This window comes from Sceloporus occidentalis, unplaced genomic scaffold (genome assembly GCF_023333645.1).
Source record: "Sceloporus occidentalis isolate IW3139 unplaced genomic scaffold, rSceOcc1.0.p SCAF_9, whole genome shotgun sequence".
NCBI classification, from domain to species: domain Eukaryota; kingdom Metazoa; phylum Chordata; class Lepidosauria; order Squamata; family Phrynosomatidae; genus Sceloporus; species Sceloporus occidentalis.
Genome location: NW_028316989.1, coordinates 20,832,808 through 20,976,986, shown reverse-complemented (window position 1 = coordinate 20,976,986; position 144,179 = coordinate 20,832,808). Strand labels below are relative to the sequence as shown.

General features: G+C 40.9%; 3 protein-coding genes and 1 pseudogene across 8 annotated transcripts; 3 read left to right on the top strand and 1 right to left on the bottom strand.

Annotated features, from left to right (window-relative positions):
- Positions 1 to 4,290: 4,290 nt before the first annotated feature.
- On the top strand, positions 4,291 to 11,610 carry LOC149307019 (transmembrane protein 45B-like). The gene is made up of 4 exons (XM_089538244.1): positions 4,291 to 4,483; positions 6,322 to 6,506; positions 9,498 to 9,643; positions 11,499 to 11,610. Exons 1-4 carry the CDS (start codon positions 4,291 to 4,293, stop codon positions 11,608 to 11,610), a joined length of 636 nt encoding a protein of 211 aa, XP_089394370.1.
- Positions 11,611 to 26,522: 14,912 nt separating this feature from the next.
- LOC149307018 (transmembrane protein 45B-like) lies at positions 26,523 to 35,510 on the top strand. The gene is made up of 5 exons (XM_089538243.1): positions 26,523 to 26,706; positions 28,013 to 28,225; positions 31,029 to 31,213; positions 32,727 to 32,872; positions 35,396 to 35,510. The coding sequence occupies exons 1-5, from the start codon at positions 26,523 to 26,525 to the stop codon at positions 35,508 to 35,510; spliced, it is 843 nt and encodes a 280-aa protein (XP_089394369.1).
- An 8,646-nt stretch (positions 35,511 to 44,156) lies between these two features.
- On the top strand, positions 44,157 to 48,757 carry LOC149307017 (transmembrane protein 45B-like; annotated as a pseudogene).
- Positions 48,758 to 59,878: 11,121 nt separating this feature from the next.
- On the bottom strand, positions 59,879 to 121,773 carry LOC149307016 (amyloid beta precursor like protein 2-like). 6 transcript variants are annotated; one of them, XM_089537618.1, is made up of 18 exons: positions 121,616 to 121,773; positions 91,793 to 91,966; positions 89,859 to 89,988; positions 85,848 to 85,960; positions 81,250 to 81,449; positions 80,738 to 80,952; positions 76,939 to 77,106; positions 74,392 to 74,522; positions 73,885 to 73,959; positions 71,936 to 72,094; positions 71,142 to 71,270; positions 67,679 to 67,778; positions 66,964 to 67,137; positions 66,376 to 66,411; positions 63,806 to 63,888; positions 62,627 to 62,701; positions 62,002 to 62,157; positions 59,879 to 61,383 (listed from the first exon to the last, which is right to left on the bottom strand). In XM_089537618.1, exons 1-18 carry the CDS (start codon positions 121,724 to 121,726, stop codon positions 61,282 to 61,284), a joined length of 2,331 nt encoding a protein of 776 aa, XP_089393744.1. In that variant the 5' UTR covers positions 121,727 to 121,773; the 3' UTR covers positions 59,879 to 61,281. The 6 variants fall into 6 exon arrangements, with proteins under 6 accessions (XP_089393744.1, XP_089393746.1, XP_089393745.1 ...); XM_089537620.1 differs by lacking the exons at positions 62,627 to 62,701; positions 121,616 to 121,773; XM_089537619.1 differs by lacking the exons at positions 66,376 to 66,411; positions 121,616 to 121,773.
- Between the last annotated feature and the right edge of the window lie 22,406 nt (positions 121,774 to 144,179).

The following is a 144,179-nucleotide window of genomic DNA, read 5'->3' as shown; positions in this document are numbered from 1 at the left end:
GCTTGCCAGCAAACAGAAACCAGTAATGTCAGTAATGTAAGTGTCATCGGGAAGTGTGCCCCCATAACTCCAAGTTTTGCATCATGATAACATTACACAACATGATTGGTTGATGTAAATCTTTTTAATTTTATTTTAAGAGTTTTGTCGGCAACCCTACACATGCTAACATATTTCGACAGCTTTTGCTCTTAAAGCAGTGTCCCGAAGGACATCTCATAGCCATCTTTGAGCCCATTTTATTTGGGTCAATTTTTTCCTTTGCTTGATATATTAGATGCTTTAATTAGTTTCCTAAATATTTCATCTATTCTTTCATCATTGATTTCTTGGCAGTCATATTGTTAGCTGCTTCATTTGGTGCTGTCTTTAACGGTGGTGGTAGTAACAGTACGTTAATGCATTGCAGTCTGTGTTTTTACTGTTTTGTAAAAATGCATGGACAAGTAAGCTAAGTTTATAATGGCCTGCCTGCCAGTCTTGAGCCCCCAGAACCACCCCCACCAGGTCCAAGGGCCCTGTACAGAAATACTTCAAGACTTTATAGAATCATAGAATCATAGAATTGGAAGAGAACCCAAGTGTCATCCAGTCCAACCCCATTCTGCCATGCAGTAACTCTCAATCAAAGGATCCCCAATAGATGGCCATCCAGATTCTGCTTAAAGACCTCCAAAGAGGGAGACACCATCACTCTCCAAGGAAAGAGTGTGTTCCTCTCTTGAACAGCCCCTACTGTCAGGAAGTTCCTCTAATGCTGAGCTGGAATCTCCTTTCCTGTAGCTTGCATCCATTGTTCCTGGTCCTAGTCTCTGGAGCAGCAGAAAACAAGTTTGCTCCCTCCTCAATATGACATCCCTTCAAATACTTAAACAGGGCTATCATATCATCTCTTAACCTTTTCTTCTCCTGGCTAAACATCCCCAGCTCCCTAACTCATTCCTCATAGGGCTTCATGGTTTCCAGACCCTTCACCATTTTAGTCATCCTCCTTTGGACACACTCCAGTTTCTCGGTGTCATGGCAGAATGGGGTTGGACTGCATGGCCCTTGGGGTCTCTTCCAACTCTAAGATTCTATGATTCTATGAATGGTTTGCAGTTGCAGAAGAAGTATCAGATTGGTTTAGGCAGAACAGTGGAGTTTCCTGCCACTTGAATGGTGTATCACTGCAAAGACATGATGGAACAGGGTCGTATGCATAAGGCTGGAGATCATCTCCCCCTCGGCATGAAAACTTTCTTGTAACATATGTTTCTTAATTTTTCAATCCAGGTATTTATCCACTGCGGTGCCATGGTGGTGAACACTTTTGTGGGACATCTCTTAACAGGAGGTTTATTCATGCTCCTTGGACTCCTATGGGCTCTAAAATACCCCGTGAAATACCTCGGCCAGAAATCAAAATATTCTGTACGGATTTCAAAAATCCTCCATTGGGTGAAGTTTCTGGAATGGGGAGGCATAATATTCCTCTGTACCTTAGGTAAATATGAGGCACAACTTTCATTGTTTTCTAGAACCAATCTAGAGTAACAGGGAAAAGATTGTTGTGAAATGTACAGTAGGGCATTTTATATATCTCCAAACAGGACACAGGTTTGCCAAAAAAATTGCATATATTTTTTCTGGCTGTGAATGCACTGTTTATATATAGAGATGCCCTTCAGAAAAAGGTACTATAATGTAAATAGAAATCAAATACATCTCAGTTTAATGGAGAAAATTGTGAGCCAGTGACATCTATTCATTCTCCTGGAGATGAAAGTGGATGAGATACTTCAAGATCATTTCTTCATGTTTAAGTCAGACATACATCTTTGAATAGATGGTGCCTTAAAATACATCTTCTGTCAGACCTTCAAATGGACAACTGTGTCCCTATATAGGACATTGTCCTGCAGAGATTACTTGGAAGCAGTAGTTCTTAAATCTGATACATCTGCGAAACCTTTTTGTCATTGTCATTGGTCTGTCTCCCAAGGACCCCTCCTTGCACACTGTGGAGGAGTTGGAGGATATACTAGAAAAGTGTTACTCACAGTGGTGGTCCCTGGTCCAGTGTTGGTTTCCAAGCCATTGGCTGCCTGATCCCTGGATAGTTTTTAGGAAAGATAGAAAGAGTTAGTCAGAGAACAAATGTGGTGATGGTCACTGGCACAATGGGGTGAGACTGCTGGTTTGCCCATATCAGATAGCTTAAGAAGCATTAACCTAGAACACTGGTTCTCAAAGTTAGGTTCTTGTTTTCTACTCTGACCTGCAGAGTCCTTAACCATTGGCCACACTGACTAGGGCTTCTTAGAAATGAACTACAAAACATCTGGCGGATTGAAGTTACTAGAAACCAAGGAATCCAGCATTCATTGGTGTCGCTGCTAGACCTGCTGGATCGCAGGGCTGTCCTAAATCAGCATCCATCTTCATAAAGAGTGACAGAAGCATTTGGACATTTTGTCTGAAGCAGAATGTCTGTATTCAGCTTAAAGTTAGGAAACAGAGTTGATCATATGCAAACTGTGCAAGCTGATGTCCATGTGCATGACCATGCTGATACACATTTGTGTGCACATGCTGGTATACACATTTAGGGGCATGTGGGTACATATGGCATGTCAGTCACAAACACATGCACATATGCATTCAATTCTGCATTCAAATGCACATTTAGTTGTATGTTCAGTTGTGCAACATTGCCATTCAGCTCAACAATCAATGGGGAAATGTCTTGCCCAGGGATTTTATACCTAGCAATTTTGAGACAGGATCTCAGCCTCTGTGTTCTTTTCCTCATCTTTAAGTGACATAATTGTCTACTCTTCATCAAAAGAAATGGATTCACTTGCCCCAGATGAAGAATGTTAAATATTAAATATATTAAATCAATGTATAGGCCTTCAATCTGAGTTAAAGGAAATAGATGGTCCAAACAGCCATACAACCTGAACTCAAGACTGTTGTACTGATCATGTTTTAATGCATTTTAAATGCATTTTCCTCAATATTTGTATGTTTTAACCTAACAGTGGCACCCCCAAAAGATAATAATGCAGTGTGACACCAGTTTCAGTGCCATGGCTCCATCCTACAGAATTCTGGGATTTGTAGTTTTGTGAGGCACCGCCAAAGAAGGCTAAAGATCCGGTAAAACTACAAATCCCAGTATTCCATAGGATGGAGCTACAGAACTTAAGTGGTGTCAAACTGCATTATTTCTGTAGTGTAGATGCACTCAATAACTAATAAGAAGGCTTGATGAGTCCATATTTTGAAAGCATTATACTAACCAGATCTGAACCATCACTGATTGCTGACGATAACATCAGGATGTTGAAATCCATTTTATCTGCTACTATCTACTATTGTACCTCACCGTTATGAAGGAGAATTATTTCTTAATAATAATAATTATTATTATTTATACCCCGCTCTTCAGCCAAGGCTATCACAGCGGCTTACAATTTGTTAATAATTAATTAATTAATTAATTGGAACCCAAAGCGGCTTACAATGGCTGGCCAAGCAAAAATAGTTGAAGCAATACATGATACAGAAATTAAAACCACATTAAAGAAAAACATCCAGTTAACACAGTACAGTAAGCCCTCCACATTCGTTGGGGTTAGGGGTGCAGGAGTCCCTGAAAGTGTAAAACTGCAAATAATAACACAATATTTTGGTAACCAGAGAGAAGCCTCTCTAGGAATCTCCAGTGTGACTTTATGGTCAACGTCCAGCAGAGTCAGGCTGGAGGATCTAGAGATTTCTAGAGGGAATATATGAATCAAATCCACGAATAATCAGATCCCCAAATGTCAAAGCTGCAAATGTGGAAGACTGACTGTACTTTTAAAACATTAATGTAAAAAGAACTAAGAGCACATAGAACATTTTTTATACATCAGATATCCTTCTGTCTTGAGCAGATTAAAGGCTGAAGGTCTATTTAAATAGGGTGGTCTTTGGAATCCGGGTGAAGGCAATGTTCCTGTGATTATTTTCAAGCTTGTCTGCAATATTATTATTATTATTATTATTATTATTATTATTATTATTATTAAACTTTATTTATACAGTGCTGTAGATTTACATCCAAGAAGCATATTGGAAAATACAGCAGAACTGTCAATTCACGCTTCCCTGGCGAAATCTGCACACATGCTTCCCAAGCAGGGATACAGTCAGTGCAACTAAACATATGAGTCTCATTTCCAGTATACATCACTTCCTTTGAAAATAACTATAACTCATTTTTTTTTTGGCTCCTCAGCAATTCTATCTGAACAACTAATGCCTCAGAGCCCCCACTTCCGACTTTACAATGAGGAAACTCACCAGTGGATACGTCTTAATTTTTGGCAACATTCAACCATGCACTTCTTCTTTGTGATGACCGGTGTGGTGGGTATACTCACCCATTGCAAGTACATCATCCCTGTGGGGCTAGATTCTTTTTTCTTCTCTCTGACACTTTTCAATGAAGGTGAGTATACATTTCTTAGAAAGAAAGAGTATACAGAGATGATAATTTGGCAATCAATACTGATTGATACCTGGGTAACAGAACATTGAATGTGTGGATTCTGCCAAACCACTTCTATCAGTGTCTCCCAACAAATAAGGAAAGATATTCCATGATACAAAGGACATTATTATCACACATGGCTTTTAAACCATCATAGAAGTTCAGTAATGGACAGTGGAACACGTTCCCTTAGAGAGTGGTGGAGTCTCCTTCTTGGGAGGATTTTAAACAGAGGCTGGATGGCCATTTGTCAAGGATGCTTTAATTGTGACTTCCTGTATGGCAGAATGGGGTTGCACTGGATGGCCCTTGTGGTCTCTTCCAACTCTATGATTCTATAATTCTAATAGCACTTTTGATGATACTTATCACATGACGCCATCTCCCTCTCATCACTGTCTTGTCTTCCAGTCATGGTTAGCCTACATCAGTTATGGCGAACCTATGGCACACGTGCCAGAGGTGGCACTCAGAGCCCTTTCTGTGGGTACATGTGCCATCGCCCCAGCACAGAGTTTTCCATAGTTTGTTACTAGAAAGCCAGAGGGACACGACACTTTGCAATAAATACGTGGGTTTTGGGTTGCAGTTTGGGCGCTTGGCCTCTAAAAGGTTCACCATCACTGGCCTACATCATGCCATTGATGGGAAACCCCATCATTAAGCTCTCAATTGCACTGGCATAGGGCTAGTTACTCCTGCAACAGTTCCAGGATTGCAGAGTCAGATGGTGATTCTCCTCCATCCCCCCTCCCCTTCACTATTCCACAACACCCAGGGTTGGTGGGGGTGCTACTATCTTTTCTTTTGTGTGTGTGTGTGTGTGTGTCTAAAAAAATATATTATCATAATTCTGGAACTGCATTTTTAAAAAACACCCCTCCCCCCACACACACAAACAAAAGTCATGTTGGGTAGGGCATAGAACAGGGAGACATGGTTACGGAAAAGGGTGAGAAACACCCAGCAACAGCCTAGTTGTGCAAATGTACGGACATGCAGTAAGGAGAGCTCCCACACCAGTTGTTTCCCAGGCCCTCCTGCAGATGTCAGGAATTAAACCTGGGACCTTCACTATACAAAGCACTTGCTCTCTCACTGAGCTGGATTTCATGAGGGAGGTTGCAATCATATCAGCTGGAATTCTGTATCAGCTATTGAATTACTTAACTAAATGACTTCTCTTGGCCCAATAGAATGATAGAAGAACATGCATACCTACACATCCCTTCATTAGCATGAATGAGAAGTTGCTGGTCTCTTGCACTCTCTTCTGCTCTCATCCTTAACCCAATCCCCTGCCCTATGTCCCACCCAGCAATTGTATGATGGGGGGCTAAAAATGCAATTCCAGAGTTATGTAAATGTGATTTGACAAAGAGAGAAGAGAAGAGAAGAGAAGAGAAGAGGAAGAAGAAGATTTTTTTAAAGGCTGTCCTGGAATAGGGGAGAGGAGGGGATGGGAATGAGGAAGAAGAGGAGATACACCACATGATCATACAATCCCAGAACTGCCACAGGAGTGACTGACTGCACCTGGGGACTAGTGCTATACCAGCACTGTTGGAAGCTTACTGACAGATGTTTCTGTCAAATGGCAAGGTGCAAGCTAACCATACTTTGAAAGCAAGCAGAGACAAGGGGGATGGCATTATCTGATTGGTATGGCCAAAGATGCTATTATCAAACCTTTATGATAATTTATAAGTCACGTGCGATAAAATCCTTAACCACACAACAGTTAACATAAAATAAGTATAAGTATAACACGTTGTGCTCCTCTTTGTCTCTACTAGGGATGCTCTTCTATACCCATGCAGAACGCATGTCTGCTCTGGATCAATATATCCACTATATCATGTTAATTCCCATATGGAGTGGTGCTGTTTGCAGTTTGATTGAGGTGTGGTCCAGAAACAACCCAATCCTGGAGTTGTTCAGGACTGCCATGTTCATTACCCAGGGAACCTGGATGTGGCAGGTCAGTTCTGGTCTGGTGCTGGTGGTGGCAACTGCTGAGAATTTTAACTGGGTTGTGATAAGTTTTGGAGTCCAGTGATAGACCCAAATATTCCAGTGCATGCAGTGCAGGAATAGACTATTCCCGTATGTAAGATAGGCTGATCCCTCAATGCTCTGGTGTTTGTGTTCCTTCTCCCTCTCTTTCTTTCTATGGGAATCCTTAGCCTTTCAGATCTTGTTGGATTGCAATTCCCATGATCCCTGATCATTGGTTATTCTGACTAGGACTATTGGGAATTGCTGTCCAGCAGCTGAAGCCAGAGATATACATCTTTCCTCTAAGGTAAATAATTACCCAATCTATATGTACTTACTCCTAGCCAAAATTATTTCCATTCAGCTGCCATATATATATATATATATATATATATATATACATACACACACACATATACACACACACACACACACACACACACACACACACGCACGCACGTAAGACCATGTACAGAAAGTAAGATTTAAATAATTAAGACTGAAAAAAAGATTAAAATAGCATTACACTATCAATAGAATTAAAACGATATAGTACACTGATTTAAAAGCCTGGAACTAATGTACTACAGCACACTAAACAAAAAACCTTTTATGTGTGAAACAACCAGCTCTTCAAAGCCAGCCAGAAAGCTTTCCTTCCCATGAAAGGACAACCAAGTCTCCCTAGGAAGAGATTCCCAGAGTCTGGGAGCTACCACAGAGAAGGATGTCTCCTACATCCCCACCAAATGTGCCGGTGAAAGCGTTGGGACAGAAAGAAGGTTCTGCCCCAACTATTTTAGAGCTCAGTCAGGCTTACATCAGAGCCAATGATTCCCTAATTCTGGCCTTCCAAGTATTTTGGACTTTCAGCTCTCAGAATCCCATTGGCCAAGATGCTTCTGGGAGCTGGACTCCAAAAGACCCGGAGGACCAGAGTTTGGGAATCACTGCCAGATACTGGCTGTATGGAGTGTTATAGGTTCTCATCAGTACTTTGAATTGTGCTCTTGAAGCAAGGGAATTGTATGGTCCCTGTAACCAGACCCAGTTAACAATCTGGCTATAGCTCTTTGAACCAGCTGAAGTTCTTGAAAATTCTTTAAGAGTAGCCCCACATACCACATGCTGTTGTGTGCCTCTGTGTCATTTCCAGCTTATGGAGACTTTGAGACAAACTTATGATTTTTCTTGGCAAGATCTGTTCAAAGGGGGTTAACCTTGGTCTTCATTTGAGGTCGAGAGGATGTGATTTGCTTAAGATCACCCAGTGGATCTGTCTTGCTGAGCAAGGATTCAAACCTGGTCTCCAGAGTTGTAGTCCGGCATTTAAACCACTACAGCACACTGGCTGTCATAGAGTGTGCTTCAGTAATTTAAATGGGATGTAATTAAGGCAGCCAGCATGGTGCAATGATTCAAGTCTTGGGCTATGAAACCAGAGTTTGAATTCTTACTGACTCATGGAAACCCACTGAGTGACCTTGGGCAAGTCATACTCTCTCAGTCTCAGAGGATAGCAAAGGCAACTCTTCTGAACAACTCTTGCCAAGAAAAGCCTATTCTAGGTTCACCATAATTCAGAAACAACTTGAAGGCACACAACAACAACAAAATTAAGGCATGTGTCACCATTGTCAAGGCAGATATACCTAGGAATGGGCTCAGTGAATGCATAGGTTGTAATTGTGCAAGTACACTCTTCAGGAATCTGAGCATCCATGTTCAGAGCTGAGTCCAGAAGTACACCCAAGGACTTAATCCCATCCAGGACAAACTGAATGCCTGTTCCTTGATCTACCATTCAAATATCCTGTCTAGATTAACTTTCCTCAAAGTGGTAATGCTCCTTTTTTGCCAATCAAATAAAGGCAAAGCATGGGAAAGAGGGCCCAAAATTTCCTTTCTGTTCAGTCCAGAGTTCCGGATTCTGGAAACGTGTACCTAAGCAGTCCAGGAAGTCTTGCTCTGAATGTGTGTATTATTTTAATACAGTGGACAACACTGTATTATATCTGAAAAATTAAACAAAAGAAAAACATCAAAATAAAAAATGTGCAGTCTATTCCCTCACATGTCCCTCCACCTTCAGCCACCATTGAGTCTACCGTTTCCACACCTAGTCCTACAGATCAATCTAAGTGTGCAGCTGTAAAAAGTAATGCAGTTTGACATCATTTTAAGTGCTGTAGCTCCATCTCAAGGAATATTTGGGTTTTATAGTTTTACAAAGTCTGACAGCTTACTGGTGCCTCACAAAATTACAAGTTCCAGGATTCTGTAGGATGGAGCCATAGCAGTGATGTCAAACTGCACTATTCCTACAGTGTAGATGTACCCTTGGCCATTCGATTCATTAGTATGTGAAAACTCAGTCCCCTTTCCCTCCTTCAGACACCCCCCACTCTCTCTCTCACAGACACACAAATCAAATACAGACTTCAAGGCGGAAGAAATATGTCAGAAATAAAGAAAAGTTTGACATTTACGTTCCTTCAGGGTCAGAGCCAAATAGGGAATCACAGGAGGAAAAGGGAGAAACTCCTAAGCAAGGAGGAATCCGCTTTAAAAGAAGCTTGGGGGTCTTTAACTAACCAGTCTTAGAGTGATGTGACACACAAAGGGTCCAATTTTCTGAGTTTTCAGGCACCAAAGAAAAATAACCTCACCTCCTCAGATAAGAAATACTATTGCCATTTCAACTAACAATTCCTATAAAGGAGGAAGGATGTACAATTAGGAGTGACTAAAGTTTGCAAATGTTACAGGTCTCATAATGGGAGATGTGAGTCTTTGACATGGCAGCTAATCACATCACAAAAGAGACCTCATATATGCTTGAGGTTTTTCTCAGGACAAGAGGCAACAATTGGATGTAATTTCAACCATTCAGAAAGGGTAATGTAGTTTGTGAAATGCATAGAATGAGATGCATCCTTCCCCAATTATTCACTTCTTCTGTTCATTCACCCAGATTGCATTCGTACTGTTCCCACGATGGGGAGCCGGCAGCTGGGACCACAATGACATGCATTCCTGCATGTTTCTGGCCATGTGCTACTCCTGGCACTTAGAAGGTGTCATTCTCTTCCTCTTCATCGTCTACGGCATCGTCTATTGGTATGCAATGAAATCAGGGAGTAAAAGAAACTAGATTCTCTAGCTGAGTAAAATAGCAACAGCCTGCATTAATGAATCATATCAAAGGGCTTCCTCCTTCACCCTTCAAAATATTTATATGTTGCTCTTAAAATATTTGCATGCTAGTCTTTACTTCAATAATAATTAAGGGGCTCGACAGATGGGCGACTCAACACTGCCCCTTTGAGCCCAAGATGGAGGCCGTGGCAACCAGACTTCATGGCTTCCTGAAGGATCAAAACAAACCCGCTTCCTAGAAGGGGTGCTACAGGTCCCAGAAGGGGTGCTATAGGTGCGCTCGTGTGCTATGATGACGCCCCTTCTGCGGAGTGCCGTTTGGGCAAGGCACCGCCCGTGTGTCATCATGGTGCGCCCCATGTGGACAAGTGCATGCCATAATGTTGCACGGGCAGCAGAACAAGGGCTTGGAGCTCAGCCCTACCGCAGCCCTAGTACACAGTCAGGCCGGCACAAAGTGCCGGTCTGTACTGCCTCTATGTTAGAACTAAATAACATAGATAGCTAGGAAGATAATGAAAAGTTGATAGAGGAAACAGCTGAATTCCAGTAAGTCAATTTTTCTGAATATCATTGGGAGAGGTCATATATATAAATCAGATGGATCATCTGGAAATGTATAAAAATGGGAGGGAAGAAACTCATTGGTGTCAGAGAGTGCTTCCAGATTTTTAAAAAAAGAAATCTGTGGAAGTCCCATGTTTTGTTGCTATACAAACCAGTTTTATTTTTAAGATCCACATGACACTTTCTTCATCCTCAAGTATTTCTTGGGAGCTCCCTGCATCACCATGAATATTTCATTCCCAGTCCCCAAGTTGGTTAAATTCATCCAGTATTTGTACTGTCTCAGAAGTTTTTGTACTGTCTCAGAAGCAGTAATGATGGCCACCACCAGTAAACACAGCTATTACCTCCAGGACACCAATTCAGCAGAGATCAAGGGAGAGGAAAGAAGAATGTAAACACCAAAACAAAATGATACTAATGTTCAACTTGTGTAATATTGACCTGGAATAGACCGCCTAAAAACGGCGGTCTGCAGGCGTCCATTTTAACTCTGGAGGGATGCCGCAGCCGTTAGACCATGCCACGTCCCTCTGGAGTTAAAAGAACCCAGTTTTTTTGGGTTCTTTTACAGGAGCCTGGGTTACGTAGCGAGTGCGGTGCACTCGTGACATAACAGATGCACCGCGATGTGCGGATGCTATGCGTCCATTATGTGAAAATGGTGGCAGCCGTGTGGATGGGACGCCATCATTAGGCTGCCGCCATTACATGCTAGGGTTCTGGACCGTGCGCTTGCTTCATGGTCCACAACCCTAGCATCGCCGCCACCATGCCCCTTTCAACCCATCTGTCTCGGGCCATTGCTAAAGCACTTTAGACTTTGACTATAACTGCTGAATCATAATTTTAAAAGGCTCGGCTGAAATTGGTGAAAATCAGTTTCTGAAATGTTACATGAGACTGGATGTGATGTGTGATCAATGTGAGTAAGAAGAAAAGGAGGCAGAGAATAATCATCGGTTTCTAGAAAGAGACTTGATGCAACTTGTGAGTAAAGTGGTATAAGCAAAACAAAAATACCTGGAAACGCTTGAGATTTTCAAGATCTCCCTCCCTTCTGGAAAGACCCAGAGTAGATGTCAGCATAGTCCTTTTAGATGGTGGGCCACCATGTTTTTGAGAACCGGGCACAAGGACATGGTAATCTAAGATAAGTGGTGTATGAGACCTTCTGTGATGGCAAAAGGCTTTACTCTTAGCTACACTTAGCTATTTGTGTGACTACACCCCATTTTTTCCTCTACAGGTTCTTTAGGAGTCAAGGGGGAAGTTTTGGAGGAACAGATATTGAGGTTCAGTTCATCCGAGAAGACAAAAAGAGCTACACTGCTCTTCTTGATGGATCTGATGAAGAATAAAAGTCTTTATTTACCCTAGGTTTACGTGAAGCTTTTTTTAAAAAAAAGATTAAACAATGACAAGAGAACGATGAAAGCGGGACCTTGTTTGATATTGACTCCATGATAACAGTCATGATAATATTGCAGTGAGGTGAAGAGACAAGAAGAGGCAACAGAAGCCTGTCTTTCAGTAAATGCTCACACTCTCTTTTTTCTGTCTCATTGATGTTAATGTTTTCTTTTTCTAACCAAAGGTTTGAAGTGGGGATAGCATTGTTTTTTTAAAAGCAAGAAGACTCAGGGTAAAATCTATATCATAGTCTTTTGCTGTCCGATACGAAATGGTGGCTACAGTCCTACTCAAGGTTGTGCAGAATGTCACATGCAACAACCAGAAGGAGGCCGCTTTTAAGCCCCAAAGGTGCTGCCATAGGCATTTAGAGAATGAAGGAGAAGACCAGGAAGAGCATGACTTGGCTGCAGTTTTACATCCAACGGAAGAAAATTGAGGTTGCCACCTTAGATCTCCAGCAGTGGTCTTTAACAAATTTGAAACAATTTAAAATACTTATTGTTTCCTTTTGTTTACCAAGGAACCAAAATAAATTAACTATCAACAGGGGCCAAGTACTGAGACTGTGTTGCTAAATTTGCCTTCCTGTGTGTTTCACTTCCTTTTAATCCAACATTTTCTCATGGGGCTCCATCCTCACAAACCTCTCCTGCAACAGCTAATTAAATTACAAAGCCTCATTTTATTTTATTTTTAAAAAGGTGTGGAAGGTATGGCTCAGTTAAGGGTCAGGACTAGCAAGGAGAATTGGGCACAGGACAGACCCCCCAAAAAGGGAGGCCTGCCGACGGCTTAATTTCCTCCAGAGGGAAGCTGCAGCAGCCAAACCGTGCAGCTTCCCTCTGCAGGAAAAAGAAACTGGAAAAGCTATGCGGAGCTTACATAACAATGGCGGTGCCCATGTACATGGGGCACTGCCATTGTTACAGCGCCACGCCGTGTTAGGGTTAAGGACCATACAGTTGCTGCATGGTTCCTAACCCTAAAATTGGTGCCAGCATGGTAACTGATGAACTTATCCAGGGAGAAGATCAAAGATAATGCATGAAGAATTAAGGAGAAGATCTAGTTTGCTTTCCCCTGGGAATTCAAGGGACTCAGTCATTCTGATCCTATAGAGTTACATTGTAGTTTTTAAGGCTGCACAAAAAGATGAACTCTTAACGTGGGCCAAGCGTGGTGGGTGTGCTTCAATTTAAGACTTCTCAGTTAAGATCCTTTTGTCTTTAAATGTACTTGCCCCCTCAACCAGGGTTTCCAGTCTGAAAACGGGAGACAGCTCCTGTAACTTTGAATGGTGGGGTAGAAGAAGTAATTGCAGCAGGTTCTGCTGGTCATGCAACCGGGAAAAAGCAACATTCGCTCAAATTCCCGCTTTTACACAACCATCAAAGTTATAAGAGCCAGTTTTCCCTCTGGCAAGCTTAATGTCCTGCTGTGTCATTAAAAGTCTAGTCAGCTAATTTTTCTTGTTGTCTTTGGGTGTGCCTCCAAGTTGTTTCTGATTTATGGCAACTCTAAGACAAATCTATCATGGGATTTTCTTGGCAACATGTGTTCAGACCAGGTTTGCTATACCCTTTCCCTGTGGCTGAGAGTAAGTGACTTACTCAAGGTTACCCAGTGGGCTTCATGGCTGAGCTGGAAATCAAACCCTGGTCTCCAGAGTCACAATCCAATCCTCAAACCACTACACTTCTCTAGCTGCAGCCAGCTAATAGATATTCTGGCTCTGGCTCTAGCCAGATAATGGGTACCGTTCTTATGGCCCAGGGCAGACCACCCCAAAAGGGCGGCCTGCCGGTGGCCTGTTTCCCTCCGGAGGGACGCCGCGGCCGCCAAACCGCATGGCGTCCCTCCGGAGTAAAAAGAACCCAGAAAAAACTAGTTCTTTTTGAGCCGCCGAGTGGATGTCATGAGTGCGCCGCAGCTACGTGTACATCAAAATGGCGGCGCCCGAGTACATGAGATGCCACCATTAGTCCACCACTGCACTGTGCTAGGGTTAGGGACTGTGCGGTTGGTGCGCGGTCCCTAACCCTAGAATCAGCGGCAGCACGGCTCTTTGGGACCATCTGACCCATGCCTATGTTTCTTTTCTAAACTTAAGTTTAAGTGTTTTATTTGGGCTTTCTGTTCGCCATCATCACCTTACTGGCTCATCTGTTAATGAAGGGCTGAAATAATTCTTTTTTATTGATTGATTGATTGATTGATTCTTTTAAAAAAACTTTATAAAGTTATACAATAAGAAGTAGAATAAAAGAGGGGTTTAAATCATACAAAAATTCTTAAGCTACTGCAGGAAGATCCCACCAAGAGACATAACTTTCTCAAGAATTTTAATTCTGTGACTTGATTTCCTTTGCTGTGACATCGTTTTGGCTTCAGCTGTTATTTTCAGTGATGCCCTGTGTGTATTAAAAAAATGAACAAATTGCACTTACCTTTTCCTTGCTTAAGTATATGTATAACTTGGAAATGTGGTTCATTTCTTCATGATACTTTGCCATTGGTTTTACATGCTTCATCACTAGGATTGGTTTTTGTGCTTGACCTAGACAGTGGAAGGGACCTATCACACAAAGCAAGTAAAGTTGCAGTCTTGAGGTTACAATTGGGGGTGGAACATGTCTCAGTTCTTTTTTAAAAATTGAATCATAGAATCATAAAATCATAGAATCATAGAGTTGGAAGAGACCGCAAGGGCCATCCAGTACAACCGCCTGCCAAACATCCCTGACAGATGGCCATCCAGCTTCTGCTTAAAGACCTCCAAGGAGGGAGAGTCCACTACACTCTGAGGAAGGAGGTGTTCCACTGTCGAACAGCGCTTACTGTCAGGAAGTTCCTCCTAATGTTGAGCTGGAATCTCTTTTCCTGGAGCTTGCATCCATTGCTCCATTGGGTCCTGTTCTCTGGATCAACAAAAAACAAGTCAGCTCCCTCCTCAGTATGACATCCCTTCAAGTATTTAAACAGGACTATCATATCACCTCTTAACTTTCACCATTTTAGTCGCCCTCCTTTGGACACACTCCAGTTTTTCTTTTCTTTTTTTAAATTTTTATTAAGAATAAAGTATAACAATCTATAAAGAATAAAGAATAAGGAAAAGAAAGAAGAATAGAAACCCTAAAACAACATATATCTACACTAAACAATAGAAATACATATCAACATTATAACATACACACATATATTTATATAAGATCATCGATATCACTGTCCTTCTAGTTATACTTCCTTTACATTTGGATATTTACCGCATATTGTAAATTACTTATTTACTCCATATATACAACCTATAGTAATAATGCATTCTCATGGTGATATACAAATTACACAGTTTAGAATCAACCGTAACTATTATTCAATTGTATATTTTACCCTTTTCCTCAAATGTTTTTAGAACACTCCATTCTTTTTCAAAACTTTCTTTAGATTTTCCCTTTAATAAAGCAGACAATATATCCATACTTCTGGCTTCATAAATTCTAATCAGCCATTCTTCGATAGATGGGTTATCTCGTATTTTCCAATATTGTGCAAACAATATTCTTGCGCATGTAACCATATATAGAATGATTCTATTCAATTTTACATTTTTTACGTTATGAGTCATATTCAGTAAAAATAAGTGTGGTTCAAAAGGAATACATATTTCAAGAGTACTTTCCATTGCTGCATGAATCATTTGCCAATAACCTTTAGCTTTGGAGCATGACCACCACATATGATAAAAATTACCCTCAGGCTTACTACATTTCCAGCATTTAATACTGCCTGTTTTATATATTTGGTGGATTTTTTGAGGAGTTAAATACCACCTATACAACATTTTCAAGTAGTTTTCTTTATAGTTTTGGCACAACGTAAATTTGTTGGTTTCTTTCCATGATTTCTCCCATTCTTCTATAGTAATGGTCTTATTGATGTCCTGTGCCCATCTTATCATGCTGTGTTTAATGGCTTCATTTTCAAGATCTCTTGCTTTTAGTAACTTATAATATTTAGCTATATGTTTTCCTTGCTGATCCATCATTATTTTATCAATTTCATTTTTTTCTTAAGTCACACCAGTTGTTTCCTTATCTATCTTGAATCGACTTTTTATTTGATTATATAAGAACCAATCTTGCATCTCCCCTTTCTCATTGATTTCTTCCATTTCTTTCATAGTATATTTCCCTTCTGGTGTTTTGTTTATTAAGTCACTGTATCTTAACCATTGTCGATCTTTACCTTTTGTTCTTCTATAATATGCTTCCTGTATAGATACCCATGATGGAATATGTCTATAAAATTGATGTTTCACCTTATACCACACTTTAAGGAGGGATCTTCTTATCACATGATGATTAAATATATTGTTAGCTTTAGGTTTTATATACCACATATATGCATGGATTCCTAAGCACAAATCAGAACTTTCTAGATTCAATAAATTTTCATCCCTTAAACTAATCCATTCTTCTAGCCAGTTAAGACATGCAGAGTAGTAGTATAACTTAAAATTTGGTAAATTACAACCTCCCTTTAATTTTTCCTCTGTTAGAAGTTTCCATTTTATACGCGCTTTTTTGCCCTCCCAGACAAAACTAGACAAATCTTTCTGCCATAAAACAAAGTATTTATCATTTGAGATAATTGGGATATTACTAAATAGGTATAACATTCGTGGTAAAATATTCATTTTAATTACGGCAATCCTCCCCAAAAAAGACAAATTATATTTAGTCCAATTTGTTAGATCTTTTTTAATTTCCGACCATATTTTTATATAATTATTCTTGAATAATTCAATGTTTCTCTTTGTAAAGTAAATTCCCAGGTATTTAACTTTAGTTTCAATAGAGTATCCTGATTATTTTTTAAGCTCTTTGTCTTCCTCTTTTGAAAGATTTTTAGTGAGGATTGTTGTATGAGTAAAGCAGTGAAATTGATACTACAGGATGATATTGAATGGAAAGCAGAAAATGATAGCATTATTTTACCTCTGGAGCTCAAAAGATATACAGCTGATGCCCTGTATCCACAGATTCCTTACGCACTGAGTCTATCCTCCACAGCTTGGAAATATTGAAAAAATATGAAAATTCCTTTTAAAAAACTTAATTTTGCCATGTTATATAAGGGACACTACTTTACTGTTTCACTGTATGTAAAGCAACTTGAACATGTACAGATTTTGATACCCACATTGGGTCCTGGAACCAAACACCAGCAGATACCAAGGGCCTACTGCTGTTTTATATAAGAGACACCATTTTACTACACCACTGTATATAGCATTAATTGAAATAAAAAGAAATTGAATAAGGGGTTTGTCACACCAGTCTGATGTCCTGCTACAATCGCGCTAGTTTCAAAATGGAGGCATACCAGTGTGCAATAATTTCTTATCACACTTTTCCCCACAACAGCACTTTGGCAATCCATGGTCACAGGTTGTGTTTTTCATGCTGCCAAACACGACCTTCTGGGAGGCAGTGAGGGGATGAACAATTACAGGTGCCAACCGCTTCCCAAAGCCGGATGCTGTGTGAATGTACACACAGCCGCCAGCTTTGGAAAAGTGTTGGCAGCTGCAATTGCTGTTCTTCCATGCTTCTGAATCATAGAATTCTAGAATCCTAGAGTTGGAAGAGACAACAAGGGCCATCCAATCCATTCCCCTGCCATGCAGGAACTCTCAGATAGATGGCCATCCAGCCTCTGTTTAAAGACCTCTAAGGAAGGAGACTCCACTACACTCTGATGAAGGAGTGTGTTCCTCTGTCGAACAGCCCTTACTGTCAGGAAGTTCCTCCTAATGTTGAGGTGGAATCTCTTTTCCTGTAGCTTGCATCCATTGCTCCATTAGGTCCTGTTCTCTGGAGCAGCAGAAAACAAGCTTGCTACCTCCTCAATATGACATCCCTTCAAATATTTAAACAGGGCTCTCATATCACCTCTTAACCTTCTCTTCTCCAGGCTAAACACCCCTAGCTCCCTAAGGTGTTGTGAATGTGCACACAGCAGCTCCACAATTCAGGGCATACAAACAATCACAGATGCCAATCACCTCCTGAAGCCAGCTGTTTTGGGAATGTGCATAAAGCAGTCAGCTTTGGGAAGGAGCTGGCAACTGCAATCGCTGCCAGGGTGAGGGGGAGAGGAGCAGAATCAAGACAGCGTGTGACTACCTAAGAGTTGAAAGTGCAGTGGAAGGGATCTATCACACAAAAGGAATAATGAAATATCAGTGAGACTGAGAGCCTATCAACAGGTTTTACCCATCAATGAAAAAGTGCACTACAATAAGAAATGGAATGAAAGGTGGCAGCAGGATAGACATGTTGTCATGTGATAATGACCAGCCAAAGACGCATTTATATTGTTAAAATTCTACTTTTAAAGCCTCATGTGATAAAGTCCTAAGTGTGAGTGGTGGGGCCTTTGGAGCACCTCAATTTTTTTAACACTCTGAAATGTAGTGAAATTAATGTAATGCCTCCTGCAAAGAAAAGATAAAGTGTAGCCCTCAAGCCCTCTAGAGTGTGTCCAGAAGAGGGTGAACAATATGGTAAATGGTCTGGAAACCATGCCCTATGAGGAGCAACCTAGACAGCTGGGTATATTTAGCCTGGATAAGTGACAGTTAAGAAGTGGTATGATAGCCCTTTTAAAAGTTTGATAGGATGGAGCAAGTTTGCTTTCTTCAGCTCCAGAGAATAGGACACAGATCAATGAAGTCAAGCTACAGGAAAAGAGATTCCACCTCAACATTAGGAGGAACTTCCTGACAGTCAAGGCTGTTCAACGGTGGAACACATTCCTTCCTCGGAGATTATGGTGGAGTCTCCTTCTTTGGTGGTTTTTAAACAGAGGCTGGATGGCCATCTCTCTGGGGTGCTTTGATTGTGTATTCCTGCATGGCAGGGAGTTGGACCTGATAACCCTTGAGGTATCTTCCAACTCTATGGGGATTATCACACCCAGGTTTACCATGGTTAAAATACTGGTAAAATGCTCCGGAAGCACAGAGGTGTGATAGCCAGTCACACTTCTGAATCGCTACTGAAGCGTCCCCTTCCCTCTCCCATTGTCAAAGCGTTCATGGAGCAGTCATATCTTCATAATGGGAACTTCCGTTATGAAGCAATGGCTGCTCCGTGAACACTATGCTGATGGGAGAGGAGAGGGGATGCTTCAGTGACAGTACTGTACAAAGTTTTGACAGTATTGTAAAAAGCTGTTTTATAACAAATAAACAGCTACTCCTTTTTTGTGTGTCTGGCTAATGAATGAAAACACAGCCTTGACTGGCATAACATTTGCAGGCCATATGTCTTTTCCTTGAATCGGACAGACATTTTTATTGCATTTTGCTTGCATTGGGAGTGGGGAGAAAGAACATAAAGTGTGTGTGTGACAGAGAGAGAGAATTGGGAAGCAGCTGAATTAGTTTTCAGCAACTCTTAATACATTCACCTCCACAGAAGTAAGCATTTAACCTTTTACAAAAATGTAACTTTATGCAAAATAAGGGAAGGCTTCTGAAGATGTTCAGAGATTATTCATTTTTAGATTCATTTTTGGTTATGTATATTTTGTGTTTTTAAAAAATTAATTTAAAACTTTTTACAGGGAGGCGGGGGCAAGCTACTTCATTTCTCAAATGAAAGGAACTCTGGAGAGGTAATACTTCCATCAAATAATATTTAGCATTTTACCACTGTTCCTTAAGTATACAAAGCACATGTCCTGTTCCTGTATGAGGTCAGTAATCCTTGCAGCAGCCCTAACTTAAATCAAGTTAGAATTCAAAGATATAACCATATTAGTCTGTAGAATCAGAATTGTAGGGAGATTTTGTTGCACGTTTGAGACTAACTGAAAGAATGAAGTTGGCAACATGAGCTTTTGTAGACTAAAGTCTACTTCTTCAGCTATACTGGTCAATGACTGAATAAATTTTATTACATTACTTCTTCAGATGCATCTGAGCAAGTAGACCTTAGTCTACAAAAGCTCATGCTACCAACTTCTTTCTTTCAGTTATTCTCAAACATGCTACAAGATTTCTGTACATCTTTAAATAATTGTTCCACTTTTGAAGATGGTATGCATTTGTGAGACGGAGAGTAGGTGCAGTTAGATAATTTTAGACTCTGCATTTAATGATCATGAAGGTGTAGTTGTTAATATACCTTGACTCACTGGAAAATATTTTTACAAGCCTTTCTTGGTTTTCTTCACACTCTATACATGGGGTGTGCCAAAACCTTATGCCTGAAATGTGTGATTGCAACTCCTGGGGTGGTGGCTTTTTTGCAACTTAGTACGAGTTTTATTTTGACTCCACCAGAAGTTACCAAACCTTCTCTCCTGGGAAGCTATATCTGTTCAATATCAGCATCTTCTGCTGATGTTTCAGGCATAGGAGTAAAGGGGTCACTGAGACATGGAAAACACTTTGGGGTGCAGCTTGTGCACCCCAATATTGCATGTTAACAATCTAAACAAACCCAATCTTCTGTTTTCTGTCTATAGTGCCACATTGAAAGGAGTCATTCTGAGCATGAAACTGGGGAAGAAGGAGTTGTTTGTTAACAGTTTTGATGACATGCTGTGCATAATGGATGACTAATGAGCAAATAATTTGCAGATTACTGAAATATCAATGCTAAGAATGAGAAGGAGAAAAATGCATGGAAAAGATGGAAAGAAGAGTTAGGAAATTAAGAAGCACAGAGGCGGAGGGATGGGCAAAATGCCATTCCCACCTTGATGCTGGCGATGTGTGTTGGCATGGTGCATGGCAACTTCTGGTGAAACACCATAAGCTTTCCTCATTAATGTGAAGTCAAAGGCCAGCATCTATAGGTTTTTTTTTTTCAGGCTCTGAGGCTCTGTTCTAGAAGAGTTTATTCCTGACGTTTCGCCAGCAGCTGTGTCTATGGCATCTTCAAGACCCAGCAAATGCAAGTGAAAACCACCCAGGGTGAGGGAGATTTCCTAGTAGACAATGGATCATTATGTGAAGTCGAAGGCTTTCATGGCCGGCATCCATAGTTTTTTGTGGGTTTTTTGGGCTATGTGGCCATGTTCTAGAAGAGTTTATTCCTAAAGTTTAACCAGCATCTGTGGCTGGCATCTTCAGAGAAATTCCAGCCACAGATGCTGGCAAAATGTCAGGAATAAACTCTTCTAGAACATGGCCACATAGCCCCAAAAACCCACAAGAAACAATGGATCATTAATCAGTTAGACACCCTGAATCCTTGCCATCCAACAACAGAACAATACACAGATTAACATGCAAATCGCTCCCTCTCAACCAACAGTATATATACCCCACTCTCTTCCATGCCAGCATTCTCTGAAGATGGCAGCTTCAGCAAACAAAGCTGGGGAAACATCGGGAATAAGCTCTTCTAGAACATGGCCTGACAGCCTGAATAAACCCACAAAAAAAATCCTCATTAACTTGACTTTGCCCCAGAGCTGTCACAGAAAGCTCTGGTGTTTCCCTAAAACCACAAGATTAGTGCAGAGTTTTATAGCATGTGAACAGCTGGATTAGGGCCAGCCCTCTATTCCCAGGCCAGGTACCATGCAATCCTCCTTCCCTGCATTAGGCAGTGCAGGAAAGGGGGATGGCCTGTCCCTAGAACCGCAGACACTGCTGTCATATCTACAGGAGATCTGTGGACCGGACGTCTGGCATGTCTCCGCTTCTCTGGAGACCAGTCTGCACCCTGCAACCAATGAGGAGGGAGGTCAGAGGGACATCCTCATCACATAACTCAAGCAAAGCTGGCGACTTTCAAAACTAACTAATATAATTAGCATAAAATGTAATGGAAAGAAATCCCCCCAAAAAAAGATGAAGAGAAAGAAAGAAATATACCCTTTCAACCAAAACTGTACTAAAGAAATGCAATCTATTTTTTTTTTAATTGTATGGCCAAAACCCTTTTGGTGACATAATAATAATAATAATAATTTGTATTCCGTTTTTTCACAAAGGAATCAAAGTGGATTTCAACAGTATAATTAAAACATCAAACAATTAAAAATTACAATTTAAAAACCCCAACCCTCCCCCAATCATAAAAACAGTGATCACCCCATAAAAAGAGATTAAACATCCCAATTTAAAACTGTATTTAGGAATACACTAAAACATATGCAAGCATTATTGCGTGTCTATGTCCTTTTCAGAATCATTGTGCAAGGAACTATTCACAGTGCCACTCTCTCACCCTGTAAACCTGCTGCAAAGGGCAGGTCTGGGCTGTCCCAGGGATTTACTGGCCGGAAGAAGGTGTAGGACACCCAAGGACTGTCTGGGAGGAGCTGGGGAAAACAAGCAACCATCTGTCATATGCATCTCTGGAAATCTGGAGAAGGATGGCTGCTGTTTGCTGTCAGATACAGGAGAGGAGCCAAATGGTCCCTCCATTCCCCACATCCTTCTCTAAACAGCTGAAGGAGTACATGCCTGCCTTTTCAAGAAGGCTTGCACACCCAGCCAAGTGGATCCAGGCAGTGCAGGATCTTGGCCCATATAATTTTTCTTTCAGTGTTGTGATTCATCATCTGGCATTTCCATAAAGGTAATTATGAAATCCTCTGTATCCCTCAGTTCTGCTAAGAAATCTTTCAAGACAACATAAACAACGAATAACTATGTAGTCCCTTCCAGCACTCCACCCACGTTTTTGAAGGTATGAAAATAAACTCCATGCAAGCCCAGTCACACCTCAATAGCTGCAAACTGTGGGTCATCATTTATCTAGAAAGCACAGAAGATTCACAACCTGTCCACCAGAAAAGAAAGAAACAAAGCACCTTGAAACCTTGAACAGGTAAGGAGGGGCACCATCTTTTTTATCCTAGGAGGATAGACATCACATTTATGATGGCCAGTGGTCCTTGATGTTAATGTAAATGGCAATACTATCCAGATGAGGACTCCCATCATCCAAGGCAGTTTTTTAGCCAGAATATACTATAATTAGTATTTGGATTTAATCCTATTTTCAAGCTTGGCCCATTTGTATTGCCCACTGAAAACAAGTCATGAAGATGCTCCATACCTACAAATGTTCAACTTTGTCTCTCTGAGAATTGCATGTTCAGAATTATATTTTCAAAGTAAGTCCACATCATTTTTTGTCTGGAAAGTCTTGGCATATTCCAAGACGTTTATGGTTCGGTATTTGTGGCCTGGAAGAGACAGATGATATTCTACACTTATTATCATATTGCCACTTATCTCAGAATGCCATGGACATATTCCTGTGACATATCTAGGCATCCCTACGGAGTTAGAGTAATGAAGATAATCTGGTTACCGTCAGGTTGCAACCTACACATCACACACAAAACAGCTTTGTTTGCTGAAGCTGCAAAAGGTAGTTGTGCATCACTCTGAACGCTGTCATGGTGAACTGTGCAGGGGACTCAGTAACCTGACTTTTACATGTATTTTGTATGTGTTTTATTATTGTCAAATATATTTTCGTGTATGGCGAGTAATGCCTTTTAATCAAATACAATAAAAGGTTGACTTCTTATGCATCAACCTCCCTATTAACTTCGAGAGTAATCCTAGCCTGTCTTGTCCCCATGGTATCTGAGAATTCCCAGCAACAAAAACCTTCACCCAATAATTGTTAACATCCTCAAGACAGCATCACGATAATGCATATACTTGATTTATTGTCGTTCTGTGCCTTCCAGTCTTTTCTGACTCCACCTATCTATGAACCGATCAGGCTGTTTTATTGGCAGGATTTGTTTAGAGGAGTATGTAATGGGAAACGTTGCCTTGAAGACAGCCAGTCCTGGTTCAGAGAGATTGTGAAGTGAGGCTATGTGGCAACAGAATGTATTTAAAAGGCTGGCTCTGGAGCAATGAAGACAAGGTTTGGAATTGCAGAATTTGGATTGCAGACAAACAGGACGCTGACAGAGAGACAGCCAAAAGTGACGGGAGCATCCCACTATGCTCCCATCACTTTTGCCCATCTGAAAATCTCCACAGAGAGAGTTTTGAGTTGATAGAGATTGAGTTTTGGAAGTGAACAAGAAGAGAGAATAAGAAGTCACTAGGTAGTGCAAAAGGACAGCTGTTATACACACAGACACACACACTTGTATTCTCTTTTGTGCAAGCTGAAGATTTCCCTTTTCATCAAGCCTTCTGAAGAAATTGTATAGTCTGGCTATTTCATCTTTCAGATCTCTGGCCAAGATCCTACACATTTTTTAGAGTCGCATTAATATTTGCCATGACAAATACCTCAGGTTCCCCTCAGTCCTTGCTCCTTTGTGTTCTTCCTCCCCCTATTTATCACGTTTCACTTGTAGACTCATACAACGTTTTAGAAGTTGTCGCCAATTTCCACTGGGTCTTCTTTATTAAAATTCAAAAGTTTAGGATCGTTTTGTTTTGGTGCAAACATTCCCCTTTCCTTCACTTGATCTCTGTTGAATCTGTGTCCTGGAAACAATCGTTGGCGGGTTATAGACCGCCGCTTTGAGGTGGTCTGCCGCCGCCGCCGTTTGCTCCGTGCAGGAGCCGCAGCAGCCACACCGCGCGGCCATCGTGCGGAGCAAAAAAGGAGCTCCAAAATGGAGCTCCTTCTTGCGGCGCCTCTGTGACGTCGCAAGGCGCCGCTGGCGCATTCGCGACGTCATAGGCGCCGCGACACGTCTGGATGCTATGCGTCCGATACGTAAACATGGCAGCCCCCATGTGGAAGGGGCGCCGCCATGTTGTACGTATGGAATACGTACTAGGGTTAGGGGGGTGCAGAAGCGCCGCCCCTTCCTAACCCAAATATGTATTCCATACGTATTTTTTGGCGGTCTGTAACCCACCGTTGTTTCTATTGGCACAGCATCGTAACTACTTCTAGTATAATACAATCAGACAGCCAAGGGGTGATACATTTCATTTTGGAAAACACTGGGTAAATTTACACAGAACTCCAAGATAGGAATTAAAAGCCCATGGTAATGCAAGGAGATCCCAGGAAACACCCGAGGATGAAGAAAACATCATGTAGGTTTCCAAAATAAAATTGGGACTCTGAGAGCCTTTTTCAGTGTTGCTTCAAGCCAGTATGGGGTTGGATTAGACTAAAGAGATTATCAAATGGGGGAAAGCATGGGAAAAGCAGGGGTTTAAACTGTTATTATCCCATGAAAGCTTATTGTTAATAACATCGTTATTAAAGAGGACTTATCCTGGCAATAACCAGCAACAAATCATTCACAGGGAAATCTTGAAAACGATTTGTTGCTGGTTATTCCCTGGTTATTGTCGGGATAAGTTCTCTTTAATCATGACATTGTGTGAAAATCTTCACTGTGATCACATAGCTTTCACAGGATAATGACAGTTTAAACCCTTGATTTTCCCCATGTGATAAAGTCCAGAGATAGGGAAGAAGTAGGTTTAAATCCAAATTCTGTCATGAAGCTCAATGGGTGAACGTGGGCCACTTGCTAGCCTAATTCATTTAGCCTCCCTAATCCGTTTTCAAAAGCTTATTTTGAGGGTAACTTGGGAAGCCAGAGAACCATGTACACTCTCTAGGATCTAACATAAATATTTCATAAAATAAAAGCCATTACAAAAGATCCAAAAGGATTTTAAGTAGGCATGACTTTCAAGAACTGAAGTGAAAGGTCACATACTTTTGTGGTTCAAAAGGGTGGTGGGGGCACAACAGAAAACAGTTCTAAGGACATTAATAAAAACACCCCTGGCTGATGAATTCATGAGGCTACATGTGAAAGGGATCTAGGAGTCCAAGTAGACCACAAGGTGAACATGAGTCAACAGTGCGATGCGGCAGCTAAAAAGGCTGCATCTGATAAAAGTTCCCAAACTTTTTTTTTCTCATAGACCACTTTCAAAATGTTACTGGTTTCGGTGGACCCCCTGCTGCTACATTTCTATCATATTCCCAAAACTCATCAAAAAAATGTGAAGATTAGACCCCCGTAGACCCCCGTTGAGTCTCCCATGGACCCCTGGGGGGGGTCCACGTGGACCACTTTGGGAATCACGGGAAGTAATAGTGCCACTCTATTCTGGTCTGGTCAGCCCCACCAGGAATACTGCGTCCAATTTAGGCACCGCAATTCAAAAAGGACACTGAGAAACTGGAGCGTGTCCAAAGGAGGGCGACCAAAATGGTGAAGGGTCTGGAAACCATGCCCTATAAGGAACTACTCAGGGAGCTGGGGATGTTTAGCCTGGAGCAGAGAAGGTTAAGAGGTGATATGATAGCCCTGTTTAAATACTTAAAGGGATGTCATATTGAGGAGGGAACAAGCTTGTTTTCTGCTGCTCCAGAGAACAAGACCTGGAATAATGGATGCAAGCTCCAGGAAAAGAGATTCCACCTCAACATGAGGAGGAACTTCCTGACAGTAAGGGCTGTTCTACAGTGGAAGACACTTCTTCCTCGGAGTGTAATGGAGTTTCCTTCCTTAGAGGTCTTTAAACAGAGGCTGGATGGCCATCTGTTGGAAATGTTTTGAGTGAGAGTTCCTGCATGGCAGAATGGGGTTGGACTGGATGGCCCTTCTGGTCTCTTCCAACTCTACGATTCTATGAATTCTTGTCTGGTGGGAATGTTTGGAGGTTACAGAGGGTACAAGAGAGTGGTTTACGCAGAACAGTAAAATTTCTCTCTGTTTGAATGCTGCATCATCACAAAGGTAAAATGAAGCATAATCTCATGCGCAATGTTGGAAGAGATTACTTCCTTCTCTGTTTGGAACCATTGTTTTAATGTGTGTTTCTTCTTCCATCCAGGTATTTAACCATTCACGTGAATCGGTAATGGGATCCTTCATAGGACACACACTTTCAGGGTCTTTATTCCTGCTCCTTGGACTCCTGTGGGCTGTAAAACATCCCTTGAGGTTCCTTGGCCAGAAGTCGAAGTATTCTTTACAGACTGAAAAACTCATCCACTGGGTGGAGTTTCTCGAATGGGGAGGCATGGCATTCTTCTGTCCCTTGGGTAAGCAGCACACAGTTTCTATTCTTTCCCAGAATCAATCTAGATAGAAAAAGGAGTATTGTATTAATTGTACTAGGACAGATACTTATGCATGACCAAAAGAGAACACAGATTTGGAGAAAAAATATGTAGTTTAGTTTATATGAAGCAATGACTGTTTTTAAAACGCTACTGTAGTTCAGATAGAAACCCCACCTTAATGGGAAAAGTTGTGAGCAAGGGACATCAGTTTGCTGTCCTGATTATAACTCTGGATGGACAATTTTAAGTCTTCTTAACCCCTTATGTTTGACCCAGACCTAGACTGGAAACTTCTTTAAAACGAGGACACCTTAAAATATAAAACTGTCATCTGACAGACCATCTTCACATATAGGGCTATAATCACCCAAATCTAAAGCAAGCATTTGAAAGCAATGGTTCACAAACCTGTTTACAATTACAGAACTCTTTCCCCATTAAAGGGTCTCCCAAAAATGGTGTTGCCATATTCCAGTTCCTCAAATCCAGGCATCCATTTTACATGTTGCACAATAGGTGCATCATGCGTTCCTTCTTTTTTTTCTTACAAGATGTTTCAAACTTCATGCCATTTTTAAAAATAATATAAAATGGACAAGTATGTTCCTAGTGCGGTACAAACAGAGAATAGCAAGATTAATATTTTGTCATGATCAGACACTTCTAGTAGTATTCTCATCAGATCACTATTTATTTGGTTATTTGTTTTGGCCACCAACCTTTCACTGATCGCAACAAACGACAGATCTATGAAGATGCCACAGGAGGCCCCTGAGAGTGACTGCCATTTGATTCATAGGGCAAGTTTAACAAGCAGGAATTGAATCAGGAAAACATGTTCTGATATGACTAGACTGATCCCATCTTTTTAAAGAAAACCCACAAAAACCAGGGCAGGGACCAGCAATCCAACTGCTGTGGATCCCTTCAGTGCTCTACAGAATACCTTCATCAAGAAAGTCGCACTATTCTGATTCATCTTTAATATAGATAGCCTTCATTGATTAACTATTTTATCTGCTGTTGACCAGTTCTGCACCTTGAAGGATAGCTATGTATCACATGGATAGAGCGCAGCATTCCTGTGATTATTTTCAAGTTTACATGCAACATTAATCAAGGAAGAATATTAGCAAATACAGCAGAACTGTCAGTTCATCTTTCGCTGGTAAAATCTGCACTCCCAACGAATATAGTACAGCAGATGCAACTGAGCACCTGAATCTTCTTTCCAGTACAGGTCTCTTCTATCAGAAATAATCATAAATCATTGTTTGATCCATAGGAGGAATATTAGAGCAGTACTTGTTTGATGGTCCCAAGTTCAAACTTTACAATGAAGACGTCCACAAGTGGATATTTCTTCATAACTGGCAACATTTTACAATGTACATCTTATTTGCGATCGCTGGTGTGCTGGGTGTACTCACTCGATGCAAGTTCCAGATCCCTCTGGGATTAGATCACCTCCTATTCTCTCTGGCGCTGTTCAGTGAAGGTAAGTGTGCATTTCATAGGAAGACAGAGCTAGCTGAATGATCATTTGGGAATAAAATACAAGGACACCTCAGTTTAAAAAGCCTTGGGAAGTGAAGATGATTTTTACCAAGTTATTATAGGGGTTATACAGACGGATGGCTCCATGCCGCCCGTTTTTGCCCCAGAAGGAGGCTGCGGCAACAAGACATCATGGCCTCCAGAAGGACCAAAAAGAACCCGTTTCTGGCCAGGTTCTTTTTGCATCCCAGCAGGGGCACCATAGGTGCACTCATACACCATGATGACACCCCTTGTGTATAGCACCGTATGGGCATTGCACCGCATGGATGTCATCATGGTGCATGGACTTATCCCTTCAGTTGACAGCTCAGATATATGCGACGGCCAGGAGTGCTTGTTATCAGCTTCGGCTGATACACCAACTATGACCCTACCTAGCACTGGATGATCTAGAAACAGAAGTACACACTCTGGTAACCTCTCGTTTGGGCTTCTGCAACACGCTCTACATGGGACTACCCTTGTACCTAACTCAGAAACTTCAGTTAATCCAAAACATGGCAGCCAGGTTGGTCACCGGAAAATCAAGAGGCAACCATATAACTCCAGTTCTGAAATCTTTACACTGGTTGCCCATTAGTTTCCAGGTAGATGACAAAGTGTTGGTAATCACCTTTAAAGCCCTACATGACTTGGGTCCAGCTTACCTAAATTAATGTCTCCTTCCATACAATCCACCCCACAGACTCAGGTCCTCTGGGACAAATTTACTATACACTAAGAAGACCAGACTTGCTGTGTTTACCCAGAGCACCTTCTCATAGGCCGCTCCTAAACTTTGGAATGACCTACCAGAGGAGATCTGTCGGGTTACAACAGTAAAATACATCAAATTACAATAGAGTTTCTAAAAAAATCAAACCCTAGACCTGTCAGGGATGATGGGAGTTGTAGCTCTTCACCTCTGGCTCGAACTCACCACCTTGTTACGCACCGGCGCTGACCAGTTTTGGCCAGTGGTTAAAGCTTTGCTCTAAAGCAGCAGAGTTACAGAGAATAGGCTGAAGACCCTGACAAACTCTCCAAGCCTTCTCACTCTTGCTTCCACAGAAGTCTTCCCACTTCTTCAGGATCCAGCTGGCTCTTGTATCTTCACTCAAGACACCAGACAACTCAGTAGTCTTATATAAAAGATCTACTTTATTCTACTATATACAGCTCCAAAACTATCCAACACAACTCCTCACTACCCACTACTACTACCCACAAAATACACTGGGATTCATAGTCATTGCAAAATACCACCCACTGTTGTCTGTTTCCACCCAGTGGGTGTGTACATCCACTCTCATTGGTTCTCTTGGTTCAACCCACAATTAATGATTTCATCATCTCAGCCTTGACCACTTAACAATTCTCAGGTGTGTTCAATTATCCACTTTACATTTCTGTCCTTGGCATTTAGGACTTGTTAATTCCATTACCTTTTACACCTGTGTGGCTTCTAATTGCTTCTGCTGAGTCACCCTGACTCTCACATACATGTTTTATTTCATTCACTGTATATCCCATGTTGCTTTTTCCTTAACACCCCCCCCCCCCAATTTCCAGTACTAAAACATCTGTTGAGGCCTTTTAAAAAGCTATCAAGATGGATCTCTTCCAGACAAATACATGGCCCCTCTCCACTGTCCCAGAACTATGGCATCTTGACTCTCCCACTCATTGCAATGGGGATTAAATTGTATGGTAATTTTTATTGCGATTTTAATAACTGATTTTTATGCTGTTGTATTTTAAATTGTGGATTAGGGATTGTGTTATTTTGCTATGTTTTATTTTGATTGTAACCCTCCCCGATCCTCTGGAGAGAGGCAAGCTAATAATAATAATAATAATAATAATAATGGCACATGGGTGGCAGAACAAGGGCTTGAAGCATGTGCACACTCAGCCTTAGTGCGCGCACAAGCCAGCACAAAGTGCCGGTCTGTACAGCCCCATAGTTGCCAAGCCATGTTTCCTCCCTGTAATCTGGCTATCTGGATGCTTTTTACCATTGGAAGGATGGGAAAGGAGGAATTGAGAAGAATAGACAGAATAGCAGTGTGTTTGTAGTAAACAATGCAATAAGGCTTTAATTGGGAAAGAATGTGATTCTACTCTTGCTGATCTTATTCTACTCACTCCTACTGTAGCTACTTCATATCAAATTCCATATAAAATAATCAATTAGAAATTTTTAAAAATTAGTATATTCATTCAGATGAAACTGGATATGTGTGAAACAATATTTGCAAATTAAATTGAAAGTCGAGCTGCAGGAATTTCCAACATTAGTGTCTCCAAAGGTTTATGCCTTGCAACTGATTATTCTCAGAGGGGGATTCAAATACATCTGCTTTTTTTATTTTCTTTTGTGTTTATCAAGGAACAAAACTCATAGAGAACAAGTACGGTGTATGAATGTTGGTGTTAGAGTGTTGGACAAGGACACTGGGAGACAAGGACCTGAAATACATAGGCCAAATAAGGTAGCTTCTGATCTCTTTGGCGGCATGGCATTCAAATGATGCATGCTCCCAAAATGATCAGAAGCCACTCCTATGCCAATATCTGGTCTTTTCGACTGGAACACAATAGAGGAGATTAAATCTGATTCATTTAACTGAGTTTCAGTTTTTCTTGCAATCATATTGCTTTTCATGCTTTAATTTTTTTATTTCCCACCCAACAAAATGACAAAGACCCTATTAAACATTCAAAAGTTAATATGTTGTATTTTTGTTTGTCTCTACCAGGGCTGCTCTTCTACACCCACGTAAACCGAGTGTCTGCTCTGGATCAGTACATTCACTACATCCTCTTAATCCCTATATTAAGTGGAGCTGTTTGCAGTTTGCTTGAAGTGCGGTTCAGGAACAACCCAATCCTGGAATTGTTCAGGACTTCCATGTTCATTACTCAGGGAACCTGGCTGTGGCAGGTTAGTTTTGGTCAGAGGATCATGGTGGTGGTTCTTGGGAATTTTAATTAGAAGGGATTGGTTTTGGAGTCCAAGTATTTCGTCACAGATCCAGTTATTCTACTGCATGCTACTCAGGCACAAAAAAGAGAGAATGGTTGATCTATCCTTGCCTTGCTTTCCTGACCCCATGGCTCTTTTTTCCCTTGGTTTAGATGGGATGGTTAGGGAGCATTTGAAATCTACAGGTCTCCAAAAATCATTGTACAAGGCATTCTAAAGAATAGAAGACAACATCTAGAGATTTCTAGGCATTATATCTCTGGAGTTAACTCTAGCCAACCCAGATTTTTCCTAAGCAAGCATCAGATAAAGTCAATACAAGCTCAAATGTCTGACTGGGCTAAACAGTTTTAACCAATGGTGGCTGGTGTATCTCTTGATAACAGAGTGGTGAATCCTCTTGTGGGTTTCAGTCTGAAGTTCAGATCAACTATTTAAGGTGCTGAAGCCAATTTGTAGATAAGGTTTAGCATCTTGGAAAGCGCCATTAAATTTTCAAACTAAAGCCCAAAGCAGATGCACCACACTATTGACAAGGAAGTTTCCATTCACTGCTGGATCTAGTTGTCTAGCATCCAGCACTGCGAACCAAAGTAATGCAATTCATTTATGACATCGATCATCACAGACAAATAAAAACAGCTCCTCCAGCTAGCAGTTACTAAGTATTCAGGAATTCATTTGGTCCAAAACTGCAACCAGATTGTTATCTAGGTCTGGTTATTAGGACTATTCAATTCCCTTGCTACAACAGCTCCAAGGATTGGCGAGTCTGTTTCTGGAAACATGTCAAAGTGCTGGTTATGACCCTATATATATGGCTTGGGTCCTGGCTATCTAACTGTGGCCAGCATCTTACAGCATTTCAGTATAGTATCAGCATCCATCTCATGGGAGTTATGTTATGCAACCCCTGTACTGCCCAATGTCTGTGGAACAATGGTGGATGCATATGACCACTGTACAATTGCAGTGCACAATGTGGGAAAGCAGCGCACAGAAGCAATCCACATTCACATGCTGCTTTATGTATTTTAAGGTACCCCTGCACACAAAACAGTCCCATATGCACAATTCCACTTAAACCACCATCAGCTGGAGATGACGTATAACTCCTTGTCTGAAATAATCACTCCACCAGGCCCCAAATCCTCAAGAGACACCCTACTATCATTTAATCATTTAATTCTGTTTCAATGCTGATATTTTGTACGTTTCAATTATGTTGTATTTGTATTAATTTACAAGCCAATGCTTTTGGAAAAAAGGTGAACTATAAATAAAGATAATTATGATGATGATTAATAATCAGTCACATCATGGAAAACACCTCAAATATCCTGAGGCTGTTTCAAGACAAGGGGCAACAGATAGATAATCAATTTATTGAGAAATGATGGGACAGTTTTTAATATGCACAAAGTGAAATGCTTGTCTTCATTCTGTTCGCTCTTTCTTTTCATTCATCCAGATTGCATTCGTGCTATACCCACGGTCGGGTGCCTCCAGCTGGGACTACAATGACCCAGAGAGCTACATGTTTATGGCCATGTGCTTCTCCTGGCACTACGAGGGTGTCATTCTATTCCTTGCCATAATGTATGGCATGGTCTACTGGTATGCAATTAAGCTGAGCAGTTAAGAGAGAACAAAAGTCTCCAGCTAAGCAAAGTGCAATCAATGTGTGTTAATGAATCACAGAACCACAGATTCAGTAGGATATGGGGCCATCAGATTCAATCCCCTGTTCAATGCCAGATCTCCAGCTAGAGCATCCCCAGCAGATATTTTTTAAAGACGTTCACAGACGGCGAACCCACTACCACTCTAGGCAATTGGTGCCATTTCCAAACCACTCTCACTCTCCAGAGGTTCCTTCTCATTTTCAGTCAAAATCAACCACCTTCACTTCAACCCATTAGACCTAGTTCTTCCCTACGAGGTATCAAAGAACAAGCCTGCACCTTCATATTGAAAAGCTACCCTTATCACAACAATATGGCTTTAAAAAAATTAACGGAGTTCCTTTTAATACCAAATGACAGCTCCGTTACTCTTTACGGATGGCAGAAGGACAGGATAAGTGTGGGGTGTGTGATAATCTTTGGCCCCCAACTGTGTGATTAGCACAGTTTAAGAACGGCAGCAAGTCGCTTTACTCCCATCTGATAATCTCCCTTGTTTCTGACCAATATAGGCTGAGATATCAGAGGATGCTTTGGGGGGGAGGGGGTCAGGAAATGATCAAATGTTAAGAATCTTTCACTGATGAGAATAATCACAGCTCAGGACTTAATTTGAGCAAAATTTGCAAAATTTCTGTTTTGAACAAAAAACAGCATTTTCTGTGCAGAGAATTATAGTTCTGCATAGAACTATTTTGATCACAGTAAATGCTGTTAGCTGCACTGAAAATGCTACAATTGGTGACTTATTTTGCAAAAAAACAAACTGATGGTTTATTTGCACAGAAAACAGCATTACCGTATTTTCCGGCGTATAAGACGACCCCCAGCTTTTCCAGTTAAAGTATAGAGTATTGGGATATACTCACCGTATAAGACTACCCCTCTTCCAATGCACACCAAATAAAAATTAAAAAAACATCAGATTTTATTTCAATATGGTAATTTTCATTCAAATGCTTATGACATGCAGGTACTTAGCAGGAAAACTTGTTGGATACAAAGCCCGCTTGGATTGGTCAGATCTCCCTGCCTGCCCAGCCCTCCCTGTCTCCAAAACTATCAGAGCAATAGCGCAAACATGGCTCTCTTTTCCATACCCTGGGCATCCTGGACGTCTGCAGCTTGCTTCGCCCTTCACTTACACCTTCCCAGTGAGGTGCCCCCTCACCTCATCATTGGGACCACATTAAGTCACTTCTTTCCACGAATCCTGGTGAGTGGATTTTCTTCTACCGTCCTTGTACAGTGTCGTACAACATACAGCGTACTGTACGTGTACAGCTCCGTACTGCTGGGGATGCGGCTGCGGCCATTTTTGAGCTCCCCCCACCATATGCGGCCATCGCAGATTCTCCTGCCCAGCTTGGAAGTTTCAGCACCTGCCCTATAAGACGACCACCAAGTTTTGAGAAGATTTTCCTGGGTTAAAAAGTAGTCTTATACGCCAGAAAATACAGCAATTGTGCAGGAAACAGTTACACAGAAATGAATGCATCTGCACAGAATTATTATGTTGTGCAAATTTTGTGCAGAATAAGTCATGAATAGACTTTGAAAGCTGTGGGGGTTTTTTAGACTTTCTGGAAGCACGTAGAAAATTGCTAAAATTGCTCATTGCTTCAGTCACTGAACAAATGATGTCTCATTTAGTAAAATATTCTTCACTGTTACAAGATATTCCAGAGTCTCAAAATCAAGTCCACAAAGAAATATTTATTCTAGGATACTCAAATTTGAGTTCTCGATAGAGAAAGCTGTATAACAGGTGGGCACTGCTCTCTTCTTATCCTTCTTGATTGAACCCAATTCAAAGATGCCAAAATAGTCCTTTTGGTGAACCTCCTCTTTGCCCTGATTCCATTTCCTTTCCCTTCCGATGTTGTCCAATCTTTTGTAGGACCTTTACAGACTGTAAGCCCTATGGGAACCCATGTTCATAGAGACCAGGATGCAAAATTATCAAAATAGCAATAATCTCAGAGAGGTCAATTAGGCACAAGTTAGGGTTGAAGCATGCCTAGAGGTCCAGCAAAATCATCAGAGTCTGTCCAGTCCCTGCCATAGATTGTCCATCAAAGTGATCAAAGTAATTCTCATCCCTTCTAAAATGAAAACCCACCATCCCATGGAGTGGGTGTGACTTAAATGCAATTAAAGTGCTTCTATTTAATGAATTAGGAACAATTTAAGAAATATATATTGGTCAATGATGATGTCCATTATAGTTCCACTTATGTGGAACACACTAGGTTGAGGGAAAGATGATTTAGGACTTTATGGAGCAGAATCCAGAACAAAGTCAGAGCAAGCATCAGAGCACATGATGGTCCAATCTGGGCTGAAGGGCAGAAGGCATCCTTGTACTAGCTGAAGATATTACTGTGCCCATTAGGTGTTAAGTCTCTCTTTTACTATCCAATACTCCATTTGAACTTCAGTTTGTTTTCTGCAGGTTTCTTAGGACACTGAAAGGAGGCTTTGGAGCTGCAGCAATGGAAAATCAGAAGTTCAGCCAAGAAGACACACAGACCTATACTGCTCTTCTGGATGCATCTGATGAAGAATGAAAATCCTTCTTTCCCTTAGAAATTAGTTTAACGTGAAGTTTTTAAAAAACAGATTAAACAATGAGAAGAGGTATAAGAAAGATGGACCCTATTTGATATTTATTCCAAAGTCACATCTTGATGACATATGCAGGGATGGAAAGGCAAAGTAGGAAGTAATGGAAACCTTCCTTTCAGTGAATACCCACCCTTGCTTTCTCTGTGTCTCTGATTAAGACTAAGATAAAGAATGACACAATTTCAAAAATGTAAGAATCAGGGCAAAAAAAATATATCATACAAAACAGTACTAATGCTGTTTTACTGTCTAATATAAATATAATATAATGAATCTGTTTTGCTGTCTAATTTAAAATGGTGGCTACATTAGGTTTCAAGTCCAGAGGTTTCAAGTCCAGAGCTGTTTTTGGGAAGGAGAGTGGGGTGGAAACCAGGCAGTGCATGGACTGGCTGCAGTCCTAAAACGAGGGAGAGAAAACACAAGATGGGGCCACACACACAAACCAATCTCCAATGACTAGCTGTAAAATTTGAAATAATGTTATGCTTCCTTTCCATTTAGCCCAGTACTTTGTCATTTGGATCCATCCTCACAGGTTTCCTCTGCTTCAGCAAATTAGAAAGTATCTTTTCTTTTTTAAAAAAAGGATGAGCATGACTCAGTTACAGGTCAGCACTAGCTGGCCCCTTTCAGAATAGATAATAGTGTCCAGGGAGAGGAGAAGGATAGGAGATGGGGAATTAAGAAGAGGATCTAGTTTGAGCTCTTTTGGGAACGCAAGCCACCCTGAACCTGGCGGCACTCACCTAATAAATGTACACACTGTGTTTTTTTTTAAATCTAAACTCATAACTTGGGTGGAGATCTTTATCTTTGCTTTAATTTAAGACATCTCCATTCAGAACCTTTTGTCTTTAAATGGACTTTCCTTCTAACATGGTCTGCACCATGGCATTCTCATGATCCACCTAACTAATGGGCATTGCTTTTATGTCTCCTTTGCAAACTTGGTCTTTGGTCCAAACTTTAGTTTAAGTATCTGAGGTCTGGTACAGACCACTGGTTTGCGGCAGCCTGGAGCCAAAATTAGGGCTTGGGAGTGTGAAGTATCCACATGCTCCTGAGTCGTCGCACGGCAGCACCACCATCATGGTGGCCTCCAGTCCACACAGGGGGCAGCCATGGTGATGCATGTGCAGCACGGTGCAGCGTCTTCACGTCATGGTGCCATGTTTGTGTCATCGAAGCATGACAGTGCACCAATGGCACACTCATGGGAGCAGCCACACACATCAAAAAGAACCCGCTTTGAGCTATTTCTTTTTTGGTGCGGAGGGAGCCTGCACGATTTGGTTGGGGCAGTCTGTCAAGCCCCTGAGTTAGTTTTTCTATAACCCCTTCAGGCTTATCTATAAATACAGGGCTGTAAGACTTGTATAAATACAGGGCTGTGAGAAGTTCCTGCAGGATTTTCTACTCTGGAATATAGCTGCCGAAGTATAAGATTCGCACAGATTATCAACCTGAGACAAAGCTCCCTTTGCTGTGTCCTTATTTCAGCTTCAGCTTCCATTTTCAGTTATGGCAGATGCTAAATAAATAAATGAATACATAAATGAGAGGATTTACCCTGTCCTTACACAAGTACTTGAGTATGTGTTTGACTTCCTTCTTCTTCATGCTCTGATTCGTAAATAATAGGAGGTATATATGTTTGCCCTTAAAACTTTGTTGCTACCCTAGGCATATGCAAGATCCAATTGTTGTTGTTTCTTTTGTTGTTGTTGTGTGTCTTCAAGTTGTTTCCAACATATGGTGACCCCAAGACGAGCCTATCATTTTATTGGCAAGATTTGTTTGGAGGGTTTTTCCTTTTGACATCCTCTGAGACTAAGAGAGTGTGATTTGCCAAAGCTTAGCAGTGGGTTTTCATGGCCAAGCAGGGATTCGACCAAACAAAACAGCAATACCTTTCTTGGCCAACCAAAATGTGCACAATAAAGTTAAGACTATTTTGTGGATTTTGTGTGGTACTGTACTACACATATATACTGTGCATAGGTTGTTGCTAGAGAGCAGCTGGATAGCTCCTGAATGTTCTGTACCTTCCTCTGGCTACCAAATGCCCAAGGGAGCACCACTTGCCTTTCCCAGCAGATGTGAAAATCCAGCCAATTGCAATAAGGCAATAAAGAATCTTGGCCCATAAAATTGGTGTTTTGTCTTTGTGATTCCCAGCAAGATAATTAGCATCCTGCTTGCATCCTCCAGTTCTGGTAAAAGAGCCTTGAAATCTTTCAAGAGAGGCCAAAAGTGTGTGGCTATGTATGTTCCCTCTTATGCTCTTCCCATCTTTTTGGAAGAACAAAACTAAATTCCATTTGAGATGAGTCTCATCTCAATAGCTGCAACCTGTGGGTCATTGCTTACCTAGAAATCACAGAATACATTTGTTGCTTTTACTTGAAAGACAGGCACCACATTTAAGCTGGCTAGAGGATACTGGTATAAAGGCAAAGGCTAAGAATATCCTAAGTGGGATGGCCATCATCCAAAGTAGGTAATAATTCATCTACTTTTTACTTTGCCTGTAATTCTAACCTGTCATGACCTATGGCTTCTCAGGAATCTCAGCAACAAAAACTATAACACTGTCACTATAATATTATGCAGACAGCATCATCTCAATGTATGCTTACTTAATTGCACCCACATAGCATCACTTACATGAAATACTTGACTTTACCTTGGAATCTTTATTCTTCAAGATGTTTAAGGACTTCTGATTCAGCTTGACTGTTGGGGGCAAAAGGAACCAAAGTTTTAATATTCTGCTCTGCTTTCTCCAACAAGACATGTAGAAACATGTTTTTAAACATCAGAATGGGAATGCAACAACTACCTTATATACTTGACTATAAGTCAATCCCATGTACAAGCCGAGGACAGATTTTGGGGGCCAAAATTATGGCTTTTGATATGACCCATGGATAAGTTGATGGTAAAACTTAGGGGCATGTAAAAAAAAGGATGTAGAGAATGAAGCAAAATAAACGATGCCAAACAACTTACACAATTCAAGCAGACATCACTGTTTGTGCTCAGGCTAAAGGCTGGATGGATGAGAGAATAGAGAGTGATCAGTGCTTCCAAGGCAGATTACGTTCTTGCCTTTCATCAGAGGTTGGCTCCTTTTGTGGAGGTAAGAATTAAGAGTATGGTACTCATATTGACCCATGGATAAGCCGACTCAGGTTTCTGGGGTCAATTTTTTGACTAAAATTTCTAGACTTATACATTAGTATATACAGCAGTTACTTAAAATTAACTAATACTTACATTCCTGCATTTTGAGGACACAAACCAAGTGGGTGAAATGTACTTCAGAGAAGCTTTCTGAAATTGGAAAGGGTTTTTTGAGCGCTCAAGCAAACATAGCCTTGGCTGAGCAAGCTACCAAACTGTGTCCAATTTCCATTTTTATCTAACCATCTGAATGTAGTGCACTATCATCAAAATGTAGCCAGTGTGATTTACAGATTGGAATTGGAGAGAGGCATGTCCATATCCCAATTCTGCTACGAAGCTCACAGAGTGACTTTGGGCCAGTGGCTAGCCTAAGCCATTTATCCCAATTGGAAGTGAACAGTATTTGCTTAATGAGAATGCATTAAAACAGAATGCATTACTTTTAAAGGGTACTTTTCTAGCTTCAGTTGTTTAACCTTCTCAGCAAGGTAATTGTCAGGAGTAACATTTTCTGGCAGACCAACATACAGAAAGCAGTAGGAAGAGCTGTATGTTTTTCTATATCACTATCAAGTAATTTGACCCAATAAAAGCCATTGTGGGGTGAGATCTGAGTTAAGTGTTTTTAATCTTCTTACTAAAAATAAGAAGCTCAAAAAATAACACACACACACATGCGTGTGTGTGTGTGTGTGTGTGTGTGTGTGTATTCTCTGGTTGTAAGTAGCAGACAACCAAGACTAATAATGCAGCATTGATATCATACATCTTTAAATTCCTTCGTTGTACTCCTCTACAATTTTATCAATTGTATTTGTATTACTATATTATTTTATTGATGTAATCCCGCCTCGATCCTTGGGAGAGGTGGGAAATATAAATCAACTTTATTATTATTGTTGTTGTTGTTGTTATTATTATTATTATTATTATTATTATTATTATTACAAATCATTAAATGACTTTTTAATTCCTTCCACCTCAGTGTTGGTTGTTTCTTTATGTAAATCTGACCTTCTTATATTCTGTTCCTATTAGATGTTATCCTACACATTTTTCATAACATTTTCTAAATTAATTTGGTTCTCAGGTTTACAATGAAAATTACTTAACCCAATGCATATATAAATATATAGACAGATTCATATATATGAGACTTATTAAATAGCGTTATCTATCCATCGATAATTGTATTCTAATTCCAAATCTTACATTATTTTGTACGGGAGGGGAATAAGAACAGAAGTTAAATGATTAAAAAAGAAGAAGAAGAATCTAAAATAATACCTCCATTCAACAAAGAAAATTCTCAGACAAAAATAAGTAAACCTAGAATGGAGTACGTTTTACTACAATAGGAGCATCAAAAGCTACTTTCTGTTGCTGAGGAGCATTTTCACTCTGCTCTATATCGAAGTGTAATATCAACGCTTGGCCCCATCTTAGTCTCCAAATATTAATTAATTCTTTCCAGGCCTCACCATGTCTATCTATAGTCCTATCTTTCATTACTATTGTTACTTTGTCTAAATCAACCATATCATGTAGACCCAAAATAGATGGGCTAAAAGAAGTGGTTTCCAGCTGATGTATTTACTTAATGTTTTGTCTGGTGGGAATGTTTGGAGGTTACAGAAGGTACAGAAGAATGGTTTAGGCAGAACAGTGGAGTTTCTCTCTGTTTGAATGCTTCATCATCACAAAGGTATAATGAATCATAGGAGTTTATCACACAGGAGGAAGTTCTCTTAATTTCGAATGAAAAGAAAGTGGGGCCAGAACGCATTCACTAGTTCAGCAAATTTACATGAATTCGAATTGCGTTTGAACTGACTTCCCATTGCCCGAAAATAGCTTGCCATTGCCCAAAATTGCATGTGGTAGTGTATCACACAATAACGTAAAACCCCATGATTGCGTTCGGACTGACTTCCCATTGCCCAAAATTGAGTGTGGTAGTCTATCATGCAATAACGTTAAACCCCATGATTGCATTCGGATTGCCATTGGATTATACTTCCAATTTCCCTCTGGCTGATAAACTCCAATGTTTCATGTGCAACGTTGGCAGATATTACTCCCTTTTCAATTTGGAAGCATTGTTTTAATGTTTGTTTCTTCTTCCATCCAGTTTGTAACCATTAACGTGCCTCAAGTATGGGAACTTTCATAGGACACACATTTCCAGGGTGTTTATTCATATTCCTTGGACTCCTATCGGCTATAAAACACCCTTTGAGGTTCCTTGGCCAGAAGTCAAAGTATTCTCTACGGATCAAAAAACTCGTCCGCTGGATAGAGTTTCTGGAATGGGGAGTCATGGGATTCTTCGGTGCCTTAGGTAAATATAAGACAAAACTTTCATTCCTTTTTTTTAAGCATCGATCAAATTTAAAAATGATTATTATTTTAATTGAACTAGGACGGTGACATATGCATCATCAAAAGGAGACACATGCGCACAAAACTTTGCATGGTTTAGCTTATAGAGAAAGATGTCACTTTAGAAAAAGTTACTGTGGCAGGATACAAACCGCCATATAGTACGTATAGGATACGTACTAGGGTTAGGAAGGGTCGGTGCTTCCGCACCCCCCTAACCCTAGTACGTATCCTATACGTACAAGATGGCGGCGCCCCTTCTACATGGGCGCCGCCATCTTTACGTACTGGACGCATAGCGTCCAGACGTGTCGCGGCGCCTATGACGTCGCGAGTCTGCGCCAGGCGCCTCGCGATGTCATAGAGGTGCCACAAAAAGAAGCTCCGAAATGGAGCTTCTTTTTTGCTCCGCGCGGGAGCCGCGCGGTTTGGCTGCTGCAGCTCCCGCACGGAGCAAACGGCGGCGGCGGGGAAGCGCCACAAAGTGGCGGTTTGTATCCCGCCTGTATTTTAAATAAAAATGCAACACATCTCATCTGAATGGGGAAAACTGTGGCAAATGACATCCATTTGGTCTCCTGGGGATAACTGCGGAGGAGCCCTTCCAATCCTTCTCTGTTCTTAACATTCCTCTTTATGTTTAAGAAAGGCCTGACTAGAGAGCCCTTTATATGGAAGGTACCTTATAATACAAGGCTCTTCTCTGAGACACTTTCAGATGGGGGATCATCCCCTGTAAAGTGGGATATATAGACACCCGTGGTCACAAATTTGTTACATTCACAGAAGCTTTTCCTCATCGATCTGTTTCTCACTTTGTGGAGGACCTTGAGGATATTCTAGAGCAGCGTTTCTCAAATATTGGTCTCCCAAATTTGAATACCCAGAATATCTAGCTATTGGCCATGCTACCTGGGATTGATGCAAGGTGAAGTAAAAATCATCTGGAAGTCCTAGAGACCACTGTTGGAGAACATCTAACCATGTAGAAACACAAAAAACATTATTGTGCTTAAGGCAGAGTCTGAATTTATAAGGATGGCACTGGGATCCAACAGGTCTAGCAGTCACTCTACATTTTATTTATTTCATTTATTGGATTTATACCCTGCCTTTCCTCCAAAATGGGATTCAAGCTTTCCACAGGCCTTTGCTGTGTATTAAGGTAAAGAGGTGACCCAGACAAATATATAATCCAAAATCTGAGGTTACTATCCTCTCTTTATTGGTGTGGGAGTATAATATCAATAGTAAGTACATTTCTATACCGCTTATCAGTGCACTTAAGCAGTCCCTTAGCAGTTTAGAAAGTGTAAGCTGCGCCCCCAATGCTCCTGCCATGTTCAGTTTACTTTTAAATGAAATCTAATTTTCTCAATACAGTTGGCCCTCCTTATACATGGATTTCTTATATATGGATTTGAGCACCCACGGCTTGAAAAGATTCCCAAAAAGTATAAATTCCGAATAGAAAACCTTGATTTTCCATTTTATATATGGAGCGCCATTTTGCAATGCCATTATATTTAATGGGACTTGAGCATCCACAGATTTTGTTATCCACAGGGGATCCTGGAAGCAAACCCCAGCCGTATTCATATCGTTTTCTATTAACTTAACAAGTAAAGTGTTAAACAAAGTGATTCCCCCAGAAGATAATAACAAAAGGGTAGGCTGGCCGGGCATATCTTTTGAAAGCATTATACAGGTCTGGTGCCGCATACCTCCGACATCTTATCTGTCATTATCTACCTTCTCAATAAAGGAATCCTTGTTTGATTGCAAACACTCTGAACCCTTCTCCTCAAAGGAATAATAATAATAATAATAATAATAATAATAATAATAATAATCCAGAATAGGAATTAGGAAGGGGTCTACTCCCTGTGGGTCACTCAGGTGCCCACATATTGTAGAATACCCTTATCAAGAAGGTTATTCTGTTCTGACTCTTAACAGAAATAACCTTAATTCATTATTCCCTGTAATCTAAGTACACAGAAAACAATTTCATATGCTAGTAGCGTTGCTCGGTTTTCAACATAGCAATAAGGGACTTCTGAAATTCATATCATACAGGGCTGACAGTCAAGAGGTAGCTATTGACAAGTCTGTGCCCTGCCTAAACACCAAATGAAAGTATTGGTGTCAGCCACCGTGATTCTCTGTAAAATTAACATATTGTCCACATTCATACATTACATTATGCACACGTTTCTGTTTTTATGAAATGCCCTCACTCGAAAATACAGGGCTTTGTTGTTGTTGTTGTTATTTGGGGGAATATGTTGGCATCTTGTTCAGTCTATATAAAAGGAAAGGGGGCATCCCTTATAATAAGGAACGTCTGCAGGTACTACAAGGGACAAGCCTTCCAGACTTCTAACAGGAGTTTATCAGCCAAGGGAAATTGGAAGTATACTATTCTATTTTTCAATCTCGAAATTTATTTTAACCATAGCTGAAATGTAATGTTTTCAATTTTACTATTTGGCTTTTATCTTTTTATTAGTTTAAATCAAAGCTGTCCATTGTGTGTATTATTTCACTTTTTTTTAATGTACTATTTTATTACTGAGACTGGTCTTTGTCCGTAATAAACTTATTCATATTTTAGGATTTTATAAGGAAATAGCATCATTCAAATTAGAACAGTTTTGCTTAACTGAATTCAATATTTAATTCAACACGTGTAAATTTTGCACATAAAAAAGTTTGAGATGATGATGATGATGATGATGATGAGGAGGAGGAGGAGGAGGAGCATCAGGACCGCCAGGTCTTGCACCCTCCTTTGAGCAACTCTTGCGCACAGACCTGTGGCCCTGTCCCACCATTTGAGAAACATTTATATAGTGGAAATAGCTGAACACATGATTCCCCTTTCCAATATATCTCTCATCCATCAGAAATAACCAGAAGTCATTGTTTGAATCTTAGGAACTATATTGGAGCAATGCTCCTTTGAAGGCCCCTGCTTCTTCCAACTTTACAACAAGGACACCCACAAGTGGATGCTTCTTCACCGTTGGCAACATTCAACAATGTACATCACATTCGTATTCGCTGGCATAGTGGGCATACTCACTCAATGCAAGTTCCAGATTCCTGTGGGACTCGATTACTTCCTACTATATCTGTCCCTTTTCAATGAAGGTAAGTTTGCATTTCATATCAAGGCAGAGCTAGATGGTGAACCTGAGACCCTTTCACAGTACATGCTTATAGTGTTATAGTCTGTTTTAACTGCCATGGCAATGTCCTACAGCATTCTGGGATTTGTAGATTATGGAGGTATATTTAGGATGTTCAGCCAGAGAGCTGTAGTACCTCACCAAATTGCAAACTCCAAGATTCCAAGGGATGGAACCATGGCATTTAAAGTGGAATGATAGCACTGTAACTGTGTAGTGTGAAAGGCCCACCCAGTGTAAAAGAGAGACTGTCTCAGAATGTTTATTCCTCAAGTTGCTCCAATGCATTTTGGCCCAGAAGTTGTCGTACGGCTACAACTACAGCCTTTTTCAAGGGCTCTTAAGAGAAAAGAGATGGTGACAAAACAAACATAATAATAGTCAGAAGATATACCGATACATAAATCTATACACATATGCCTCAAATCAATCAGCCAGTATATAAAAGACCTCTGAGCACCATTTGGTGGACTACACCAGTGTGTTTCAGCACACCAGACACGATGTGATATCACTTCTGGCTGCCATTTTGGCTGATTTTCTGCAGATTTTTTTGTCTTTTTTGGTGTTTTCAGAAGGCTATGGGGGCTATGCAAGGTTAAGGGGTGAACAGTGCTCCAGTTTTAGGCAGTTTGGGCTCATTTGGGGACAAAAAACCTACTTGAAAATTGGCCTCCACCTTTTAAGAAAAAAATTGGTGGTACTGGGGGGGTTCAGATGACTTCAGAGGGGGTCCCAAGGCCCGTATTTAGGGATCCGATAGGGTTGCCATTAGTCCGGACCTCCAAACCGGGACAAATGTAGGACAAAATTTTCAAATGTAGGACCTTTTTTTTTTGGTCCTACATTTGAAAAAGAGCCTCTCTGAGGGGAGGATTCCTTCTCCTCCTGGGCTCCATTGGAAGCAGCCCAGGCGGAGAAGAAATCCGCCTCCAGGGAGGCTTTCTTTTCCCCCTGGGCTCTGTTTTTGCCAACGGAGCCCAGGGGGGAAAGAATCCTTTCTGAGGGGAGGATTCCTCCTCCGCCTGGGCTCCGTTGGACGCAGCCCAAGCGGAGAAGAAATCCGCCCCCAGGGAGGCTTTCTTTTCCCCCTGGGCTCCGTTTTTGCCGGCGGAGCTCAGGCGGGGAAAGAAGTCTGGCCTCGGCAGGTGAGGCTTCTTTTCCCTCCCTCGGCTCCAGCGGAGCCAAAGAGGGGAGGGAAGCCCCCCGCCAAAGGAGAGAGGCCTACAGAGGCCTCTCTCTCTTTCCCCCGCCACCGCTGTTGCACACTTTGCAACAAAGCCCGGGGGCGGGGGAAATCCCGGGGGCGGGGCCAACCCGGGGCGGGACCGTGTGGACCCGCCCAAAACCAGGAAAGTCCCGCCCACAGGCGGGATATGGCAAGCCTAGATCCAGAGGGCTCCAAATGCAGCTTGTCGGCCACATTCTGCCCAACCTTGATTTAAACCATAAGGAATTAAGTTATCAGTCATCATTATCAAATGCCTTTCAGTTATGTTGTCACTCTGGGGGAAAATGTTTCTCTAGTACCCAGAAATGGAGAATGTGATGGCTGTGATCCATAAAGAGATCAGCTGAGGAAACAGCTAATTTTCTGTTCTCAGTATTGCTAAGATGTTATCCTATGTGAAATTTCAGACCTTCAAAAGTGTATGTGTAATTTTTACAACAATAATTGATAACTTATATTATTATTGTTATTATTATTATTATTATTTTCTTATATCCCACCTTTCTCCCAATGTAGGGACTCAAAGTTTGTTGTATTTTTGTCTGTCTCTACCAGGGCTACTCTTGTACACCCACGCAGGCCGGGTGTCTACTCTGGATCAGTACATTCACTACATCCTCTTAATCCCCATATTCAGTGGAGCTGTTTGCTCTTTGCTTAAGGTGTGGTTGAGAAACAACCCAGTCCTGGAACTGTTCAGGACTTCCATGTTCATTACCCAGGGAACTTGGATGTGGCAGGTCAGTTCCAATTAGACAATGAGCATTTTTTAAAAGAATTTCTCACTGGGCGGGATAGTCTTTGGAGTACAAGTATTCCACTCAGGCACAAAAAATAGCTCTTTTCTTCCTTGGGTTAAACTGTTAAAAAATGTTAGCAACATCCAGATCCCTAAACGTTTTTGTACAAAGACATCCTAAAAAATGGAAATTAACTGTAGCAAAAGCATGGCACCAGATAAAATCAATACAAGATGGATTTTCCAGTTCAAAGGTATGACCGGGCAACTCTAAGCAATTCTAAGCAGCAGAGCTTGACATCTCCTCTGGCACTGAGATAGTGCATCCACTTTTGGTTTTAGCCTGAAATTTAAAGCAGCTGTCTAAGGCATTCAGGTTAAAAGCTAGAGCGGATTCACCATCCAATGAATGTGGGTGGGCTTCTCCCTCTACTGTTGGATCTAACCATCTCAAGCCCAGCACTACAAAATCCAAGTCATGAAATTCACTGACAACACCAGGTACCAGGGACAGATAACCACACTTCTTCCAGGTAACAATTATTAACATAATTTGGAAATGTGAGACTTTAAATTTGGATGTACTCCTGTATCCAGACTTGGGCCGGGAGGCTCAGGTTTCTGCAGCATCCAGGATTGCTTTTGCAAGGTTAAAGCTAGTGTGTCAACTGCCACTATTCTTGTAGAATCCTGGTCTGGCTACTGTGACACATGCCTTTAAAATGGCATTAAAAATGCTTGCAAAATTTGGGAGCAGCCCACAGAAGACTGAGGAGACTGTCTTTCTCATGTCCTCACCAAATGCACTCACGATGGTGTTGCAACCAAGAAAAATGCTTCTCTTGCAAAACTTAGCACACGGGCAGGCTCTTATAGGGAGGTACAGTTTTACACCATTCTTTTCTTTTACTTTTCTTTGTTGTAGAATTAACTGCTGGGGGGGAGGGATAATAGGGGAAGGGAATATTGATTTCATTGATACATCTTGTTTGATGGTATGCTTTACAATTTAACAAATAAAGTTTTTTTAAAAGGCCTGAGACAGACGGGCGGGAAGTGCTGTCGTCAAGCCGAAACTAGGGTTCAGGAGTGCACAGCGTCCACACTCTCCTGAGCCCTAGTGTGCGGCAGTGGCACCATCATGGTGGCCATCCATCCACACGGGGGTGTCATGATGACACGAGTGCAGTGCAGCATCCGCATGTCCAGGCGCCATGCTTGCATCATGGACACACCACAGTGCACTAATGGCACACTGATGGCGGGTCCCAATTTAGGGGTTACATAGTCGTCATTATCCCGTAAATCAATTATTAATGAATTAACATAAACATTAAACAATGCAGGTGCTAACAGGCAGCCTTGACAGACACCTCGTGTAGTTGATATTGGGTTTGATAGTGAGCCAGTAGAATCCAGTGTGTGGCATCATGGATGCACCATAGTGCGCTAATGGCACACTGATGGTGGTGCCTATGTGCGCCAAAGAGAACCCGCTTTTAGCGGGTTCTTTTTGGTGCGGAGGGAGCCCACACAGTTTGGTTGCTGCAGGCTCCCTCTGGAGGAAAAACAGGCGGCTCCAGACCACCCTTTTGGGTAATTACGTCAGCCATTAAGAAATGATGGGCAATATTTAATATGCAGAAATTGAGATGCTTCTCTCTTCTTCTGTTGGTTCACCCAGATTGGATTTGTGCTATACCCACTTTGGGAAGCTCCCAGCTGGGATCATAATGACCAGAAGACCCTCTCTTTTATGGCCATGTGCTACTGCTGGCACTGCCAGGGCACTGTTCTCTTCCTCTCCATCGTCTATGGCATCGTCTACTGGTAAGCATTGAAGCTGATCCGTTAAGGAGTGAGAAAGAACAGGATTCCCTATCCAGGCAAAGCAGAAACATTAAGTGTAATGAATCTTATCAAATGGTTTCCCTTCTATAGTTATTAACCCTTCACATTAATATTACTCTTCACCTAGGGTGCATTTTTAAAAAAGACAACCTTAAATTAAACAAAGTAGCAATTAGCATACAGTAGTCAGGAATACAACGAAAATTCATAGAAGAGGCAGCTGAATTTCAGGATGTCAAAGTTTTGCAGGACACTGAGAAAGCGAATAGATGGACCTCAAATGGATCACTTGAAAATATATAAAGGTGGGAAGGATGGTGGACCACCATATATTTGTGACTCATTTTCATGTAAGACTCATCTGGGAATGAGAGATGAAAGCCTCATGATGGCAAAAGCTATAATTGTGCCCATTTGTAGTTAGGTTTTGCCGTGTCCATGTGAATGTCCAATACTCCACTTGAACTTCAATTTGCTTTCTGCAGGTTTCTTAGGTCACAGAAAGGAGGCTTTGAAGGCACAGAAAATGAAATTCAGAAGTTCAACCAAGATGATACAAAAACCTACACTGCTCTTCTTGATGGATCTGATGAAGAATAGATTTAATTTGAGCTTTTCAGAGAAGCTCTGCATACAGTTTCTAAAATTACACTCTGATTTTTAAAAATGAACAAAAAGTGAACTCTTACCTTGGGATGATATCTGTATCTGCAGTTTAATTGAAGACCTCTCAGTTAAAAAGGCCTTTTGTCTTTAAATGGGCCTCCCTACTATCTTCTCTGTGGTCCCAATCTATATGTAAAAAAGTTAAGGGTAAAGGTAGCCTCTTGACATCCCAATCAATATACAACTAGCTAATAGGTGTTGCTTTTATCTTTTCTTTCTAAAGGGTTTGGGTTTGTCTTTATATTAGCTTTGTGTTTTCTGTAACATCACCTCCAATACCCCAAATTTATGTGCTGGTGCAGAGTTGCAAGAACTCGTAAATTCCTGCAGAATTTTCTACCAGGATATGTAGCTTGTTGCTGTGTGCTTCCAAGTTTTGGTGACCCTAAGGTGAAGCTATCACAGGGGTTTCTCATCAAGATTTAATACTACTACTACTAATACTACTAATACCACACTGGTTCTCTTGAGATGTAGCTATTGTGCAGTAAATTTATCAAGCATCATCAACCCGTGATTTAACTCCCTTTTCTGTGCCTTTATTTGTGCTTCAGCTGCTATTTTCAGTGATGACCAATATGAATTAAATAAATGAATGGGAAGACTTACCTTCTTCTGCAGAAGTACTTTATTTGAGTGTGTGTTTCCATTTCTTTTCGATGCTCTAATCACTCAACCCTGGAATATGACTATTTCCCTTTCCATCCTTTGAGTAGAAGTATTTTTGCTACCCTAAAGGCTAGCAAGGTAACCCATTTCAGGTATTCTCTGCTTATGTTCAGTAAACACAAGAAAAGGGGGAACATACTAGTCCTGCTCTTGCAAAACATGCTTTTGAATTACAATGTGGATTATAATATGTTATGTTCGGTTATATTATAATAAGCTTGCTTTAAGTTTGTTGTATTGTTAGTTCAAGTTGCATATGAGAATGTTGCATTTCGAAATGTTATAAGCTTTTGTTCAAACTGATCGATTATGCAGATTTATTTTGCCATATATCAAAGTAAATAATATCCTGAAAAATCTATGCAAAGAATTAAAGAAATCAGTGCTCTGTTAAGGTTTGCTTAGTTGTTATAAGTTTGATTAAGAATGCAGTTAATAAAAGGGAGAGAAGAATTATCCTGGGATATTTTACAAGTGATAGATGAGTTTTACGACAAGACAAAAGGCATAAGTTTAATATTGTGTTTTGATGGAATTGTTAAGTTCTTGTGTTAAAATCAAAATGTGTATGTCTATTTCATGGTTTGAGAAAACCCAGGGGCAGAGGAAGTTGTTGTCCTGAAGCGATAGTGCCACCCTGAGAAAGAGAATTTGGGTTACTGCTTTGAAAAGTAATGATGAGAGTTAACTATTTGAAGTCCTGATGCTCTGGGAACAGGAGAGAAAATATGTGGGGAAAGAATTCCTTTCTTTGGTCTGTTTGGAAAACTTTATGTATATTGCAAGATGTTTTGAGAAAACTGTTTGGTGCCAGATTAAAGGGGTGGAAATAAACTTCCATAACAGCTTTTTGATTTTGAGTGGTGGAGCTGAAATTTGCTATTGTACTTATTTATTGTATTTGTATTGTCCTGCCAGTCTTATCTAAAGCATCTTCCTAGCAAGACCTTTCCTCCATCCCTCCAATAAAGGCTCTTCTGTTAACTTCAGACTTTATTTTTGTTGGGCACAGGGAAGGGGGGCCTTCTAGTTCATGACACAAGGCCATGAAATGCTGAAAGTTGGTGAGGCTACTAAAGGAACCCTGTTAATGTCTAGTTCAGTAATTTTATTTTGCAAAAATGATTGAATTATTTTTTGTGGGTTTTTCAGAATATGAGGCCTTGTTCTAGAAGAGTTTATTCTTGATGTTTCACCAGCAGCTGTGGCTGGCATCTTCAGAGGATGCTGGCATGGAAGAGAGTGGGGTATAAATACCAAAATCAAGATCCAGCAAATGCAAAGGAAAACCACCCAAGGTACGGAGAGTTTCCCAGCAGACAATGGATCATTAATTAAAGAGACTCCCTGAGACCTTGCCATTCAATGACAGAACAATACACAGATTAACATGTAAATGCTTCCTCTCAACCAACAGTATATAGACCCCACTCTCTTCCATGCCAGCATTCTCTGAAGACGCCAGCCACAGATGCTGGGGAAACGTCATGAATAAACTCTTCTAGAACACGACCTCACAGCCCGAAAAAAACAGCAAAAACTATGGATGCCAGCTATGAAAGCCTTTGACTTCAGATTCAATTAGGGTTAATTAATATCTCTCTTCAACCTATAGCTTGTTGAGTCACTTGTTCGCCTTCAGGAGTAAGAGGCTCTTTGAAAGTAAGATTGCTCCTTGAGGTTAAGGGTCTCTTCAAGTGTAAGAAACCATGAGGTTTTGATCCAAAAGCTTACAACTGATTTCAGTTGGGACTTAGGACTTTATCACACAACCCCCATTCTTGCCACGACGCCATTAATGGAGGGCAGTGCATATATACTGGATTGGGAGCACTCTCTACTGCATGTCCCTTCATTAGTGCATTCGGGCTGTTGCTGGTCCTGTGCACAAACAATTGTAGAAAATAAAATATTGGCAGCCAATAGAAAATGTTAACATGCCATCTCTTCTGTAAGAATCTTCTGACAGTGAGCGATAGGCATCACAATTAGAGCTTCATACATTACTGTTTGAATTTCAGCTACACGGCTGAAGAAGTTTATCTGGCGAAACGGAAAAGGAAAACTATCTGGGATACTCCGTCCTGCTGTCTGCTAACACTTTGCTGTCTCCTGCTGGCTTTCTGCTGCCTGACAATATTTTATTTTCTACAATTGTGCACTGGTAACATTTCATTTTCAACAAATGTGAAGGATTTCCTTCTGCTCATTATTACTCTGTTATTATCAGTATTGTAAAGGAGTGCCTTGCTAATGCCTTTGTCGCCACAACAATTGAATTGGTTGTAATTCCATGTTGTTGCTTTTCTAAAAGATGGTAATAAGTTTATACAGATTGAACCAAGTGGTGTTACGGTTGTTTTTCTATTACTTGTGCATATAAATAGCCATATATAGTTAAGTTAGGTATTTTTATTTACATGATACACCTGTATTTGTGGTTCCTCATTAAATTCTGGCAGCAATATTTGGCACTTTACCAATGTTCCTTGAGCATATAAAGCATTTGTCAGCAATCCTTGCAGCAGTCCTAAACTTAAATCAGTTTGCTATGTTTGCTCCAATTTTGCAGATGAAATGTGGGTGTGCGGCTGAACATACCTGCAGTTAGATAATTGTAGACTCTGTATTTAATAGTCACAAGGGTGTAGTTAATATTACTTGACCCATTTCAAAATATTTTTTGCAATTTTGTTTTGGTTGTCTACCAGCACACCCTGTGCGTGGAGCTGCATCTTTAGCTATGAAATAAGTACAGTATTTGCAACTCTTTCTCTTTGGAGATGTGCATTTTACACACAAATATGTCCATTATGCAAGGAACGATTCAGCAGCTCTTTGCACAAAGCCAACTCCAGGTTCTTTGGCACTCAGGAACCATCCAGTTGCAGCCGAGATGAAAGCACAGCTGTTTTTCTCTCAGATCTACAGCATGCATACATACATACTAGATGAGCGAAAGCTATTGTAGTGTAAGCTTTTGAAGATTTGGTCTGCTTTCTCAGGTGCGTGAGCAAGTCTATTTCTGATTTATGGCAACCCTAAGCTGAACCTATCATGGGGTTTTCTTGGCAAGATTTGTTCAGCGAGGATCTGCCATCGCCTTCCTCTCAGATGGAAAGAGTGTAACTTGCCAAGTTACAGTGGGCTTCCATGGCCAAGCAGGGATTTGAACTCTGGTCTCCAGAGTCCTAATCCAACATTCAAATACAACATCATTTATCATCAGCCTTTCTATGCTCCCATCTACTTCACAGGCTGCCACTTATGTCACCTGCTGATTCCCTAGATCTTATGAAGCAGATGTGAGACGTGAATATAGGACAGCTGTGCCCATGCATCCTCTGTAAAACCTGCTTTGGACCTTAGGGAGAAGAGAGACCTAATATGGGAAGTGCAGCATGAAGGAACAAGTTTCTCTTCTTGTTCAGTGTCCTTCTTTGAATAACTAGACTGAGGGTGGTTTGCCTGAGTTTCATTTTCATCTGAATTAAAACTGGTTGTGACAAGTGTCTATTGCAAGCAGTAAGCAACCTTAGCAGCCACTTTCCTGCTTGGTCCAACATTCATCAAACCATGCCCAAACTCTCACTCTAAGCCAAGGCAACTAAATTGAGATTGCCACGTTTGGCATGAGAAAACATGACCTATTGGGAAAAAGTGATAATGCTGGGTAAAATGGAAGGCAGTAGGAAAAGAGGGAGACAGCACTACCAAGGAAGCTCCAACCCTGAGTTTCCAAGACCTGAGCAGCACAGTTGGTGACTGGAGATCTTGGAGGACTCTCATTCATAGGGTTGCCATAAATCAAAGTTGATTTCCTGGCAAATAACAGCAAACATTCAAAGGTCTTACTTTGTTTTAATTTTATTTCTAAAATAAGTTTAGCTGAAAATGAAAAAAATGAAAAAATGGATCAATTAAATTAATCCTTTGTCAAAATAACATCCAACTTTTGAACCTATCAACTTTTATGAGACCCAGTGGAAATGAGAAGAGGGGGTTCCCTTTATTGATTTAGGGTTTTTGGCCTACTGCTGATTCCCTTTTTCTATCTTTCCCTTCCACACACTCCACCACTCATTTTGTTCTAAAAGGAAAAGCCACACCACACATTTTACATGCCTTCTCTTGTTTGTGGTGGAAGATGTTGTCTTGGCACCCGTGCTAAAATAAGCATCTTCTGCCAAGACCTCTTGGCTTTTGCCTGTGTACACACTGACTTTCATCTCAGGTGCCAAAGAGTCTTGAGCTTGGACTAAGTACACATAGTCCTGTCCTCTGATTCTGTGCCATATGCACACCTAAACAATCACTCTTTCAGGGAAATCAAGATGTGTTTTTCATAGAGACAAATGCACACACACACAAAACCTGTACCTGGAAATTATGCTTTCTATATATAAGAAGGGAAATATTGGAAAGTGGGGGAAACATTTCGCTAGCATGCTGTTAGTGATATTCACCAGTGTGATGTCTCCATATGTATTTTAATGGTTATTGCAGAGAGGAATATCCTCCAACTGTCCCAGTTTGACAGAGACAGTCCCAATCCATCCTGTGTCAGCCCACTTTTCAGCTGCTTTTAAAATGTCCCACTTTCGTCCTTTGTCCTCAGCTTTCAAAGTGCAATAGTTTGGATTTAATCAACACAGAAGCCTGCCTGGGTTTTTTGCTTTGTTGTTTTTGGTCTTTTGCACTGGGTCCTTCACGCTCCAGTTTCTCAACATCCTTTTTGAATTGTGGTGCCCAGAACTGGACACAATATTCCAGGTGAGGCCTGAACAAAGCAGAATATAGTGGCACTATTACTTCTCTTGATCTAGACACGATGCTTTTATTGATGAAGCCTAAAATTGCATTGGCCTTTTTAGCTGCCGCATCACACTGTTGACTCATGTTCAACTTGTGGTCTACTTGGACTCCTAGATCCCTTTCACATGTATAAGTCTCTTGTTCAGCCAGGTGTCTCTGCTTCCTTCCTCTTTCTCCTTTGCATTTTGGTGTACTAAAGTTGCACAAGTATCCATGATATGTATGACTTTGTGCTGCTCCTGGCATTATGCCGCTGTTGTTCTCTTCATCTCCATCATCTATCACATTATTTTACTGGTAAGCAATAAAGTTGAGGAGTAAAAAGGTAAGAGAAGACTGGGTTCTCAAATTTAATTAAAGCAGTGTCATTATCACACCCTCTGGATCCCCGGCCTCTGTTTATTTGAAACAGTTCTCATGCTGTTTCTCACACCGACACCCGGAGTGGCTCCATAACAAGGAAACATGCCGTAAGAGTTAGAGAAAATGAGTGTTAATTAGAGTTGTGTAAAGACGATAACCTTATAATTTAAAATGTGCATAAATGGCTTATGACACTAGAGACAGAAGATGACCCTGTAAAAGAGTACATGATAAGGTAGGCCCAATAGTTTGGGCATAATGTCCATATCAATGTATGGAGGAAAATGTGGTCCACTAATATAAAATTTACTTTCTGCAGTAATTTAAAATAAGATGATGTATGGAGAGCCAGCCAGTAAAGTGGTTTGAATGTTGGACTGTGACTCTGGAGACCAGGGTTCGAATCCTGACTCGGCCATCTAAAGCCACTGACTGACTTTGGGCAAGTCACACTCTCTCAGACTCAGAGGATGGCAATGGCAAACCCCCTCTGAATGAACTTTCCAAGAAAACTCCATGATAGGGTTGCTTTAGGGTCACGAGAAGTCGGAAATGACTTGAGGGAACAACAACAACAAATGGTAAGTTGTTGAAAATGGCACAGACTGTTTCAAATCAGTGTTGGGAGGGCCTCAAAATAAAAAGGTCTCCCTTTTTTCATATATGATAGGTTCAGATGAAGAAGAAAAGTTACTGGTCTAAAATTTATATGTTAATCCAAAAAAAAAAAATAGCTAGATTTTGTCATGTTGCCAGAAATACTTCATGCCAAACAAGCAAAGCACTTATGCTAATATCAAACAAGAATTTGATATATCAGGAAAACAAGTTTTAAAAAAGTATTCTCTGAAGATGCCAAAGCCACAGATGCTGGGGAAAGGTCAGGAATAAACTCTTCTAGAACATGGCCACATAGCCCCAAAAACGCACAAAAAATGATGGATGACGGCCATGAAAGCCTTCGACTTCTCACCTTTAAAAAAGGTCATACATTTATAGTGCAACAAGTATTCACTGTCTTCTTTGTCTACCGGTTTCTGACCAACTACTCAGTGGAAAGTGTAAGGGAAACGAAAAATGCTAAACCAGAGATGGGAGGCATCTCCCATCGATCCATCTTCCATCAGCCCTTGCCAAGGTTGAAGGGTGACAGGAGTTGCAGTCCAACCACATAGACGCATGATCCCCGTCATTTCTCCAAGCAGTTGTGTCAGCAAATGTTAAATATTTACTGCAAACATGTTTTTACCTCGTGTACTACATCATGCATTTACAACTGAATTGCATAACGTGACGTAATTCATATAGTTAAGCAAGTTTTAACACAACCTCAATAAACCTAATCGTAAGGGAGTGGGGAGAAAACACGCCATACAAAATAAAGGAACGAAGTTGTGACCAATAAAAGCTGCAGCCTCTTTTATCACCAAAAGTGTTGTTTGTGTCACTTGCAGCAGCCTTGCTGCTCAGCCTATAAGAAAAGATGGTATAAAAACATAAGTGAACAGAATTACAAATCCCATCCACAGTCACAAGAGGGCAGTTGAATTTCAGCATATTGCAACTCAACAGTCCTTTTCACATATTCTGCAGAGAGAAATCAATAGAATTACATAAAAGTGATCACCTTGAAATGTGTTAAGCCTGTGGGTAGGAGGACTCTTAGGTCTTGGTCCAGCATGCATGTTGTGTCTATATGTGCACATGCATGTGCCTTCAAGTTATCTGTCGACTTATGGCGGCCCCATGAATTTCATAGGATTTTGCCAGTTCCTTCCTCTGAAATAAGAGCCTGGTATTCAACAGTGGTCTCCCATACAAGTACTAATCAAGGTTGGCCCTGCTTAACTTCCAAGATGAGACACGATCTGGTGCCTAAAGCATACAGAGCATTAAATCTCTGCCAGCATCCTTATGTTATTGTTGGAAGGACACGGAGATGTCTTGCTTAGTTGACAGTATGTTTAACTTTCTTTGCCTTTAAACTATGATGTATTTTTTGCAGGCTTTTTCTGGGGGGGAGAGATGCAGCAATAAAATGTGAGCAAGCCGACAAAGGCACAAAGGCCTAGTTGCTCTTCTCAGTGCATCTGATGATGAATGTCCTCCTCCTCTGAAACAACTTGGAAAGGAAGATTTAGTACACATGTCTGGTTTTTCAAATAGTCTGGCCCTACACCATGTAGGGCTTTAAACGTCATAGCCACCTCTTTGGATTTTGCCCAAAAGTGGATTGGCAGCCTATGAACTTGTTTTAGCAAGGGGCTATAGCCTCTCCGTAGCCGTGTAAAGTTTAGTGTAAAGGGTGTTTAATGTAGAAGTGTAAAGTTTAGTGTAAAAGCTTGGGGTATTGTTTCATTTTAAAGTGTTTTGAACAGTTTTCTCCCACGTAAGGGGAAATCCGCATATGCTTGTGTCCCATTGAAAACAATGGTGCATGCGCACGCAGCGGCACACGCACCACAGGTGTGCGCACCATTGGTTTTATAGCAGCGTAATCTGGAAGCCGCTTATAGTGCATCTGCGTATGGCGCAGGAGCACTGTATATTAAAGAACTGGAGAAGGAGATACATGTAATAAATAACTGGAGAAGAAAAGATGGCAGAGAGTAGTGCGCACTGATGTTGAGGAACATTATTGTTTCAGGGAAGAGAAATCAAATGCAATTATCACTTGGAAGACCTTGGAAGTCTATAAAAGCTTGTTACAACTTCTTTCTCTCAGTCTCAAAGGTGCAATAGTCGGCCGTATTTAATACCCGACTGTATTTAATGGGACTTGAGAATTCACGGATTTTGGTATCCTCCAAAGGGTCCTGGAACCAAAACCCAGTGGATACCAAGGGCCCACTGTACAAGATCACTACAGGCATTGATATTCCAAACTAACACAGTTATGTCTCTGAATATCAATGGGAAATGAATTTCACTTCTGCTCTGTTATTCCATATATTAAGCCCTCTATTACACAACTATATCATACAAAGAAAGTGACAGATTGTGGAGGGGACTACTGCTTGTTGACTACTAAAATCAAATCTATCTCAGTACTAGTTGAAACATGCAATGTAAGTCTGTGATTTGTAAGAACATGATGCTGAAACATCACCTATTAAACAAACTGCTGTAGAATGTATGTATATTTTGTGCATCTATGGAACACTAAAACCAATTTAATTTCAACTCATGGTTCTTCCAGGTCAACTCAATGAGATTTTGATGTTCATGTTTGGAATAAATAATGCATGTTATTCAATTTGAATCATACAATTATTGGTAAGTGGATATTCAGAGCAAATGCCTTATTTTATTCGTTGATCAGAGTACATCAGAAATGTAGACAGTGACTGAGCAACTTTTGTTTAAACTTGTGTTTAAAGCTTAAATAGGCTAAGATGCAAACCGTTATTGAGACTTTTAAACCTGCCAAACAAACTAATCCTTAGGAATTAACTGTATGCCAAAAGGCAGTGACCTGCTCCCTAATATTAGACAAACTTTGTGTAGCAGAACTAAAACAGGGTTTCGCCCATTTTTCTTCTCTTCTAGACTTACGGCTGAATGCTCTTTTAGATAAGAGGAAAAATTCACATGTTGATTTGGAATCCAGCCCTGTACAGGCTGTTACCATTATAAGGAAGATAAAGCTTCACGAAAGTCACAATGGTCAAATGGCTTAAGTATCCATTTACATCATTGGAAGGATTTTTCCCTTGCATTCTTCTTTCCGCCAAGCACTGAGTAATCTAACCAGGAAATGCTTGCAGCACAGCAGTCATATTGAGGCTCACAATCATGTCAACATGCTTCACACACACACACACACACCTTTCAAACACCAAAATCTTGGACATATACTGAAGACAGATGGTTTTGACTGAGGCAGAAAAAGATCTGAGACTGAAATAGTACACCCTTAATAACTTTTCATAAAGGACGTAAAAGGTATCCAGTTATGTTTAGCTCACTGGAAAAAAAAAAACATCCATTAATTCTTTGGCTTTGCAAACTGTCAGACAGAAAATTAGCTAAGTTAACGGTTGGCAAAAGGCTGCCTTCAGTCCCATAATGTGTTATGAAGCCTGCCCATGCTGGATTTTTAAAAAAGAAAACATGCCCATCAAATTACTTTTTACTCCTGAAAACCTCCCAGAGTAGTAATTTTGCAAGAATCCCCTAAACTCTCAGAAAAAAAATCCTTCCACTTCCTGTCTCTCTTTTTTATTATTGCATCTTGGGAGTTGTTGCAAGCTGTAATGTGTCCAGGGATGAAAACTGTCCCCTGGGCCACTGGAATTTCCTCACTCCAGAGCTATGCCATTTCTTAGAATCGAAGCCGTCAGATCTCTGCTTTGGAGAGATATTTATTCTTTATTTGGATAAATAAATAAAAAACCATTGTCAGGCTGCACCACTATTAAGAGCATTTCACAGCATTTTCCAGTTGTTTTGCAACCTTCCTTTGTTAAGCCTATGGAGAGAAGATAAGGTTTAGGGTGAGGGTGGAGAGTACCAGTGTTATTAGGATTATGGGTTAATGTATGATTTTGTGTTTTGCCTTTCCATCTGAACTCGTTCTACTCAGCTGTTTCACCTATCCTGCAACCTTTAAATCCAGTTTTATCATTCAAGCAATTTTGGCATTCAGTTCAGTCTTGCCTTTTGGGCATCTACAGCATATTAATCAAAGTCTCCTAGACTGGAGGTTAAAGATGCTTATCTGGATGATTGCTCTCAGCTGTACATCATTTCGCTGTTAATGGGAAAGAGTATCCTGAGAACAAAGACTGCCGGATGACCTGTACAGATCTATTTTCAGTGATGCTTGCATCATGCCACCTTTGGTTCTTTACATCACGTACCAAACCTATTTCCAACTGTTTTAGTCAACTGTCATGCATCCTGGAAACAGATCAAACTACAGTAGAATTGCTTCAAGCTGACAAACAAAAACTATACGACAATCCCTAGAATTTGTGTCGCACTGAGAGAGGGGATAAGGGTTTACCAAAGGGCTTGAAGGCTTTGAAGACATAGGAGACTCCACAAAGCAGGAAGCAAGCTGTCCAAGGAGACTGGCAACAGTCTTTGTGGCCGATGGCAAGTGTGATTTAGAACTACTAAGATTTAAATGGCAACTTCCTAGACCACCAATTAGAGCCTATGAGAGACCACCAGGCACCTACGGAAAGACAAGAGCAGTCAATCTGGAAGTTAAAGTGTTTATTGATGTGTTTCCAACTTTTTACATTCCCCACAGACCACACTAAGGAGTTTGCAGGTTAAGTAAATCTGTGCATAGTGGGAAGAGACATGGTAAGGGGTGGTGGATAAAGAAAAAGTCACAAATAATAAGGAGGGGAAAATACACCACAGGTTACCAGAACCTCCAGAATTTTTTTTAAAAAGCCGTGAGCGTTAACACCAACTATACAAGCATTACAAAGACATGACGGTGAATGGAACAAGCCCCATGACATTTCAGTGCTCACCGATTCCCTTCACTTCTCCATAATCAGGCATTCCCCCCCTTATACCCACCCTAGCCCTACCCGAAATGGAGAGCAAAGACACTAATTCTTTGGCTCCCCCAAATGCTTGGTTATTCCCAGGCATGTCAGTGGCTTTGGTTCTGTGCACATGCCCCAGTGTCAACCCCACTTTTTTGGGAAGACAGACTCCCAAACCTGTAATGATCCTGATTTAACAAGGAGGGACCAGGTCTTGGAGTCATGTAAACCAAGAGGGATTTGTTTACACTAGGAAAGGTGCTAAAGGAAGCTGGCATGGGCAGGGAGGGTCTCAATTTAGACTTAATGGCTTCCAATGGGACTGGGTTCAAGAAAACAAGGTAGGTGCACAATCCCAATATGCACAAACCATGCCCTAATATTTCATTATGAAGGCCTTAAAATGGCAGAAGCATTTCCCCTCCATACATCTAGTGGGTCTAGATTTCTGAAAACCAAGCCACATAGCAGCGGAATTGCACAAGTTACTGGCATCTGAGAATTTATATAAGGTTTCCATTATCATTATGATTTTGCATTCCCCGTTGATCCTAAATCAATTTGTTCTTTTAGTGACTTCCAGGAAAACAAAATGTCTTTTTTTAAAAAAAGGAACATTGCTTTTATATATAAAAGCCAGAATGACCAAAGAACTACAAGTGTCTCATTTATACAATGCAATTGGTAGAAATGACTTGGAATATACAAGTGGTGTATCAGAAATAAAACAACATTTCTCATTTATTACAGAGAGCTTGTTATCCAGACGAAACAACAGCACTGGCATTTCTCCTCATTAGATTAAGTTTCTTTAAAAAAGAAAAAAAAACCTACATCTCAAATATCTGCAATAGATCCATTTTCCCATTTAAGGTTTATATATCATATATTGTTATATTATCATTTCCTCACCCATTTAAAAGAATGGAAATTGCAACTCTACAGTAGTAATTAAGTCTTAAATGATCCAGGAGTTCTGAATGTAAGATGAAGTCCTCTTCAAGCAACAGTTGGTCAGTAGTTGATCCAAAATACTGGACCCGTTTGGCCCTCCCTATCCTAACCCTTCGCTGATCAGGGCTACTGCAGTTTCAACATTCTTTAAATCTGCATCTGCTCCAGATATTTGTATGTTGGGTTCTCATAGCCATGGTTCTGCATCTTATTCAGATGCCGTTCCTCTGGGGTTAGCATTGGGTCAACCTTAAAACAAAGAAAGAGAGAACAAGAACAACTAATTAGTAATACAGAAGAATGTAGTAACTGGCCTTCGGATGCAATTAAGGTGCCTTCATCATTGGATACTAAGCTGGGATATTTGTCACAAAAGTTTTGGACTCCATCATCTCAATAAGGGAAGCTCCTCCAACATTTGCTTGTGTACTTTTTAACTTGTGCATTACACCAGAGCAGCAAATGGCTAAAGTAGCTATGATTTTCAATCACCATTTTGAACTGCTAATGTGCAACACTGAGCCGTATCATTGAGAAGTAATATGTATAGTGCATGTTTGAACTAAGATGTAGTATGGGCTCTATATTCTTTTAAAAATCTTCTTTTTGGTTCTTATACATGTAGTGAATTGTTTTGAACTATATATGAACAGTGACTGCTAAATGCTCACAATGAGCGAGGCTTCCTGGGAAATAGTGCCTAAAGCACCCAAACACAACCAGGAAATACGCCAAACAAAAAAAATCAGCTGCTGCCACGACTTCTTACCAGTTACCTCATTTGATCTCATCTTACTCAGTGTTCAGATAGCATGTATCTGATACATGATACTGTATATATGATAATGTATCTCATGACCCTCTTACTTCTACAATTCCATGGCTGATGGTTCCATACTGCCTCTTCCTCAGCATCACCAAGCTGATGACTATGACTGTGGCAATGGCAACTGCGATCACCAGGAGGCCAATGAGAGCACTGCTACTGAAGCTGAAGTCATCACGAAGGGAATTGTCATTTTCCTGCAAGGGAGAAAAGACAATGTGGAGGGACTGAGACCTGGAAACACACACCAGTGACTAACTTAGGAAGTACCTTTACTTAAGCAACTGCTGCACAAGCATGAGATACAACTTATTATGATCTCATTTTGGTTTTTGTCATTATGATCTGGCAGGCTGAGAGCAGCTTTGAAATATCTTCTTTTATTTTATTAAATTGCCTTATTTATATCAATCTTTGTTTAGTCAAAGCTGGGATTTAAAATGGCTTACACAGTAAAAGGCAGTTTCTTAAACACACATCATATGCACATGATCCACACTGATTATATGTACTCTTTGTGGCCCATCTTAATCAAAATTCCAGGTCTTCTGATCTCTGCAACATTTCAAGATCCTTGGAAACTAGAAAGAGTAGCTCAATGCCAAACAAGGGTTTATGAATTCCTCTAATAGCAAACCCAGGTTGCTGGCCATATCCAGTACATACCGGTTCATCCACCAGCCCACCAACACGCTCAGGATTGAAGATCATTTCTTTCACATCAAGGGTTTCATCAATAACCTGAAAACAGTCATGAAGTAATTTTATCCAAGCGGATAGTAACAGGAGGAGGAATGCTGGTTGTGGGTCTACATAAAAAGCCACCTCTGATTTGCAAGAATGAACAACTTCCACTGGGCAAATTGTGAGTTAACTCATCATTACACCATTCTCCCATACTCACTATAAGGGATTTCACACATTTGGCAAAATCCCAATCATTTCCCAGGGCTAAAAGGTGTTAACATACTAAAAGAAAAAAAAATATTAATGAGGACATTAGATGTCATTTAATGGCATCAATGATGTTCACACAGTTCACTATTTACTCAGTGAATGCATCAGGCAGAGCAAGAGTCATGTTTCAAAGTGGCCACATGTGTGACTTCAGTGTAAAGGGACCCTACATGAAAGAAGAATCCACACACATGGGAGCTCTCTGGAAAAGCATGAATCCAGGCTAGTCAAGATTCCCATCCACATGGAGAAGCCCCATGACTGATTAAAATAATTTGATTCTGATTAACATTCACGACTTTTAATAAAAGGCCAGAGACGACAGGCGAACACAAAGCAACATTATACAGTCTGCCCGTGCAAACCCTTATGCAGAAGCCGCACGATGGGAGAAAGAGTGGCATGCGCACCCACAGCACACGCACTCTCCCACACCGCAAGGACGAGCCCCATTCAATTGAATGGGACTTGCGCATGCATGTTTTTCGGCTTATGTGTGTGTGGGGGGGGGGGGGGGGGCAGAACAGATCCCCTGCATAAGCCAATGTTGTCTTTACCAACAATGTCCATTCCTCTTAATATTGTTATCAAAAACAGCAGCTACTCAAAATAACTGCCAAAGCTTTCAGGAAAGCCCAGGACACAGCAAAGGGATCCATGTTCAAATACATAATGAGAAGGCTTCCCATGTTAAGGCAATGTCTGCTTTCTTCACACTTGTAAACTTCTCTTATTACACACACTGGAAGCTTGTAGCAACTGGAATTCAACTGCTACTCCCCTGAATCATATGGGATAGTGAATATAGTGACTCAAGTAAGTAGCAAGAGCCACAGAACTGCATTAGATTCAGGCTTTCCTGTACAAAAATAAATGCAAAGTACATACCACATTCTCATCCAACTTGTTCTTGCCATTGATGACTTTCTCTTCAGCTCCAATCAGTCCATCAAGGTCGGCCATGCCAGACCCTGTAAAGAAATAATTAAGTATGACAGCAGATAAAGGAAAAGGACACTTGTCTGACCTGAGAGGCATCCAGATAGTGCTGGCACACCCTACTATCATTCATAACTTCTTTTCCTTAGACATTAATTTGAGACACACCAAAATGTTATGCTAGTGAGATAAACAATGGGCAATGAAAGAATGGGTGTCTAGTAAATGGAGATATACAGAATGGAAGTGGGGAATTCTCCAGGGAGTTCAAGCACACATCTATTACTACTACAATGATACAGCACAAAGCAATGTGAGCCCACCAGTGTTGTCTTTACAGACTATGGCTTCTCTTTCAAATGCAGACACCATATGAAACTAGGCTATATAACCTTCTGAATTAGCCAGTATGTGAGAGACACTCTTGCCTCAGCTGAGTAAGCTCCATCCCTTGTGAGTGTCTGTATCAGCAACTAGCCATGGCAAAAGTTTCCAAGTCCTTCTAAAAAGGTCACTCCCTGAGCAAATTTGATGAGTTCCTGTCTTCTGCCTGGCTCAAGTCAAAAATCATTTTCATGGGAGGAGTGAATAAAGTTCCAAATATCACGCAGATAGTACAAGCAGAAACTGGAAGGAGGATATTTGGTATTATCTGGTACTTGAACAATTCCAAATTGATCAGGATGAACAGGGAATGAAAATGTCCAACTTCCCAAGACACAATAAAGATGAAATATGAAATGCTGAAAAATGTCTGCTTGTATTATGCCATGAAGATTCAAGACAGCTTCTGGGGTCTGCTCTCTGATATGTACCTTTAACCCCATGATTATTCATCTTGGCACATATCTGCTATGATCAGAAACTAGCTAATTCAATGAGTAAGCTAAATTCTTTGAAAGAAACCAGCAGATCAACTATGTTGTGGGATCAGTAGTCACAGTGACGTTTTAGCTTTTTACTGCTTGAAAGATGCCAAAGCAATCTAGAAAAGAGTGTCTGGTTTTACTGCCCTTTCCTTCACTTCTTAAATTCACAGGAAATGCTATTTTGGATTCCAAGCACATTCTGGATTGTCCATCTTGCTTTCCAATGCTGCCAAAGTAGGTCACTTACTGAGGAAGCCAATGATATACATAGAATTTAGGGCATTTCCTAGAAGCCGTTCCTAGTCAGTCAGCTTCTGGCTCTTATCTTGCTCTCTCTGTTCACAGGAGCCAGAACAGAAGAGGCTCTAGGATGAAAATCCATCTGCTGTGAGAGCTACTGCATTGTTTAACAGCCCTAAGTAGAATAGTATGCTGTGGGAAAGCTTTTTCACACATCCTTGGAAAACAAACATAGGTTCAGTTTTTTACATCATGCTTTTAAAAAGAACAAGGGAAGAAGGCAGAAACAAATATACTAGAGCTCACCATCAATAACAACTTAGCAAGCAACTGAAAGTCCATTTTTGCTAAGTCTACTCAAGATTTCAACCCAGTAAGAGGCTTGCATTCGTCTATGAAAATAGAACCAGACAAGCTACAGAAAGATCAGTGCATTCTTGCTAGTATTTCAGAGTCCCTAACAGATCCAGAAACAAGGGGGCAAGTATAATAGAAGACTTGTATCAGAAATAATGTAAAAGGACCAAGCAGACTACTGGCGTGCCATCATATAATCAATAGTACTATCCGTTCCCAAGCTGGGGATCTTCTAGATGTTTTGGATGACAAATCCTAAGAGCCCCAGCCAATAAGGTCAATGGCCAGGGAAGAGGAGAGTTGTAGTCCAAAGGTTCTAGAGGGTATAAGTTGTGGAAGGGTGCTTTAAAATCTTAAATTTCATCCCACATCCTTCATCTATACCGAATTTAACTATCACCATTCTTAAAGTTCTCTTGGCAAGCTGAGAACAGAGATTTGTAGAGCAAAAATTGCTGATCTTCAGCAGCACCACCAGACGTTGACCTACAATACAGGTTACACTCAGAGAGGTTAACTTCTGTATTGCTTAGTTAATGCTTTTATTACAAAAGAATCATCTGCTGCAAGTAAGACCCACAGAGAAGTCAGTAAAATCAAGGACACACACAAGAGAAAGTGAGGACAGAAACTGATTGATCCTACATACGGATATCCTCTTATGATGATCCGTAAAGAGGGAATTTCAAATTTTGCAACCGGAAGCATTTGAGCAAATATTCAAAAGTTCCTTGACAGTTTTTCCAGTTAACTAGAAAATTAGTTAATTCTAAGCTTTCATATCTAAAAACATTAAGTGCGTGTAGTACATGCTCCGTCTGTGTAACATTTCCCATGATGACAGCTTTTGTCAACACATGAGAGGCAGCCAAACAAGCCATTTTACATAAGGGATGGCTAATTCATCCCTGAAACTTTATAAGAACAGAAGGAATGGGGGGTGGGGTGAAGTTGATGTTATGAAACTAAAAGCAAAAGCTATCAGAAACACACTGAAAAGGGTGCTGGTGGGGAAATGACAGAAGGCATTTAGAGGATCCATTTAGAACCAACCTTTTTTCACTGGATGGTACAAATCCGGCTGAGAATCTATAGCACAACGGAAAAACAAGAACAAAAAAAAAATAGTAGAGAAAGGAGATTAAGAGGGAAGAAAAGAAAAAGGCTTGTGTGCAATTGCTGGCTTCGACTCTGGGCATCATTTAGGTTAGAGATTAAAAAGCACACTTAGGCTTTTGACTTATCCTAGTATATGAAAGCAAGGAAAGTGCATTTTTAGGAAGTCTGGAGAAATTTCGGGTAATGAGACTGAGGTTTGGGCTAAGGGCCCCACAGCTTGAAAGGCAAGTTATAAGCAAGCTGAAAAGGTAGCATTCCAAGGAGACAGAAAGACTTGAAGATTCTTGAATGGCTATGCAACAAATTAAATTAGAAAACTAAGCTCAAATAAGCAGTGCAAAGTGATAACAGCCAATTTTCTCTTATATTCCAAGCTACTTTTAGAATGGTTTCTACAGGCAAAGTTGTGTGGAACAAAAGGGAGAAGAATTGTATTTGTATCCTGGGTAGGTGGCCACTGGTATCAGGTAAGGTCAGGTAGAGTGGCATGCCACGTAAGTAAATATTCTTCTTTCCACATACCTTCACTTTCTGATGAGGCAGGGAATGTTTTCACCTGGAATGGACGGAAAGGTTTACCATCAAAGAGGGGAGATTCATCACTTTCCTCAGAGCTCACATGGACATCCACTTGGGAGTCAGAGATGGAAGATGTAAACTGGTCCATGTCAGCTCTCTGCTCCTGAAGCAGCTCATCTATAAGAAGGTAAATTAGACTGTAGCAAAAATCATAGTAGTGACCAACATGGCTACAGGAGTATAAGGTGCACTTATTCCATAGTGCAAGCTTTCACTATTACAGCCTGACAACAGTCATATCCTACATGCTGTTTCCAAGAAACTCATCATGTCTTACATTCAAATTTTATGTTTTTTGTCTATGGAAGGAATACTTTGTGTTTACTAAAGAAAATGAACCTAGAACTTTAATAACTATAGTCACAGTCGCATCAGAGGGTCCTGATGGAGGGGTGAGTGCACTCCTCACGGTTTTCTCACCAGCCTGGCAATGAAGCCATGAAGGGCAAGCAGCAGGGGGGACCGAACCGGCACTGAAAGCAAGTTCACCCCTTGTAGCTTTGTCATTACCCTGGTTCTCTCCCTGTGGAAGGAGCCTTGAGGGGCAAGGCTGCACCATGTGTCTCCAAGCCTGGTGATGTGCTCCCTTTGCCCAAAATGATTCAAGATATTGATAAATTTCCTTAGTAAATATAAAAAACAGTTCAAAGACACTAACCAATTTCACTCTGGATTTCTTCAGCCACATAAGCTACCTTGTAGAGCAGGGACAGGCTTTGATTCATCCTCTCCTCAATCACATGGAGATGAGTCATCACCTACCAACAGAAGGCAGAATTTATGACATCTGCACCATTTTTAATTTTAAATGTTATGCCTGCTGTAGAACCTGAATTACAGTTACCTTACATAAAAAGGTCCAACGTAATCTCTTTTAAAGCCACGTTGCATCTTTTTAAGCATCACATCTTCTGACCATGGAAATAGTACATTCTGTATACCAATTACTGGAGAACACTAGTGCCAAGAAGCTATTGTGCTCACAATCTGTTAGTGGACCTGCAGCATGGGGCCTGCTTAACCACTATGTGAAAAGAAGTCTAAATTAGAAAGATCTCCAGTCTGACCTGACACAGCTCTTTGTATGTTCATATAATGTCATTATGTGCTGTACAAGCTAACACTGTTGTCTGCTACTTTCTATTCCCATTTTAAAAGTTGTTTTCAAAAAGGCAAGTGTGAGTAAAGGAGAAACACTAGTGAGAATAATACAAGGCTGTGTAAATATACTAAACACAAAATAATCATCAAATACTGTATCAGGTAGGTAAAACTGAAGAACCAAATGTAAAGAGATTATAGTCAGGACACTCCAACTTCCCATCCGTTTACAATATAATTCTGGGGTCCTCCAATGTTTGCCCAATTGGAAGATTGCCTTCAGATCCAGAAATCATTTATTCTCTCATGCAGTCAAAGAAAAATCTAAAAACACACATCTATGTACAGTGTTAGTTCTGAAAATTATGCTTTAAGTTTCTAGAAAACCTGATACAATTTGTCACTTTGCCCTCTAAGTCTTTGTCTTAAACTGCATAATTTCAAAAGGAAGTACGTAGCTTAACACAACTGTTTCTAAACAGAGACAGTAAAAGTTTTAATATGTGGACAAAAAACCTGGCCTTTATTCAATGGGATGTATCTGGGCATAATGGCCAGGTGTGGTTTCCTCTCCATACAAACCAGTTTCCTGTTTTTGTACAATTTAGCCTTCAGAACTAGCTTCTTACCTTAGCAGCTATAGTATGTATCTGACCAGCAGATGGTGCTGCATATTAAGGAATTATATAAACTTCATAAGGAATTAGTTAATAAGGTTGACCAAACTGGAAGAACAGGAATGAACTGAATGGACCTGCTTAGTAGTCTGAAGTATATTTGACTTTTAAAGGAAAGGATGAAAGCAATTTAATTTTCTGTGTGGCAGCCAGTCAATTTGGTGGGTCGACTGAGAAGCTTAAAAGCGCATCTAAAAAAGTAAAGAGAACAGAACTGAGTGGTACCACCAGCATCACTTGCATGCCAATGGGAAAGCCCAACGGGATACACAATGAATTAAGGAATCTTTAAGAAGTTATGGCTTAAGCTCAATGCACACATTCCTGAAAAGAAAGGGAAAGAGTTGTTGCTTGATCTACTTGGCTAGCTGTATGAAGGCAATCCTGGGGACTATGCTCCTTTAAAAGATTAGGACTCAAATAATGTCTGCACCATGAAAGCCAAAAATTAATGAAGCATTTCCAAGTCACAAGATTTAAGGAAATATTCAAAATACTCTCTGGTGATTAAGTGTACAAATGTGAATACACTAACTTTGCAGCAAAGTGGACGTTTCAGCATACAGAGGTAATGTAAGCAACAGCAAACATATTTAGTACAGCTGCATGGCTAAATTCAGTTCATCATACACTATTCTCTAGTGTAACTACTACAGCAGACACACTAAAATTAATACAACAATCACTTATCACTTAATAATCACCTTAGCAATCACCTTGTCACCTAGAAATAAGACACCATTTACAAAAAGTGGCTCCTAGCCATGGCTCTACCAGTTGACCTTGTGCAACCTCGATAAAGACTTCCCATGCATCCCAGTTTTCTCCTTCCATGCTCTTAGTCATGAATGAGACTATCCTGGCAGTAAAACAAGTTTCTAAAAAAGGAATGAAGAATGGCCCAGAAAAACAGTAATACCTTGAAAATATGGGGTACTGACATTTAGAAGAAAGGGGATTGGGGATTGGCAAGTAGCCAAAGCAAAAACAAAAACCCATCACCCAGGATTTTCACCCACACTTGGCAAAAGTAAGAAAAGGATTTAAGCCAAGAAGCCAAAAGGACAAGTAGTCAAAATATGAATCCCATCACCCCGCACCAAGCATGTCAGTTCAAAGAATGGCCATCACTCACAAATGTTACAGTTGGCAACCAAATGTGATCCATACCACACATGCAATGTGAATAAGTATATTTTTAAGCTGCATAAATGTGCCTGATAAACATACCAAGAAGATCAATCAACACAATAAACCACGATTGCTTATGACACAATGAGTCACAATAGCACTCCCCTCCTCTCTTGGTTCAGATGTAGGCTTTTGATGAATTCAGGTCCAAAACCTAAGAAATAATCCAATTGGACAGTTTTTGTGGGTTTTTCAGGCTATATGGCCATGTTCTGGAAGCACTGATTCTTGATGTTTTGCCTGCATCTGTGGCTGGCATCTTCAGAGGTTGGTTGCATGGACGTGAGTAGGATATATATACTGTGTGACTCTTGGATGGAAATGATTTACATGTTAATCTGTGTGTTCATCTGTTACTGAATGGCAAGGCCTCAGGGTAGGAGGATCTGCAAGGGAATTTGTGTCTATTTCATCAGTAATCCATTGTCTGTGGGAAACCCCCTGTCCCTGGGTGGTGTTCATTTGCATGTGCCAAGTTTATTTTGCTGTTTTTCAGGACTGGTAGCCAATCCACTTTGAGACCGCTTTAACTGTCCTGGCTCAGTGCTAGGGAATCCTGGGAATTGTTGCTTATTGTGGCACCAGAGCTCTCTGACAGAGGCAGCTAAATATCTCACAAAACTACAGTTCCCAGAATTCCCTAGCATTGAGCCAGGGCAGTTAAAGCATTCTCAAACTGGATTATTACTGCAGTGTGTTTTGGATCTTAGTTTGGCATCATGCTAAAATCTTGAACTGTGTTTAATCTTAACCATGTTTAAGATCCTGTTTCAGAACCTATCATTTAAATATGGCTTTTTTTCAAGCAAATCGTAGTTAAGATGAAATACAACTTGTCAAATTTGGATACAACCTACAGCCTGTGGTTAGTAATGGAAGCCAAACTTGAGTTTCACATCCATTCCATAGTAGGCAGGAGCTGATGAATCTGACGTTTGCTGCAGTTTGTTTTTGTAATGTTAAAGCATGGCTTAGTATACTGCCCAAATAACTCTAAAATTTGCCTAGTGCATGAAAGGAAAAAAAAATACTACAATGTTGTTAAGCTGACATGTTCCGTATATTCAGTTCACATTCAACTAGAATAGGTTCTATGAGGCTAGGAGCTGGCTCTAAATATTAGATAAAAATACTTTCTAGGCATCTCTTCACCTGTGATTTCATCTGTGCAGCCTTTTCTGGGTCAACAGCCAAAACATGCTGGTAATGTCGGATTGTGTGCAGGCGATCTTTGTTCTCAGCACGGATGTAACGCTTCAAGGCTTGGAGGATACGATGAGGCTGCAAACATTAAACCAAGCCAGTGAGAGTATGACAATGAACAAAGTCTTTCCAGCTATTTCAGTAGGACACACAGTTCGTGACCCACTCTTTAAGCTCTCAGACCACATGGTTTCATAGTGAGCATGAGATACATGACCTGAAACCATGCAACAGCTAAGAAGCCAGAGCTGGACCAAGCAGAAAATCCACACTTACAATAAAATCGGAAACTATTAAGAGCACTACACTGTGACATGCATAATAGCAGGTGTAGGTAACCATGGTAGATTTCAGTGTCAATTTTCTGCCTCTGGGACCCTTTGGGGCCACACCAAAAAGATGTGCCCAGAAGTCCACTTGTGGTTTTAAACAATGGGCATTTCTTGACTTTAGACAGTCTGGGGCACTCCTGAAACTTATTTAAAAGGTTAACTGTTGATCCTGTAAGTTTCCAAGAGATGTAACTGATGAGGGGAGAGAAAGATGACGGGTCAACTAAAACAACACTTCACCTCCGCTGCATTGTAATAAGCTTCATCAAAATAGCTTGCTTTTGCAGAATCTGTTGATGTCTGCCTGCTTCTGACAATCTTTGTCACCAGTTGTTAATGTGTGCTTTTCTTCCAGACACTTATGACTTCTCTATTATATTCACTGATCCAAAACATCTCAGGGGAACGTACCCGGGGTGGGTCAGTCTGCAGAGCCACTAGATAGTTTTCCAGGGCAATGCGACGGCGGTCATCCAGCATGGCTTCTACCCGAGCTAGGTGAGTCTCCACAAGCTGTTGCTTCTCACTGGCTGCCTCTTTCTCCAGTGATTTAACCATTGCTTGGAATCTCTGTCAAAGAAAGATGTTGCAATAATGTTTGTTAAGCAGTAGAAAAGAGATAAATGGTATCCTGATTATTCACCTAGATACATTAATGAGATAGCACCTGCAAAATGTTGATATAGTTTTTGATTCTCCTATATTCTGTTCACAAGATACAGTAGTGAAAAATATGTCAGACATTTCAATTTGGTGTACTATTCAGGTGTAGAATTGGTATTTACAACAGCCATTTTACAACTACTTCAGCGGTACAAATTTATTTTTAATAACAGAAACTAAAGATATTCTAAGGGGCTCCTAGCATAGCCACTTCTTGGTATTCCAAATTTCAATCTCATACCCTTCAAAACAGAGGTTTTCTAAGAAGTAGCCATGTCTCTTGCAGCATTAAAAGGAAGAAGGGAGCAGAAGCAGACGAAAGAAGAAATATAGAAACACCTTTAAGACTAATTGGTTTGCTTTTCAACATGAGTTTTCACAGATATAGAGCCAGTTTTTTAGACGCAGTACACAGTGATATCCAGGCCTCAAGATATAAAGCATATTTATGCAGTTGTGGACATGGGATGGAATGTAATAGGATCCAGAAAGATGAAAATCATTATTCTTGCACTAAAATTTCAAAGAACTATATAAGCCGGTATATGTCTTTCAGATCTTTCCAATGATCAGTTAGTGTTCATGTGTGAAATACATGTAGCGTGTCATGAAATCATTATCTTTGTTCATACTTCTGCTAATGGATAGGAATATGTGAATATAATTCAATTCAGCCGTTTCTGTTTCTAGTCTTCCTTTGTCATTTCCTTAAAGGACTTCAACCTTTAAATATATTCCTGATGTCTAGGACAACTGAAATGTTCTGCAACTGGTTCTTAGATATTGCTGCTTCTATTGACCAACTTACTGGTATGTCAATTTATCCTCCCGCTCTCACATCTATGTAAACATGAGGTCTGGATATCACCCTTGTACTGCATCTGGGGAACTGGGTTTGTATCCATGAAAGCTCATACTACAATAAAAAGAAGTTAGTCTTAAAGGTACTACTACATTCCTTGTCATTCCACTCCTCATCTCTTCCTCCTTTTTTATCTTCCAGGATAGAAATAACAAGCTTAGCAATTGGGTTTCACTATGTTATAGAGGAATGCAGAACTATGTTTCTTTCTCAGCTTGCATGTAACTCTTGCATTTTTTAAGATTAAATTTTAAAAGACATGGGTGAAACCCTCTGCCACAAACTTAGACTAGATTCCAAATAAATATATAAATAAGAGAAATTTGTAAGTGAATGTAATGTAATGTAATGGAGAAAGTTTATTTGGGATGGTTCATTTGCAAACCATTTTGTTGCTCACAGGTTCTTTTCTTAGCATAAATACATTTCTAAGCCTGTACGACCAAATTCTTAAAATAAAGTGCTACTTCACCAAGAAAGCAGTATTTCATCCTGATGGCTTTTCGCCATCTTGTGCAAATAGAAACTTTGCATCTCCCGCATCTGAGCAGTGTCAACTCAAGATGGCATCATTGGATGTCTAGAGTTCCATTTTGGCAAGACTACTGACATTCTTAAGAGTTGGTTTCACCTCCTCTTACCAACCAGGAAAAAAACAGACTTAAAACTGCTCATTCTAAGGACAGAAGAATGTATCCATGAAAACAAAAAAGACATCCCCCCCGCCAGTAGCCAGTCAATGAAAACTGTTTTCTTTCCTTAGTCTTACTGCAGATAGATTACAGCAAAGGCACCATAAAAGGAGGTCCAGTATTCCTGAGATGCACTGCCCTACCTGTGTAAGAGTTTGCCTCTCTGCTTTTGGGAGATTCTTGGCTTGACGCTCTGCTTCTTCCCATTCCTTCTTCACCTAAAAAGTTCCGGAAGGCACAGAAACTTGGCTTAATCTGATATTCAACATTTATTCCAATGCAATGCAGCAATCTTTATTTTCAATATTTAATACTCTACTGTTACATACAATTTCCAGAGTTTCTTTCACTATGAAGTTATAAAACAACAACTTGGTAGGAGCTTAAGAGGCAGCTTTGGAAAGAAAACTATCATGGACAGAAGTGTCTAATTTAGGCTCTCAAATTAGCAGTTAAGCTTGGGAAGGCTTATAAGCTTTTTACTACCCAGAGGACAAGCTTAAAAATTTTTGAGAGAGAGAAATACTTGGCCAAAAGAAAAAGCACCATACCAAATTGATGATGGGGAGAAAGCTGGTTAGCCACAACAAAGCTGCCAAGATAAAGAAAAAGAAAAAGAGCAACAACACTACTGCTTAGAGAGGACATACCCTGTCCATGCGGTTGTGATGTCGGACCTCTAGCTGCTCTTTTGCTTTCTGGAAACGAGCATGTTCATTATCATCAGCTGGTGTTTCAAAATAGACATCCACATCATCAGTAGGCACAGGAGTAGGAGGAACTGGAAAGGAAACAAGTGAGGGAGACTCACTCCATTAGTAGCCCTGAAGAAGGCAGCTGCTTCTATGAGGGAGAGTGTCACGCCAATTGATCCACCCACAGAAACAGATTTTAGCATCTCCTCCACTTTGGTTTCTATCAATTGCCAATTTTCTGTAGCACCTAAGTTTACGTAACTGCAAGCCAAGCAATGTGCACAGGTATCTCCAGATCCTTCATTGTGTCTTACACAAATTACACTTTTACCTAGGAAAACTAACTGAAGACATTGCTCAGGATGCCACTTTCTCCTCCCCAAGAGGTTCTGCCTGAACACAAGGCTATACACAGTTATGTTTGATGAAAATGCCCACATGCGTTTGACATTTCAATCCCCAAGGAGAGATTATACACTTCAAGATTTGTTTGCCACCACCATGGTACCAGGTGAAAGGCTAACAAAAACAGTTATAGTACAACCCCCATATCCACAGCTTCTCTAATTCACTTGTGCACTTAACCACATTTGAAAAAATGTTCCCTCTAGGCATTTCTAGATCCTCCAGTATGACTGTATGGCATGCGTGGGCTGCACACTGTCTCACTGAAAGTAACAGGTTTCCCTATTATCTACAGTTTATTATATCCAGAGTGACTTTTGGTACATAATCTCCATGGATATGGGGGTCATACTGTTTGTCATGTAACAGAGGTACAGCAAGACAGTCCACTTATGCAGTCACAATTGGACAGCTACCAGAGAAGCCTTAAAGCTTTTGAAAGTGTGCCATTATTACTTTCATGACACCTGGCCAAATCCACACTGTAATCTTTCACTGAAAGATCAGTACAGATTGCTTATGCCTTTGTCAATTTATGACTATTCACAGTATGAAGTCATGCATTCTGAACCACTCTGAGGTATAGAACAATTAACAATAAGAACCACTAAATGATATATGTTTGGGGTATCTGAATTACCTTAGTGTATCATACAAATCAGCTTCTGTACTGAGATAAATAGTGCATCATCTGAACACATACAGCATTGAAAAGGGACAAGGCCTTTTTTTCAAGTGGCACCTGCATGCTTAGATTTCAGAATCTGCCTTGTCTCTTTTCAATAACAGACAAAAAACATGTATACGTATTTGTTCGTTTATCTTCTTACTGCTCTGTTTAATCTTTTTTTTAATCACTTTTGAATTGTTTGGTTACCTGTCTTGCATATATATGGTCCAAAAAAAAAAACAACTGGCCCTATTTTATTTTTAAGCAAATGACAGCTTTTACTAAGTATTTATGAAAGTAAAATGGAAGTATTTGAAGAACGGTCTCATCACAAATTCAAATAGCGTGAATCCATCTTTTTGAAATTTAAGTCCATCAGACGGCACAGAGCACATCTGTCCAATCACTTCTATCAAATCCTAAATTGGTCCTTTTATCTGTTACATCAATCCACAATGCTTTAACATGGGAAAGAATTACTGAGTGAAAGATTGGCCACATAGCACCCACTGCTCATATGAAGACATCCTTCTCTGTAAATGGGAGATTAAACTAGACAGGTTATATATAGTTTTTCTGCATCAGAATTTGATACGAAGGCCCAATTTCCACTCCCAAATCTTTCTGGGGTGGGATGAACTTTTGTCCGAAAAGCTTCCAACATCCAAATCTTTTATCCCACGACTTCACTCAAAATCCACCTAATCAAAAGTTATCTGCATGGAACCCATTTTGTAAATAGGATTAGCACTGTGTATAGACAGATTGCCAAGCCCTAGAGAGCACAAAAAAAAGCCTTTCAAAAGACCTCTGCAAGAGCCAAAATGGAAGTGCTAGAATTCAACAATAGATTAATTTTTGTGAGAAGTTTTATTGTAAGAGCTGGGGAGAAAAATGTGGCGAAAGCCTCAAGCTATGAAATAGAGTCATCAGGCTGTGGCCCATATTTCTAATGGTGCAGAAAATGAAACAGAATTTTGTATTAAAAAATAGCACTGAAGAGAATTTCTACCAGTGGCTACAATGTGAAGAAAGCAGTTGAAGCAATGCATGATTCCATGAGAAGGCAGCAAGAAAAGGGGCCAGATGAGGTGAATGAGAACAGCAGTTTAACCAACAGAAGCCCAATACCAACTTCATAGTCTTGAACAGGATTTACTGTCTTGCATTGGCAAGAGGTATTTGGAAACGTGGACAAGTGGGTGAGGAAAAGCTAGTCTTCCCTGGCTGCAAGAACATAAGCTGAGCCTAAAACCCAAAGCAGTACAGAGACAAGAGGAGACTACTGCAGGACAGACACCATTTCAGCAGACACCAGGATCCAGAGGACAGGGCTACACACAGCTCTTTCCTTGAGCGAATCAAGGATGAGAAGACAGACAGGACAACAGCTTGCTGCAAGAGGGCCAGTGGGAGGCAGGACTTACTCATCTTTTTACACACAGCCATACAATATTCCTCTGACTCAAAATTGTTCCTGTTGCCTCCGCAGCCTCCATATATAAAGCGAATGCACTTTTTCTTGTACATGTCGAAGTACCAACGAGGCATCACAGCCCGGCAGGGACCTGTCATCGCCTCCTGGGAGCAGACAGCTGTGTGGGAGATGGTTAAAGCATCAGCTGGTGACAAGCACAGCTTTGCTAAGCTATTTCAACAGCAATGACGGCTCTAGGTCAGTCTTAGCTGAAACATTGACATTTGCCTGGGGTTGTGCAGATCTATTATCCAGATGTTTCCACATTTCCCATCACTGAAAAGAAATCTATTTGCTGGGTACAAAAGTAGCACCCATTGAGAATGGTGGAGTCTCATTCAATTTGACCAGTTCTACCCCACCCCAAAGAGGGAAGATTTAGATTTTATAGTGAAGCAGTATCTAGGTCATGTTGCATGATGGAAGAAACTCTGAAAGTTTCTGTTCAGTTCATGCATCAAAAGTGTTTTCAGGCAAGAGGACAGGTTGTGGCCAAAAACAAAAAAACTTCTACCATTTCCCAAGCAGAACTGGTGGAAGGAAAATCCCTTCTTATTTCAGCTCCCCCAATCTAACCTTTCACTTTCAAAACCACAGCTATCTGTCTGACATGTGGGACTTACATATGTTTCAGTCCCTGCTTCCTTGGAAACTATGCAAAATAACCTGAGAATCAGTGACGATCTCATGAAGCCACAAATACCATTAAAGGATTATGAAACAGACACATTTGTGTGGCAACTAAAATGTGATGTGATGTGCCTCCGGTGCCCAGGCAGGCAAGCCTCTGTTTACTATTTAGGTCACGTTGTGGGCTTGGTGCCTCTATTCATCTGTCTTCTTTTCCCCAGATGGTTTTTTCCCATCTGTATGGTTTTCTCCACTCCCTTCTCCATAACATCATTTGTTTGCTAGCTTCCCAGCTTTCAGAAAGGTTTTTCCCCATTCTCAACGGTTGGAATGCCCCAAGTAGCTTATTGAAATGGAATTTGGCCAACAGGGTCAGCAAAGTTCCTCATCTTTATCACAGAACAACCATAACAGAAAGACTTCCAGTATTGTACCAGACAAGCATCAAGATGACATGAATTTCATTACCATCATAAGGGGAGCAAGAGAGACTGGAAAAATGGAAACCTTTTTAATGTCTTGTTTTAGACAGAAACTTTAAAAAAAAAATCTGAGTCTCTGACTTAATGTTCAATAAGTGGTAACTTCAAACTGGTGTGTATCACTACAAAATGCAGGCTGGGACTCACATAACCAGATGCTTCTCCATGCTACCAAAAACAAAGCCTCCACCTGCAAAGAGAGTTTGTCAAAGAGATACATTCTAAGTCTACCCATCTTCCTGACATTTTTATTTTTTACGTGGAAGAAAAGGGTTGCTTTTTTATGGAGAAACCATATTAAGCTCCTATACACAGTATAAAGAGATAAAGTCCTGGCACAGTTTACTACTCCAGTGAGGACTATGCTTTCATGTATCACAAAATGGGGCTGCAGCCCCAGTGGAGGCACAGAAAAACAAGGCTTCAAATTCCAACTGCACAGAAAAGAGTGGAGAGAAACAACGCCTGGCTATGCTTAGGGTTGCAGGTGGGGGGAATGGGGGACAAAATGCAGTGTCCATGTTGGAGAACAACAACAAAAGTTGACCAGGTATGGTCTAAACATTTAGAAGAATGGGTGTCTTTCAAGCACCAGAACATTCAATATGGAAGGCATTTGGTAGTCTAATATGTGTGAATGGAAGCTTGGAAACAAATCTGTCATCAGAGAAATTATTTTATTTACAATTAAAACCTCAGTCACAACTGTTGTAGAAACATTAGAAGATTGAAATTTTGTCCTTCTGCATAGCAACAGGGTATGATCTCATTTCAGAACAGTTACAGGACAGAAGCCAAGACTGTGAATATATTAAGGCCATGGGTTTCAACATCTCCCACTACACATCAACTCAGCCGCAAAGGGATACCGAGCTGAGAGGTCTAAGATTTAGAATACTACACTACTGACCACAGAACAGAAAATTACTAATCACAGAAAAGGCACCTTGTTAAGGTGTGAAGCAGCCATCTGAATCACACTCAAAAACAAATCAGGTGAATGGTAGTTACTGAACTCCTTCTGTCATTCATACGCTAAATCCAGATGGTCTTGCCCCAGGAAAAGGTAATCTTTCTCTACCATTAGGTGCACTAGTGTTTCCCTGGTGCTGGGTTTTTTCCTCAAATTACACTGGAAACTCGCCTTACATGGGGGATCCGTTCCGGACCCCCTCCCCTGCGCACGTAAGGTGAATTCTTCCTATGCTGGAGCTCCATTCATTTGAATGGGGTTTGTGTGTGTGCCAGCGTGGCGGCAGGCACGCCCATTCATCTGAATGGGAAGGGCCAACCTACGCGCTCCCTGAGGTTTGAGCACATACACTCAAAGCCACATATAACCCGGGCGCACTATATCTATTACCTTGGACACAGATGTAATGTGAGTAGTAGTTAACAGATGCTAATAATAAATCAAAACTTTAATGGTCTCCCTGTTCTCCTGGATGGTAAGAGAACCTAAACCTACTTTTTTTGGATAGCCATCTGGTTTGTAAACTGATGTGCCTTAATCATGATGCAGTGATTAGGTCAACTGCATCCAAGTGACTTCATGAAACACCAACATATTTGGGGTTTATCCAAAGAAAAAATTGGTTATTCAATCAAAGTTGTTGTAGGAAGACTGTGCTTTAATGAGTGTAAATCTCAAGTTAGTGCAATCTGAAATTTCAAAGAAATCTCACCAAAGGAAGAAAGAGAAATCAACAGGATGCGGTCCAAGTCAGCCGTACTACACACACAAGCTAATCTTTTTCAGCAAATGAAGTTACCTCCAGGGCTCTAGAGGTTTATGAACAAGGAAGGAGCTGCTAAAAGGAGTTTTGCTTGCTTGATAAAAGAATTACAGGAATCTCTTCAGTAAATTAACAGTATAGTACTTGGTTGTTTGCAGACATTGATATGCCAAACATGTGGTAAATGGACAGAGATAGGCTGGAATCCTGGTGGTTAGATCCAACCAGAGTAGACCCATTGACTTTATTATTGAATGGTGAGTCAATATATGAGAAAAATCAACTGGTGTGATGCCTCTAATCTAGTTGGGAATAACAATAGGATTTCAGCCACACTCTCAAGCAAGTGTTGCAAGCATTTGTACAGAACTAATAGAACTGATTGCATTAGGTTTAGCTTATTGTGAGATATAGGAGCTATCTGATGGATATGTTTTAACATTAACAAAAACGTATCACTGACAAGCTATTTTATGTTTAAGTAGGGTGGCCTTATACTTAAGCAAGCTAGCTCCACCATTCAGAAGAAAATCTGAATAGCTTGTCACCTTGGTAACACATTTTTGAAACCACATTTCAATCTGCAGTATTTTCCCCCAAAATTAGACTGCACAAACATATTTCAATGCTGCTTTGTAAAAGGAAGCTTATTCTGAGTGCCCCTGTGTTGCTACTAAGTTGTTCAGCAGACACCATCTCTCTCTCTCAAGAGTAGAAAAAATGAACCATCTTCTACAAGTGGCATGTGAGCTTTTATTTTTTGACCTATTTGGCAATTAAAACATCCAAGAGGAGATACTACTGGACTGGCAACTTCCTATTCAACTTATGGGTTGCTAATATCCACTGACAACAGCTGGAACAGAGAAAAGCCAAATGAAGGTGAAATGTGGCTGCTTACCTTTCACATCACTCATTATTTCTTTCTGAGAGAGAGATTTTTCATTGCCTGGCTCTGTTGGAGGCTCTTCATTGTAATCTTTATAATCATCAAAATAGTAATTCTGGTCTACCACCACTTCGTCTTCATTTTCCTCCTGTTCCTCTTCCTCCTCCTCATCCATCTCCACAGCTACTGTTGTGAAATCATCTGTATCTGCCTCAGTAGGCAACTCACTAAAAAGGAGACGATGAGAAGATAATAAATTGCTATTTGCAAGCAACAGGCACAATCCACTAGCAGAACACTACTAAATTTGTTGATAAAGGGAACTGACCAACATACATAGGACACACAGGCACAAAACATAAAAGCAAAGGCAGCCAATGATAAATCACAAAACACCATCTTATTCTGTTTATCCACTATTGACATGGATTCAACTTCTCCAATAATTCTCAAATTCTTCTTTTAGACCAGTGAGAAAAACATTGCAGAAAACCCCCACAAATAATAGAACCTGTAATTGCCACCTTTTGTAAATGTCATAGACTTCATCCTCCTCTTCTTCTTCCTCTTCCTCTTCCTCTTCCTCCTCCTCCTCTTTGGAAAGTGCTTCATCCACAATTTTGATCTGAGGACAGCATACATACTCTGTGCCATGGAACTGGTCTACTCCACAAGGAAGCAACATGCCGTAGCTGTGTAGGATTGTCCCCTCAGTCAAACAGGCCTGCATAGTATTCAAGCAGTCTATTAGAAAAATACCCGCAAACCACTTGGACCTAGAAACTTTTTTATGTAACTCAACATATGCTATGTTGCTGTGTGCCTTAAAGCTGTTTCTCACTTATGGTAACTCTAAGGCAGTGATGGTGAACCTTTTAGAGGCCGTGTGCCCAAACTGCAACCCCAAACCCCCTTATTTATTGCAAAGTGCCATGTCCCTCTAGCTTTCCAGTAACAAACTCTGGCAAACTCTCCGCTATGGTGATGGCACATGTGCCCACAGAGAGGGCTCTAAGTGCCACCTCTGACACGCGTGCCATAGGTTCGCCATCACTGCTCTAAGGCAACCTTATCATGGGGCTTTCTTGGCAAGTACTGTTCGGAGGGGGTTGCCTTTGCCTTCCTCTGAGGCTGAGTGTGACCTGACCAACATTACTCAGTGGGTTTAGATGGCTGAACAGGAAAATTATTATTATTATTATTATTATTATTATTATTATTATTATTTATAGCCCACCTCTCCCCGAAGGATCAGGGAGGGTTACAATCAAATTTAAACCCCGGTCTCCAGAGTTGTAGTCCAGTGCCCAAACCACTACACCACACTAGCCCTCTAGTTATTAGAAGGCATACACGCAAGACCTTTGAAGCTCATTTTGTATGAATATGTGTGAAGGTGCTCCTTTAGATAACCTTTTCACATATCATTTAAATTTTAGACTTTAATTCCATCACACTCAGTTGGGTCAGGAAATGTACCACAAAGCAGTGCAGCTGGTGCAAAAGTGGGGCCACAAATTCCAACTCACTAGACCAACATGTAGACCACCACATTTTGCACAATTAGTTTCCAATCTATCTTCAGTGGCAAACCATGCACAGTTCAGTCATTTGCAACAGGGCCCAGGTTCATCCAGTGGGTTTCAGCATCTGATTCAAACCCTATTCTCCTCCTAGGGTCCTAGACCTATATTCATATCACTATACCATACTTGTTATTGCTTATGCTATACATGTATTAATAGTATAGAACCATCTACTTTAGTAGAACATACAAAGAGATGCCAGAACAGTCTGCCCCCAAATGCTATTTTAAAGTGGTGCTCAATAGATAACATGCAATCCTAAAACTAACACAAATCCATAGATCCATGCCGAACAATCAGAATTGCACAGTAGTATATGTATTCATCACTAGTATATGCATTAATAAATATACAGGCATCATGGAAAGTTTAAAATTATAATATCCATTTACATGTAATATACACTGAAACTTTCAAAGGACAGGTTGCTTACCTGTAAATGTAGTTCTTCCAGTGGTTACCTGTAAACTCACATAAATGGGTTGTCCCGTGCCTACGCAGAACATTTTTCAGAATCTTCTAGAGCGTTTTGGTGGTAGCCCTACCCACCTTCAGTACTGCTATAAACAGGCTTTCCCATCAAAACCTTTCCACTGAAACCATCAGTTCTAATGGCTCCACCGATGGAGCAATCCAAAGGACAAACAGGACATGATGTGGGGAGGATGGGTGGGGTTGTCTGAGTCCACATATGACACTCAAAGAACTAGTTACAAGTATACAACTTGTCCTTCTTCTTCGTAGACTCTGTGACTCACACAAATGGGAGACTAAGCAAGATACACCGAGTAGGAGGCAGGAGTATCATTGCAAACAAAACAGAAGCTTACTAAACATCAAATCAATGCAATACATCAAACATGAGGAGAACATCCCCCCTACCCACACAAGGTAATATCAATCCATAACAAGTTTCAGAAGACAGACTTCATCTGAAATGTCAATACACAATACAAAACCAAGTTTCAGAAGACAGAATTGCTGTGAAATGTCAATAATACATTCAAGATATGGAAGAATAAAAGTACCTATCTCCTGAAGGCAGTATGTAATGAGTTATAAAAGTAATTGGCTGTGACCAGATAGCTGTTGGACAAATGTCACGTGGTACACCGGCCAAAAAATCAGAAGACAAGCAACAACCAATGTAGAATGGGCTCAAATTGAAGCTGAAGAGTCTCTGCAAGCAAGTTCATACTAATCAATTCAAGAAGTGCTGTGTTTAAACAGACAGTCCTTTCTGAGCCAAAGAGTAGCACACACACAAAGTAGAGTCTTTGTGATGTCCAAAAAGCTGAACTCCTGTTGACATAAAAAGTCAAAGCATTCTGTACATCTAGAGTGGGATTCTGCATGAAAGCCAGCAAAACAATGTCCTGGTTGACATGGAAAGCAGACATGACCTTAGGCAGGAAGGCAATGTCGAGTCTCAAGATGGCTCGATTGGGATGAAAGTTCAAGTATGGATGGTCCAGGTGGAGAGCACAGACTTCACTAGCACATCATGCAGTCATGATTGCAACCAGGAAGGCAATTTTCCAAGAAAACAACATGAGATTGCAGGTAGTTCAAAGGGCGTTTTACAAAGTTGGACCAAAATGACTTCCAAGCTCCACCGTAGCGTCGAGCCCAACACCAGCAGATGGAGGTTTTTATAGCCCTTGAAGAACCTCTTCACAAGAGGATCAAGGAAACAGGAAACCTCTTCTAATCAGCTTAAAGTTCATAGAAATTGCAACAAGGTAACACTGGAGCAATGAGCAAGCCCCTGGAATACAATGAGCAAGAAATCCAAAACATGGTTTTGGAAGAACGGATGCGAAGGGGAGTCAAGAAGTCTTCTCCACTTCTAAAAGTACGAGTGTCTGGTGGAATGTCAATGAGTAGCAGTAACAATGTCACTGACAGCAAAAGGCAAGGAAGCTAGTGAACAATCCTCTATGCCATAAGGTTGAGGGTGTTGAGGTTGAGGGTGTTTGTCCTGACCATGGTACAAGGTGAGAAGATCTAGTCTGCAAGGAAGTCAAATGCAGGCCTCTCCAGGTGAGTGAAGAGGGGCAAAACCAGATGGGCGACTACTCGGGCCACCATGGCAAGATGAGGTTACAGAACACTCAGTCCCAGGAGAACATGGCTATTAACCTCATGAGAAGAGGGAAGGGGAAAAAAGCATAAACACTAACACTTCCCAACTGACTCCAATTCTACCTCCAGGGATTGGCCAAGCATAAGAAACTGTGAAAACACCACCTAACTGTCAGAGGTGGACCGTACATCCTTGGAAGGGACAGAGGCCAACTTTGCCAGTAAACAATTGACTGCCAGATGAACCAGAAGCTGGCCCCGTGGCTAAGGCTGTATTAAAAGAAACTGCCTCTATCAGTTCCATACTGACTGATTCCAAAGGCTGATAAGATGGCACTTGAGGCCTGAGGTTCTGTATTCATATATGAGTGCCTTCAAACACTATTCCATCTTGTAAAGACAGTACAGTTGGCACAGGAGGCAACCACACAAGTTATGCCAAGGCAGAAAAGACACTTCAGGTGTCCATCTTTTTCCAGGATCATAGCACCCCAGGAGACACACTTCTTGAAGAACACCAGTAGAAGAGATAGTTCAAACAGCAAATGCAACCTCAAACGCCAGCACCACAACCACCAGTATATTCTTGGGACCAAACAGGCCAAAGAAAGCCCACGAACATTCACAAAACCAGTCTGAAGAACATAGTTCCTATCGATGATGTTTCAGTCGTGGACAAGAGGGAGCTGGTGGTTTCGCAAGAAAGCGCATATATAGGAGTGGTGAAGTGGACAGGGCTACTGCCCAAATGCTTATGCAACACTCTAGAAAGTTCTGAAAGCTGCACTGTGCAAGATAACCCATTTGTGAGAGTAAGGCAGACTACGAAGAACTAGAATTGTGCACAGCCTAAATATAAAGTGCACATACCATTTGTTTTAAACCAAAGAAGTGAGGAGATGAGCATTTCTCATTAGCATTTTATGAACCTCTCTCTAAAAGCACATAACAACATTCTCAAATTTAATGGCCCTGCTTCCAAGGATTTTCAAAGGCTTAAATCAAAGTCTCATATGTCCCAAATCCAGTGGCTTTAAGACTCAATTATGCTATTTCGTTTTGCTGACAGAAGACCTTAATGCGAATGGAACATTGCTTCTATAAGCAGTCAGTGTTTACATGAAACTAACACAAACTGGAGTTCACAAACTGGTTTATTTTGTAAAACTGGGATTTCTGTGAGTTGGGAGTAAATGGCTTATCATTTCACTAAACAAATCAGACTGAATACGCATTTAGGTCATGGTTTCAATTGCATTATGTTGCTAGCTTAATAACAGTCAAACCCAACAACTTAGAGATGTGTTTCAGATTTGGTACAAGCTGAATCCTTTCTATTATTGCTTAGAAAGAGAAAGACATTTCCAGTCTTGTGTTTCAAGGTGTGCCACAGTTTCTTATCATGGGATGCTCTGGGAGATAATGTGTTCAGTCCTCTTACAGCCACTTACTTCTTTTGCTACAGTGTGCCAGTACTGGTGACTTTTACACACATCCATCCGCTCCCTGTGAAAGAATCTGCATTTTTCTGGAACCAAGAGCACATCACTGACAAACTCACCCACTGCAGGAGAAAGAAAAACAAAACTGTAAGTCAACTGCAAGCTCATACACCATCCCAAACCTTATTTTTTCTAGCTCAAGACGTTACTAAATTTCCTCATTTCAGAAAAGGTGCAGTTGTTATTCATATCCTAAGGGAACTATAGGGCAAGCCAAGCCCTATGTCAACATATTGCTGTTCATATAACAATAATCAGGTGCACGTATTCTAGGTTTGATCTTGAGAATTCCAGGATTTTTGGTTAACCCAAAGAGGAAGAAAGAAAATATTATGTGAATAAGCATTTAAAATGCATGAAGCATAGATACTACATATACTCATGTATAACTCTAAAAATCTGTCAATGAACAGAGAATTTGGGGAGATGGACTAGATCTGAAAGATGAAGAGAAATATGAATACAAATGCAAAGCATCCATGTTTGATGAACTGAAAACAATTCAGAGTAATTGCTTAGTGTACTTATCTTCTTATGAAATTTGCATCTATGAATATTTATTAAGACTATGTTAAAACAGTAAGTGTTCTTCTACTAGAAAAATTATATTTAAACAGATTCGTTCCCGATGGTGACATAAAACTGATTTAAACCATTAAAACTGAGTCTTTCAGAGAAGTTATTTAAATCTATCCATCCATCCATCCATCCATCCATCCATCCATCCTATCTGGCCTTTTTGCCAAAATGGCATTCGGAGAGGCTTACAATGAAAGCTAAAACAAAACAGTTACAACAACAGTTTAAAAAAGATTAAACAATAAATCCAGGTAAAACATTACTTTATGACAAGAATTTAAAACGGACATCCATAAGGCACTTACTAAATATTTAAAAAAGCAGACCCTTTGAAATCAAACCAAACTTGTGCAGAAATTTTGATATAAACCCCAACAAACCTCATTGATCAACTGCATGAATCTGGAGGCATTACGTTCCATGGGGGGCATATAATATACCCTACTCGTCTTCTAAATAAGTGGGCATCTGCAGAAGGCTAGGGGTCCACATTGGTTCCCCCAGGAGACTCTGGGGGGGCAGAATCCCCCCAACAGGATACTACTGCTTCACAGTGAAATCAAACAGAAGAGGCATTTTCTTGCTATACAAGGGCTTAGCCAAGTAGTTCTTGTTGTTTATTAGTTGTTCTCAAGCCAATCTTGTCTCATGGGGACATTGTAGATGACACATCTCCAAGACTCGTATCCATCACTGTTCTTCTTAGGTCTTGTAGATTCAGGCCTGTGAGACTCTAGCCGTCTGGTGTGCTATCTTCCTTTCTTTCTACTTCCTTTCACCTTTCCTAGCATTATTGTCCTTTCTCACAATGGGGACAAAGTACAACAGCCTTAGTTTGATCATCTTGGCTTCCAGGGAGAGCTCAGGCTTGATTTGTTCAAGGACCCATTTGTTTGCTTTATTGTCTGTCCATTGTATCGTCCATGCTCTTCTCCAGCACCACATGTCAACTTAGTTTTTCTTTTTATCCGCTTTCTTCACTGTCCACCTCTCACACCCATACGTGGTGACAGAGAATACGACGGATTGGACAATTCTAACTTTAGTACTCATTTGTATATTCTTTACTCTTTAGGATCTTATCTAGTTCTTTCATCGCTGCCCTTCCCATTCCTAGTCTTCTTATTTCTTGACTAATGTCTCCATTTTGATCAATGTTTGATGCAAAGTACGGGAACACAGACAATATTTCAATACTTCATCACACTTGGTCCTTCTCCCACTCCCACCATCCTATTGTTAGACACATTTACAGTTCAGAAAGAGTACTAATTGTATCTCATTCCCAAGTGCTATAAGGAAAGAAAAAGCAAATCCACCTACAAGGAGTGCAAGGTTAAGTTTCCAACAGCAGGTGGAATCCTGTCAAAAAGACTAAGGCAGCATGGAAGAGACAGTACTGCATTGTTTGCATGAGTACAATAAGTGCTTTGACAGGAGGAAAGCTATACTTTTTACAGGCACAGCTCACCTATTTACAGTTCTAAAACCATTTAACAGATCTACTCCAAAATGCTTTTTTTTCTGAACAGCATTTCACAACTCTCCATAATTTAAGTACACATTATGTGTGAAACCTTTCACAGAACTGCCGTGTGAATGCTGAAACTATCTACAAAGCATATCTCAATGGCACGCCAATGCTCATGAGTGTTAAATTCACTATGCAGATATAAGCAAGAATCACAACATTTTTAGGGAGTGACACCTCTATACACACACTTTTCCCTTTCATTTAGTAATGTAGCAATCCTGCCATAGAAACAGCTCCAGTTGGAAGCCATATCATAAGAAACAACATTTACTCCAGAGTAACAGAGAAAGTACCTCTCATGCTTATTTCATGCAACATCTAGGGCATCTCAATGCAAGAGCTTATTTTCTGAAAAATGTAAGGCATCCAAGATCTGTGTCTTCAATAGGAGCAAGACAAGGATTGTGGGCGGCTTACTGATTTTAGAGAATAAACACTCATAACCAAATGCATCACAGATTTTTGTATTCAGGTATGTGAAGTAAAAAAAAAAAAATCACATCTCAGACATCCAAACTCAGTGGAGCATGGCATCATTTTAATGCCTCCTCCAAGATGCCATGAGCATAAACAAAACATTTAAAATCCTCTAAACCTATGGAATTATCCCAGCCTACACCACTGTTGTCTGTGCAGCCAAATGAACACAACACTTCTTTATCTAGTTTGAATTCTGAATAACATCCAACTGATGAGGCATTTCCCAACAAAGACCCTGGATTGGCAAAAGTGTGTGCTGGGCCATGTTATCATTTCTTCATATATGCTCTTCATTCCTGAAGGATGAAGGATGAGTTTGTTTTGTTCTCTTTTAGTATGACTGACATGCAGGGCCTTAGCTATCTTATCCTCGGTTACAAGGGCAAAGACACCTAATCTGCTAAGAAGTATTATGTACTAAGCTTTTGTGTTCATGAAATGCTTGGAAATCTTGCAGGGACCAACAGTATCCATCATAAATCCACACATTAATTTATTCTTTGAGCCTTCATGCAACGACTCTCAGAACACACAAGCCACTGACATACAACACAAGCTAGATAAGGTATTGCTTCTGAACATCTGAGCCATGAGCATGAGCACTTTATGGGCTAACACGAACCACAAATACTTCAAGCACCTTAGCAAAGGTAGGAACAACACATGCATTAACATTACAACCTGTCTATGCTTAGTGCCAAACAGAGAGATAAGTAAGGTCTGTACCATAAATAAGTGTCACAGTTCACCTGGGTGAAAACTATCTATAAGTATCAGTGATTGTTTATGTTTTTGAAATATTTTAAGTTTTTGGCTTCCAGTAAGAGACCATCTGAAATAACCAGGTTTAAATATAGAGTCAAATTGGAACAAGCTTGCCAAGGCACATCTAACAGGAGATTCACATACCAAATTAAGGTTAGCTTCTTCCAAGGAAAGATGTCATAAATACAATCTATTTAAAAAGTGGCTAAATCCAGCTGAAGCTTGCTGCTTCTATCTTAAATCATTGTTAAGCATTAATACAGCGTTCTGCACTGGAGTAAAGTTTTTGGTTCTCCTCATTTCAAAAGCTCAGTGCAAGTAACAAGCTACAGAAATATTCTGTTAAATCCAAGACAAAAACCATTATTAATCCTAAAAGATTAATTCCAGCTCCTAATGAAATAGAAAATGAATTCCAGGTACTTGTGAGACTGTGATTTGCAGATATTTGGTACTGAGAGAAACACTAATGTAAATATCAATATACATGATCAACATTGGTGTAAAGATCTGAAATGTGAATGTTGAAAAGGAGCTGCAGTAATGAAGGAAAATAATAGAAGCTGCACTGGAAGTGGCATATATTAACCTGACGTACTTACCAAGACACTTGAAGGGCACAACAATATGGGTATGGCCCTTGCACTGTTTCTTGCCCTTTTTACACCAGTTTTCAATATTGACTGGTTGATTGGCTTCCACAACATTTGTGATCTGAAGCTCTGGGTAGATCTAGTTACAGGAGGGAAAAACACAGTAAAAATAGAGTGAGACCTTGGTATAAACCGGGGTTTGGTTCCCAAAATCCATGGGGGGGGGGGGGGTTTACAGTAAAATTGCAACCTTTTCATAAAACAGCAAAATCAAGCATTTGTTTTTAGAATTTGAGGTGGTGGTGAATATTTTCAAATCGTAGTTGGTTGAATCAAAGGATGCAAAATCCATGGATATAGAGGGCTAACTTCAATTGATTTATTCATCAAAACCTTATAATACACAAATAATAATCAGGTTCACAAAATACTAAACCACCATTCATAATGCTAAAACCACATAAGACCTTCTGCTAACACAATCTCCCATTTCTCCCTCTCTAAACATTTTCTGCTTTAATTAATGATAGTCCTCAAAACCAGGATCAATCCTGGTTTGGTATCACATGCGACAAGATCACTGGGTGGACACTGTTGAATAGAGATACTTTCAAGTGGAAATGGGCAATTGTCAGGGTTTAAGGGGCAGCACTGACTTTCAGGAGATCTTGAAAGCAAAATATTTCTTTCTTTTTCACCCCAAGTACCTACATGAAGGCTATTTCTTCACAGTTTTTGGCACTATCTGGGCCATTTTGGGGCCAGGAGAGACCTTTTTCCAAATAGGAAGTGACCACAAGTCAACTTCAATGCCACTTTTTGTTGGGGAACACAACCTGACAGGTCTCAGATAAGGTGAGGCAACTCCTGAGATAGAAGCTTGCTGACCTGAGGCATCTGATTTGAAAACACTCATATTTTCTACAAATATGGGAATTTACAGAAAAATAAAGATCTATGCATTGATACACTATTCTTTAATGAAAGAAAAAACCCAAAAATCAAACTTACCAATGCCAGTGCTAAGATAGCTGGGTTTTTTTCCCTAAGCATGTTGTTTTTGTTACTGTGTTATTGTTTCCAACTTATGTGGAGCGTAAGGTGAACCTATCACAGGGTCTTTCTGGCAAAATTTGTTGAAAGAGGGATTTTGCCTTTGTCTTCTCTTGAGGTTGAGAAAGTTTGACTTGCCCAAGATTATCCACTGGGTTTCCATGGCTGAGTGGGGACCTGAACCATAGTCTGTAGAGTCGCAGCCCAACCTTCAAACCACTACACCATGTCCATGATGTCCATTAAACCTTCCTGCATTAATTCTTGCCTGGGTGATAATACTACCAAATGATTTCCATCACTGTGGTACCCCAAGAGATGCAATATTTGCTTCTATTTTGCTACTGCACAAGCTGCTTGACACTGCTTAGCCAAAGGTCGTAGCTTTAGTGTGAATGTCAGTGAATATGACTGGCTGACAGCTAGGTCAAATACAGGAAGCAATATCTTATAGCTGTACTCCTGCCTTAATGTCTAAGGTCAGAAGACAGAGCTGCAAACACCTGCTATTTATCACTTTCCTGCTTACTATGGGGACGTTGCTAATTACCCCAGGAAACCAGGGAAATGACAATCTGCATCCCAACAAATGTGTAAAAGAAAATAAATGTCATTCTCAATGTTTCAAAATTGCTAAACATGAATACTGGAGCCTGGGTGCTTTAGCTAAATATGGAACATTAACAGTCGAAGGTAACATAAATGCCAAGTTTGTAGGCTTTCACATACAAGGCAACCAAACCCACAGAGGTAATTTCTCCTGCCAGCAACAAAAAACTGTGGCAGGGAAATGCCTTAGGGACTGTACTGAAGTTAGGACGGTTTATCTGAAAGTATGAGTCCTCAGCCTCTAAGGGGGGTAAAACTAGTTAAAAGGAGAAAGAGCTTACCTCCTGGCAGTACTGCAAAATCTCTTCTTTCCTTCCAAAGCAGCTTTTGGTCCCAGAAGTATCAGGCTCCCATTTTCCAGTCTGAATGTTCACATGCATGTTCAGCTTTCCACAAAACATGGCAATCTGAGGTTCAGCCACTGCAAATCCTGTGCCAGCATTGGCAGCTAGTGCCTATGGGGAAAAGAATCTTGTTTTACACACAATCAGGCAGCATTCACTTGGGGGGTCTCAAAGAATAAGAATTGGCAGGCGGTGGGGAGTTGGACACAATAACTATTTTGCTACACAGTTTCTATTGCCCAGCTGAAGTTTACTGTTAGGAATGGCTAGTTGCCAACATTCATAGGACTCCACAGGCTGCTCTCCCTCTTTCTGTATATGCCACCTCATGTCTTTTTTTTCTGTGCTCCACTAACATCCTCCTTGCCGTCTTTTAGCCTCTCCCCACCTTGTGACTCTATTTTTCAGGCCCAGCTGCAATAGCTGTGTCTCTTTCTCTACCTTTCAGCACATGCATATAACATGCTCATACCAGCAATGTGAAGGAAGAAGTGACTCTTAAGAGAGAGATGGTTGGACCCATAGCTTCTGTAGAGCCAGACAGTATGGGGGGCAGTGCGAAATTAGGCTGGAGGCTGCAGATCCCTCATTCAATGTTCAAACAAATGAACAAGACTTTCTTGTCATCAGGTAGCAAGATTTGTAAAAGCCTGAGGTCAGCTGCCACACAATTTTCTCCATTTACACATACATAAACCAAGCTTCAGTAATTTTGCCACATGCCTACTTAAAAATTCCAAACTTAATCTCCATAATTTCATAGCTTTTGTTTAACTTAGCAAGTGCCCTTTGTTCATTTTTAACAGCTAATCACTTACTATTATAATCTGCTTCTCCACAACTCTTTTTACAGTTTAGGATGCTAGGTTAGGTAGAAAGGAAGAATAATGAACTATATGACAGTCTTGGCTACTATACATCCAAAGTTATGGAATGCTCTTAAAGACATGGGAGTGCTACCAGATCTGATAGTCCTGGTGAGAAATCTGTACTTAGGACAAGAGACTACATTTAGAACAGAATATGGAGAAACACAATTGTTCCCAACTGGCAAAGGAGTCAGGCAAGGCTGCACCCTGTCACCCTATTTGTTCAACTTATATGTAGAAAATATATGAAGAGCAGGCTTAGACTTTGAAAAAGGAGGAGTAAAGATAGGAGGAAGGAATATCAGCAATCTTAAGATAAGTGGATGACACCATACTACTCATGAGAAACATCATGGACTTAAAACAATTACTAAGGAAGGGCAAAGAAGAAAATGCAAATGCTGGCTTAATACTGAACATGAAGAAAACAAATATAATGACCACATATATTCAATCTAGACAATTAGGAAATCAAAATAGTAAAATAATTCCTGTACCTTGCATCAAATATTGATCAGTAATGTGAGGCTGCAGTCAAGAAATCAGAAGAATACTAGGAATGGGAAAGACAGCCATAAAAGAACTAGAAAATATCCTAAAGTGTAAAGATACACACACACGAAAACGTATTCCCCATTGACAAGGTTGTCAAGTTGTGTCTGACCATGTGTGTGTGCCTGTGTTCATCTCTGTTACTAAACCGAAGAGTCAGCATTGTCAGACGCTACTCTGTGATCATATGGCTAGCACAATTGCACAGAACGCTATTTACCTTCTCACTTGCATTTGCATGCTTTCGAACTGCTAGGTTGGCAGAAGCTGGGACTAGTGATGGAAGCTCACCCCATCATGCAACACTCAGGCCTTCAACTGCCAATCTGCCGATCATGCAATCAACGCTAAAGTCAGAACATAAAAACCACTGTATTCCCTATTACCGTGTACAGATGCGAGAGCTGGACAGTGAAAAAAGCAGGTAAGAAGAAAACAAATTCATTTGAGATGTAGTTCTGGAGAAAAGTGCTGAGGATACCGCAAGCAGCCAAAGTGAATGGGTCCTTGATCAGATCAGGCCTGAAATCTCCCTTCTAGCCAAGATGATCAAACTGAGGCTGCTGTACTTCAGCCACATCATGAAAATGCATGAGAAAAGGCAATAATTTTAAGAACGTCGGAGGTAGGTAGAAAGAGAATATGACTGCAGACTAGATGGATAGACTGTATTAGGGAGGTCACGTGTATGAATTTACAGGACCTAAGCAGAGCAGTGGAGAATAGGAAGTCTTGAAGATGTCACATCCACAGGATCACCATGATTGGGATCAACTCAAAGGTGATTAATAACAACAAAAACAACAACCACTCTGCCCTTGGGCAAGGCATAGGCATTTGTTGCCAGATGGAACAATGCACCATCCTTTTAAACAAAATGAGCAGTGGAGCTACTCTTCCACCTGTCTACTAGAAGCACAAGTTCAAGCAAATTAATTGTTTCAACCCCTGTCATTCCTTATGCATACTGACAAAAGAGGTATCTGTTGTCTTCTCTAGAATTATAAAACAGAGGGTTCAAACACAACTCTTCATTAGAAGAGTAATGCTCGAATATGTGTGGGCACACATATGCAAGCCAATTTAAGACAAATCTAAAATCAGTAATGATGCTAAGTGGCTTGCTACCCTTGCCAGAAGGTATAAAATTGCAGGGTATATTATAGAACTGATGCTGTTTCCAAAATAAGGTCAAGATGAGGGTTACAAATTTAGATGATGAAACAGAGCCTTCACCATTACTACTGTTTGCTATTTTCAACCTCAAAGTTGTAAACTCCCTTTAAGTCTATGAGGAGCAATGGAGAGAAAATGAACAGGATTTTGTGACTATTTCATCTCTAAGAACTAGTACAATGTAATACACAATTTATACCCAGGAAATATGTTCATTGATTTTACTCAATCATAAAGGGATACCACAGTACTAACAGTACCATACTACTAGCAATTATACCAAACAGCATTAACTGACAAGCCATAATTATGTAATCTCGAATCCAGTTGTGGTTTCACCATGCTCCTTGTCATATACTAAAACTCATGGAGTGTAAAAAATATTCATCAGTGCCCCAAACACAAAGTTTTGTACTGAAGTAAAAGCCAAATCACACTTTTGGCATATAGACACAATCACAGGTGGAAACGTGCTCTGTACTCAGAATAAACCAGTCACTGATACCAAACACCTTCTTAACCAGTGCCCCCAATAAAGGATGTGATTTACTGCTTTGTTCCCCAGAGACAGATCCCTCCCAGGCTAGCCAAATCTTGCCTATATTAGGAAGAAGAGTCCTCACCTCCCCCCCATCATAAAACTCACAAGAATATCCTTAATGCTTCAGGGAAAACAGGACACAGATTGCCTTTAGGAAAGCGAGGAGGGAACACACTAGCACATGAAAGAAAGAGATTAAACCACACAGAAATGCTTATTAAGCCCCACTGGATTATAAAACAGGAAATTCTTCACCAAGGGCAAATCAAGCAGTATATACCCAGATGAACTACTTAAACAACCTTACTAGCTTATAAACAGGCTGGCCTTAGTTTCAATAACTCACTTAATATCAGCACATTGGAAGTGCCTTAGCTCTGATTACACTGTCAAAGCATTGCAGACACAGTCTGAGCATGTTATGGGAGCCTCACATTGTCAATAGCATCCCCAAACTTTGGTCCTCCAGGTGTTTTAGACTACAGCTCCCAGAAGCACCTGCCAGCTTGGTCAATAGTCGCGGATTCTAGGGGCTGAAGTCCAAAACTTCTGGAGGACCAAAGTTTGGGGATCACTGATCTAAGCCATAGAGCTATCTTCCTCTTCACACTAACCATATATACTCGACTATAAGTCGACTTAATGTATAAGTCGAGGGCAGGTTTTGGGGTCAAAATTATAGATTTTGATATGACCCATGGCTAAGTGAAGAGTAAATTCTAGGGGCATGTAACAAAGGATATAAAGGATGATGCAAAGGAAAATAATGCCAAAGAAGTCGAAGGCTTTCATGGTCGGCATCTATAGTTTCTTGTGGATTTTTCAGGCTTCTAGAACATGGCCACATAGCCCGAAAACCCCCCCACAAAAAACAATGCCAAAGAAATTACAAAATTCTAGCAGGCATAACTATTTGTGCTCAAAATAAAGGCTGAGTGGCTGAAAACATAGAGCACCAATGATTCCAGGAAAGATTACATTTTTGCTTTTCACCAGGGGATGGTTCCTTTTTTTGAGTAAGTGTTGAAGTACAGTACTTACAGTACCTATATTGAGCCATGGATAAGTCAACTCAGGTTTCTTGGGGGCTCAATTTTTTGGCTAAAATGTCTAGACTTATACATGAGTATATACAGTATTCTAGTTGCAGTTTCTTGCTTGGGTTAAGCAAGGACTAGTTCTACCTCTTCACTCCCTGTGAAGAGGTTTGTGGCCTCACAAAGGAGGAGACATACTGGTTTGCAATGGAAGTATCTTTTTGTGTTGCAAATGGGATGTTAAATTCCCTGGGCTTTGAGAATTTCCTAGTTGCCACATGGCGAGGAGGAGGAGGTGCCAGCCTGCAAGGGGTACCCCTCCATACCATCAGAACTAAGGACAAAAACAGCAAAACGCAAGCCTATAACTAACATCTTTCTTCTCCCCCCCCCCCCCCGGTATGGTTTTTAACACCTTGCCTGGTGAAGAAGCCAGTGGAGCTTCGAAAGCTTGTAACATGGATAATGTGCATTTTGGTTGGCCCCATAAAGGTATCATTGTTTGGTGAATGTTTGATGTTATTGGATTTGCTCTATAGCCAACATGGCTAGCCGTGAATGTTTTCTTCACTCCCTGTCATCTTATCTCAAAAGTGAGCCTCCTAACAACTATGACTATAAGTGTGCGGTGGGTGGGTGGATGGGTATATAGTGTATGTGTGGGTGCATATATTAGCCCTTTGCTTAAACTAAGGAGGTCCACTTTTCACAGTCTTGTCCAAAACACAATGCAGCAATAATCCAATATGAGACTGCTTTAATTGCCCTGGCTCAGTGCTAAGTAATCCTGGAAATTGTAGTTTATTGTGGCATCAGAGCTCTCTGATAGAGAAGACTAAATGTCTCACAAAACTACAGTCCCCAGGGCATGGAGTCAGGGCAGTTAAAGCGGTCTCAAACTGGATTATTTCTGCAATGTGTTTGGGACCTCTGAGAGCCAGACCAAGCAACCGCATGTGACATCTAAAATTTCCTCCTCGGTTTACATAGCCCACACAGTATAACAAAAATTGAGGAAATATGAGCATGGGATATGTATGTGCAAAAAGAAAAAGTGTACCCTCTTTTGTGGCTTTCTTGCACCCTTAAAACCAGTTCATAACTTACTAGCTGTAAACTGACTGTAAGCTGTAGGTCTCAGAGCTTATTAAAAACAAGCCTTTCGACGTACTCCATATGGACCTTGACCAACATACTGGATTTATTTCAGTTTGGGGGCCGGACACACAAACGTGGACCACATTAGTTAGCAAAGGCAGTGTTTCTAACAGAGAGGGTGGAACAGAAGTCAGTGCCAACAGCAACAGAAGACAGGGAGTGTCTGGAGTGTTAACCTTGGTTGCATGCTGTTTTGTACAAAAATAGTCCTGGACTCTGAATTGTAACCTGTGAAAGATTTATAAGGTCTTTTGAAAGAGCTAGTTCTGGACCAATGCATTTTTTATTTCTTTAGAGATATATTAATATATGGGTGGTGAAACAGAGCGAGAAGCTGCAAGGTCAGCAGTGCCTATTAGAAATTATATTCTCAACCAACAGAAACCTTCTCCAAACACATATCTCCGAGTACAGAGGATGCAGTGTTTAAACATTAATGCAGAAGTGTTTATTTTTGCCTTCTTCCCAGCTTATTGCCACAGATACCATGGGAAAGGTACCTTGCCTCCTCAGATTGTTCAAATAGTTTACATATCACTAGAGACAGGTTGCCATAGAGACATTTCAGATTCTTACAAGTGAATAAGCTAACTTAGTCACTCAGCCAAAAGATGTTTTATTCCTATTAAGATGAGGTAGATGTATCAACCACATAAGAGAACCACTAAATTAAATGCTAGAGGTTATGCAGGCTTCAACACCTGGCAATACAGGTCACTGCTCAACCACTGATCACACACAATGGCTGTTTTAGACTCCAACCAGGCTATACTAAGCATTATTTATTTTAGCTGGAATCTTCAAACATCTACACTGAATGCTAAAAGGCGCAACCAAAATGGAAGTGGAACTGAGTCCTGCTCACCAGTTATGTCATTATTTATCCAAGGCATTTATGTATTGCTTCTCAACCCACTCTGGCCTCCTGAAGTCATCGTACCTTTAATGTTTCCCAATAAGACTTTTGTGCTTGACCACTTTAAATTTCCCTCTTGCACCAATTCCAGTCCATCCTCTGACAGCTAAGTGTACTGGTCTAAACTAGCAAGGCCCTTTGTAATGTGTTTTTGTATTTAAAACAGAAGTGCAGTCCTCTGTGAGGTGTTGCTATACTTAAATGTGGAAGTGTAAACTTAATAAGGATTTTCAGGGGAAAGCTACATATGTAGAGGTGGAATTTTGTCCGATAAAATTAGTGCATTGGACATCTGAATCTTGAAAGAACAAGTACTTCTTCTGTTAAGGTCTGTCCATCACTCCACATGGAGAAATAAAGCAATTCCCCAGAGTTAGGTTAAACTGGTCTTACAGCTATTTATTTTGCATTCACAGTAACATTTATGTCCCCTGATATGCAAAAGGTATCAAGCCAGCCCAAAAGCTGCTAGGTTGCCTGTGAGTCTCCTCTAAGATGCCAGTCGAGGCTTGTTTTCAGATGACATTAGGACACCTAAAGGAGGTATCTTAATTTTTTGGCACCCAACTTGGTAGTCAAGTCCAGCTTTGTTTCAGGCTTCTGTGGCAAGTCCAAGTATATGGCAAGCATGCTTATCTGTATCCCAAAGCTTACCTGTATCTGTTTTTGACCTTTCTTACTTGACATTTTAATGCTGTGCTTTGTTCTGTACATTGTTACCATTTTAAACTGCTTCCATTCTGTGAGCCACCTGAGAACAACAGAACGTCATATAAGTATGTTGCCATTATTGGAACTGAACTAATCTTTTTTTCCTCCAGAAATGAACCACGTCGTTGATTTGTCTGGCCAAATGCTAACTTTTCCGTATCAAATCACTGCTTCATCTAATCTTTGGTGATTTATTTTTCTGTTAGATTTTCCAGCTAGCTCATGCAACAATTACAGGATGTGACGCCAAGTGTTAACTTTGACAAATCCTCTTTGGTGTCTCATGGTTGAACTTGAATTCAAGTTCTGTTTGAAGTGTGCTTAGCAGAGAGACAATGCAAAGTGATCTCTGGAGCAAGCTACCATTGTATAATCCTAAAAACATGTTCATACAGCATACTGCATTGAAAGGTTTTCCATTATTCCTCTGCTTAGGTTCTGGTTTAGTGCAGTCTGGAGCCTGCTGACTAATACAGTTAAAACCAGGGAACAATCAAGATGGCTATACTATCAAGACTAGAGAAAAATTCAGATTAAAGTTTGACAGTGAATTAAAAAAAAACACCTTGCTAGTGCTATTTTAAAAATCCAGATTCTTCTTTCCCGATTATCCTAACCTCCTTCTTCCAACAGTAAACTTACTCTGGAAGTAATAGTTTGCCTTTTGAAATCCGTTATGCACCACTTTTTTCATTTCCCAACACTAGTGTATTAAGACTCCACTCCCAAACTATTTACTGAATATTTTTCTTTTAAGAGATGGTTGAATAATTTAAAATCAGTTTGCTCCAGAGAAGGAGTTCCATACTGTTTCTCGCTCTTACTTGCATGGTAAAACAGCATTGGTTTGGACCATACTCTTTTCCGGCACAGTTATGTTGGAAGAAGTGGTGGGTTGGTAATTTTTGTCAATTCCGCTTCTTCAGCTGCCCTCTAAAAAGCTGTTGTGAAGTGCTGAGGACCCTTTGAAAAACTATTGAGTGCTACAGAGGGGAAGAAGAAATGGCTATAGTCACTACTCCATCCACTCCATCGAGCAAAGCACCTTCATTGGACTCCACTTCTGTCTCTAAATTAAATAAGTAAACTTATTAGTGGATGAGTAAGTCTGGATTCAACCCATATGCTTCCCACAGCTGTACTGCTAATATTGTACAGCTTGTAGGAGAACTGTGATTCTGACTGTAGTAAAACAATACTCCTTGAAGGTAAAAGGAAATCATCTGTTCATAGAACTGCTCAGTCAGTGATAGGCTGGAAATTTTCTAGTACTAGACACCAAACACTTGTGATTTTTGCTGCAGGCAGATCAATGACCTAATTGTGCTGCAGTACTCCAAAACCAGTGCACTGAACGGGAAATGCTAACAGAATTAAAGTTCCTTACTCTCAGCTTGGCCTTAGCTTTAATTTTTCTTTGTGGCGACAATGTAACTTGGCTCAAGACTTCTTACACTGTGAGCATCTATGCTCAGGGCAATGAGCCCCTTTAATGCTGGTGCCACTGTTCTGAGCACATTAGGAGCTACATTGGGAAAGCAAGTTTGCTTTTAGTATAAAAGGTAGATTAGTAGCTGTCATTTTCAAAAAATATATCCATCAAAAGCACAACCACCAAAGAAAAGAAGTGTGATAAGTTAATCCATTGACCTTTCTGTGAAAGAGTTGCATATCATGCAGTTCTGAATCAGATTTCCAATATTCCTATGATAAACAGTAGTGTGTTTGTACAGAGATTGTACAAGAAGTGTCTCCAGCAGAAGTTCAACTCTGCTGAAGTGAATGAGTGGGCAACAATAGCATATCCTACTCTGATCTTTCATGATGGTAACATTAGTATGTTAGCAATATGTAGTGTCAATTTAAAAAAAAAACACTAAAGCATGTGCTTTTGCAGGAGTGGGAAATGTGCAGGACACATGTGGCCTCCAAGGCCATTTCTGAAGCCACTTAGCAAGCATGTATGGTTTAGGTTTGGTTAGTTTTATAGCCAGTGAAACACGCTAAATTAGGTTATAATCTATTTACTCATGAAAACCCAGGCAGACATGCTTATCTGTATCCAGAATTCCAAATTCTGAAGCACTCCAAAATCCAAAACTTTTTGAATTACAATACAAGTAGCATAATATGCACCTGCACTGTATTTGCAAGGGTAGAGAGAGACATGAGGATCTGGGAAATGGCAAGAATCCACACCTTCCACTATTTCAGATCCTCAGTCTCTCTCCAGCCTTATCATGTCTCAGTATGTATATGCAAACACAGGTATTCCAAAAATTCTACACACACACACACACACCCCAAAAAAATCAAAAATACAGAACCTTCTGGTCCCTAGTAATTCAAATAAGGGATACTCAGAATGTTAAATGATACAGAGGAAGAAATATACATCAACATTTGCAATGTGAACTGATTTTAAAAGCTGTCTAATGCTGAAAAGATATTAAAATAGATGCTGGATAGACATCTCTGGGCAGGACACAGCACTCTTCAGCTGGGATGCAACACTGAAAAGCTTCTTCATTTGTAGCCATCTTCTATACCTCATTTGACTGACAATAATAGGTCAATGAGTACCCCTAAATTATGAGCCTGGTCATTCAGAGTAAATCTACTTCAAAACAGTGAATACCACTGATCAGGTCTAATGAGCCACCCATAAACAGTGTACCTATCTTGCCTGCAACAAGCATTTACTGTCATCCAGCCCATTATCACAGCAACTCATGGGTTTTGCTCTTTCACCATATCACATGACTTAGATGAAAAACAGTAGTAAAGCTGGCTATTTTATGACAGCTCTCACCCAAACAACCTCTTATCCATTTCATACCGAAGTTTAATATGTTGAATGACATACAACTCTACCTATACTTAGCTGTCATACTGGAATAGATGAACCCACTGAAAGAAATGTCATCAGTATCCAACTCAACCAATATCTCTCCTATTTAATGGTACTAAAAGCAGCTAAGAAGCCCAAGTGGGATCCCCTGTCCTTCGACACTGACTTTGGCACCATTAAGACATGGGTCTGGGTCTAATTATTTTATCCTGTCTGTACACAGCTCTGTTTTAAACTGTTATACAATTCAGTGTGTTTGTTGTCTGCATACTGCTTTAAAAGTTATAATTGTTTAAACTGAATTTATTGGAAGCCACTTTGAGATCTTTGGATATAGGAGTGAGATATAAATATTTCAATAAAAACAAAACAATAAAAAAGGCAATTCATCAGTGTTAGCAGGACATGATGACTTAACTAGATTTCTGCATCTTAAGAAATCTGGAGATATCAAAAGTTCACTCAGTCTTGTTTATATTTCATTGTTGCTAACCATGGATTTTGGATCTTTTCAGAATGCACCACATTGCACAACTTTCATCAACAACTGAAAAGTAAACCTCCTGCCCAGGCTTAACATAACACACACTGAAACTCAATCCACTCATCCCGAACCTTTGGTCTGTCTGCATTCAGATTACCAGAATAATTCCAAGTGAAAATACAAAAAGATACAGTCAGCCCTTCTTATACACGGATATTTTTATACACGGATTCAAGCATACATGGTTTGAAAATGTTCAAAAAAAGTATACATTCCAAATATTCAACCTTGATTTTCCATTTTTTATAAGAGACACCATTTTGCTATGTCATTATATTTAATGGGACTTGAGCATCCACGGATTTTGTTATCCACAGGGATCTTGGAACCAAACCCCAGCGGATAACAAGGGCCCACTGTACTATTTTCAGCGGGGTAACCATGTTAGGCACCCAACTACCCTAAAGGCACCAGATCCTAATCTTGGAAGCTAGGGTTGGGACTGGTTTGTACTTGTATGGTAGATTGCTAATACCAGGTGCTGTAAGCTATATGTTAGAGGAAGGAACAGACAAAACCACCTCTAAGGCCTGTTACAGACAGCCAAAATAAAGCTGCTTCGAGTCACAGTGGAGGTATGGTGTTTCAATGATGCATGCATCCGAAGAGTCCAGAAGTCGCACCAAAGCCATGCTCCAGCTGGAGCATGGCTTTGGTGCGACTTCTGGACTCTTAGGATGCATGCATCATTGAAACACCATATCTCCACTGTGACTCGAAGCAGCTTTATTTTGGCTGTCTGTAACAGGCCTAAGTCTTCCTTGCCTAAGAAAACCCTATGAAATTAATGGGGTTGCTATAGGTCAACAGCAACTTGAAGGCAGGCATGCACATGCACATACAGACACACACATTGTTAGTCAGTGGCAACAAGGAGTCATAAAGATGGAGAAATGTTATTTGCCAGAAACTTGTGGATTTCAGCCTACTTCACTGGATGAATGAAATGTACTATAGATCACCACACTGGATAGATCCCTAAGTACACCAAGAACAGCAACAAATGGAAGATCCTCTATCTACAACCAGCTGCATCAAGAATTGTGACCATTCAACTCTGGTGACCCCTTTTCACTTAAGCCACAAACAGGATTTAACATTGCTATTACTTTCAAATTGTCAATGACCAATCAAGAAACTAACTTCAGTGAAGTGATCTTGTAGATAAAGTAATGAAGCACAATTTGAGCCAGTTCAATGAGAACTGTGCCATCAAAATAACACACAAGTCTTCTGCAGAGTATGCCAGGACCTGTTAGAGCCTTCAACGTATAATAATAATAATAATAATAATAATAATAATAATAATTTGTTTTATTTATATACCGCTATTCCAAAGATCATAGCGGTGAACAGCAAGTAAGCTAATTAGCAAGTAAGCTAATTTGCCCCCAACAGTCTGGGTACTCATTTTAGCGACCTTGGAAGGATGCAAGCCTGAGTCGAGCTTGGGCCCTTTTGCTGGTCTTGAACTCGCAACCTTGTGGTTTTGAGTGAATGGCTGCAGTACAGGCATTTAACTACTGCGCCACCAGGGCTCCATATTAACCAGGTATATTAACCCTAGACCTTTTCAGTGGTTAAACCACCTCTCAGTAATCTTCCAATCTCACTTAACTTCAAGTTATTGGTGATTCCAGTAGTTTCTTCAGTACACTTAAGATATTCCGTCTTCAGCTCATGTAAAGAACTTATTCAACAAATGTGATTCTGACGTTGTATTCTATTTGTTCATTTGCACCTAGCCTTTCTCCCAAAGCTGGGTTGGAAAACAGCTTACAAAAGAAGAAGCGAGACAAGTAGGAACGCATATACATAAAAACATGCAAAATATTATTTTAAAGATCCTGCCCCATTAATCTAGCCATGGGTTGCTCAGGCTTTTTCCAAATCAGTATTCTACTACTCAGAAATGGTGGAGAGGTGGGCTATGTCCCCATGAACCAACCATCACAATTTTTTTCTCTCCTTTCTGCAAATTATTTAGTGAAGTACAGTCTCCTTCCTCCACAAGAGTTAGTATTTTGACAGGATTAAAGTATCATCCTACACTAACGCTGCATCTCTTATTAAAAAGCAAACCAACAGCATCTCTCCGAGGTTTCTCCTGGGTCCCAAAAGAATACAGCTAATTATTATATACATACACAAATGCACACACACACACCGACGCAAGTATAAAATAAACACAACATTTAAGCTTCTGCCTTCTTCAGCTACTAAAGATGAAACTGAGCTGCATCCAAGATGACAGCCTATTTTCAGCATTTCCCCCTTACATCTAAATATACGTGTATATATACTCACAATGTATATGGCTCCAAGTTACTTATGAAGAGTCTCCAGAATAATAATAAAATTTATTTCTAGCCCGCCTCTCCAATAAGATCAAGGCGACTTACATCAATAAAATCCATACAATACAATAAAATAAATCCCACTATCCCCTCCCTCCTTAAACCAAATCAACATAATAATTACAACATAATAATAACTATAGTAAAATAGAACAGAAGTGCCCCTTTAGTATGAAACTAAGGAGGGATGAGTAAGCATCCTTTAAATGCATCAAATGTTAAGAGGGTTTTTTTGTAGTTACTGTTGAGATGGAAAACATTTGTGCTTCAAGCCTGTTCCATGTTTTTTCCTATCTATTCTTCCTGCCTATATCCAGCAGCTAAGTAGCTTGAACTCAGGAAAACTAATTAAGGCCTGACACAGCAAGCAACAGATTTACGGACAAGGAACTCATCCAAGCTTTACAGCTTTATTTTTTTAAAATTGCTGATAATTACAATAATGCATGGGCAAGTGTCCAAGAGAGGAAGAATTATTGTCTGCAGTCAGATCTGGCGCAGACTGATAATATTAGCCAGGGTTTGTTCCTGAATTCAAATGGCAGACCTCAGCATAGTCCTCTCTGGCTAACTTTAACTCCCATTATCACCATTTCTGTAGCACAATCTATGGCACAGATCCACACTATATATCCAAAAACGTTTGTTTGTTCATTGATGTTCTCTTTTTCGCCCACTCATCCAGCCCCAATGAAGAAGCTACCTTATCAATGATCATGCTCCTTCAAAAACCATGTGCTCAGTCATCTACATGCTCAAGCTTGAGAACCCCATATATTTTCAATTAACATGCCCCTATGTATTCTGTTTACCTATTGGCATACAGATGTAGTACAAGGGCACACTTACTTTGGCAGGATCAATTCTCAGTCACCCAGTTACTTACATCCTGAATATTTCACATCCTGCATTATAGCCCTAGAAGACTCAAAGAGTACATGAATATACAACTGGGACCCATATATAACTGGGACCCTGTTCTGCCTTCCCTTTAGCTCCACAATGGGATTTCTTTTTCAAAATTGTGTACTTCACAGGATTGGGGAAATAACCAGTATTTTTATATTCATGTGTAGGAGGACTACACTAATACAGGACTAAATCAGAAAGTACAATAGCAAAAGGCAGTTCAGATGTTATGGCCACTAGCTTAAACAATACCTGTTCTTTAAAAAGTGCTCTTTTTAAAAGAGGTGTTTTGTTTGAACTTAGGTTAGTTGAAGGATTTTCTTCTTAAATGGCATTTCTTCCACTGTAAAATAAAATGATTAAAGAAGCAACTGACACTGGATTCTGGTCTAACAATGAACTGCCAATAAACTGTTAAAGTTAAAATGTTTAAAGTCAAATAGTCATTGTTGTTCCAGTAAGAGGGTTGGAAAACAGTCATAGTCAGACTTTTTAAAACTGTATGAATAACCAGTTTTAAAAAAGGAGTAGGGTTTAACTCATCTGGTTTAAACCGGCCAACCTTGCTTCTACAAATCCTGCGGTTAGACCAAGTCTGTTGAAGGAGTAATCTACTCACCTCTGAATTTCAAAAACAGAGAGAATGAAGCCATGAAGCATCATATATAAAGTTAGAATGAGCAACTTGGGAATCTTCGGATGCTGCTGAAATAAAACTCACATTGGTCCTAAGTAGCATAGCCAATGGTGAGAGAATGATAGAGAGACACAGTTCAAACATTTGGAGGTTCACACGTTTCTGACATAAAGGAAGCAGAAATGCATATTTCAAGTGCAGACAAAATGCAAGCAGTAACTGGGCAAGGTGGGAAGTCATTCCAAAATCATGGTGCCACAGCTTACATTGGCCTATTTCAGGTCCACCCACCCCATTTCTAAAGATATGAGAACAATTGTAAAGCAAATTCTCTGGATTAAAATAACAGAGCATTTCTAACAAACCTAGGCCTTGGTGGAAAACTTGAAAGAGAACACAAACCTAAAATCACATCAGATCCAAGCTATGTATTTCCACTATAAAAGAAACCATTGGTTCTTAATCTAGTTTGCATCACTGAACTCAAAGCAACTTAGATGTTTTGCTCCTCTCAGCAACGTTTGTTCTGAAGTACAGTTGCTTTCTGGCAGCTATTTCTAAAAAGATTATCTTATTATACCTTACTATAATCCCACTCAGATCTACACAGATCATGTCACTAGTATCATCCTTAGTAGTACAGGCTGAGTCTATTTTATTCAAAATGATTGGGACCAGAAGTCCTTTAGATTTGGGGGGATTTCAGAAAACCTGTATTTGCATGTACAGTACACACACAGTGAGATATCCTGGAGATGGGACCCAGGTCTAAACTCAATATTCATGTATGCTTCATATATCCCTTATACACATAGCTGAAGGTAATTTTATACAGTATTTTGTACATGAAGCAAAGCTTGTGCACAATGAGCCACCAGAAAGCACCATGAAAAAGGTTTGTAATACTTCAGATTTTGGAATTCCGGACAAGAGAGACTCAACTTATAGTTGTTTTTGTACACAGATTATAACCTACGCAGAGGCAAGATATAAACATTTAAACAACAAAGGTAAGTATCATGATAGGGTTCCTGAGAGTTGAGGCTGGCTGGCGGCTTCCACATCGGTGGAGTTTTAGCCACTGGATTTTAGTGCAAACTCAGGGGGAGTTAGCCAAAGTGTTGAAACTTTTTGAGAGGAAGATTCAGCATGTTAAATAGCATTTCTAAAGTTTGGACCAGAATCCAGAGCAGATTACCGGACCAACTGACATGGAAACCATGAAACACCACTCTTCTCAGCCAACCTTTGTTTTAAAAAATCTTACAAGTCACAAAACTAATACAGTCTGGGTTAAAACCCTTTAGCAAAAGAGTAACAACCACGGAATACAAAACCATCTCATGGAGAAGAAAAGACTGGGTAGTGGGTACCTAGCGTACAGTATAAGACGTCCCTTTTCAACTTGATGAAAAAAATCTTTTTAGAAATGGAATAACTGCGTTATCACACTGTGGATATTGCTTAAGAAGCTCCTACATGGTTAAATGAGAACTCTAGGCCAAGCTACAGCCTTGCAAAACATATTTCCTGGGGCAAAATATACTTCCTTTTCTCCATTTCCCTTGCTAATGTTTTTGAAATATTAGTCATTTAAAATAAGAGTCACGCATTGTCACAAACTGAAGCCTGTGGTCAGCATGGGTCATGCTTATTAGGTCTTACAACAAAAAACAAAGATATACATCAATACGTGTGATGTTGTCACCACTCAGATTCCACCGTACCAAATTCTAAATGCAAAGTCTTACACATGGTCAGAATTAACTTGTAGAATCATGATTCCACACTTCTATATTTCATTTGTGCAGGAGAGTCACCACTCCTAGGTGGGAAATGCAATGAAGAGCACCTCCAACTCCTTTATTATCCACTTAGGAGACAGTCCCTTCTGAAATATGGCATGTTTATTTTGCCTTGAGGACATGGGTCAGGAAGCAACAGTTGCTTGCTGACCCATGGCCGCTGGGCAAAATAAATATACTTCATTTCACTAAAGACAAGGAACACATTTTTATTCTATTTTTTCAGAGCAACTCTGTGAAAACCTTTAATCGGCTATTTAGCAGCATATGCAGCTACTTTTAGTGGGCACACTTTAGATGCCAACAAACTTTCATTCAGGAATGAACGCTCAATTATATGTAAATATGGCTATCTTATGTGCAATACTATGACTAGACATGCTATAACTTAAAACTGTATAAAATAGAAAGGTTACACATAACTTAAAACCATATGAAAGAGAAAGGTTACATAAAAGATACAGGAAGTGTACATAAAATTAAATTATCAGATTGGGTTGCAACACTGGAGATTATTTTTGGTATGTAATTATAGATCTAATCCTTTTTTTCTTCAAAAAAAGTTTTCCCCTGAAATTATTAGGGGCTTTCAAATTTATCAGTGGTTCCAAAACCATTACAAGGCATCAACCCAGAGAAGAAAGAAAAAGTGCAGCCTGGGCTGTAACATATTCCTGGATTAGAAATGCAAGTGCGCAAAGGAAAAAGAGAAAGACATGAATGTGGAGTTTTTTGTGGGTTTTTCGGGCTATGTGGCCATGTTCTAGCAGAGTTTCTTCCTGACATTTCCATTTCAACAGAGATTAACACTGAATTACTCTAACTTTATTAAACACGTTAGGTCTGCGAAACTACTTGAATATGAATATTAGTACCAGAAAACTTTAATTTGCAGTTTTATATGTCAAAAGTTCAAGACAGAAAATTAACATCTATTGAAATGCTGCATCCAGTCCAGGGAAATTTCCTAAGAGCTTTGGAACATTATCATTCTACCTAAACAATGAAGAAACTACTCTCAACCACATCTCTGTATTTTTGTTTGTTTCACTTATTTTGTCTATATCTGGGCAACAACAACAGCCGGGGGGGGGGGGGGCTTTTCCAAAGGACGGCACAGATCCCTGCTTAGTAAAACTTTTTAACATCATTATAAAATCAAGAATTAGTTTACAGTATTGGCAAAGGAGATCTGATCTTTGCTAGCGTAACCAGTTTTGTCTGGTTCTCCCCCTAAAGCATTTGCCTCTGCATCTTCAGCAAGCACTCTTGTAATCATTACAAAGTAATTGCAAAGTAAATGTGCTCAGAGCAGTTTATTTAACAGTTGCACACTTGCTGCACTTCCCTTAATTTTTTCCACTGGGGCAGATTGTGGTACTGGTTAAGAACACAGAAATGGATGAGCCATTCACAATGTGTACAAATATTTAATAAGCACGCTTCAGCATCTGCCCTGCTGTTTTCAGGTTCAAGCAGAAAGACAACATTATCTAATTAAATTGCCCAGAATTTTCCAGGAAGAGTTTTTGCTCTTCAGGATTGCCATTTGACATCACTGCTATGATCTACTGTACTCTATATTGGCAGCAATAAAAAACATTGGATCTGCAGGTCCTTCACTACTGTTAGGTTTAAATCACCAAAGAGCCTAGTGTTTACAAGATGCCAATTAGAAAGAAGCAAATGCAGACTAAGGAATTGTAACCTTGAATGTCAAAGGGCAGTGCCATGTTCAAGTGAGCCTTCCCTCTCTATAAACAAGACTGGCCATACTAGCACTTAGAAAAGGAAATCTAGGAAACTGTTAAAACTTACAAGCTGGCAATCCTGTGTGTTTTGTTCTGAATGTTTACTGAGGGACACAGGGTACAGAACTGTGAAATGGCACGCAACTAGTTTTTACTTCCTTTTGTTCGAAAAAGACTCAGCCATCAGCCAATGTGCTGACTCCGCACATTCATTTTGTCAATGGTGAGCTGATCTGGAGGGCACATTGATTACAATGCTGATGAACTCTAGGTCTTTCAGCCTCTGGCTAGGAAAATGGTGAATGATTGTTAAACATCCCCTGGCCCCCCACTTCCACCCCACTCTGAGCCAAAAGATGAAGCCAATATACTAAACTTTATTAGTTTAGACATGGGCCACTGAGAAACTCAGATTTATGTACGTCAATTATCAGACCCACTTCAGCACTGAAATGGACACAGACTATGCACTTGCCAATTTCTAAGTGTGCTAAATTTTGAAGCAGAAATACTTACATTGCCATTGACAGAGAGGCAGGATATAAATGAAAGTATTATTATTTTTATTAATATTATTATTACATGCAGACATACTTGAAGACATGACTGTGCCATGGTCTGCACACTACCAGAGGTCTCTGCTTTAAATAATCAAGAATCACCGTCCTGGGAACAAATTCTTGACCCAAAACGTGAACACTAACCTATGGATCAGACAACCAAACTGGAAGACAGAAGTGAGTTTTGCAACTGGTATGTAAAAGTGCTCAAAGATGGTTGTACACTATCATTTTCTAGCCAAATCAAAATGCTACTTCAAGTCACTTTTGAGCCATAATCATTTCATTAAGCCAATGTAGCATGAATTTAATATAAGAATACATACACAGAGTCCAAACAGAAAATCAATACAGTAATCATGGATTCCTCTCCGGAGGAGATACATGTACGTTGTCAGTAAATAGCACACATTTTCTGCCTTCCTGAAAAGGTGAAGAGGATCTTCTATTCTCCTCGCCTTTCAAAAAGGTAGATGGTAAATTGCTACTCTGGCCTGATCCCATTTATCCAAGTTTTTATTAGGTTATAAAAATAAAATGCTAGCCAGGACTATGACAAACTACTGTTAGCCATTTTATATTTCAAACAAAGAATTGCCCTTTACCTAAAAGCCTAAAACAGAAATAATGAAATTATAAGAAGCTTTTGTTTTCTTTACCAAATACTGCCATGCTTCTTAACTTCTAAAAATAAAAACACTATTCATTAGCGAAACACATGACATTAACAATTCTGTGCTTTTCCAAATTAGAAACATAAGCTAACTACTGCCAGTATAGTAGATTGCTACTTTGGGTACTGGGATCCAGTGCTTTACCTGTGAATGTCATAAGGAGGATTCTGCCTTCTACCTGTGATTCACGTTATCCTTTAAGCTTGCCAGAGAAAGATTCAAACCTGAAGTAACACTTTAAATTTAGTCAGTTTTGCTAATAAGCATTAATTTCTAGTCCATAACCAAGTCTGTGATTCCAAGACTCTATCTATATTACTGAAAGCAGGGGAAACTATATGACTTCACGTAACATTTTGGCAAATTGCCTAAGCAAATTTTATTTGGACCTTCCATTTTGCTGCGCAGTCTACAAGTTATAAGATCTCCGAATGAACTGGGTAATACCTGTTTCATGAGAGAGTGAAGGTCATTGCGAGCAGCATAAAATTTAGTCAGCTGGTAATACAAACAGCCAAATAAAAATGCAATGCACCCAAGAAATATATAATCTGCAGTAAGCTGATTGGGATGTAAACAACATAAAATGGTATTATTCCAGCCCATTCTACAACTTTACAGAGATTTCAATACCAGAGCACTTTAAGAAAAGAGAAGCAGAAACCACCAGTCTGCAGATAACATTTGTGACTCCACCAGAAGTAGCTCTGTGGGTTTGGGTGCTGCTGATTTTTTAAAATCAGAGCTCTAGCAGTCTCCTCAATATAGATCCGAACGCCTCCCATTTCCTCTAAGCCTGCTCTTTTTAAAAATGTGGCCAGCAATCGTTCCCCACTTGACCTCTACAGACCATGTTGCAAGTTGTAATCAGTCATACCAAAACCACAGCTGTTAGCAAGTGCTGCATGCTGACCTGCAATTTTCACTACTGTAATCAGGAAGAAGAATACGAAGAATCTGCTACAAAAACCACATCACTGTATGTCAGGCTCTGTTTAACCTCTGGTTTTGCCAAAGCCCTTAGTAATCAGAGTGGCTCTCCAAATATACCGGTACAGTGTGCCCTCTGTATCCACGGATTCAACCATCCATGGTTTGAAAATGTGTATGTTTTTAAAAAATCCAAAAACCAAACCTTGATTTTGCCATTTGATATAAGGAGCACCATTTTACTATGCTGCTTTATATACACTGTACATACTCGACTATAAGTCGACCACATATATAAGTCGAGGGCAAGTTTTGGAGCCAAAATTATGGATTTTGATATGACTCCTGGATACGTCAAGGGTAAAACCTAGGGGCATGTAATAAAGGACCTAAAGGATAAAGCAAAAGACCAAAGAATTTGCCAAATTCCATCAGGCATAACTGTCTGTGCTCATACTAAGGCTGGATAGATGAGAAAACAAAGGTGGGTCGGTGCTTCCAGGACAGATTATAGTCTTCCCTTTCACCAGGAGATGATTCCCTTTTTTGTAAGAGTTAAAGCATAGTACTTACATTGACCCATGGATAAGTCAACTCAGGTTTCTTGGTCCAATTTTTTGACTAAAAATATTAGACTTATACATGCTTATATACAGTAACATGATGTGAGCATCCACACATTTTGGTATCTACAGGGGTCAAATCCCAGCAGATGCCAAGGGCCCACTGTATGAGAAAGCAGGTAGCCCAGCCCAGGACTTAGAAGATCTGTAGTATCTGAGACAGTAAGCTGTATTACCATGTACAGCATGCTACTTCTGCTTCTAGGTTAGCACTTAGAGAAACATGCAGGCTGAATTTGGTTCAAGGTTTCTTCCTTGCCATCCTTATGCCAGTTTCTCCATGCTCCTGCAAAATTAGTCAAAGTCAAAGCATAACTTTCTGCACACTACAAAAAAGAAATGTCAATGCAAAATAAGTCTATGTCAAACCATACCTTTGTGCAAACTACAAGAGAGAAAAATGCCAAGTGTTATCTAGGACAACTAATTTGTAAGCCTGCTGTTCTATGCATAACCTACAAAGCCATTTTGTAGATAGATGCCTGCTCTTAAGCAAATGATGGCACTTTGGACCAACAGCCCTGCTAAATTTTGCCACAGCTACATCAGCTAAAAGCAACGGAATACAACCCACACAAGGAATCTTGGTCTGATTGTGCCCACTTCAATAATTCATTATGCAAGGGACTGGAAAAGTGTGACCCATGGGCTGCATTTGGCCCCTGCACACCACAGCTCCAAAGCATCCCAACTCCAATTTTAAAATATCACCATGCTTTTCCAGCAATTTTAATCTTAAAGCCGCATATAAAGCCCCTTAAAACTTGCAAAACAACCCCATACCTCTGTTTTCATTGGAATCCCCCTCACAATGGTAGCAGGCAGTGATGCAATGACATTTCCAGTCACCATTTTGAGAAAGGCTCTGAAGAAAAATGGAGGTATTTTGACACAATGTGGTGTGGTCCACAAGAAGGTCTGTGGGGAAACTGGTCCCTGAGCACATTTAGTTAGCCACCCTTGCATTACACAAATGGAACATGGTCTACCTATCTTGCCACATCAAGACAAATAGGTATATAAATTCAAGAATAAAGTTATCTTGCTAGAATTCCCACAACAGGCAGAACAATGAAGGCTTATGATAGGAGTGGCAAGACCGTGGCTCAGCAGCCACATGCAGCTTTTTAGCCAATGAACAAGTTTACACTTCTTCCATCTAAAGCAGTAGGCTGTAGTCCATCAGAGTTTATGCTAAAATAAACTGATTACATAGTTTTGAATCTGTCACAGAACTCCTTTCTACAAATACACTTTTTGTGGGTCCAATCAAACACTTCAAAGACACTGATGAACCAGGGATTTATTGTCCTCTGCAGCCATTTGGTTTACAGGTGCTGCTGAAACAAAAGCACCACCGCTACCAGACAGAAAGGAATGACTACAGAGGCACAGACAATGTGCAAGAGAAAACCTAAGACTCCAGAAGAAGCATGGAGGAAGAAGAGATAGAAGCCATTGCTTGAGAAGTGTGGACAACATGGAAGGGAAGAGAGAATAACTGGCCCCAGAGGTATCAATGGCATGGAAAGCAGATTCAGTGCAAAGTCAGTGCTGCCATCTTTGAATACTCATACATACCTTGCAAGAATAAGGAATAGCCTATAGATCAGTGGTGGGCAAACTGTAGTCCGCAGGCCACATGTGACCCTCAAGGCCTTTTTTGTGGCCCTGAAAGAGTTAAAACACATACACACAATTTTTGCTCCAAAATGTCCCCAAGAAGTATGGAGGGCATTTTCAGCACATTTCATGGAGCTCTAGGCACCCCAAGGGTTTTAAAAAAGTAATTTTGTTTTAAAAAATTATTAACATAAACACAAACTCAATAAACAGATACCCATAAACATACATTCCTCTTCTTTGCCACTATAAGTATTAGGCTTAGTTTAAAATTTAACTATACCCAATCTTCACTCTTCATGATAATCTACAGTACATCTCTCAGGTTCTTAAACCTACTGCAAACTTGTAGACATCAGTGAACAGACATAAGCATTTCTTTTGTGCTCACTGTATTCTTTACCATAATTTGAGATCTATGTACTTCTTAGTCTGACAACTGCCTTAAAGCTTTCTCCTTACTAGGCATAATATTTTAAGCGTATTCTTGCAAACCTTCATCATTTGCTATTTTTGATTCCGATTCCTTTAATCGCTTTAACCTTTTAAAACTTGAGACCGCAGATGGACTCCAATATCTTGGTAATATCATATTATTTCCTTCCATTGTTCATCAAGTTGTATCAACTTATGATCTCTTATCAGGGTAGTTAATTTGTCCATATTCATCATCATGTTTTAAAAAAAGTGGAATTATTCAAAAACTGGTCTGGCCCCAAATGCTCTCTATTGAGTCTGGAAGGGGATTTCACCCTAATTTTGACCTCTCCCGAGAACCAACGTAGGCCCAGGAGAGGCCTTGCTGGAAACAGGATGTGACTTCAGCTCACTTCCAGTTGTTAAAAAGGCCACGTTTTTGCAAAATATCACCAAGGAAGGCCCAAAAATGGGGTGAAAATGCCCCCTTTTCACCTGGAGAGCCTTGCCGGTACAAAAAATTAGGAAGGCTGGAGCAGGTACAATGGGAGAGTATTCCTCTAAGGTCTCCTGGGGTTGTTAATGTACCTTTCTAGCCTGCCACAGTTGCCCAGCTGTTATACTGTATATACTCATGTATAGATCTAAAAATGTTAGTCAAAAAATTGTTCCAAAAAACCCAAGTCAACTTATCCATGGGTCAATGTTAAGTATTATACTTTAACTCATGAACCATCCCTTGATGAAAGCCAAGAGTATAATCTGTCCTGAAAGCATTGCCCCCCCACCAAACTCTATCATCCATCCAATCTTTAGGGAATGGACAACAGTTATGCCTACTGGAATTTTGTAAGCTCTTTGGCATTGTCTTCCTTTACTTCATCTTTTCAGTGTGCTCTTTTAGGGATTTTGGACATCAGCTCCCCAAATCCCAGACTATTAGCCAACATGGCTGAGGTTTATGGGAGCTGAAGTCCAAAATCTCTTAAAGGGCACAGTTTGGGGACCAATGCAATACTTCGTTACATGCCCTTAGGTTTTACCCTCGACTTATCCACAGGTCATTTCAAAATCCATAATTTTGGTTCCCAAAATCTACCCTCGACTTACACATGAGGTCAACTTATAGACGAGTATATACGGTAGATGCTTCTCTCCATTTTCCTTGCACCCATGCACCACAAGCTTCACAAGGGAAGACTGGATTAACAGAGCATTACAAGAAGAGGAAATAGCATGCATCTTGCCCAGGCCTATCCATTCCACCCATGATCTACAGGACTTGGTCAGATTGACCTGGATCCTCTATAAGTCAAGCACTGTTTCACTGTGCTTCCCAGTGTCCCCTAGTGTACACAAATGATATTGTGGGACATATTTGCAAAGGCACAGCTGGGTACCTTACTGCTCTACATTGCATCCTTTCTGATCTGATCCTAGAATTTGATGTGCTTTCCAATATCCTACATCTACTTCTATTTTCTGTTAATGAAAGGGATGTTGTGAAAGCCATGACATCAAATGACAGTGTATGACTTATAGAGGATCCAGGTCCAAGACCCCCCCTCCCATGGATACCAAAATCTGTGGATGCTCAAATGCCATTAAATACACATGAAAAGGTGTGCCTTATATAAAATAGCAAGTTCAAGGTATGCTTTTTGGAATTTATCTCTTTTGGGAATATTTTCAAGCCATGGATGTTTGAATCCATGGATATGGAGAGCCAACTGTACCAGAAACCAAAACATCAAGAAGGAAAATGAAGTTTTAAGCTAAAATGGAAGGAGTTTTTATGTTCAAGGATATTTGCCTCCTTTTGTTTGCAATGCAATTATCATTCACTGCAGAACAGATTCCCTGAGATATGAAACAAATCCCAAAAATGTTTCATGTAAGTATCCTCTTGGATGAGACTTGATGAAAATAAGACTGCATTAAAATTATGGCTAACAATAAAAAAATGTAACTGAAGCCAGACTGCTAATACTGTACTGTCATTACCAAGTCACAATTACAGGCAAATAAATGTGCAAAGCTTGTGGCTCTCAAACTTTGTTATGAATTGCTGTTCACAACGACCACATGATGAAATCTGTGGGTTCACCATAAGTGATCACACACACACAGGCTATCCAAGGCTATGCTGTTTCATGACCTGAGACAGATGTGCAAAGGACAAGAAGATGTGACACAGAATGTTTTAAGAATGAGGGCTAAAGTTAATGCATATGTAAAAATGGAACTAATGAAGCAGTAAGCAGCAGCTATATGCTGCTTACAAGACTTCAAGGGTAAAGTTACTGGCTTAAAACATATTGAGCAATTGAACACAATGAGCTGTGTGCTATAAAAGAGGTTGAATGCATAAAGTGCATAGCCAAAGGCTATAAAACAAATGGCAAGTTCTGATTTAGCAGACACTATTAAAGCTGGGGGAGTTGCCATTTCAAGATGATACTGGACTTCAACAAAACTGTGTTTCAGTGCGACAACCACTTTCTGTCTTTACTATCTGCAGAATACTTCCCAGAAGCCACTACCTCTTTAGTAGAAAATCTGCTCTTCAATACACTGCAAACATGGCTAGTAGAAATGTTATTGGAAAAGGTAACAACAACTCAAATTTCAATGTTCAAAAGCAATCCCACAAATATCTCCAACGGGGTCAACTTACAGCTCCAAATGATTCAGAATTGAGAGCAACCAGTTTTATTCTTTCATATAGATGAGTCTAATGAAAGCAAGTAATGGGCTTACTTGCTGCAGCAAGGAATGTGAAGGTAAGCCACAGTGGAGCAGTTTCTATGTTCCACATATATTTGTTTCATGAAGTAATACACTTAATTTGGAATTTGATTATTTTGTTCTTTAACTTCTGTCTGATCTTGCAGACATCAGAAAGCGCGTATTCAATTACTAACCTGGGAATAAAGAAGTCATGGAAAGCAATGCTTTCACAGCTAAAACTGAAGGTCTTACTCAACAATTTGAATCTGACCTCTTCAAAGGCACACCTAATAGAGTGATTTGTGTCATGGCAGCTCATCTTCATTCCTACATTTCAGTGCAAGACAAATGCTTCCTGTTGGTTTTCCTTGTTTGGATCAATGGTGATAAAGGCCACACACAAGGAAAGCTAAGTTTCTATATGAGCTCTAGAAAAAACCAGATTCTTCATTAACAGTAACTTGTCACATTGGCGATTACTGGCTTGGGAAGCAAGGTTTTTAAAAGGCTGTTCTCTCTCATATGAGTCCACCAAGCTATTCTGTTCCATCACCAGAGACCTTGCTTCACAATCCTTTGCCTTCTCAGCAACAGAACCAAGATCGAAAAGACTGGCAAATTATAAAAATGCAGTTGTTTTGCCTGTCATATATTTTTAGAGCATTCTCACATTGTTATGGTTGTTTTAGCTTGTCCACAGTCTTCTATTACAATTTGCATTGTGTTGTATATTATTTTCTGTTCACCATAAACTGCTTTAGCCCTTTTTGTATCTCAAAGGTGGGGGTAGAAATGGCTAAATTAAAAGCAAAGATCCTGTCTTGAAAGAAGTACTGACACAGAGCAGTAGCTAAATTACTTTTGCTATTCCATTTTAGTAGCCAATGAATACCATACTCAATGTTTAACTTTTACTTGCATGTGCTTACACCAGGACAAAATGGAAACAGACATGTCATAGATTTTAAACAGATTACTAGGTGTCCTGGGGACAGGGACCGGTTAGCTAGGATAATCATGGGAAACAAAATCCACCTAACAGACAATTGCCAAATTAGCTGTACTTATCGTGCTGCGTTTTCTTGGTCACAGAATTAAAATTCGGTAAATACTATAAAAGAAAACATTTCCATTCTTACCCAAAGCCAAGTAACAAGCATCAATGAATTAGTGAGTATTATTCTCCCCCAACAAATTTTCAGACTTGCTATTTCTCTTTGTTGCCTGATTTGGGAACATGGAAAACTAGAGCTTAGGCAGCATGATCGGTTTTCTAACCATCCCACAAAGCAGTACAGTTCGACAGCATCGTCTCATCTATATGGCAGCCTCAGCTCCAGCTATACCAATACATAATCAATACTAGATATTTTCCTTTGCCTATACCATATCTGTACTTGGAAGGAGGAAAAAAAGGCCGACGCTTGCCCCTAATACATAGGCACAATACAGCTTCCAGAAAGGATACAGACAAACAGCTGAACTTGTCTCAAATATGAGAGCGGAAGTGGTCTCAAGTGGGAAAGAGTTTTAACAGGTGCAAAGGATTAACCCATCATCATGAAGCAATACCATGGTTCTCCACCAGTATCCCCATGCCAAGTAATCCGAGGATAGCGGGTTTAGAGGGAATCCTGCATCCCAGCCTCACCGAACCTTGTTATCAACCTGGCAAAACAGGTTATTCAAATGGCTTATTCTCATTCGACACCATCGCATTACAGACAATTGTTGATTAATCTCAATGCTTATACACAGATGTTGAAATTTTCAAAATCACTGATATTACAGGAACAACAGAATAAAGACAAAATCTGTTCATTTGATTCATTTTTCCTCAAGGCAGTCAAAAAACTACAGAATACACACATACTGAAAAAAGCAACTCTCAAGTAAACACATGATCTTACAAGAACAGTCCCTGTGTCATAGCCCTGCAGGGCACAGGAACGCACGAGTGGAACATGTTTCTACATACTTGGAAGCATTGTGCTCATGACACGCAAATGCACCTCAATTTGTTCAAGTCAGATTTACCAGTCTGCTATATTCCCCTTTTGTAGAGACACACAGCTCTTAGGATAACTACTGCTAAACCCTACATTTGCTAAAAACTGTTGTACATTGTAAGGGTTTATTAGACTCTCAAATTCAACGAACACAGTGTTAAAGAGAAGCCAAGGCATCCCGTCTCGTTTAAAAATAATAAATGCAAGCGTTTCGTATATACCCATCATGCTCTGATAAAGCTGTAAAATAGAAGACTACGTGATACGCAGCCGACGCTGGAAGATTTAATCGGGGTCCACTAAGCTGTTTAAGTAACTGATGAAATCAACCATTTTCCCTAACAAGCCCAAAAAATGACCTCTAATCCAAGCTTCTACAACCGACGTGACACTCACTTTTTCTTGTTACTGTGCCAAGAATGCAGAGGTCGGTGCTCATGCATTCGCACAAGGTAAGACAAAGGCTTCGGTGCTCAACACAACCCTCATCTCCAGACAGCAAGCCAAATTCCAAACCGATCGCTGCAGCATCACTTCTTCAGCTCCTAACTGGGTTTTTTTGAACCCCCCCAAAAAAAGGTTTGGCAGGCATCCATCCATCTGTTTTAAGGACATACTGCCAAGCCTTTCCCATACAAGTAGAGAGCAGCCTGACACACGCATATATACATAATAACCGCTCCGAACTGCATTCTCCAGCACAGGCAAAATCCTGTTATAAAACAGCACAGAAAAACAAAACAAGTGTGAGCTTCCTGGGTATAGCAAATCCAAACAGAATGCACTGGGCATGGCAATGCAGGAGCAGAAAGCAATACATTTTGCAGCAGGGCTTCATTGAGTTGCGATCTTTCGATAAGGACGCTTTAACCCCAAGCAACCAAAGAAAAGGGAAAGGAAAGGTACAGAGGCCGGTTTGACGCCAAACGCTGCAAGATTGTCGAAGCAGGTATAAGGAACAGAGCGACAAAATCCGGAGGCAGCAAGGAAAGTGGAAAGCTACAGTATTTTAAAGGAGGGGCAAGAAGGGATTCAGTCTGACACATTTTTCAACCCTTCTGGCCAGAAATGAGGACATTAAAAATATGGATATATATATATATATATATATATATATATATATATATATCTTCCATATTCCTAACAGTTAGCTGGAATCGAAGCTGAGATGCATTTATTTAGATAGGATGCCACCACAATGCAGAAATCCAAGCAGCTTGGGCCATTTTTATCTCTCTGGCAGCCAGGTAATGCTATGAACGGAGTTACAATTGTGTTATTGTGGTATTATGATCCCCGCCCTTCTGCCCTAAAGGCTATCCAACTTCATGGGCTTTGCTTTTTTTGGAAGGGGGAGAAAAGGACTAAAAGATCACAACCTTAAAATGTTTTTTTGGGGGGGATCCCAGAGGATCAAAGCAAGAAAAGGCAAGGCAAGAACACTGCTGAAGGTGGAAGCAAATGGAGGACACAGAGGTGGAAGGAGAGGAATGGGGAAGAAGGGCAGGGCAGGGAGGAGGAAAGGGTTGCAAATGAAGAAGGAAAGGAAAAGAAAGTGAATGGGAAACCATTATGAGAGGAGAGAAGCAAAAGGAAGGGGAAGTGGGATCAAGCATTTAGAAAAAGAAGATCCATTAGATTTTAGGTTGTAAGGCTGAAGCCTAATTAAAAATAGTAGTAATAATTGCAAGCCGCTCTGAGAGCCTTTAGGGCTGAAGGGCGGGGTATAAATACTCAATTAATTAATTAATTAATTAATTAGTTCTGCCGTCCTTCGACCGGGTCCTTCGGGGTCTCAAGCGCTCGCTCCGATTGTGGCCAATGTCTAGAAGGTTTGGAAAACATAAAAAATAAAATTTACATGCAATAATATACATATAAATTATTATTATTATTATTATTTGTTTATTTATTTATACCCCGCTCTTCAGCCAAAAACTATGAGAGCAGCTTACAAGTTGTTAATTAGAGATGCACGCTTTATTAGCCTATGAACCCAGTAAAGCATGCATTTATATACATATGTGTGTGTATATATATATATATGTATGTATATGTGTATATATATATATATATATATATGAGTATAAGAATCACCTTTATGACCCAATGGTCACTCCAAATAGACACACAACAACAACAACAACAGAGTATGGGGTTGTTGCTGTTGTTGTAGTGTGCCTTCCAATCCTTTCTGATTCATGGCCACCCAAAGGAGGGTTGGAGCCCTCCTCCCCTGAGGCTGAGAGAGCGAGACTCCTGTCCCAAGGTCACCCAATGGTTTTCAATGGCTGAGGCGGGATTCGAACTCTAGCCTCCAGAGTCATAGGCGCTTAGAGTGGGATGACAGCGCTACAATCAGGGCCAGGCCAGGGCTTACCTCGATATAACCCGCCAGAGTGGCCGCAGGGCTGGTGAGCGCCAAGAGGAGCAGCAGCGCCCATCCCAGCCGCCCTTGGAGGCCCCTCGCAGAAACCGTCGCCGCCGTCATCCTCTCGCTTCGACCTTCCTCCTCCGCCGCTCAGAAGCAACTGACGCTCCAGCCTCCGCCGCCAGGGCAGCTCGCTCGCTACGTCACGAAAAGGGGCGGGGCTTCTACTAAACCATGCCTTTCCTCACCTCTTCTCTCCAATGGTGGTTTTTTATCAAAGCAGTGGGATTGGCTTCTACTAAGCCACGCCTCTAGGAGCAATGGGCGGGGCTTCTTCTAAGCCACGCCTTTTCAAACCTCTTTCCAGTGACGGCTTTATCAAGGCTTTCTCTTTAAGCCACGCCTCTCTCTCCAGCGGGGCATCTCCTAAGCCACGCCTTTCCGCACCTCACTTCTTCTCTCTTCAATGGAGGCTTCTCTTAAGCCACGCCTTTCTCTTCAGCGACGGCTTCGTTGGAGCAGTAACGGGGGCGGGGCTTATACTAGGCCACTCCTCTTCTCCTTTAGCCTTTCCATCTCCAGGGGAGGCTTTGTCGCGGCAATGGAGTAGGCCAGGGAGGAGGAGGGGCTTATCATAAACCACGCCCCACTGCATCTATCACACACGATCAAAGACAGCTAGCTGAGCCAATAATCATGGAGAAGAGGAGCTGACCGCTCCCAGTCATTCGCTCTCTCTCGCTCTCTACTCCCGCCCTCCCCGAACGCTAGCCAATGAAGCGCAAGGGGAATAATAAAGCGCTATTATGCCACTCTTGCTTCCTCTGGAACCATGGGAATTGTAGTTTTGTGTGAGGCATTTCTGTCAGAGACCTCTGGTGCCACAAACGAACTACAAATCCCAGGGTTTCCATTACAGTTGTGTTCTTTTAAAGTGTATTTTTAAGCACCTTTGACTTTTTGACTATCTTTTATTGTTTTATATGCAATCTGTTTATTTTTTTAATATTGTAATAATTTAATTCTGCTTTAATGTAAATAGATAAATGTAAATAAATGTACATAAATAATGTAAATAAATAAATAATGTAAATAAAATCACACAACAACAACAACAGCATTCATTTTCAGTGCTGTAAGTTGTACACAAAACCTTTAGTTGGAAATGACTTGAAAGCACACAACAACAACAGCATTAATTTTCGGTGCTGCGAGTTGTACACACACCTTTAGTTACTAATGATTTGAAGACACACAACAACAACAACAACAACAACAACATTCATCTTCTGTGCTGCAAGTTGTACACACACCTTTAGGGTGGGAACAACTTGAAGGCACACAACAACTACAACAACATTCATTTTCGGGGCTGCAAGTTGTACACAAAACCTTCAGTTGGAAACGACTTGAAGGCACACAACAACAACAACAACAACAGCATTCATTTCCGGAGGCGCAAGTTGTACACACACATTTTTGGTGGTACAAGTTAAAGGTTTAGTAGGCCTGGGGTTGCCAACTACTCGGAGAACTGCCCTCTCCAGCTCCTCTGCTTTTAGCTGCCAAATTGACCGGCAGACCCTCCACATGCAACAACTGGCCCCTGCCATCTGCCACTTGCTCCTCTTAAGAGGCCTTGGAGCATTGGCTGGTAAAGACTTGGCAACCCTGTCCACATCCCAGTCAGTCTCTTGCTGTAACAAGCTTATGCTCCCAGAGGGATATTACTTTTAGCTGTAAACCTATTAAGCACCACTGAGAATTTTACAGCGGGAGCGATAAGCTGGCGCTTAATGGCATTTATATGCACAGTACATTTGGAGTTCTCAGAGCATTTCACACATATTATCAGCTCCGTAATCCTTGCTGAGGTGGGCCTTGTGTTGCTATCTGCACATTATTGGCAGCACAACTTCATAAATGTCATGGTTGTGGGAAGATGTAATCCAATAGGTCTGGAGGTCAGGGGCCCCGTTCCTACTCCTACTAGTGTATTTACTTGGGAATTAAGGCCACTGACTTTGATGCGACTTGTTCCCAAATAGCCATGCGCATAGGCGCAGGTGTCTCTGGAGCAGCAGGTCATCGAAAGAAATTGAGTGGTTTCAAGAGCTGAGCAGTTAAGACAGAGGTGTTTATCACATGGAGGTTTTTGCAGTGACTGCGGGTCCAACGATGCGAATTCACACGATAACGTGGCGCTTCCGCAGTGAATCCAAAGTGACCCGTCATTTTGATGAATTCAGAAACAGAATTCACTTTCAAGCTCACTTCAGTTTCACTCCAAAATGGTCTGATGTGGAATGCAACTTTGCTTCTGCTCTGGAACACCACCGCAAACTCCCAGGTTGCAAATTTCCCATGGTGCGGCAGTGCAATTTCCCCCCATTTCCTTTCACTTTCAGGGCAACCTTCAGGGCAACTCATTTTTTGGGACTATATATATGTGTGTATGTGCATGAATGTGAATATACAGATCTGTCTGTCTGTCTGTCTGTCTGTCTGTCTGTCTGTCTGTCTGTCTATCTATCTATCTGTGTGTTGAAATTGCTGAAATGGAAGGGAAAATAAAAAAAGAGGGGATGAAGAAGACACAGAAATATTCACAAGGCAAATATTCACGCAATTACGTGGAACAGGGAACAAGAACTTGTGCCCCTTTTCACCCCAGAAACGTACAAAGTCACGATGCATCCAGGCCCCCACTGAGCATATGCAAGGGTGCCAATTCGAATCGTTGAATCTCACTGGTGTGGTAATACAATTTGCACTCACTCCGCTTTGCTTGAATCCGCACCACATGACTTGCCTTGGATTCGATTCCCCCTCGATTCGGAAGGGCAACGAAAGAACAACCAGGTGTGATAAAACAGTCACGTTATAATGGGAATTCGCATCGTTGGACCCGCAGTCACGTCGGATCTCAGCTGCAAAAAGCTCCGTGTGATAAACACCAGAACTTGGGAAAGTTGCTTTTTGCCCTTAGACTGCAGCATCCAAACTCAAAGGAAATTCAAAGGGAATTCCGCAGTTGTACAAATGTTAAATGATTACTTTTGTGTGATCACAAGCCTCCTTGAGTTTATAGTATAGAGGAGCACATGGGGAAGGATGGACAGTATATAAGTCCCTTTGTGTATCTACTTCCCTCATTGTATTCTTATTTACCTTTTTCTGTGCAGCTGGTTGAAGTCCTTTAAGCTCAAAAGTCCATATTTGATGTTCAATTGGGCAGCATGATGCACCCAGTTTTTAATAGGTAAACCGTTAGATAGCTCTATCAAACATTTTTGGTAAAGTCTAATGTTATCCATCCCCTGAACCTTGAGCCAATAACATATCATTCTTTTGTCTATTTGGCTCTCTGTGCATAATGTGCCCTCCAACATGTTACTGCTGCCTCCAAGCATCTCAGTGTACCTGTTCCTTTGGGAGACCTTTGGAGTGGTTTCAAGAGCTGAATAGTTAAGACAGAGCTTGGAAAAGTTGTTTTTCCTTTTGGACTGCAGCATCCAAATTCAAAGGGAATTCTGGAAATCCTATGGTTCGTAAAAATACTTAAGTGGTCCAAGCTCAGCCAACTCAAGACATGCCTGATGCAAAGAACAACAAGGTGCACAAAAGTGAATGGGAATCCCAGTTGAATCTTATGGCACACAAGTGGAGGTAACTAGAAGTGGATGTTAGAGCACTGGAGTTCCCATCAGCCCTAGTCGGCATCACCAGTGGCGAAAAATGCTATGAAAGCCAGTCCAACAATATCTGTTGCTGGCGAAACGTCAGGAATAAACTCTTCTAGAACAGGGCCACATCACCCAAAAGACCCCACAAAAAACTATGGATGCCGGCCATGAAAGCCTTCGACTTCACAATATCTGTAGGGCTGCTTAATTCCCACTCTGACCTAAAACCAGTTGTATTAAATGGAATTTTGTGGCTGAATGAACATCCTTACAAAGGCACAGTTACATAAATCCAGTTGTTTAGAACCAACCAGAGTAGAGTCATTGAGTTGGTAAGAACTTAGTAAGCCAACACCTAAGTATGTTCCATTGGTTCAATGTCTTTACTCTAGGTTGGGACCAAACAGTTGAATCCAGGCCTTGCAATGCAAGACAAGGACATCCCTTCCAACTGTCCCAGTTTGACAGGGGATATTATCACACACAGATGGGATAGGAACCATGACTGCAATAGTATGAAAGGCTTTCAAATCATAGCCCCGAGTCCTCTATTAACCCATCCTTAAAGCAGCATTGCAATAACACTAACTTCCATTAATGCAAAATGCAGCCCAATGATGGGTTAATGACAGGAGCAGCATGGCGTCCTACGAAAGTCTTTTGCGCGATCGCAATCAATCGCACTTTTCAGGCAGGTTAATGACGGTATCTGCGCAACGTTGTCTGAAAGTTGTGTGATAATCCCCAGGGACAGTCCTGATTGATCCTATGTATTCCCACTTTTTCAGTTGCTGGTCAAATTGTCCTGGTTTCTTTCACCGTCTCCCACTTTCCCCTCTTTATCCTCAACTTACTTCAAATACTACAAACTGAGTTCCAAGTGCAAATGTAGTTTGCACTCAAATAACTCAGTGGAGATTGTGAAGGGAGAGAAGAGAAAAGGGAGAATCTTGAACTTCCCTTTCAGTTCAGGCAAAAGCAAACTGCTGCATCCTTTCCTAACTCTTGCATTCTCCCTCATAAATAACTTTTGCCATCCTGATCTTACTCTGATGTTGCTTGGACACACTCTTGGTTTTCAGTGAAATATGGGAGCGTGTGCAAGGCCAATTCAGACACACAAAAAGGGAGCTGTTCCTTAAGAGCATTGATCTGAAAGGAGGCTTTCCTGAGTTATTTATGATACAGTTCTGCATATTTGTGTTGGTTTTGTTGTTCTTTTGCTTCTGGTGCAATTTTTGAGATGGCTCCCATGTTAATATCCTTACAGAGCAGCAGTAGTTTTGCTTTCCAAAATGCCTGTCTTCCCGTCTCCGTCTGTTCCACATTTACAACCTGAGCTCCGAAATGCAAACTACAGTGTCAGTATTATATCTCAAGTGACTCTCCTTGAACTTTGGTCCCAGGATCGTAAAAGAACGATGTGGAATTTAAGCACCACGCACCCTCACATTTAAAGTTACCCATCAACTTGGTAAAGATGGCCTTGGAAATTGCACCTGGAAGGAGAAAAAGGGATTACATGAATTACAAGTCACTTGGGAAAACCTCATTCAGGTAAATGTTCTTAAGCAGCGGCATTATTTTTAAACAAGTGTGGGAAAGATCTTGCCTTCTGCAATTTCCAAGCTAAGGCTTTTGAGTGGAAAAACCTGAAGATGTTTTTGCAGATGTTTAGAAGATGGTGCTTTACTGAGTTGATCAGTAACTTTAATTACAACAGTGTTCTGTGTATGATCACCATGACCAAAGTTCGAGGAGAGGCATCCGTGGTCATCATAGTGTTTTGGATTGTAAATGCCCAAATCGCCCAGTCTATATGGCTGCTTTTGGAAACTTTTCAAAGGTCTCCACCTTGTATAGTGGGCCCCTGGTATCCACTGGGGCTGGCTTCCAGGACCCCCTGTGGATACCAAAATCCTTGGATGCTCAAGTCCCGTTAAATGCAATGGCATAGTAAAATGACGTCCCTTATATAATATGGCAAAAACAAGGTTTGCTGTTTGGGATTTATTTTTATTTTTTTGAATACTTTCCTGCATGGAGAAAATCTTTGAGATTTTAGCAAAGATGGGATAAACATTCATTAAGATGTGCTTGAATTCACATATTAGGAGCAGCTTAATTTCAGTTAACCTACGCCACTGATTCTCAAACGTTGGTCCTCCAAGTGTTTTGGGCTTCAGCGCTCAGAATCCTCAAGAATTCTGGGAGCTGAAGTGCAAAACACCCAGAGGACCAAAAGTCTGGGAACTGTTGACCTACACTATTGCAAATAAAAAAGGCAAAATCATGACAAAGCTGATTTATTAAACCATAAGATGATTGTTTATGAACTGAATAACTATAACGGGTCATAAATTTGATTTATGAACAAAAACGCGACTGGAAAGTAAGACTTTGGTGATTGAGGTCCAAGCCATGAACCTCACTGGTGGCCCTGGCTCACTCACTGCCTCTCCGCTTGACTTACAGGGCTGTTTGTGAGGATAAAATGGGGTATCGTGAGATGTGAAGCTTTCCTTCCCCACACCGAAATCCTTCTGAATCTTGCTGTCTCTGATCAGTCAGGGAAGTTCCTGTGCGCATAGGGAGATCTTCAGATAACTCAGTCCTCAATTATTCTGTTTTAGAAGCTGACACTTTCTGAACTTCGGAGGAGATGGGACTCACTGTTTGCCTGTAACCAGGCTGGGAAACCCAAAGTACTCCATGTGTTGTTGAACTCCAGCTCCCATCACTCCTAGCCACTGTAAATGAAGTATGATGCAGTTTATCAATATCTGGAGGGTTGATAGTTCTTTACTTTTGGTCTACATGGTGGCACTCTAAGAGAAGAAGACTAGTGAAGAAGAAAAGAAAGTAAGAAAGAAAAGGGAAAAAAGAAGAATTAAGGAAAATACAAAACCTAAAAATGCATTTAACACAAAATCGAGGCAAAAGTTTAAAGTAAAATAAACATCACCATCAACCATTATGAGTAAAATATGACATGAAACTCTGTGCTTCAGACCATTTCTACTGAGGTCTTCTTCAGCTCTTTCATGAAGAACTAGGCTAAAGCAATGTTTTCCTGCTCATGTTGCTTATATTAAATGCTTTTCCAGTCATTGTGTTTTCCTTATCGCCTTTCCTTTTGCCCTAATTCTGATTTCCTGTTGCTGAATGTGTGAATCTTAAGCAAGCAATGCTCAGTGACCTAAATCCACTTGCTACTCTCAACAGTGACTCACTGGGATTTGCATATGGGTAGATAACCTACCACAGTGTTTTCTTGGCAAGGTTTGCTCAGAGGTTGGCCAGGTTTGCCTTGCCTTCCCTTTGAGGTTGAGAGAATGTGACTACCCCAAAGCCACCCAGCGAGTCTGTATGACTGAGCAGGGATTCGAACCCTGGTCTCCAAAGTCATAGTCCAGCTCTCAAAACCCTCTTTCGTTTTCCTTTTTTGGAGAACTGAATGGCTCCTGGGAGCATAGACAAGTCCTCAAGCGTGACCCGACTATGGCTCCCAACATCCCCAGCCTTGCCATCCAGGGATTAATGGACATTTTCATTCCACCTGTTTGGAGTGCCCTAGTTTGAGCAAGACTGATCAAGGAACTGACTAACCTACATCTCTGTGGATTTCTTCTTGAAGACATAAAGCTGCTCCTTTGCACATTAGAATTCCTTGCAAAGGGAAGCTGTTCCCTCCAGGCATGTTAGCGGTAAAGTCAATTGTAAAGAAGGATAGCAGAAGAGGATGAGCAGCTTGTGGTTCCTTCCCATGAAGTCACTGGAGACAGCAAGCCGTGCAAGCGGCTGTTTGCCTTCCACGAGCCAATGCTTGCAGAAACCGTCCCGAAGCACGTGGGGGAAAAGAAATTAAATATCCTGAGATGGCCCTCGGTTCTCTTTTAAAGCCCCTTGACAGATAGGCTATGCAATCAGGTCAGCCCGCGCAATGTAATTTTTATATGAGTACTTTAATTAGACTCCTGATTGAATATCGAAATGGGCGATGATATCATTTGTAATCATCCATGCAGGCGAGACGGTTCCTAGACAGAGCCAGGAATCAGAAAGCAACCTGGGGGCCGGAGCCAGGAGGAATGGAGCGAGAAGAGGCCTCGCTTTGGAGCTTTGCAAATGGATTCACTCCACTAACAATGGGAGGATATGACTTCAGCTGTGTGGCGGCAGTTGAATCTTAAGATATGCAGACTGTCTGAAAATTATCTTTACAATTTCGGTTATATATACAATGGAAATTGTACTGTGGGCCCTTGTTATCCGCTGGGGTTTGGTTCCAGGAACCCCTGTGAATAACAAAATCTGTGTACGCTCAAGTCCCATTAAATACAACAGCATAGCAAAATGGTGTCCCTTATATAAAATGGGAAAATCAAGGTTTGATACTTGAAATTTATACTTTTAAAAAATATTTTTAAGCCATGGATGCTTGAATCCGTGTAAAAAAAAATCCGTGGTTAAGGAGGGCCAACTGTATATGCATTTGGTGATCTCAAGATTCATAATCCAACACTCAAACCACTACACCATACAGAACTTGGAAAAATTACTGTATATAAGTATCTTTTACTGTATCAGAGTTTTGCCATTGTCTTCCAAGTCCAACACTAAAATATGCCATGCCGGCTCTCCTGCAAAAACACGCTCCTCTCCAGAAATGGAAAAATATGCATCTGAATATGCATTTTCTTCCTTTTTCCCCAAAAAAGATCATCTTGCCTGTTAGGTTTTATGTATGTCTTAGTAGACAGGTATATGAATAGCTAAAATTTGCAACAAAATATTGCCGTTTGGAGTGTTCAACTTCAGGGTGCCAGCCATATTCTCTACCAGGATACTTCTTTATGTTCCATCTCCACCTTGAAATTCCATTTCTTATAACTCTCCCAACTGAAAAGCATCATTTCATGGATGCTGAGGAATTGATGCTTAGACTTCATTGGGTTTGTTGAGTTCAGTTTCCACACAAACGCCCACAACCCAAAGGGTTTAGAAGAATATTTCTGCAAAATCGGGGATCCCCTGCAGCCTGGTTATATGTCCCTCTTCTATAGCCATAATGTTGCTTTCTGCAAAAGAGGAGGCACTCAGTATTTCTGTCAGTAAGGTACACAGAAGATATGGACACAGAGATCTCAGCTTGATAGCGCTGTAACATTACCATAATTGTAAGAAGTGGTCCACTGAGATTCCTATGTGGATCCTGAATGCATACTCAGAAGTAGGCTTCACAAAGCTCAGTGGGATATATCCTCGAATCAGTTTAGATGCAACACAAATGGCAACACAAGTAATGCTTGCAGATTCACTGTGGAAGTACTACTCTGCATTCACGAAATCTTACAGAGGGGTCTCGATGAGTCTGTTATTCCACTATAACTCTCTTGTGTTTTCCTGCCTCTTTTTTTTCTCACTGAAGCCTGGAAAAAGTTACTTTATGATGAAGGGTGGGCTGATAAGTGTAATCGACAAATGTAACTTCCCCCAAATTCTGCTAAACACAATCAATTAAGGAGAAAAGATAGCATAGTAACTGCAGGGCATAGCATTTGTACAAAGAACTGTCTGTCTGGAAGCAGCCATAGACTGCATCTGCACTGCAGAAATAATCCAGATTGACACCACTTTAACTGCCATGAATCAATGCTACAGAATTCTGGGAATTGTTGTTTTGTGAGGCATTTTGCCTTCTCTGCCAGAGAGCTCTGGTGCTACAACAAACAACAGTTCCCAGAATTCCATAGCACTGAGCCATGGCAGTTGAAGTGGTTAGAGAGTGTAACACCCCTTGCTCTGTGCCCATAGTGTATCATTAATCTGATTTTCTGCCAGACAGGTATTTTAATTAAAATATATTTTTAAGGCTAATAGTGGCTTATGTTCTCTGTTACGCTGATGGATTATGATGATCCTGTCACAGAGAGCAGACTCTTCAAAGTTAATGGCTGGTTACTTATTCCTGTGTGTTGCTTCTGGAGCGGAACTTGCAATACCTTTGAAAAAGCACAAAGAGCTGGAAGAAATGAGGAAAAGGTTGATTCGGGGCCAGCTCTGTAGCTCTGTAGCCGAAGGAAGCGGCATGGTCTGGCCTTCAAAGTGGGCTGTAATGGATTCTGCATCAAAAATACCACTTAGCCAGCAAAATCCTGACCGGCGTCTTAATGACAGAAGGGTTTGCTTTGCTGGGACTGATCCTCTTCATGCACTCATCTCTCATCCTGAAATTCAATGAGAGCAACCCAAGGGAAGGAATCTGGGGAGGTGCAATGTGGTGCATGGAACTGAAATGGACAGGGATGGCCCTGCCATTAGCTAGAATAAGGAGCATCTTCCTCACTGAGGGTGGCACCTGACCATCTGACTTCATTCTGATCCTCATGGATGCAGGATGTGGATCCCTTGGAGGCAAGGGCTGTTTGTGCCCACAGCCCTGTCGTCATCTGCTAAAACATCCCGAGTCCTTAACGGATCATGTTTTTCCATCCTGCATGCTCAACGATGACAATAATGCTCAAATAAAAATCACCTACCAGTCAGATTTGCTTCTGTATCTGGAATTGGGTGTGTGTGTATGAGAGAGAGAGAGCACCCTCTTGCAGCAAAATCGAGGTGACCAGATGGCCGGTTGCTGTTGTTGTTGTTGTTATTATTATTATTATTATTATATTTATAATAATTATTATATTTATTTGTATCTTGCTCTTTCCCAAAGCTAAGACTCCCCAGGTCTAACTGCAAAGGAGAAAGGGGCACTGAAAAATGTAGAACATTCCAGAAAAAAAATGTAGGCAGGACATAACCAAATTCAAGCTAAAAACACTCATATAAATATTAAATCCATGCTTCTTAGTCATGCTCAGAATGGAGGACATTTTGAAATTCCTCCTAGACAGAAGGCTGAAATGTAGGATGTGTCCTGGAAAAGGAGGATGCCTGGTCACCCGGAGCAAATTGTTTTGGGTAAGCCATAGAAATGGACGGTAAGTGTGTATACATGTGATCAAGGTAAAACGATTCTGCAAAATGGAAGGAGAAAAATGACCAGAGCCAGAGGGCAGAGTGTTGGACCAGGATCAAATTTTTGCTTGGCCATTGAGTTCAGGTGATTTGAGGCTACTCAGCTCATGAGGCTGTTTGTCTTGGGCATGTCACTAGGACCCTGCATTCATTACATTCCCAGCCTTGTAACCACCGTTCAGTTTTTAAGCAGCACTTAAAATTTAAACCCTTTGGGCCTGATTCATCGGCTGTTCCTCCAGACACTATAAAACTAACCTGTGGTGACAAACTGCTGTCTGAGGGCACACTGAAGTCACCTTTTTATTGTCCTTCCGCATTGTTTGTTTGCACAGTTACTCATTTCATGAGCAGCAGGGTGTGATAACTGTGTATGACACAGAGAACCATTAAAAACACCAACAACTAATCACTGACATTCAGCCAACATTGTTTTCCAGGTAGCTAGAGATTATTATTATTATTATTATTATTATTCCTGCCTACATGGCATTTAACCCTTTATGAACAGCACATTACCTTCCATTCTTTTTCTGGCTTTGTTCCATGGTTGTTCTGCCAACTAGTTTTGGATTAGAATAAGAGAATCATAGAATCATAGGGATGGAAGGGATCCCAAGGGCAATCTAGTCCAACCACTTGCCATGCCCAGATACATAACTAAAGGACTCTTGAAAGATGCCTATTCAACCTCTGTTTAAAGATCTCCAAGGATGGAGAGTCTAACACCCTCTGAAGCAGTGCATTCCACATTCAAAGTGCTCTTACAGTAAATTAGTTCTTCCTAGCATTTAGGTAGAATATCTTATTTCTTTAACTGTAATTTTCATCCATTGGTTCATGTTCTTGTCTTTGAAACAGAAGAAAACAAGCTTGCTCCATCTTCTGCATGACATCTCTCAAGACAGCCATCACCTCCCAGTCTTCTTTTCTCTAAGCTAAACACATCCAGCTCCCTAAGTTGTTCCAAAATAACGCCTGGTTTCCAGACCTTGGATCATTTCGGTTGCCCTTCCTTGGACACATTCCAGCTTGACAATATCCTTCTTGAAGCATGGGGCCCAAAACTGGACACAGTATTCCAAGTGAGGTCTGACCAAAGCAGAATAGAGTGGCACTAGTTTGTCCTTTGATCTGGCAGCTCAGAATTGCATTGGCTTTTTTGGCTGCTGCTTCACACCGTTGACTCAGCCATAAAATCACAGAGCTGGAAGGGGTGAGTCTTATAGGCCATCTAGTTCAGCATAGTGACAGCTGGTGGCTCTGATGTCAATGGACTGGGGAATCCATTTGGGGTTTTAGTCCAAATTGCAAATGAGCTGAAGTTGCTGAACCTGTTTTAGGGATAGAGGTAAGAACCTTGGATAGCTCCCTGGAAGTTTAAACTAAAACTAAAACAATGTCATTCCACTGACATTGGAACCTCCAGCTGCCACTGAGTTGAACCCCTTCTTGGGTGCACAGAGAGGCATCAGAGATACATAAGGTCTCCCAAAGATGACTATCCAGCCTGTGCTTAAATATGTCCAGCCCAGAAGTTAATAGAGTCCACTGTCAAATTTCTTTTGCTATCAAGATATAGAGTGGGCCTGGGACGTTCTGTTGACTGAGGTGAAGGACAAGGCAGAACTTGCTCTTCCCTGCCCCAGTCTATGAACTGAACTAGAATGGCTGTTACATCATCTTCATCAACATCACGATTACTACTATTCAGCCTTTCTACCAATATTGAGGGTATGTATATCCAGGCCATTAAAACTGTTTCCCCCCTGCTCTCATGTCGCCCTGTCCTGACAACACAAGACCAAAGTACAAATTTGGGTGAAGTATGTCTTCAGGAGAGAAAGCCAGTTCCACACCGAATCCATCCCATCGCTTCCTTAAACCAACCTTAAACACCCTTAAACTCAAAGATCTGGAGCAAAAAGGTGTGTGTGTGTTGTGTGCCTTCAAGTTGTTTCCGACTTATGGAGACTGTAAGGCAATCCTATCATGAGGGTTTCTTGGCAAGATTTCTTCAGAGGAGTTTTGCCATTGCCATCCTCTTAGTCTGAGAGAGCATGACTTGCCCATAGTCACCCAGTGAGTTTCATGGCTGGGTTGGGAATCGAACCCTGGTCTCCAGAGTTGTAGTCCAACACTTGAACCACTATGCCATGCTGGCTGACATTGTAGGATGGCTTACACCATGATTAAAAACAGGATATTATCACACAGGGGGATGGGACATCATTGTCCCGTACTTGTCCCGTCCTTCCCATGCGATTACGGGAAGGACTTTTAGACAATGTTGTGCTTATCTGGACATTATCTCATCTGGAAGTGCGATTGTATGAAAGACTTTCAAATGATGTTGCACTGATCTTGTCGTTGTCCCATCATTCTCCCATTGGCATTACCCAGCATTTGGCATTAACTGGAATTCGAGTTAATGCAATGCTACTTCAATGACAAGAGAATGACAGCACTACATTAGGCTTTTGCACAATCACTGTCATGGATGGGATAAGGAGGAGGAGCGATCCTGAGACCAGAGACCAGAGGAGGAGGAGGAGGAAGGGAAGGCTGACCAGCAGTTGGCTATATTCCTGATGCCAACTACAGCTAATCCGACTGCCCAACTTACCAGGCTGGTCATGTTGCTGTGGGGGAAGGGGCAGCTCTCCCTGGTGGCCAGTAGTGTCTTGGGGTCCCGCATGGCCGCACAAGCCTCCAGGCTCTGTGCGGTGGTGGGCAGGACTGTGGCGCTTCCAGACCACCTGGACTCAACTCCCTGGTGCCCTGGGAGCAGAAGCGCCACCATCGGGTAGCCAGGCCACTCCCGGTGCTGGGAGACTGCAACTCCCACGTTCCCTTGCAGGGTGGAAGGGGCCTCTCTGGTCGCTTCCAGGCTGCAGCCCTGGGATTGGCTGAGAGGCCGAAGGGGTGTGTGTTCTTCCCAGGCTTCCTGGCCTCAGATTGGCTGGCCGGCCTATTTAGGGTCATGCAGCACTGGTGCTCGGAGCCATTTTTTGCTCAGATCCCCACCCTCCCTCCATTTCTTCCAGGGTTGCTGAACTGCTGTCATAACTTTTTGAGGATGGCAGCATAGGTCTTGGATATGGAGGGCATGGTTTCCAGTGCTGCAGAGCACTGGATTGGGAGTCTCTTGGGGACCCAAGGGTGCTGAGGGTCTAGCAATGTTGCCAATGCAGGGGCCATATCGATTCAGTGTCCCCTGGTGACATGGGGCAAAGATGCGCATATGTGCATAACCAGATCCCTGAATGGCATATGCACCCTGAGCTGGTTCCCTCTCTGTCTTCCCGAAGCCTGGCTGTGACCAGCCATTTCAGTTCATCAACCAACATGGGTTGGTGGATGGCAGATCCAGACCTCATGCTTTTGGGCCAATCCTCTTTGTTTGTTTGCTGTATTCAATAAAGTTGTGGCCTTTTTCTGCCAATTCATTGTCCGTTGTGTTATTGTTCCTTCTCCCCTTCCTCAGCTCAGCAGAGGGTGAAAACCAGCCCTTCCCAGTAAGATCAAGCAAAAGCAAACTGCTGCAACCTCTCCTAGCTTGTGTGTTCTTTCTCAATAATAACTTTTGCCATCTTGACCACACTCTGGTGTTGCTTCGCCACATGTGTCCCACTTTCCGTGTGGCAAATGATACATGGAATGGGATGACTAATGCTAACAAAGCTGGGTTCTAGGCAAAGGGAGCAGGCAACATCTTCCTTATCTCAGGCAGTGCATATCTTTTTGTCTGTACATCACAGAAACCAAACTTCCAGACCCCATAAATAATCCCCCCCCCCCAGCTTGAAACATCCTGGCCCTCACATACTGTGGGATGTAATGTTATTCTTTAAAACGGTTCAGCGTTTAATGGCTGTTCACGGTCTTGTTTTATGAACTTGTTGTGTGTTGTGCAATAGTGATTTTATTCTTTTTTATGGTTTTTCTAAACTGCCATGGAAACGATGTCAAAGAGAAGAGTATAAATTATTGTTGTTAAGGCTTTGGGGAAACTGTCATGGAAACATTGTTGAAAGGAAGTATAGAACTCCATGAAATAAAAAGAGGTTATCTATATATGGGGGGGGGGGGGGGGGAGATCAGGCCTCTCCAAACATTTTTATAGATTTTCAGGTTCCTCTTTCTTTCTTTCTTTCTTTCTTTCTTTCTTTCTTTCTTTCTGTTTCTCTTTCTGCTCAGTTTGAGAAATTGGGAATGGGTCTGGAGATCATCCACAGCTTCCTACAGCCAGTGTCAACATTTCGTAACTTGCTTTGGCTGGAACATCACTTAAACTCTTGTTATGATGTGACTGTGTTACATTTGTGCAGGTAAACTGAAAACTCAAATTCTAGACTGTCAGTCTGTTCCACAAGTGAGGAAGGAGTACCCTTTGTATCAGTGGAGAAGTGAATCTGCTCCAGGTTTTACTCTGAACTTTAGAGTAGATATCCAAAGTGTTAAAGCCCATGCTCCAAATAGGTTCCAGGCCTTTGAAGCACCTTGAAAATCACGTCTAACTTCTGTGATGGATTCACCACCCCAGTGAGATTGGAGTCACTAACTGCCAGGGCCTTCAAGTTGGCTACCCTCCAAAATTTGTGATGAAAACTGAGATTTGTGTAGCCAAGTGGCATCAGAGTGTGGTCAAGATCAGAAGTTATTAATGAGGAAGGTGACACAAGCTAGGAGAGGCTGCAGCAGTTTGCTTTTGCCTGAGCCTACAGGGGAGATCAAGAATCTGCCCTCTCCTTTCTTTTACTCCCTGCTGCGTTCATTGAGTGAAAACTATTTTGGCTCTCTGAACTCAATTTGCATCAAATAGGTTTATGATAAAGGAGACAGTAGGAGGAACAGAGAGAGAAGCTGGCACATTTTAAAAGCATCTGAGAAACTGGGATTACATGGGATAAACCAGGAATGTCCCTGCCAAATTAGGACAGTTGTTGGGTATTGTGAGATATGGGGAGATATGCCCAAACAGACAGGCCAAAATAAAGCTGCTTTGGGTCACTTTGGAGATATGCTGTTTAAGTGATGCATGCGTCCAAAGAGGCTGAAAGCCATGCCAAAGCCATATTCCAGTCCTAAGGACTGGAGTATAGCTTTGGCAAGTTTCTGGCCTCTTAAGATGTCTATGTCATTTAAACATCACACCTCCAAAGTGACCTGAAGCAGCTTTATTTTGGCCTGTCTATTTGGGCCCATGGTTTGCTAAGTACCAAAGTACCAAATCAAATGAATCAGAACAAAACAAGTGAAGCAGCAATATCCAATGTATTAATTACAATCTTGCAAGAAGGGGTGACCTAGGCAAGTAGGCACACCCCAGATTTGACACAGCAAGTTTTCGATTCCTTTCCCTGGCAGCATTTTCCCACCTCTGTGACTTTATTGCCAGATTTCATCAAAATATACAAGAAATCACAATGGCCTAAAATGAATGCGTTATCTCCACCCCTGTTTATATTTCCCACCTACTCAGATTAAAGAATTCCCTTATCATTATTTATTAACTTTCTTTTTTGGGATTTGACTGACATGGTCTTGACCTGTTGCAGTTAACTGGGGTCTGACCTGCCATCCTAGCCAGACCTGACTCCATTGCAATTTATGGCTCTCCTTCTGGACCATCAGTATGTTTACCCAAAGATGCCACATATCATCTGCAGAATTTCTTTCTACCAAAAGATAACACCATTCCTGTCTTAATGAACAATTCTCTTTATGTGGAAAAATGAGTCCAATTCTCTACTCCTGGGGTTCATATAGAGTTCAAAAACTCTCCCTTCTAATATATATATATATATATATATATATATATATATATATTCAATCATACATACATCTGTGGCTAATCTCACATAAGAGTTTATCACACTGGGAAAATCCTATGCAAAAACAGGGGTTTAAATTGGAGGAAAAAACACAAAGGGGGATTGATTTTCACACAACAACATCATTGTTAAACTAATGTTAACCCAAACGGAAAGTGGAGGGAAAGTAGACAAAAGCCACTCCTTTTTAATTTTGGAAAATCCCGAAAGTAAAAAGGAGCGCCTTTTGTTTACTTTCCATTCAGATTAACACAAGTTTAACAGCGACATGCGTGAAAATCAACCTGTTTCTGTGGTTTTTTTTCCTACCTTTTGCATCCTCTTTTTGCCCAGGATTTCCCCCGTGTGATATGTATGTAGGTTTATATGTGCTATTATTCATACACATGCATGCTATTAACTATATATATATATATATATATGAGTGTTGACTTGGGACTTGGGAAGTCCACCTTCTGATTCCCAAAAGCCTATGAAAGATATTGACTGAGCTTGAGACTCTTTCTTTCTCCACCTGATCTACCTTACAGGGCTGTTGTAAAGAAACAGCAGAAGGCATGAATGTAGTCTTGGGCTTATTAAGTACAAAGGCATGGTACAAATGAAGTTGTTAGGAAGGATCGAATATGGGGAATTTTAATTAGCTCAAATTTATGAGAGGCGTGTCCTAACAACGCACGCAGCAGGATCGGGTCCCTATGTGTATACCAGAGGTCGCCTAGTCCACACCCAAGAGAAAGAGACTAGAATGCCAATGAGGTACAATTAAAATATGAACATTTATTAAAGCCACACAACAAAAGGGATCACACACACACACACATTCAACGCTATAGCAAGGGAGGGTGAGTTCGGGGAGTAAAGGAAGGAAGAGAGAGAGGCACCGTTGGGAATATTTACCTTAGATGTCTTCTCCAAGGAACCGGATGAGATGTAGGATGGATGGTGAGACACGGCCGAGGGAACAGGAAAAGGAAAGAGCAGCCGCGGCGGCTTAGGAGCTGAGTTCCGGCGGGCAAAGCTAACTTAGAGGCCCAGTGACAGTGAGCTTGGCTTTGCTCAAGTGATTTCAGCAGAGCAAGATGCTCTAGGAACTCAGGCTCGGAACTGGAAGCTTGACAAGTCCACTGAAGGGCAAAAAGTGGGGTCCTTATATACTGCTAAACGTATCCTCAGGCGATGGCAGCCTGGCGGACAAAGGCTGTATTCGGGGGGCAAATTTGGCAGCAAAAATCTTCTGATAGGATCAGGAAGCAGCCTGAATTGAAATTGTGTGGCTTGTGTGTTCTTCCTTATTTGTAATGTTTGGCATCTTGACCACACTCTGACCTTGTTCAGGCACACATGGCCTAGTTTTTATATGTGAACGGTTGGAAGGTAATTGTCAGCTGATCCTAACAAATGCAGCCCAAATTGAAATTTAAAGCAGAAGAGGTAAGTTGAATTAATATACCAAGTGATAAGCTCCTAGACAAGATCCTAAAGACATACAACTGAGCACTAAAGTCAGAATTGTCCAAGCCATTGTATTCCCCATCACCATGTATGAGAGCTGGACAGTGAAGAAAGCAGACAGAAAGAGGATAAACCTATCTGAGATGTGGTGCTGGAGAAGTGTGCTGAGGATACTGTGGACAGCCAAAACAAACAAACAAACAAATGGGTCCTCGAACAGATCAAGCCTGAACTCTCTCTGGAAGTCAAGGTGGTCAAACTGAGGCTGTCATACTTTGGCCATATCATGAGAAGGCGCAACTCCTTAGAAAAGACAAGAATGCTAGGAAAGGTGGAAAGCTGTACAAGGTGGCCACATGCCATCTGAGCCTGCAGGACCTGAGCACAGCAGTTGAGGATAGTGGATCTTGAAGATGTCTCATTCACAGGGCTTCCCTGCGTCAAGGCTGACTCAAAGGCAGTTAACAACAACAACAAGAAGAAAACAGGAAAGGACAAGATGCTGCCCCTTCCTCTCCTTTCCCCCTGATGAGTGCATGCTTTTTGAACTCAGTTTGCAGCAACTGAAGTATGCTGCGTAACCTGCGTTCAAAGGTGGAAAGCAGAGGGAGGCAGTAAAAATCCAGATATTTTAAAAACAGCAGTAAGGAAAGTGTGGCTGTCTGGATGTTGTTGAACTACAACTCATGTCATCCTTCACATGCCCTCCAACATTTCACAGAGGAAAGTTGGGACACGTGGCCAAGGCACATAAGAATGTGATCAAGATGACAAAAGTTATTAATGAGGAAAGACAAGCTAGGAGACTGTGGCCAGTCCTCTCTATGCATACTGCCCAACATTTTACATGGGGACATGTATGGCCAAGCATCATCACAGTGTAGTCAAAATGAAGAACACACAAGCTAGGAGAGGCTGCAGTAGTTTGTTTTTGACTGTGTCTACTGGGAAGGGCAACATTTCACCCTCTCCTCTCCTTTCCTCCCTGTGGAGTTACCTGAATGAAGACCTTGTTTGCACTGTGAACTCAGCAATTGAAATAAACTGAGGACAAAGCCAGAAAGTGGGAGGACCTGAAAAAATGAGGAAGAATTGATTCCTGACATTTCGCCTGAAACTGTGGCTGGCATCTTCAGAGGGTGGTGGCATGGACGTGTGTGGGGTATATATACTTGTGGGACCCTTATTTGTGGGAAAGTGGTTTTGTTTTGTTTTACATATTTTGTTTTGTTTTACATATTAGTTTGTTTGTTGTACTGTGTTTAATGGTGCAGCCTGGAGGTGTGTTGTGTGGAGGATATGCAAGGAGGATTTGTGTCTATTTAATTAATAATCCATTGTTTGCAGCAAAACTCCTTGAGCCTGGGTAAGGTTCATTTGACCAATGGAGACACAGGATGCTATTTGAAAACATGGAAATTCTGGACCATGCCAACAACTACCAGGTCAGAATGCACAGGGAGGCCATTGAAATCCACAAAACACCTGGGCAACTTCAACAGAAAAGAAGAAATACTGAAAGCAAACAATGTTTAGCTGCCAGTCCTGAAAAACACAAAAATCAAGACTCAAGACAAGCACAAGGGGCTTACCCACAAACAATGGATTACCAACTAAGTAGACACAAATTCCCCTTGCATATCCTCCACACAACTTACCTCCAGGCTGCGCCATTCAACATAGCACCACACACAAACTAACTTCACCATGAACATCATTTCATCCCAAACAAGGTTCCCACAAGTATATATACTCCATACACTTATGTCTGAAGATGCCAGACACAGTTGCAAGTGAAACGTCAGGAATAAATTCTTCCAGAATGTGGCCACACAACCTGAAAAAAACCCACAGAAAACTATGGATGCTCACTGTGAAAGCCTTCGACTTCACATCACACCAGTGGGTTTTCATGGCTGAGTGAGGATTCAAATCCTGGTCTCCAGAGTCCTAGTACAACTCTTAAACCACTAAACTATGCTGACACTTTTATATGGTATAAAACAATCAAGATTCAAAGTGACCTGAACGGACTGGAAATCTGGGCCAAGGCTAACAAAATGAAATTCATCATGGAGAAATGTAAGGTACTGCACTTAGGATGGAAAAATGAAATGCACCGATATAGGATTATAGGGGACACCTGGCTGAATGAGCAACTTATACATGTGAAAGGGATCTGGGAGTCTAAGTAAACCGCAAGATGAACATGAGTCAACAGTGTGATGCAGCAGCTACAAAGGCCAATGTGATTTTAGGCTGCATCAATAGAAGTATAGTGTCTAGATCAAGGGAAGTAATAGTACCACTCTATTCTGCTTTGACAGTCATCTGTCATCTTCTGGCCTGAGAGGGAGTGATCAGGCAGACCCAGCTCCACCAGGGCTAGCACGAAGGAAGAGGCTCCTCCCTCCTTCATTGTCATCTTCCGGCCTGAGAGGGAGTGATCAGGCAGACCCAGCTCCACCAGGGCTAGCCTGAAGGAAGAGGCTCCTCCTTCCTTCACTGTCATCTTCCGGCCTGAGAGGGAGTGATCAGGCAGACCCAGCTCCACCAGGGCTAGCCCGAAGGAAGAGGCTCCTCCCTCCTTCACTGTCATCTTCCGGCCTGAGAGGGAGTGATCAGGCAGACCCAGCTCCACCAGGGCTAGCCCGAAGGAAGAGGCTCCTCCCTCCTTCACTGTCAACTTCTGGCCTCCTATTCTCCTCCAGCTATGCTCTGACTGTGTGGGGGAGAGGCTTACGTACCCTAATGAAGTTGTGAGCTATGCTGGCGGTGGTATAATAGCCACCAATAGGGCCTCCCATGCCAGACAGGTCACAACCGAAGGGTCTGACTAAGAGCGCCAAAGGGCAGGATGGGCTCTCTAGCCTTATGGCAACCATCCTAGGAGAAGGAAAACTCTAATCTCAAACCCGGGCAGATGGTGCTCATCTAACCCTGTAAGGTCAACCATCTAAGAGAAGGAAACTCTAATCAAACCTACGACCCGAGGACCTCGCTGCCACCGTCCATGCTTGTCAAGGCCTCAGCAGACAAACCTATGGTTTAAAGGGTGAGGCCAGTTCTGTGCACGCTGCGCTCCACCAGAAAAATCCATTGCACAGGCTCGAAGGATACATCCAACATCATCAACGCGCTTGTAGAAAGCATGGATGAGTCCTTCATGAATCTTTGTTCGCGAAGTAAAGCCAAGAAGAAGAAGATTCTGCTTTGGTCGGGCCCCACCTGGAATACTGTGTCCAGTTCTGAGCACCACAATTCAAAAAGGATGTGGAGAAACTGGAACGTGTCCAAAGGAGGGCGACTAAAATGGTGAAGAGTCTGGAAACCATGCCTTATGAGGAACAACTAAGGGAGCTGGGAATGTTTAGCCTGGAGAAGAGAAGGTTAAGAGGTCATATGATAGCCCTGTTTAAATACTTGAAGGGATGTCATATTGAGGAGGGAGCAAGCTTGTTTTCTGCTGCTCCAGAGAACAGGACTCAGAACAGTGGATGCAAACTGCAGGAAAAGAGATTCCAGCTCAACATTAGGAGGAACTTCTTGACAGTAAGGGCTGTTCGACAGTGGAACAAACTCCCTCGGAGTGTAGTGGAGTCTTCCTCCTTGGAGGTCTTCAAATAGAGGCTGGATGGCCATCTGTTGGGGATGCTTTGATTTAGATTTTCTGCATGGCAGAATGGGGTTGGACTGGATGGCCCTTGTGATCTCTTCCAACTCTATGATTCTATCCCTAGTCATAAAAATGCCCCAGAACATCTACCCGAGGACCTAAGCCTAGAGGCCATACATGTCTAGGGCTGCAGTAACTCATCACTGGCCTGAGATATTAGTCCACAAGCACACATGTGTGCGTGTGCGCACACACAACTCTAATGGATGCAATATTCAAACAATTCCCACATTGGAAGCCTATAATAAAAGAGCTAAAATGTTGTTCATGTACTAGGCAAAGCAAATGATTTTGTGTGCTTTTATTGCTGCACTGAAATGTCTCTTCAGAATACAAAAAGCTCACTCACAAGACAAAACAGCTCCTAGGGGCAAAGAGGCACACACGATTTCCTGCATACCAGCCAATGAGGGAGGGAAGGTGGGCACTTTAACTGGTTTTGCAGTTCCTCTATAGCGTCTGTGGGCATGAACTGCCAGGTCAAGTCATTTCAGTTAGGAAGGAAAGGAGAAGAACAAACTGGGTTTCAACTCACTAATTCTCAGCTGTTTCGACATCAAACACATCACCAGCTCAAAAGAGGTCAAAGGGATTGCATAAAATGGGTGTATGCTATTATGCATGTATTTAGAAAATTTGGAACAGCCAAAGTGATGTAATGGTTTGAGCACTGGACTATGACTCTGAAGACCAGGCTTCCAATGCCGGCTCAGCCATGTAAACCCACTGGGTAACCTTGGGCAAGTCACACTTCTCAGCCTCAGAGGACGGCAATGGCAAGCCTCCTCTGAACAATTCTTCCCAAGAAAACCCCATGATAGGTTTGCTTTCAGGTTGCCATAAGTCGAAAAGGACTTGAAGGCACACAACAATAACAAAAGAAAATTTGG

Coding starts and splice junctions, on each gene's coding strand:
- LOC149307019 (XM_089538244.1), top strand. CDS start 4,291: ATGCCTCAGAGCCCCCACTTCCGACTTTACAATGAGGAAACTCACCAG. Junction 4,484..6,321: donor TCTGACACTTTTCAATGAAG/GTGAGTATACAT, acceptor TGTCTCTACTAG/GGATGCTCTTCTATACCCAT. Junction 9,644..11,498: donor GTCTACGGCATCGTCTATTG/GTATGCAATGAA, acceptor TTTCCTCTACAG/GTTCTTTAGGAGTCAAGGGG.
- LOC149307018 (XM_089538243.1), top strand. CDS start 26,523: ATGGGATCCTTCATAGGACACACACTTTCAGGGTCTTTATTCCTGCTC. Junction 26,707..28,012: donor GGCATTCTTCTGTCCCTTGG/GTAAGCAGCACA, acceptor TTTGATCCATAG/GAGGAATATTAGAGCAGTAC. Junction 32,873..35,395: donor ATGTATGGCATGGTCTACTG/GTATGCAATTAA, acceptor TGTTTTCTGCAG/GTTTCTTAGGACACTGAAAG.
- LOC149307016 (XM_089537618.1), bottom strand. CDS start 121,726: ATGACGGCGGCGACGGTTTCTGCGAGGGGCCTCCAAGGGCGGCTGGGA. Junction 91,967..121,615: donor CTCTGGCGGGTTATATCGAG/GTAAGCCCTGGC, acceptor TTTTCCCCATAG/GCACTAGCTGCCAATGCTGG. Junction 67,779..71,141: donor CTGCACAGATGAAATCACAG/GTGAAGAGATGC, acceptor TTCTGTTGGTAG/GTGATGACTCATCTCCATGT.